General features: G+C 49.0%; 2 protein-coding genes across 6 annotated transcripts; both read left to right on the top strand.

Annotated features, from left to right (window-relative positions):
- The first annotated feature begins 11,961 nt into the window (after positions 1-11,961).
- On the top strand, positions 11,962-25,987 carry DGAT2 (diacylglycerol O-acyltransferase 2). The gene is made up of 8 exons (XM_083170333.1): positions 11,962-12,118; positions 16,692-16,820; positions 17,476-17,583; positions 17,941-18,011; positions 19,341-19,545; positions 20,037-20,211; positions 21,137-21,339; positions 22,764-25,987. The coding sequence occupies exons 1-8, from the start codon at positions 12,079-12,081 to the stop codon at positions 22,916-22,918; spliced, it is 1,086 nt and encodes a 361-aa protein (XP_083026459.1). The 5' UTR covers positions 11,962-12,078; the 3' UTR covers positions 22,919-25,987.
- Positions 25,988-39,274: 13,287 nt separating this feature from the next.
- LOC146058211 (uncharacterized) lies at positions 39,275-113,356 on the top strand. Of its 5 annotated transcripts, none has more exons than XM_083170343.1 (12): positions 39,275-39,560; positions 42,434-42,576; positions 67,975-68,151; positions 70,266-70,377; positions 70,773-70,873; positions 70,989-71,061; positions 75,230-75,330; positions 75,492-75,561; positions 76,834-76,934; positions 77,098-77,167; positions 81,253-81,327; positions 112,102-113,356. In XM_083170343.1, the coding sequence occupies exons 2-12, from the start codon at positions 42,457-42,459 to the stop codon at positions 112,950-112,952; spliced, it is 1,851 nt and encodes a 616-aa protein (XP_083026469.1). In that variant the 5' UTR covers positions 39,275-39,560; positions 42,434-42,456; the 3' UTR covers positions 112,953-113,356. The 5 variants fall into 5 exon arrangements, with proteins under 5 accessions (XP_083026469.1, XP_083026470.1, XP_083026472.1 ...); XM_083170344.1 differs by lacking the exon at positions 112,102-113,356 and adding an exon at positions 106,270-108,277; XM_083170346.1 differs by lacking the exon at positions 112,102-113,356 and adding an exon at positions 98,834-103,947.
- Positions 113,357-144,179: the final 30,823 nt, after the last annotated feature.

Here is a 144,179-nt window from a genome sequence, read left to right on the forward strand (position 1 = left end):
CCAAATTCATAAAATGCCATACGGATTGAGCCAAAATTCACATAGTGCCACATGGATTGAGCCAAAATTCCCATAATGCCACACGGATTACGACAAATTCACATAATGCCACACGGATTGAGACAAAATTCACATAATGCCACACGGATTGAGCCAAAAATTCACATAATGCCACACAGATTAAGCCAAACTTCACAATACGCTTCATAAACAGGAACATTGTCCACCAAAGGCGCCCATTAAACATTTACACCATAATGTCCATTACACGTTAAGTTACACGCCATTATGTCCATTATGTGTTATGCCAAACACCATAATGCTTATTAAAAATTATGCTACATAAGTGCTGCTTATCTACATGCTCATTGCCAAGGGTTCCATGCTCATTGCCAGAGGTTCCATGCTCATTGCCATGTGGGATTACATACTCATTGCCAAGGGGGAATACATGCTCGCGGTAAATGGGGGACAGCCGCCGCCAGGCAGAAATGATAGCCACTGACGGTGGCAGAGCCTGGCTGTATTCAGAGCACTGCAGTTCCCGGCTATTTGAAATGCATTCCCAGGTTGGCCCCTTTTACACCAGCCTAGTCTCTACATTTTCTGGTGTGAGGGGGAGAGAAAACCACCCTCCCCCTTTAACCAGTTATCTCATTTAACCGGCTATATCTTCAGAACCAACTGACTTATTTACATGAGACAAGTATCATATTGAAGAACTTTTGAGAGGGCTTTGAATGATTTACGTTTGGTTTCAGAGTAATCTGTACTCAAAGAACATGAGCAGCCATGAAATTACATTTCAAAAATAAAAAAATCAGTTTATCCGCAATATCTCTGGAACCGATTGACCGATATGGACCACATAATGGTATCAACCACAAGCTTCTGTAATGCCAGGGGGGGAACTGGCAGCCGTCGGAACTGGGTGGGGGTCGGAATTGACGGGTCCTATATTATCCTATGGGGAAAAAAAAGTTACAGCTTTGCCAGGTGATATCTCCGGTTCCCGGGGGCTAGAGACACGGGGCTCAGCTCATTGGAAAGCCCTGGTCCTCAGCTACAAAATGAAATGACAGGGGGGGGGGCACGTGCCCGGGTGCCCCCCCCCCCTGAATCCGCCACTGGTGATGTGTATCGGCCATCAGAGAGTGGGGTCTGCGATGTGTGTATCAGCCACATGAGAACAGGATCTGTGATGTGTATCAGCCACCAGAGAGTGGGGTCTGCGATGTGTATTAGCCACCGGAGAACAGGATCTGTGATGTGTATCAGCCTCCAGAGAATGGGGTCTGGGATGTGTATCAGCCACAGGAGAATGGGGTCTGGGATGTTTATGAGCCACCAGAGAATGGGATCTGCGATGTGTATCAGCCACCGGAGAATGGGGTCTGAGATGTGTATCGGCCACAGGAGAATGGGGTCTGAGATGTGTATCGGCCACAGGAGAATGGGGTCTGCAATGTGTATCAGCCACTGGAGAATAGAATGGGGTCTGAGATGTGTATCAGCCCCCGGAGATCGGGGTCTGCGATGTGTATCAGCCAACGGAGAATAGAATGGGGTCTGAGATGTGTATCAGCCACTGGAGAATAGAATGGGGTCTGAGATGTGTATCAGCCCCTGGAGAATGGGGTCTGCGATGTGTATCAGCCACTGGAGAACAGGGTCTGCGATGTGTATCAGCCAATGGAGAATAGAATGGGGTCTGTGAAAACTGGATTCTGCTGATCCCTCTTTGAAACGGTTTACACCGAGAACACCCGCACTATGACCATCACAGCGCGGTTTGGCTGCACTACAGCCTTTAGACACACAACCATCAGTGCGCTAAGCCCTCCGCACTCACTAGTAACATAAATAATAATAAAATATTTGTCGCCTATGTTGTCCAATTATGTCCATTATTGTCTCCTGTGTCTCACAGTACAGGACAGAGGAGTAAACAAGGCGTGAAGCTCCCTGAGTGGAGAGCACCGTTAATCTAAGTGATTAGATACAGGAGAGGTCAAGAACAGTAAAGCTGTAAAAAAAAAAAATCCTTAGAGAAAAACATTTAATGTAACTAAATAAAGATTTTGCAGGAGAAACAACAATGTCATAAAAAAAAATACTCCGGGAATAACTAGGTCTCCGCTCTGGGATCTGGGTCAGGATGAGTCAATGGGATTGACTATTGATATCTTACTACGTGACAGATACTCGACTCTTACATAGTGCATTGCAAGGTACACTGGTCAGAGTCCATTATGTCATACCCTCCAACAGTACCGAATTTGCCGGTCCAGTACCGTTTTTTTACGGTCTGTACCGGCAAATTAAACTTGTACCGAATGTACAGTTTTTTAAAGAATTGACAGCCGGGCAGAGAAAGTTGTCTGTGCGCTGCCCGGCTGGATCTAGTTTCTGCCATATAGTCAAAGCAGCGATTATCAATTCTTCCTAGCCAATAGGAGCTCGCGGTCCGACAGCCCCTCATGATTGGCTGCCGGGACGCGGCCGTCCAGCGGGAGAGTTGAAAATAGCGACGGGCCAGCCTGCTGCTTTGTCTATACAGTGGGGCAGCGCACAGAACAATTTCTCCACCCTTGGCAATAAGTAATTCCCCCCCCCCCTTTACAATCAGCATTTAATTCCCCCTTGGCAATGTGCAATGCACTCCTTCTTGGCAACGAGCATGAAGCCCCCTTGGCATCAAACATGAAGCCCCTGGCATCGAGCATGATGAAGCCCCTGGCATCAAGAAAGAACCCCCTAGCAATGAGCATGTAGGTAAGCAGCATTTATGTGTCAAATATGTAATGGGCATTATGGTTTGCTATATAGTATGTAATGGGCATCATGATGTGTGGCACAATGTGTAATGGGCATTACGGTGTGTGGCCTTATGTGTAATTGGCATTACAGCGTTTACTAAAATGTGTAATGGGCATTACGATATGTGGTATAATGTGTAATACCACGCCCCTTTGTGTGATGGCACGCCCCCTTTCCATGAGGCCATGCCCCCTTTCTGGGTGTGAAGCGATTTCTGCCCTTCAGATGTTGGAGGGTATGTTATGCACCAGTAGGGATGCCAATCCCGGGGCATTTTCTCAAACCTGGGACTCCGGATAAAAAATGCTCAATCCTGTTTTTTTTAGGATATGCCTCCTTAATAAAAAAAAAAATAACCCCAGCCCCGCCCCCCCAACTGGCTGCCCCACACATTTACTTACATGGGCGGGCAGTGCGGCCGGGAGCGGGGCAGGTTGTGGACATTTTTAATGACAGCAGGAGTTACAAAGACCCAGTGGCAGTGGGTGGAAGGAGGTGGTGACCATTTTGCAAGGGCCATTTTAATGGCAGAAGGAGCGACAGACCCAATGGCGGTGGGCAGTGGGGGACATCCCCTGACAACGAACAGCACCCATGTGACAACAAGCAGGTCATGTGGCAGACCTGTGGTCCTGAGCTTAGAGTTACACCATTGGAAATGACTTTACGTCACTTGACACTTCAACTGAATGTCACAGCAGCACAGAGGAACCACTGTGCCAACCGGAATTACCCACTTAGTGTAACACATCTCCCTTGTGGCAAGGATGAATGATTTAACATAGTGTTACAGCAAGTGACATGGGACATGATAGATCGCACACGCCCGGGAATACATGCACTTGGGGGTTGCTCTATGAGATGTCAGCGTCTGTTAAGCCACAATGTAAGGCAGGGGTTACTCTGTAACTTGGCAATACTTATATATATTTCTAACATCTGGGGAAACATTATCACATACGGCCTCATTTCTATTTTTAATCCCCCTCCGGGACAGTATTGCAGCTATTACCCACCAGCGACTTGTGCCCTCATTTCCCAATTTCCTCTGACTATACTTGTATTGTACATTGCCGTTATCCTGTGCCAGTTGTGCCATCGTCTGTACCAGCCAGGATTACCTTAGCCAGCAAGTCACATCCAGTGACACTTGTTGCCAGTAACACTTGGACGTCTGTCACGCTGTCTGACCTGGTTACTCCGTCCCACCCACGGCTGGTCTGCAGCTTGGGACAGTGCAAGGCTGAATGACAGTGAAGGGTTATAGCTTAACCCTTAGTGCATCAACGTTAATTAGGAACCGGTCACCACAGACTGGTCATAAATAATAGTATAACCTTTCTATCACCGGAACACTCCACTTGCGAGTCCACCGGATGCCGGTACGCTCATAGAAAGGGAATCATGGTCCCGGCTCCTGTATAACACAGATGACAGGCACCTGTGCGGGGGCACAGTACTGACATAGGTACGGCGCATGTGCAATCCCCAGATTTTATGGGCTGCCATTCTGCAGCCCTGGAGGGAGGGAACACCTCCCAATGAGACTGCCTTGGTGATTGGCAGGTCAGACTCCCAATAGGAAGTCACTGCCAGTCACGGAGAAGCCAGTGGGCGGTATTCAATGAGGCTGATTCGCCAGGTTTTTATGGCGATTTTGTGCCGTAAGGCGAATTTTTGACAAAAACGGTGAATCACCCTATTCAATGACCAGATGGCGAATACATTTCAAGGTTTTTTTCGCCATGATTCACCGAGTAGCAATCGCTATCTTTTTATGGTGACGTGGAAGGTGAACTTTTAAAATAAAGTGTTTTGTTTTTTACATTTGGTGTCAAAAAATCAGGAATTGTATTCTGAGGAGGGGCATGCTATTTGTATTCATGTGCTGTAAGCACATGAATATATATTTAATTAAAAAAAAAATATTTATTTTTTTATTTATTTTTTACACTGACCAGCCAGCAGGGGGCGCCGGAGCCGAGCTGCTCATTAGATATTCATATATTCACTGCACCCGATCGTTACATATTCATGATCGGGTGTAGTGAATATACCCGGTACCCTGCTGGCACCCCCGGGGGGCAGCCTGTGCTGCCTGGCACCCGGGGAGCCCACCTTCCCCCCACATACGCTCTGGGGCAGGCAGGAAGACTTCCATCTCCCTGACTGCCACCGTCCTCAGGCTCCCTGCGGCGTTCGCCGCAGGAGCTCATATTCGCCGGTCAGGGGCGGCGAGCCCCTGACTCGTTGAATACCGGAGCCGGCGAGGCTCCGGAACGCGGCGACCAGTGGCGAATGTGCAGCGAATCCTAAACAGGATTCGCTGCACGTTGCCGGTATTCACATTGAATACCGCCCAGTGAAGTCTCACAGACTGCATCTGGCTTCACTACAGTGGCAGATGTTACCTGGGGGGGCTGCAGCCCTGTAACCCATAGGTAAAAACCCCCACAGGCCATAATGTCTAATATGTTATGTATGACCCAGACCCATCTCTCATCGGGTCTGGGTCAGAGGTCAGACACTATAAAGGTCGACATACATTGGGTAGACCACTAAATGTCGACAGGGTCAGAAGGTCGACAAGCATTAGGTCAACAATGGGAAGGTCGATAGTCAAAAGGTCGACATGTCACTTTTCTTTGTGTGCCACGTCCCCTGTCATGGCTCGCTAGGCTCGTCACAGGTTCTATTCTCCCTCTATGGGGGTTGCGGACCACCACAAGGGAGAATAGCCCCTGTCAGTCAGGATCCCTCATGCCTTCATTCTTGTTGCCAGGGATTTCTATACTCGTTGCCAGGGGTTACATGCTCATTGACTGGAATTTATATTCTCGTTGCCATGGGTTACATATTAGTTGCCATGGGTTTCATGCTCATTGCCAGGGCTTTCATGCTCGTTGCCTGGGTTTGAATGTTCGTTGCCAGGGGTTTCATTTGCAGTAGTACAGTATCTGTCTCCTCCAAGGCAGTGGACATTTTTAGAGGGCCATATCAAGAGATTACATGTGAATGGCCAAAACACATGGAATTTGCAGAGACCACGCACCCGTGCAGCTTGGGCTGCGGTGGCATTGTTATGCCACTGGTTTCCACCACCAACCTAAAGCTACATCTTCAACCATAAACCCCATGGCAATGAGCATTGACCCTGGGCAATGAGCATTAACCCCGGCAATGAGCATTAACCCTGGGCAATGAACACGAACTCTTGGCAACAAGCATTGACCCCTGGCAATGATCATTAACTCCTGGCAATGAGTATTGCCCCTCTGGTATGAGCAGGTCATTTTGAATTAATTAGAAGCGTTACTGTGGGACACTGTGTGGCATATTGTGTACAGGAGCATCGCGATGTGCCGCATATTGTCAGGGGAATTATGGTGTGTTGTATGCACACATAGCCGCCATCGCACACACATACAGCAGTGCCTCGTTTCTTATCTGTCTGGGTGGTAACAAACAATTTGCAAGAACGGATGACAGATAATACGTGGCGCAATGCTGCCTTAGTTCACAATCCCCAGAAGTTACACCCTAACTTCACAAAAACATATAACAAAACACAGTGTGGGGAGATAGAAAAAATGGCGCAATAATGTACTCAATTTCTTTTTTGTATGTTACAGGCTTCTCCTTAGATGTCACGGTAATATTTCTCACGTTGATGTGGATAACCGGATCCAACCAAGTATTCAAAATAAAAAACACGAAAAATAATAAATTAATATAATATACATATGTGTGAGTGTTATTTATTATAAACCATTCCTATGATGATGGTGAAGATAGGTTTTTAGGTTCCACAAGCGTACCCAGACTCACGTAGTATCGTGGGGATGTTCCTCTCATCAAGGTATCTTTGTGACGTCTTGTGGAAATTTTTCTGATTTTTCAATCCGATGTTGTACTTGTGCTCAAAAAAATAATTAGGAAATGTCTTAGATTTCTACTTCATTTATAAACATTCCTTTAATTAGCAATGGTGAATGAGTGGGGTGGCTGAACATAGATAATGAACCTGTGACAGCGTACCTCACTTACGTGTTTAAAGTGAGGGAGAACACATGTAAAGGTTTCTTTATAGTTGAAGAAAAGAGGGCGTACCCCTACTCACGATGTGGTTGGATGGTTTCAAACCTATAAAGGTTTCTTTACATAGGTTTCTCCCTGGTGCAACGCATCATGTGTCTTATGTGGGTCCAAGAGGTTTCAGAAAGAAGTGTGGGAAATTCCTCACGTGCTCAAAAAGATATAAATGAATGCTCTATCAAAGAGATTGTAGAATTTGGAGGCCTAAAAAATATAAAAGGCAGCACAAGACAGCCTGATTGTACTACAGCACTTGCCAAGGCAGAGATGAATTTAATATTCAACTGTAAGACCCTGCTTCCCAGTGGACTCAACAGTGACTTTGAATTAAAATGGTTCTTATAGAGAAGGTTGAGTCCACTGGGTATATCAGCATAGTCGCGCCTGTTAATTGCCCCCCCCCCCCCCCCCACTGCCCATACAATTCCTCCATCCTTAATTTCTCCCCAAACCAGATTGTCGTGTGGACCATTTCTGCCTGCGGATCTCGCGATCGCAGTCGGATCTGGTGTTTCCTCGAAATCTGGAAGGTATAATTACAGGGAAAACATGAAATATACAAAATGTTGATCTAACATCATATTGGGTGCCTTTCTGTTATTGTGTAGCACCGATACCATTGTATTTTATTGTGTATTACTTATATCACTGGAATAACTTTAGGAAAAATGTGCATAGCGCCCCTGGCTGCAGAACCTATAGCTGCAGTCAGCTGTGCTTGCCCATTTACCTTAGCTGATACCTAGGCGTTTAAGATGCCTTAATTCTATGACTCACCTATGTTTATATTTACAAGCTGACCTTGAATATTAGTATAACCGTCTGTTTTTCTTGTTTTTACATGTTTAAAAGAAAGCGTGCTGTTGCCTTGGAAACCCGGCTTCAAATCCGGGTCCATCCCCCATGAAAATTCACTACGCAGCAGCCCAATTTATGAGACGTGCGTTCCAACTGAACGTCAGGCGTGCGTTCCAGCATACTCCCGCCTAAGCTCAGACCACAGGACCGGAAGACGCATACTATGCGTACCACAAAGATCCATTCAGAAGATCACACTTCCGGCTGCTTGCGGTTCACAGATACTTCCGGGTATCCGTAAATCCCCGCGCCACGGCTTCTAGCCGGTCCCTTCTAAGATCTCGCCACCGCTACTGGAAGGGTAACAAGCTAGATACACAAGGAGCTTATCCGATTGCATCCTTCTAGCTTCCATGTATTCCTCTTTACTCATGATGTAAACCACCTTTGACCGGATGTATAGCCGGGTTTCCATGGTGACAAAGGACAGACTTTATCCTCCGGACTTTTTACAGACTTTTATACGCTACATATTTGTTTTTGAATCATGTATTGTACATTACTGTGTGTTTTATAATCAATTGCACTAAGTTGGATATGAATTTATTTAAAGGAGGACAGGATTGTAGTACGAATGACATCACTTCCTGTTTCCCTCCCATTGGCTGTTCATAACTTAAATATGGGCTATTCACTCCATTCTGGCATATCTTGATAAAGGTCACAGGGACCGAAACGCGTTGATCTTGCCAGGAGAGAGTGAAAAGCCACACTTCATTGTTCTGTATGTATCGATTTTACTCATTTTTAGAAGAATTTTTATTGTTTGTTTTTGTAAAGAAGCTTTTTGAATTGGAGTTGTGAGGTCTTTGTCCTCAAAATCCATTTTATGGGACTTGTATAAAGAATTTTTCGGGATTAAAACTTTGTGATACCATCTTTTACATTTGCCTCTCGGCTCCATTTTTCTGTTATACTCACAAGCAAGTTTACCGGAAAAGAAACCGCTATGAGCGTGTTCCCCCACTAATAGGGGTGAGTAAGGTACGCCTCTAAAATTTGGGATTAAAACTGGTGTTCTATTATCAATTGATATATCCAGTTTCATCTTGAAATATATCTCTTGTTTTATGGAAACCATATTCGGGGAGCCCAAGGCCCAATTGCCATACACCGGATCCATCCAGCTACATCACTCACTGCACTAGGGCAGAATCTACATAAAGAAACCTTTACAGGCTTGAAATCACCCTTTTACACCGTGAGTAAGGGTACGCCCTTTCCTTCCTTTCTGCTTAAGAAAAAGAAACCTTGATATGTGTTTCCTTCTTCTCTTATTAGTAAGTGAGGTACGCTGGCACTAGCTGGTTGTTCCTATACAACCTCCTCACACACTCGTTATATAATTAAAATAAGCACTTAAAGCAAGTTTAGAATCTCAGACACCCTTCATTTATATCTTTTTGAGCACGTGAGGAATTTCCCACACTTCTTCCTGAAACCTCTTGGACCCACATAAGACACATGATGCGTTGCACCAGGGAGAAACCTATGTAAAGAAACCTTTATAGGTTTGAAACCATCCAACCACATCGTGAGTAGGGGTACACCCTCTTTTCTTCAAATATAAAGAAACCTTTACATGTGTCACAGGTTCATTATCTATGTTCAACCACCCCACTCATTCACCATTGCTAATTAAAGGAATGTTTATAAATGAAGTAGAAATCTAAGACATTTCCTAATTATTTTTTTGAGCACAAGTACGAAACACTCAACATCGGATTGAAAAATCTGAAAAATTTCCACAAGACGTCACAAAGATACCTTGATGAGAGAAACATCCCAACGATACTACGTGAGTCTGGGTATGCTTGTGGAACCTATAAACCTATCTTCACCATCACCATAGGAATGGTTTATAATAAATAATACTCACACATATATATATTATATTAATTTATTATTTTTCGTGTTTTTTATTTTTTTATTTTGAATACTTGGTTGGATCCGGTTATCCACATCAACGTGAGAAATATTACCGTGACATCTAAGGAGAAGCCTGTAACATACAAAAAAGAAATTGAGTACATTATTGCGCCATTTTTTCTATCTCCCCACACTGTGTTTTGTTATATGTTTTTGTGAAATTAGGGTGTAACTTCTGGGGATTGTGAACTAAGGCAGCATTGCGCCACGTATTATCTGTCATCCGTTCTTGCAAATTCCCCTGCTCTGGTCCGCTGTATAGACTGCAGGTTGGCAGTATACATTACGGGCTGCAGGTGGGCACTATACATTACAGGCTGCAGGTGGGCGCTATACATTACAGGCTGCAGGTTGGCGCTATACATTAAAGGCTGCAGGTGGGCACTGTACATTACAGGCTACAGGTGGGCGCTATACATTACAGGCTGCAGGTGGGCGCTATACATTACAGGCTGCAGGTGGGTGCTATACATTACAGGCTGCAGGTGGGCGCTATACATTGCAGGCTGCAGGTGGGCACTATATATATATTACAGGCTGCAGGTGGGTGCTATAAATTACAGGCTGCAGGTGGGCGCTATACTTTACAGGCTGCAGGTGGGCACTATACATTGCAGGCTGCAGGTGGGTGCTATACATTACAGGCTGCAGGTGGGCGCTGTACATTACAGGCTGCAGGTGGGCACTATACATTACAGGCTGCAGGTGGGCACTATATATATTACAGACTGCAGGTGGGCACTATATATATTATAGGCTGCAGGTGGGTGCTATACATTACAGGCTGCAGGTGGGCGCTATACATTACAGGCTGCAGGTGGGCACTATACATTACAGGCTGCAGGTGGGCACTATATATATTACAGGCTGCAGGTGGGCACTATACATTACAGGCTGCAGGTGGGCGCTATACTTTACAGGCTGCAGGTGGGCACTATATATTGCAGGCTGCAGGTGGGCACTATATATATTACAGGCTGCAGGTGGGCACTATATATATTATAGGCTGCAGGTGGGTGCTATACATTACAGGCTGCAGGTGGGCACTATACATTACAGGCTGCAGGTGGGCACTATACATTGCAGGCTACAGGTGTGGGCACTATATATATTACAGACTGCAGGTGGGCGCTATAAATTACAGGCTGCAGGTGGGCACTATATATTACAGGCTGCAGGTGGGCGCTATACATTGCAGGCTAAAGGTGTGCGCTATACATTACAGACTGCAGGTGGGCACTATACATTACAGACTGCAGGTGGGCACTATACATTGCAGGCTACAGGTGGGCACTATACATTGCAGGCTACAGGTGGGCACTATACATTGCAGGCTACAGGTGGGCACTATACATTGCAGGCTACAGGTGGGCACTATACATTACAGGCTACAGGTGGGCGCTATACATTGCAGGCTGCAGGTGGGCACTATATATATTACAGGCTGCAGGTGGGCACTATACATTACAGGCTGCAGGTGGGCACTATACATTGCAGGCTACAGGTGGGCGCTATATACATTACAGACTGCAGGTGGGCGCTATACATTGCAGGCTACAGGTGGGCACTATACATTACAGACTGCAGGTGAGCACTATACATTGCAGGCTACAGGTGGGCACTATACATTACAGACTGCAGGTGGGCACTATACATTGCAGGCTACAGGTGGGCGCTATATACATTACAGACTGCAGTATGTTAACTCTTATGAGTAGGGTCCTCCTTCCTCACGTACTCACCCTACCTCATTACCTCACCTGTGCTCCTGTCCTGTTCTCTACTTCATCTTCAGTCTCCTCGACAAATTTGACACCTACTTCTGAACTGATGCTGATTTTAGTTCTACCAGCTATACCCCTATTTATACTGTATTTTTCAACACACCCTGTACGTTACCTTGTAATTTGTTTTTTGTTTGCTATGTACGGCGCTGCGGACACTTTGCGGCGCCTTATAAATAAACGTACTACTACTACTACTAGGTGGGCGCTATACATTGCAGGCTACAGGTGGGCACTATACATTACAGACTGCAGGTGGGCACTATACATTGCAGGCTACAGGTGGGCACTATACATTACAGGCTACAGGTGAGCACTATACATTACAGACTGCAGTTGTGGGCACTATACATTATAGGCTGCAGGTGTGGGCCGTCAGTCAGTGGGCATGGGCTGTGACAGCAGCTGGCATACATAGACCTGGTTGGCACCCAGCAGCAGCACAAGAATCCGCCCTCTCTCCTCCCCGGGTCTCCGCCCCCTCCCATTCCCTATATATAAACCTGCAGAGAGCCCAGGTCTCCGAGCTGTACAGTAACCGGGGGATGTGAACGCCTGCAGCCGGCTGCCCTCACCTGCCAGCGGCCGCACCATGAAGACCATCATCGCTGCTTACTCCGGGGTGCTGCGGGGTGAGTACAGGGGGCTGGTACCTGGCACTAACTGGGTGCCTTTGCAATGAATTAATACCCAGCAGTCTGTAACTAGTCTCTAGGTCACGTGATTTAAATCCCCTCTATGCTGCTGATTTGATCCCGGTGCAATGATCTTCCCTGCAGCCTGTTACTACCTGCTCCCTCCAGCTGTATGTACCATTGCTCTGCCGCTATTGGCTGTGCAGTCTCCATACTGTCTTCTACAGCTAGCTCTCTCCTCCAGCTGTATGTACCATCATTGGCTGTGCAGTCTCTCAGATAGCCTGGGGCTTGTTCTACTGCTGACTGCAGTCGGTGTTATAGTGTCATGCCAGTGACCTGATTTGTGTTGCTGATCTGCAGAGCTTACACTCTAATGCAGGTGTCAGGTGAAGGTCACTTCCCCTGTTACCTGGGCTAGGCTGATGGTGATCAGTTCTGATGTGGGCAGGTAACGTTAGCCTTGCAGTAGCTGTCTCCTCCTGTCTGTGCTTCTCACCAGTATTGTAGAGAACTATATAGTGTATGTGTATCTGTCTGCTATATCCATGGGAACAGTCCCAGTCCATTATCCATGACTTGTAGGGTGACTTACATCATTGTACCCCCCAAAATACTGACCCTCACTTTAGCTTAACTGCAGAAGTATCTGGTTTCATTACCTGCATCCTCTGTATCCAGAATCTACATGTTTGGTCACCCTGCTCCTGACCAACCCCTATTAATCCTCTGCAGAATTCCAGCCTAATTCTGGGTATTCTGACATTCTCTATAAATGACAGACTTGGTAATAGTCCACTGTTACAGCAGTGTTGGGGGAGGGGGGGGGGGGGGGTAATTCAATGGTGTCCTGCCTGATTGTGCTCTGGATCTGTTATGCTGAGCTTTGTGCCCTAAATAATATGGGCACATCTGCAAACTGACTTGTATGCGTGTTGCCACCTATAATGTGCTGTTGGGCACAATGTATTATATAATATTGCACTACGTACCTGTGATACCCTGCATGCTGGCAGGGATGTATTATAAGGGTGTTCTGTAGTCTGTTACCAAGTGACGAATGTGTTCTGTATGTGGACTTCCGTGTAGGGCTAGGTTCGCATTGCAAGGCACAGGAGCAGATGTTATAATTATTTCGATTCTTATATAGCGCAGCAGATTCCGGTACAGCGTCTTATATATCGCAGCATATTCCATTGCGCTTTACGATTGCAAACAGTGATAAAACAAACTGGGTAGTAACAAACCAACATGGAGGTAGGAGGGCCCTGCTCGCAAGTTTACAATCTATAGTGTTAACAGGGGGGATACATCAGGATAGGATTCTATAGCATGGCAGTCCCACCAGATTGCAAGACAGTCCTGATGGGATGCAATTAGATATGAATGCTACTGGAGGTTGTGTGGGGGTTCTGGAATATGATAAACTTGCCTGAAGAGGTGTTTGCACATATTGTATTCGGGACTTCAGGCCTATTAATTATGGGTTTTCATTGTTTATTGAGCCAATTTGGCTTGCTTGCCAGAACAATGCTTCTGAGAAGAGGCTGTCCCAGCGAATCTTATCCTATTGTGTCTCCGTGGGGGTCAAAAGACGGCATACAATGGCTACTGACCTCTGGAGACGGCTTTGTCTAATAGGTCAAGCTCTGAAAAGCCAAGCCAGGCCACCGTCCCCCACCTGGAAGAGACATGGGCACTGTGGCATGTAGTATTACTGTCGGATGCAGGCGATAGTTATCTCCAGGGGTATACTTCCTTAAATAGGGTAATTACGTGAATCGCTGAGGTGCAGAGATTGGTAAAGCGGGAATTATGCATTATGGGTATATTTAGGATAGGTGCAGATATACTGAGTGGAGAGAGATCAAGTATAGGCTGACTCCTTGTTAAAACCAGCCTGTGAAATGGCAGTTAGGAGCTGATTGGTTGGAACTTTATCTCTCTAGCTCCCTAACATTTCTCGCTAGTGGCTAACCTTGACACTCCAGCAGTTGTTGAACTACACATCCCAGCATGCTCTGCTTCAGTTTTGCTATTTGGCCATGCTAAATCTGATGCAGAGCATGCTGGGATGTGTAGTTCAACAACCGCTGGAGTGTCAAGGTTAGCCATCAAGGTCCAAAACCTGACCCCGCTTCCCTGGCCTAACTTTAGCCAGCATACCGATGTTTGGGATGCTGATACTGTAGGTCAACCGATTTTTTTTTTTTTTTTTTTTTTTTTTTTTAAATAATCATGAAAAACTGTTCACCTGGTGACTTTAACCAAGTCGACCATTTTCATGTGTCGACAAAAAGTGGTTGTCTTTTTGACTGGCTCCCTAATGACCGCATACCCATGTGCTTGCCACTGGAAATGGCCTAACGTCATTACACGCTCCCTTTTTGTGTTTTTTTTGTTTGTTTTGTTGTTTTTCCTCAATAACTTTATTAAAGCATTGCACGTTAATGGTTACATTTGTTTGTGTAATACAATGAAGTGTTTTAATAAAGATACTTTTTTTCAAATCCATTTACTGAGCCTGTAGTTTGTCACTAGGCTGATCCAGTGCCTGGCTTGGTAAACGGATCTGGGTAATAAATATTCATGAGTCGCTCCGGACCTCATGAAATAAACAGTGGCTGCTGCTTATTACGGAGGGGTCCTGGTTGTACCCGTAGGTGTCTGTGGCATTTCCAGGGCATCTACTATTTATAAGCCTCCTGTATCTGGTCGAATTTTAGCATGGTTATGTTAGGTTGAAATGCATTGGGTCGATCTCACTTAAAGGTTGACATGAGTGTCACTGTTTTTTGTCCAGAATGTCGACATGGCATGAGAGGGGACACAGTACAGTCAGCCTTCCAACTCTGTCCACCTAATAAACATATCACAGGGTGTAATTTTGTCTTTACGGTACATGTTCATCTGATTTTATAACCCATAAGGTTTACTACTAGTTAGGGAGAACATACAAACCACACATAGGCCCTTGGTGGCAATTTAATCCGAGACCTCTGTGCTGCCAGGTGGCAATGCTAACCATTACGCCAACCATGCTGCTGTTTTATGACTTGGCTTGCAAACAGGACGACCTGTATTAAAGCAGCTTTGGGTGACTGCTGCTGTGAAATGGGCGGTGATGGAACAACCTGTAGCCAGTTAGATTGTCAGAATGCTTTACAGCAGCACAGAGTGTTTCAGCTTTGTTTCCTACAGCTAGCTTGTTCAACTAAAGCGGCAGTGTGTTCCGCTCACTCTGGTGGTATGCCGTATATCCCTGCCAGGCTGAGCAGTGGTTCAGGGCATACTGCATAGGTGGCATGAGAACAGTGCTTTGCCCCTTTGTACGGTTGGCGTTATTGAGCATCTGAGCACGCACCTACTGTGTGACTCTCATTGTGCCGTATCCTTACACGTCCCGGTACCCAGAGCCAATTTGTGATGCTTGATTACATCTATGAAATAAACATTAGACAGCGGAGGCCTTGTGTGACTGATTTGCATAGGATTAGTGTAGAGTAACACATACAGTATACACATCTAGATATTATAGCCAGAAGGAGTTTATATAGGGCACTATTTCTCAAAATGAAATGGTCCCCCTCCCTCCATGGATTGGTGCCACCAGCCCCCCCCCCCAGCGTTGGCACTGACGTATGAGGGAGGACAGGCCAGCAGGGTAACGCTGCTTCTGGAAATATGCAGCATTAAGCAGATCAGGAAACAGAGGCGCAGAGTCCAATGTTCTCAGCCTGCAGCTCGGTCTTGCAAAACATGGTGACTAGATTTCCAGAGCATTGTCCCCATGTAACACTAGCCTGCTGGCCGTTCCGTCTCCTCTATGGGGGGCATGGATCACTTATCCCAGTGCCACTGTACAGTCCTTCCCCAGCTGCTGGTGTAACCGCAGTCCTGTTCATGAGCACCCCCCAGAGAGGTGTGTAACTGTCACTGCTCACCTGTCCTGTGTCACCACACCTGGTAGGATAGCATTGTAATGCCTCCTGTATGCAGAGGGATGAGATAATAGTCGCATTGATAGACTCCAGACAAGGAAGACTCTATATGCTGTAACCTGTTGTATGCACAGGTATCTGGTATAGATTATCTGCACTGTAGGCTTATATTGTGACCAATCTATATATCCCGTTAGATTGTAAGCTCTCTGGGACAGGGCCGTCTCCTGCCTTGTCCACTCCTCACCTCGCTGTTCTGTGTCCTTGTATTACGCTCTCCGTATATACTGTGCTATAAATTCTAACTTCTGTTATAGCGTCTGTGCTTGTGATCACTTCCTACCTTTCTATTTGCTGCCTTATATCAGCAGTGACAGGTCCTGGGGACAGTGGCCTGTGCCAGGTCCCCTGTGTTACACTTGTCACTCCTCCAAACCTCCTCGGGTCAGAATGTTTATGGCATGTCCTGCAATGGTATACGCAGGGGGATCTCGGCAGAAGGCTGGACAGACCATTGTTACAGAGAGTAACCTAAAAGCTTTGGAAGTAAAGCCATTTCCATTTTAAATGAGCAGGGTGCACTCTCCAGATGTATAAAATTACTGACCTCTTACCCTTTACCCCTCCAGGGACTGGATCCAGTATCCTGTCAACGGTGCATGACCTGCCCTCCATTCCTTGGTTATCAAAGTCTCGGGTGGAAAAACATCTCCAGATCATATCGGTCCTGCAATGGGTCATCAGCTTCCTAGTTATGGGTGAGTGATGGTCTCCATAGATCAGAGGTGGGTGGGGAGTGAGGGAGGGTGTCGGGCAGAGGTGGGTGGGTGGGGAGTGAGGGAGGGTGTCGGGCAGGGGTGGGTGGGGAGTGAGGGAGGGTGTCGGGCAGGGGTGGGTGGGGAGTGAGGGAGGGTGTCGGGCAGAGGTGGGTGGGTGGGTGGGGAGTGAGGGAGGGTGTCGGGCAGAGGTGGGGAGGGAGGGTGTCGGGCAGAGGTGGGTGGGTGGGGGGTGAGGGGATGTCGGGCAGAGGTGGGGAGGGAGGGTGTCGGGCAGAGGTGGGTGGGTGGGGGGTGAGGGGGGATGTCGGGGAGAGAAAAGGGTGAGATGTGACGGAATGAGACTGTCAGAGGGTATATGGGAGAGAAAGGGGGGTATGGAGAGAGTGAAAAAGATGGAGGATGGGGAGAGGCTGGAGAGTAGGGTTCTCCCATCCTCACCAGATGTCTGTCAGGTCTCCACTGCTGGAGAGGGACACGGGACACTGCTGCGGGCTAAATTTATATTAATCAGTAGGATGCAGGCCATTGCTTTGGCCCCGGGGCCCCATAGCGGTATTTCCTGCCCCCTGTGTAATGAATGTTGTATAATGAATCTCCGCTGCTGACCTTACACCCTCTGCTCTGTATATAACAGGGGTGGCGTGCACAGGGATCCTGCTCTACATCTTCTGTACGGACTGCTGGCTGATCGCTGCGCTCTACCTGGCCTGGCTGGTGTTTGACTGGAACACCCCTAATAAAGGTGAGCATTTCATACAGTCAAGTCCTAGTTGTAGGGGCCGCTGCCCAGTGAGATGCCAAGCTGTGCCCATGTAATTAAGTGTTATATCTTCAAACCCTGTGCTTGTTGGTGATTCTGGCTGCAGCATATAAAAGGGGGTGTTTGTATGGTTGCGCATTTCTGCAGCCACAGGAATAAGTATCTAGCCTCCAAAAATGATCATCTCTGGGCTTCTCCTGTGATTGGTGCCCAGGGAGGCCTCAAGCTGACATGCGATTCTCAGGCCGTGTCATGGGAAACGTACAGACTGACCAGTGCGCTGCTTATGTAGGGGTGTGGTGTGAGGGGACACGTGCAGTAATATCTAACTCTTCACAGGTGGAAGAAGGTCCACATGGGTGAGGAACTGGGCGGTGTGGCGCTATTTCCGGGACTACTTTCCAATTCGGGTAAGTCTTTGAAACTTCATTGCACATTCTGTGATGAAAACCTGCAACTTCTATATTCACGCCATTCGCAAGGTGGCTGACAGGAAGTAGTCGTCTGGAGTGGAAACCATTTGTTTAGTGGTAGCGTCGGGGAAACCATTGAGAATGTTGGGGGAAATGGCAGGCGTGCCTGAGCATTACAGGGGAGGTTGTGAGGTCAGATCCAGGCTGTTATTTGCCTTTGTCCATCGTACCGCCGCGTAAGTCCAGAGCTACTATGAGCCTGTGAATTGAGGCGGGCCCAATAGGCTGACATTGCATTGGGTGGAAGCCTTGGCTAGCGTGGTTCGCCCCCTAGTGTCTGGTGTATGTAGTGCTAACAGTACCCAGCCTCATGTAGAAATTGCCAGGTTTTGTTTGGTTCCACCTGGTGCAGGACTGAATCTGCCAGGTGATTGTTACGACCTACTTGTTGCTGTGCAGATTACACCATAGTCGGCAGAATGTTTTTTGTTTTGTGCAGAGCTGAATGTGTACTTTGCACATTGTCTCACAGCTGTCACTTATGTTCGTCATGGCTATCTGCATGATAAAGAGTTATTAGTGCTTCCTTAAATTGCTTTGCCCTTGATTTACTGTGTGTGTGTGTGTGAACTGTAGTCTCCATAGGCTCCAGTCTACTGGCCCTATCTGTTCCATTGGGGGGAGACGTATCTTATAGTTTTGGTCTCCAAACCCCCGACACAAGCCAGTCTGATCTTAGAAGCTTGTTATCCTATCAATAGGTCCTTCCAAAGCACTTGGTGGAAAACTGGGCGGCTTCTGTCCAGATGACACCATAATCCTGATCAAAGGCACACCCTTGACCTAACGTCCAACAGCTTCTGGTAATCCAGAGCTGGTATTAGTGCTGGCCATCGCACCAGGCGTAGTAATGTAGCTTGCATTAAAGCCTGGTAAACTACCAATTATTTAGCTCCTAGCTTTTGTTTTGTAAATGCAGACTGTAAAACATCAGCTCATTGGTCACTATTTATGTCCACTTTAGTCCTCCGATATGTGCTACATCTCCCCATTGGTTGGTTAGGGCTTTGACTGAAGAATTTCCCCAGTGTTGAGCAACTGTTATCTGACTCTGAATTGAACGGTGCTGAACTTTGTCACTGCAGCTGATAGGACTTGGCAGATGTAGGGAGCGCGGCAGGAGCTGATAGAAAAGGCCTTTATTACCGCTGATTTAAGTGCCTTTATCTGTAGGAGCATGGAAACCTCTGGCAATAACAATGGCTGCAGAAGCTCTTTGAATAAATTACTTCTGGATTTGTCTAACGTTCAAAATTTCCCTTCCAGCTGGTGAAGACTCACAACCTCCTCCCCAGCCGCAATTACATATTTGGGTACCACCCGCATGGCATCATGTGTCTGGGGGCGTTTTGCAACTTTGGCACGGAAGCCACCGGTGTCTCCAAGAAATTCCCGGGGATAAAGCCGTATCTTGCCACTCTGGCAGGGAACTTCCGAATGCCGGTTCTGAGGGACTACTTAATGTCTGGAGGTAGGATACAGTCCCTGTACACTGTCCAGTTTATTATCGCTGATGTCACTAGATGAAGGGGGCATTGGGCAGAAAATGTATTTCCTGGTGACCTCTGGCTGGACACTAATCCGATCATGACAGTCCGTCTTTAACATGACAGACGAAAATAGTCCGCAGTTGCCTCTTCAATCTGTGGCTTTCTTCCAATGTTTCTCTGAGCATTTCCACTTCACGTCTTGCCAGACTTTTTGTAGCATTATGTGGTGAGGTCTGACATATCCAAGGTCAGGCCTATTATTACCTCCTCCATAATAAGTGTTAGATAATTAAATTACACAATCTACCGTAGGGGAGATACAGGCTTTGTTTTTAAATCTTTGCAATACAATAGTTTTTGAATTATTTTAATTGCATGACTATAGTTCACATTTTGATGTCCCATATCTGACACCTGTTTATTTCATAACGTGGGCAAAAGGCACAAATTTTAATATTATTTTTATTAACAGGGATCTGCCCTGTGAACCGTGATACCATAGACTACATCCTCTCTAAAAACGGCACTGGAAATGCAGTGGTGATAGTGGTCGGCGGGGCAGCAGAATCCCTGAACTGTCAACCAGGCAAAAACTCAGTGACGCTGAAGCAGAGGAAAGGATTTGTCAAGATGGCGTTACAGCATGGGTAAGGGAAGAAACCATACCTGGTGGTTTATGGCTGCAGTTGACTATTTTTGGTCTTTATTAATCCATTTAACCTGTTATAAATCTTCGTTACGGGATCGTTGGCGATCAATTCGTCCAAACTGCTCATGTGACAGTTGGTCTAGTTCTGGTGTGGCCAAACCGGTCCTCAAGATCTACCAACTGTTCGTGTTTTCCAAGCTGTTGGTGGAGCTTTATGCTGGGTACACACCAGGACGACTAGGGCCCAATCCCCACAATCTAGATCCAATTCCAATCAATTGTATGTAGATTGTGTGCTGATTGGGCCCTTTTCTGACCTGGTGTGGACCGATACCGATCCGATCCGATGCGCGGTCCCGCGGGTCGGTCGTTATTGAGATCCTACCTGCTGCAGGTAGGATCTCAATGACGACCATACAGCCGGGTGCGGGTCGCCATCGGATCGGACCCGCTCACGGTGCACATCGTGAGCGGGTCGTGCCCCCCCTCGTCACCGTGAGCGGGTCGGACGAGACACTGACGACCCACTCACGATGTGCATCGTGAGCGGGTCGTCCTGGTGTGTACCCCGCATTAGAATGTGTCAGTTAGGTGTGGATGTCTGAAGATGTGACTGTTAGTAATGGTTGCACCTGTTCCCCCAACTATGTGGTCTGGAAAACAGGACCTGTTGGTAAATTTTGAGGCCCGGTACTACCAGCACTGGTCTAATGTGTTGATTTCTCTCTGGAAATGCAGAGGTGGTAAGTGCAGATTTAAATGAATGACCAGCATCAACACCCACTAAGCAGATCTTGAAACTGTAGACTAGGAGCAAAACCTTTTTAATATTCCCCCATAATGGGTTTCATCATGCTCTACATTATTTGCATGTGGTTAGTTTCTACAGGGTAATGGTTTTATGCTGGTCTTCTTGTTCACAGTGCGGACCTAGTGCCAGTCTACTCGTTTGGTGAGAACGAGGCCTACAAGCAGGTGGTGTTTGAAGAAGGTTCTTGGGGTCGATGGGTGCAGAGGAAATTCCAGAAATATATTGGCTTTGCTCCGTGCGTCTTCCATGGCTGCGGGTTCTTCTCCTCTGACAGCTGGGGTCTAGTTCCATATTCCCAGCCGATCAACACTGTCGGTATGTGTTTTCTTTCATGTATAGCACCTAGATGGTTCACATATGGGTCAGTGGGTTGACCAACCCATGGTTCAACATGCATTTGGTCGACCACTGAAGGTTGACATGAGTTAGGTGGATACCTTCAATAATAGGCTGACATGGATGGAAGGTTGTTGCAAGCATTAGGTCGACAGTCAAAAGGTTGCCATGGGTTTTTGTTTTTTTGTCCCGAATGTCAAATTGGACACCGTATCATTACACCGCGTGCGCTCGGCATGCTTCAGGCACTATTTTATTCTCCCTCCACACCCTAGTGGATGGTAGGGCATGAAATACCTCCTGTTAATTCAAAAAAAGTGGAAAAACCCATGTCAACCTTCTTGACTGTTTTATCTTCAGTTGTCGACCCTAAGTGTCGACCTAAGGACCCTATATCATTGGTTCACCTGCCCCACCGCTATTTGTTCTGCTTGTAGAACCTTCCACATACTAGTACGCCTCTTGATTGATGGAGGCTTCATATGACCATGATCACATGAAGCTTCTCTGCATGTTTGACGTTGTCCTACATGTCCAGACAGTATGGTCTGCCTTCCACTCTAGAACAGTCATCGGCTACCCTGCTGTAATAATAGGTGGTACTTGTGTAGTATCACGGCGCCCATCGCATCGCAGACCATAAGGCATGCGATATCGCGCGATGTTCCCCAATGTCATACAATTTAAAAATTGTATGGGATGCGATTATAACTTGTATAAGCACCCTAATGGGGTCTTACAATGTTAAATGCACCCCCCAGTATAAATGTGAACCCGAATCGTGGCGAGCGGCGGCAGTACGTGTCCTCCGACCTTTTAATACCCCCACTATCCACGTCAGTTGATTTTTATAAAGTGTGGCGAGCCACCGAGCCCAAAGCGTGGCGAGCGGACGCACATAACTTCACAGGTATACGCAGGGCTTGCTGCGCTCGCCACGCTTCGGGCTCGCCACACTTTATAATCAACTCCACGCCGATGTGGATAGTTGGGGTATGAAAAGGTCGGAGGACGTGTACCGCTGCACTCGCCACGCTTCAGGTTTACGTTTATACTGGGGGGTGGCGTGGGGGTGCATTAACATCCTAAGGACCCATTAGGGTGCTTATACAATTTAACATCGCATAGGGGGCTTAAATCGAATCGCAGTGCATCGGGTGTATGACATGCGATGAAAAATCGCGCGACTAAATATCAGGGGCGCCGTGATAATACACAAGTACCTAATAGGTTTATGTGGTCATCTAGGCTGCAATTTCTTTGCGAGCAAATTGTTCCAACCATAGGGAGGCTTTCGAAAAAGTTAGCCACCACAGCTACTGTTGACAGACTTTATTAGGAAATGTTCCATAACACTTGACCGCTGCTGTCCATGTACTGATATAAATCCTCTTGTCTTGTAGTTGGCGAGCCCATCACCATTCCTAAAATGGAACAGCCCGACCAGAAAGATGTGGATCTCTATCACAGCATGTACCTGTCCTCTCTACAAAAGCTCTTCGACAAGTACAAGACCAAGTTCGGGTTGTTGGAGTCTGATGTCTTGGAAATAAACTGAAGTTGGTTTAATGGTGCTGACTGAATGTAATGAGACTTTCATGTTCTTTGCCTTTATGGGGAAGTACTACTTGTGAATCCAGCCATCTTTCTGCATCCCTCCCACCAATCAATGACTGAGCTCTTACATCTTCTCTGTTAACTGTTACCTCCTAAGGCCATTCTCAGTTCATGGTGACAAATCCCCATCTGGACCTGTGATTTGAACTGAGCGATCCCTGTTGCTGCTGATCGGCTCAATAGCTGTCCGTATTTCAGGAGACTGTGCAGATGTTTTGGAACTTACGTAGGCCAGTCTAGTTGACTATTCTCCTGTTATACAGTGGCAGATTTAGAAGACCAACCATGGTAGAACCAAAAACTTATTAGCCTCTTACAGGACATCTCTTTTCATATGGCAACCTGTGCAATGTGTATCTCCTTCCTATTGTCCTGTTCAGATGTGTCCATGTACACCTAGCCTCCGTTTGGGTTAGACGGCCCTACAAGTCCAACAATTTCATATGCATATACAGCCGCGGTTACACATTGAATACAGGCATGCCACATTTTAATCAGCTAAAGCTGCTTGTGCGTCCTTTGCACGGTTTAACATAACAGGCGCTATTTAACGGAATAAGACTCCCAGCACTAGAGTGTAACGCGACTTCTATTGCATGGAGGATAGATGTTTCTGGATTCATCTGTGTATTGTATGTAGCATTGGGCTCAAAGCGGCGACTTCATAGACCTTTTTCTTCAAGTGACGTTCTTAAGCATTTTGCTGTATGCCTCTCTACTTCCCCAAATCTCTGTAAAAGGTGTACCAATCCGATATCTGGTCTTTGCAACTGGTTTTCGTGATGGTGCAAACCCTGCAGAACTATAAATCGCGAACAGCAGCCTGAAGAAACAAACCAAGGAGAAATGGTGCTCAGCAGCTCTCTTGGCCTGACTCCATGCTTTATGTACAAGATATTCAGATTGCTGCTGTAATGTGCCTGATTTGGGCATAGTATTACCATGTATACTTACCAACAAAAGCCAGAAGGAGATTTATTATACCATACAGAAGAGCAAATTGCAACTTTGACCAATGCTAATCTTTTCTGATTCCAGGCTCAGGCAAGCCTTTACTGGAATTGGTCAAAGTATAATGGTGGTGTGCTCCACACGGTGTCCCCTTGGGCATTTAATTGCCACATGGCCATACTGGGTAACAGTTGTCTGCTACCGGCTGTATGGATATGACACGCATGGGGTAACTGCCAGTGTCATGTGCTCAGGAGACAATACCATGGTCTAACAATCTGCGGTAATCCCTTCCCAAAGCAAAGTCTAGATACAAATCCTATGACTCCCTTACAGAATATCAGCATTCACTTTCATAAGGTGCAATTCAATTGACTTTTTACAAACCACCCACTAGATGGCGCCTGACTTTGGCAATTCAGTTCTGGCATATTCACCACCAACACTGACATTTCTGCTCCTACTTCCTAGGTCGGGAGTAGAAATGTGGAACAGATACTGAAACGAGACCTTTTTTTTCTCATTTCGGGCACTATTTTTAGACCATCTACCTGCTTTGTGTGGATAAACCTGATTCTTTTGGGTGCTTAAATTAACTGAAGCCCAATAGGTGGAACAATTGAATTGCACTGATATAGGGGAATATTCAATCTTTGCTTAAGTCTGATCTGTTATGTCAAACGGCTGTAGATTTTTGAATTTGCTGTTTTCACCGATCCACAGACTTTTAGACACTGGGCAGCCGGAACATTGGATTCTGGCTGTCTAGTAACCGTCGGAAGAAACTAAAACAGGTTGTGATTCCGACACTCTGAATCGTGGATTGAATACCCCCTCATAGACTCTTCTGTAAAAGACCAAAAACAATATAACAAGAGTAATTGCCTACTGCACATGGTATCCTGACTCTGACCTGGTATTTCAGTTTGCTGCCTGAAGAACTATTACGCTGATCCATTCATTAGGAACTGATATTGAGGCCTCCTGCAAAAAATTTACCTATTTGTAGAAAAAATAGGTGAAACGCCCGTCTGCACCTTTTTTATGAAGCTTTGGGACACTATATGGCTGCGTTTAGCCCATATAAAAACTTTCACACTGGGGGCAACTGTAATTAACAGTGGATAGTTATAATGTACCAACCAATCAGCTCCTACCATTTTTCACACTGCCTATAAGATGGCATTTAGTAACTGATTTGACAGGTACTTTGGGCCAGATGTATCAAGCTTCAAAAGGGATACTCAAACAGCCAATTAGCTCCTAAATGTTTCAGGCTGGGTTTGAAAAATGTAAGGCATGAGCTGATTGGCTGGTTGTTTAGCACTCTCCATTTGATCACTTTCTGAAGCTTGATAGATCTGGCCCTTTATCTCTCTACTTTATTACTCTTGAAGGCTTAGTACATGTGTTTTTTTTTTTTTTTCTTCTCTCAAAGCACAATCAATGCAACATTATAGTTAATACCCATTTTTTTAGGGTAAATAACCAAATAGACTTTTTTTTAATATATATTAAGTAAAAATCTCCACCCACGATACAGCTATAAGAATGTCTGGGTACCTGAATAACACACGGGGGTAAATGTAATGGCCTGCAAGTTTCTGGTGACCATTTTTTAAAGGGCAATCTGTTAAAAGGCATAACCAACCTGTTTTGCCTTTTATTTTTAAAGAATTGCACCTTTAAATAAAACTCACAGGCGATTACTCTCCCCCCTCTGTGTGAATCTGTAAATGTTGGGGTAGGGGATAAGTATTGGGGAAAAGTGCAATTTATCTTTTTTAATGAAGAATTCTAGGGAGAGTATTTTATTAAGGTGAAACGGCCGTTGGCGACTGTTTCTGTGATGCTGGTGAAGTGTATCTATAATCTCTGGCCCTTCCCGAATGGGATCCAGTCATCTATGAATGTCAGACAAATCTTATGTAATGTGCCTTGATCTGTGTATGTTACACCAGTATTTTATGCCTCCCCTGTATCAGAATGGCTTGCTGTACTAAAGGCATCACATATTTTTGTACCAGTGAATGTAAATAAATGATCATGTGTTCTATAACTGTCTTGTCTCCTTTGTACGAGTAGCGGTCATGCTGGGGTTTAGCCGGCCCTCATTTCAGGGGCATCCTGGGCTGCCTCACCGCATATACAGAAATAATGGGGAAGATTTATGAAGTGGTGGTAAAAGTTGAGCCGTTGCCACGGCAACCAATCTGCTGCTACCTAAAATTTTATAAAATGAACTTGATGAATGTTCGTTCAAAGCTGGTTGGTTTCCATGGGCAAATGCGGTACTGGCTCCCTTCTCCATGGTTATCACTGCTCCATATAAAAATGAGTATTCACAATATGCAACCAAAAGGGCATCGCTAAATAGCCACACAGGCAAACGTGGTCACATGTGACTGTGCTACCTATATAAAGAGATTGTTTGTTCTAGTGTAAAAACCGTTCGCTAAAGCATATTGGGTTCTGCAGTGGAACCATAAGTACTAGCAAACCTCCCCCCCCCCCCAGAAGAACCACAAGTACCTGCATGAGGGACATTAAAGGGCCTGCTGAGACTTGTACAGATGGATCCGCGCTTGTTCATTGGCGCACCACAGATATAGGTATCGGCATGCCATTTGCCGAGATGGCGGTGCCCGAGCATCTCACACATACACATGGCCCAATCTGTGCAACCGGCACGCCGATACGGAAAGCTATGGCGCGCCTGCGGGATGAACCAGCTCCGCTCCATCTGTAGTTCCTTAGTAGGACCAATTCTCTAACACACAGACCACATAGAACATAGTTTAACTTGCATACATACTTAACTATCTTGAAACGGGTGCCGGACGGTGTCCCGACAGGCATTTACCCGACGTTGGGGATTCTGACTGTCAAAACACCGACAGCCAGGTTCCCGATGGCCGTTTGCTATTTTCTTTCGTGGGGGATCCACGACCCCCATAGAGGGAGAATAGAATAGGTGGTGAGCGCAGCGAGCCCACAAGGGGCTTTGTTGAGCTCGCCATGTTGTCTGAGTCCGGCCAGTCGGGATTCTGACGTCGGGCTAATGACTGTCTGGAACCCGACTGTCGGTCCCCTATACCAAACCCTCTTGAAACGTAGTTCGGTCCCCCTGTAAAGTAGAATCCAGTGGATTATTATTATTTTTTTTTTACTTTCACACTTACCCTGACAGAAGCATGCACGGATCTCTCTAATCTGTGCACGCCTCTGTAAATTTGTCTGCTAGAAGCTGGTCTCTTTTTGTCCAATTCTAGTCAAATTGCACATTTTCTGCAAATGGGCACCAATGAATTGTTGCTGGATGACTCCAGCAGTCGGTATCCCGACTGCCGGTGCTCTGACATGGGAGATCCTGACTCACAGGGGCTAGTCTCCCTTCTGGGGGTCCATGAACCCCATAGAGGGAGAAAATAACCTGTAGCAAGGAGCTTCTTTGCGCTCGCCCTACCCACTGTCAGAGCACCAGCAGTCGGGATCCCCATACCACACCCCAATGAATGGTGCGGTGAGGAAGCTGCTCAAGAATCATGTTATAACTAAATGTTGACACGAGCCTGCACCAGCCACGGAGGCAAAATGCACAAGCTCATGGCTCTGACCACGGAGGACCAGCTGTAGATCACTGTTGACCCCTGTTGCCGTGGACCCCCTATTAGTGTAGGCCTGGGGTAGCCAACCCTAGTCCTCGAGAGCTACCAACAGTGCATGTTTTGCAGGTCTCCTCACAGAATCACAAGTGAGCTAATTAGCTTCATCTGTGTATCTTTTAAAATGTGTCAGTGATTAATGAGTGCAGCTGTGCAGCAGCTAGGTTGTCTGGAAAATGTGACCTGTTGGTAGCTCGTGAGGGCTAGGGTTGGCTACCACTGGTGAGTGTAGAGAATACCCTCACATGGCATGGTGCCTGGCTGCACCTGGAACACTTTACTGTACCCAATCGTATGCTACATAGATCATAGAGCATGAAACTAGTTTAAAAAAAGAAAAGAAAAAGTTGCTCAAAATGGGCAAAACCATGTGCACTGCAGGTGGGGCAGATGTAACATGTGCAGAGAGAGTTAGATTTGTGTGAGTTATATTGTTTCTGTGCAGGGTAAATACTGGCTGCATTATGTTTACACTGCAATTTAGATTTCAGTTTCAACACACCCCAACCCTGCACATGTTACATCTGCCCCACCTGCACTGCACATGGTTTTGCCCATTTTGAGAAGAAATTTGTACTACAATAAGATCTGAATAAGGGCCATCTTTCGATGGTCGGCGACCATCTATACATCCATTCGCATGCGTTCGGGGATTTTCAAGCGGGGGCGGGCGTTCGTGCGGGCGGCATTTAAATGACACGCAAAGCTGCGAATTTCGTGATGTGTGCGATAAGACTCATCACAAACCGGTATGGCTTCAGCATTTTGGTCAATTGATTTCTACTGTTGGTCAACATTGACTCCCGTGAAGTCCAGCACAGGCTCCTGCGATCAAGTTGTTTGGCTAGAACAGCGAAATCTCATTACTGATTCACTTGCTTAACAGTGCCCAGTATTATCTGCGGAAGCTAAGAGGCTTGGATTCAGGGGAAAAGGCTTAGGTATTTTCAATGCTTATAATATAAGTACACAAACGTTGTGTTCCAGTCAAGGGCAAGAGGTAGACCCTTTCTAGTTGCTTACAGAGAACCCTTCTGCACTGTGAACTGTGTATATGTTTATGGAGAGAAGTAAGAGACTGATAACTACGGTCTTAGCTGGGGGCTCACTCACCTAGCCTAAATTGCACAGAGAACCTATATAAATCCTGACATTTATTATGCATCGTGTGTATAATCAGTAAGCACTCGCCCAATCCCAAACACACAAATAGTGGTTACAATAATATATCTATAGCTACAATAAATCGGGATACCCTGGGGTTACCCTGACCATGGATCAAATGCTAACAATATGCATACAGAGCTGTAACTAGACTTTTTAGTGCCCTATGCCAGAAACAATACCATTTATTAAATAACACATTTCAATATATTCCTGTACCCAGGATTCAAACCCATAACCTGTTGCATTCCAAAACACCTTCCCCATGGAGCTATTTGACCCTGTATAAAAAATTGTAAGATTTATATGATGCTACCTGTAGTTTGTAAAACAAGAATTCCAATTGTCCAAGGTGTGCTGCAAATACAGTAGTTAGAATTCACTAAACCTTTTTTGCAAGGGTAGATAGCTCAATGAATAGAGTGTCTGACTGCAATACCACAGGCAATGGGTTTGATTTTCAGGCATGTCAGCATCTTGAAATGTAATAAAGGACAGGTGGACCCATTTAGTGCCTAACCCTCCCCCCCTGCAGCGTAACGCTAACCTCCCCGGCATACTCACCCACCTCTCGCACACTCACCCATCCCCTAGTGCCTAACCCTCCCTCCCTGCAGCCTAAACATAACCTTCCCAGCACCCGCCTCACACTAAGAGAAATAGCCCAATTAAGTTTACGTAAATCAGTCAGAGTGAAATTAATTCCCTAGACGTTAAAATTAACATGGTAGGAAACAAATTGAGTACTCAATTGTACTGTACGCCCACAGATCTTAATACTGTTCTACAGGGACGGACTGCACTGGGCATGTGTGCGCTGCTGAAACTTTCTTACCCGCAAGAATGGTTTTCTCAAATGCACAGGATGTGTAACGTGCAACTATTTAATACCAGGGGACAAGTTTGTGCACCCCTTTCAGGGAAGACTTAGAATACAAGTGTGGCCGGAGACCCCGGCACCAGGGCCAGCTCTACCACTAAGCAGCTTTAGGCAGCTGCCTAGGGCGCCGGGATATGGGGGGCGCCACCAAGTCTGCAAATCAAAAAATCAAGGATGTCTATGAGGATCCTTGTTGTACTTAATGCAGGTGGCGGATGTGGAACTGCTAAGACCTCTATACTTTCCCTTGAGTCATACTTCCTAAATTGCTACCCCCTCCTCCTTGAACTCTGTTGTGGGCGGCAAACAAAGGGCGGGGGGGGGGGGGGGTTGATGGTGTTAGGGGGATGGCAGGACCACATGATTGAAAAAAAATTGGGGGGGGGGGCAGGGAAATTTTGCCTAGGGTGCTGAGAAGCCTAACACCGGCCCTGCCCGGGACACGTGGATAATGGCGGCCACAGCACTGAAGGAGTTAATCCTCTGTGCTGCGACACCATCTTGAACAAGGGGAGCTTGGCGCCAAATTCAAAAAATGCTTTATTCCCATTGTGTATGGGCACTGGTCTCAACCCTGGCACCGTCCAGCTGTAAACCCCATCCTCCAGTGGAGAGGGAATGTGACATGGCCGAGCGGTGTGCTGGGAGACGCTGCAGCCGGGATGCTGTCCCCGGCTGCAGCGCTACAGAAGCCACTGCTACGCGTCGGTGCGCTGGGAACTGCCGCTGCCAAGAGTCCAGGCACAGCAGGTTGGAAGCCGGGTTCCCAGCGCAGTCAGTCCAGTGTTAAGGAGCCCCTGCAGCCCAGAGCTGGGCAAAATGGGTTAAATAAAGATATTTTAAATGTATTAATATATGTGAAGCACTGAGCTGGGACTGAATGTCCGCAGCTGCAGTGTTATGTGGTGTCGGAAGCTGAGCACAGGCTCCGTAAGTGTAATTTAAATGTATTTTAAATGTGTAAATGCACTTTGAAAATGACATAAGGAAGGAATCCATGTCATAAGGAAATGAGATGGTAATTTTGGTTTCCTCCTGAATGTCTGTGAGTGGCCACTGCACAGCAGGTAGCAGGCGTTGTGTCTGTAGTTCCTGTGTAAAGGTGTTAGTAATACATCACTTGTGTAAGTGATGTGTCACTGAACCCATGCCGTCCTGTGTGCGAGGTGTTGGTAATGCACAGACATTTGTGTTTCTTTATGTAAACATGTCCAGGAGATAATCAAATGATCTCCACCTTTCCTGGAAGTTATATATTCTAAGATAATTGGACTCATCCTTTTTAGAATGTAATCTTGATTTGTTATGCACTGGAAGTAAGATGGTATGATTGATATGCAAATCCTATCGTATAGGGAAGGATCTGACCATGCCAGTGTGTTTTCTGTCTATATAAAGAGGGCTTGTGAGCCCTGGTATTTGTACTTCTACCAGACTTGAATGCTGTAACATTTGTTAGCTGTGCCTCCTAGTAACAGGAGAAGACATCTTTTAAGATCTATTGGCAAATAAAACCTTTCTGCCTCAAGACGACCGTTCTCATCTTGCGACCAACAGAATTACTGCAATAATTCCGTTCTCCAGCTGTACTGGGTACAAGGGTCCAGCGTCCTCCCAGTTCCTCTTTGCCAGCTACCGAAGCAGAGGTCTGGTCCGTGACAAGTGGGGAACCAACCGACGCCAGTCGGGGGGGGGGGGGGGGGGGGTGTCAGTATCATGTCGACACCCACACTCCAGCAGGTAGTACTCAGGTGCCAGCATTTGGGCCTGAGGAGATATCCGTGGTCCCAGGCGCCACGTAATAGTAGTCTGGTGGTGGCAGCGAAGTCTGACTGTGTAGTGGGCAGAGTCAGTAACATGCGGTTATTGACGGTAACACGGAATCCCCTATTGGCCAGGTCCCGTGAGACCAGGAACCCGCCATCTGTGGATCCGAAGGGCGTAGCCAGAGTGTAAGGGCAGGCATCCGATCACAACCAGATACCCCTTGATCTGCTCATCTCAATACAGTATGTTGTTTTCTTGCTGTCTTGCACCTTACTGTTTACTGCAAGACAGTAAGGCAGTTCAAGGAGAGGATGGCTCAGCACAGAGCAGAGTTGGTGGACAGGGTTAGTCCCGCCCACCAGCCAATCAGAAGTAGAATTCGGAAAGCCTCAGCTCCTGATTTCCTGCAGGACGGAACTAACCCCCGGTTTAGGGGAGGAGCTGAGAATGTCAACAAACATTTCGGTCCTGTCCCAGGGGTGCATGCCAGCTAAGAAGCAGACTGACCTACAGCGGGGGTCCCCACTCCTCCAGGGTCTCTGCCTGGGCTGACCAGCCAGAGGGAGGAATGCTTTGGCCAGGGGAACTAGTATCAGCTGTGGCAATAACCTGCTTGCGCTTTGGACCCGGTGCTGGTTGTCAAAATAAGGGGGATTTTTTAATTTTGTCCCTCGTATTTTGGGAACCAGGACCGCCCCTTGAGCCTGGTGCTAGTTTTAGAAATCCTGGGGATCCCCTATGATTTTTGTCCCCTGAATTTGTTAAATCAGGACTGATTCAATTAGCCCGGGGCTGGTTATGCACAACGTTTTTAAAATTAATTTTACCAGAAAAACTGCACAGTAGGAAAAAAACCACACGTGTATTAACTCACACATTTTTATGGCTAAAACTTGCACTTTTTGCACTTTTTCATGACCATGCAATTTCCATTTTTGACCTTCCATTCCATTTGTGATTTTGTAAAAAAAAAATTGCAATTTCAAAACATGCAATTTAGGAACATGACTAAAAATCTCATCCTATTACATCTCACCCCAGTATTGTATGCAATAGCACCATCTTGTGGTCAAACACTGGTAGCCATATGCAGTCACCATATTGCTGTTTTATAATGTTTGTAAAGCTCCGTACACACCGGGGAGATATATTGCTCAGCAATATAATGCTCAGTTTCTCCTTTTCATCAGGTCGCTGATGAAAGGGAACCTCTGCCGGGGGAGCCGCAGATGTAATCACCTGGTCGCAGGATCAAGCTCCAGCGACCAGCGACTAGAACGGGGCTAAAAACGGGAGCGCGCACCCGGCGATTTATCGCCGGGGCACACTCCCATCACTGGCAATATGGTCGCCTGGGACCATATTTCCAGCGATTTTAGCCCCCATCGCCCATGTGTGAACACAGCTTTAGAATTGCTTAAAAATTCAAATCACTGTTATATATATTTGAACATTGTCACTTTTATTGTTTTTGAGCACATTTTTTGTGTTGCAGTTTGCTTCCTGACCCAGCCGGGAGTTCAATCAAGGCACATCCGCATACCTCCCAACTTTTTTGTGCGAGCGCCCGAAAAGGCGTGGTATATGCAAATGAGGATGTGGCTTATGCAAATTAGGCTACACCCTCGTTTTTGGCCGCTGAATAAACACTGTCAGATTGGGGGGGGCTCCCAACTGCCCCCCTCCCCCGCAGCCGTTGGAGGGACGTTCCCGCGTTTAGCGGGACAGTTGGGAGGTATGCATCCGGCTGCTGATCGGAAGTAGGCGAATGGGACCTGGACCAAGAGTCCGGGGCTGGTTTAAGAAATACGGGGGACCCCTACGCTTTTTGTCCCCTGTATTTTTGGAACCAATGAGCCTGGGGCTGGTTATGCTCAGGAGGGGGGACCCCGCGCCATTTTTTTTTTTAAATCTTAACTTACATTTTTTTTAAAGACCAAACCATGCACATATCTCAGTGATCTGTGCATGGTTCTGTCACATTCTCCACTCAGAACCTGGTCTATTTTTTGGGTGATTTTTGGTAATGTTTACCAAAAATCGCACCCTATTACATTTGCAAGTTGTATACTTTATAATAGGAAAAATTTCTGGATGCGAATTGAAGTGTGACCAAAAATCGCCAGAATAAAATATGTGAATATATATACTAGGTGATTCATCGCACCCTACGGGCGCTCTTCACACCGTCGTAAGGGGCTGCGCCCCCTTAATTTGTGAACGTTTGTATATGACAAATATGGTTAGAATTGTATGAAAGATGCCTGTATTGCAACTTGAGTTATAGGTGAAATGTGTTAAATAGAGAGCATATGATGTGGAAGGGGGTGTGTATTGTTTTGTTTAATTAAAAAGCGGTTACAGAGTAAGATGTACATTGATAGTGTGGATGGTACAGTGACATTTGTGGGTGTGGGGTGTGTGTGTGCATGTTGTTTAGGTGTGTGTGTGTGCGTGTGTGTTCAATAGTATAGTAGCCGTGAATCGCAGGAGGGGGGTGGCCCGCGTGTCACTGGAGGGGCGGTCGCAGGGTGGGGGGCGTGAATCGCAGGAGGGGGGCACGGGGGGGGGGCTGCGGGGCAGGCTCCGCCTCCTCCTCTCTGCACCTGGAAGGGGATGTATGGGGCTAGGGAGATGGAGGTCACTGGTACGGGCAGCACGGACACAGGTAGAGAGATCGGTGGGGGTCCGTGCGGGGATTTGGCGGGTCGCGGTAAGAAGTCCATAGGCTTCTATGGGGTATCACCAGCTTTGGTACTTGTTTAGTTTCATGGCGCCAGCATGGCTGCGCTCTCCCACGCTACGGGCTCGCTACGCTCGCCACACTAAAATCAACTCCATGCCAACGTGGATAGTGGGGGTATGAACTATCCACGTTGTCATGGAGTTTATTTAGTTTATTTTAAAAAGTTTGGCAAGCGCCGAACCCGGAAGTAGCGTGCGGCCATGCTGGCGCCGTGAAACTAAACAAGTAACCCAGCTTTAGCTGGAAATACCCCCCATAGTGTTAACCCGGCGATTGGGTTTTAGTGCATTCCTAAATGCGGTGTAAACCCCAAATAACGGGGTTTTACCACATTTTTGGTGTAGCGCACCCCACATAATGTAAACAGGGCCACAGAGGAGAATGAGACTGATGACTGAGTGAGTGAGGGGTGAGAGACAGTATGGGAGAGGGAGGGTGACAGAGACAGAGAGTGAAGAGGAGAGAGCACCAGAGACAGGATGACAGAGAGGGTGCCGGACGGGATCCTGACAGTCATTTACCCGACGTCGGGATCCCGACTGTTAAAACACCGACAGATGGGTTCCCAACGTCCACCGGCTAATCTCCCTCGTACACAGAAAGCCCGCAAGGTGCTTAGTTGCGCCCGCAATGCTGTCTGAGTCCGACCAGTCGGGATCCTGACGTCGGGCTAATGACTGTCGGGATCACAACGTCGACTGTTGGAACCCTATACCACACCCGACAGAGATAGGGGGTGGGAGAGAGAGAGCATGGAAGAGAGGGTGACAGAGACAGGGGGTGGGGGAGAGAGAGCATGGGAGAGAGGATGACAGAGACAGGGGGTGGGAGAGAGAGCACGGGAGAGAGGATGACAGAGACATGGGGATGGGGGAGAGAGAACAGGAGAGGGAGGGTGACAGAGACAGGGGGTGGGGGAGAGAGAGCATGGAAGAGACGGTGACAGAGACAGGGGGTGGGAGAGAGAGCACGGGAGAGAGGATGACAGAGACATGGGGATGGGGAAGAGAGAACAGGAGAGGTTGGGGGACAGAGACATGGGGTTGGGGAGAGAGAGGGTGACAGAGACAGGGATGGGGGAGAGGGAGAGTGACAGAGACAGGGTGACAGAGATGGGGGTGGGGGAGAGAGAGCATGTGAGAGAGGGTGACAGAGACATGGGGTAGGGTAGAGAGCGCACAGGAGCGAGAGAGAGGGTGACAGGGGGTGGGGTAGACAGCCCAGGGATGTGAAGCCCCCATAAAACCTATGGGTGACGCGGCCGGCGGCGCTGCAGGGGGGATCGCAGCAGGGATTGAAGATTCCTGCTGCGGTCCTCCTTTATACATTCAGGGGATACTTAATATTTGTGGTTAACCCCCAAAAATGGGTGTTTTCAGGGATTTAGCCGCAAATATTACTTGATAAATGGGGTCCTTATTGATTTAATGCCCTAGTGTCAGCCTATTGCACAGCAGTCGCACACTGTCACAACACTGCACAACTGGTGCACAACCATTGCAGAGCCACGAGCAGAGGGAGGGGCAGAGCACAGATAACTACTGCAGCACATGCGTGATGTCACTGACGTCACAAGACATATGGGGCCTACATACACACCAGGCAATTTAGCCCTATTTCTAAGCGATTTGACTAGCTCACTTAGAAATGAAGCACAGATTGCTCTGTGTTTATGGCCCCAAGCGATGGCAATGTGTGTCCTGTGCATCGCCATTGTATGAATAGATTTATGCCCCATACACACAGGGTGACTTCAGCCCCATGCTAAGCATTATAGAAAAGCACAGATCGTTCGGCACACATACGATGCATCAGTGAGGTGTGCTGAGCAATCGGTGCTGACCAGTGTTCTCTGGTGTGAGAGCACTGGCGATGTCAAGATCCGATGCTGGGATTCCGACACTACTCGGGAAGCCAACACTGGGTCACCTGCCCTGGTGCCAGAATCCGACAACCAGGGTACCCGAATGAGCAATCACTGACTGACTGACACTGGAAAGTTAAGCCTCTGGGCAGGGTGGGGGGTTGTTAGGTTTAGGGTATGGGGAGGAGGGTTAGGTACAGGCATCTCCGCGGGGGGTTAGGGTGGCTGCGCGGGGGGGGGGGGCAGATGGTGTTTAGGTAGGCCGTGTGGAGGGAGGGTTAGGGGGCCATGTGGGGGAGGTAAGTATACTAAATTACCTTCCCCTGTTTGAATTCTGATTGTCGGTATGCTGTGGTTCGTATTGTAACTGCCGGCATCCTGACCGCCGGCATTCCCGGGTGCGGTTTAGGGTTCCGACAGTCATTAGCCCAACGTCGGGATCCCGACTGGCCAGACTCAGACAGCATGGCGAGCGCAACTAAGCCCCTTGCGGGTTCGCTGTGCTTGCCACGCTGCGGGCACAGTGGCTTGCTACGCTCACCACATATTCTATTCTCCCTCTATGCGGGTCGTGGAACCTGTTGGGAACCCGTCTGTCAGTATTTTAACCGGATCGGATCCCGACGTTGGGTAAATGACTGTCGGGACCCCATCCGGCACCCAGCATTCCCTACCCACTCACACATAGGAATAAGGTGCACAGAAATCATCCAATATATAATGCATCACAAAACACAGACTGACACATGTCATATTTTGTTTCAGGTTATTATTCTTTATTAAAGTTTTTTTGCACAGTTTCATCAGCTAAAACAGTCACAGTGGTTACACATACGTTCGTTTCACCATGTCAGTATATAATAATAGCTGCAGTGGCGTAGCTTGGTTTTGGGTGCCCCCCCCCCCTGCCGTTAATTGGGGGGCGCCTCCCCCCTCCCCACTGGCCTCCCCACCCCGGCCGCCAGTGCCCGGTGCCCCCCCCCATCGCCGCAGGCTTACCTGTCTGCGCGTCCCGGCTCCCCTCCTGGCTTCAATTAATAATTCTATGCAGACAGACCACGATAAAATGGCCGCCCCCATACCACAGACAGTTTCAGAGAACTGTCTGCTTTATGGGGCGGCCATTTTATCGTGGTCCGTCTCTATAGAATTGATTGAACAGGTAAGCCTGCGGGGGATGGGGGGCGGGGGCATTACTATAGCACCGCAGCCCCCCCCCCCCCCCGGCGCCCCCACATGCACAGTGCCCCCCTGCGACCACGGGGGCTGCGGTGCTATAGTTACGCCACCAAGGGTGTAACTACCATAGGTGCAAGGGGTGCAGCTGCTATGGGGCCCAGAGTTGCAGGGGGCCCATCTTTGCTGTTTAAGTAATATGTTTTACATATTTTTATCACCATAAGTTGCTAAATAGGGGGCCCTTACAAACTTATGCTATGGGGCCTATGAATATCTAGTTACGCCCCTGTATGCCACTGAATAGCTGTATGCAGCACTGCAAAAGCTGTACGCAGAACTGTATGTCTGTCAGTATAAACTACAGTATAATCATTGTATAAAGCAGCATCAGATTGTCAGTAATTAATAACAGCACACTGCTTAGCTCTAGCTTTATTCATCTAGAAGAAAAAAAATTCAGTCAGAGCAGTCAAACTTTGGAACTCTCTTCCTAGAGAAGTGGTGTCTGCAGCAGGGGTACAAGTATGGCGGTACGGGGTGGTACGGTGTACCGGTAAAAGATATGTTGCTGGTACCCCATACCGCCATAACAAATGCCCCCATTAATGCTCAATGCGCATGCGGGCATATGTAAGTGGCGGGGGCGTGGCCTCCGCCGCCCCGTCACAGCTGATAGCGTTCGGAGGGGAGGGGAGCGCAACAGGCGTCTCTCCTTCCCCTCCCTGGGTCACTGTGTCAGAGCTTGCGGGCTGGCAGCCAATCAGGAGCCAGCCCGCGAGATAGACGGCAGGGCAGGAGACACGGAGGATGCGCTCCCCTCCCCAGGGAAGAAGCAGGCAGCGGCGGCGGGGGAAGAGAGGAGGGAGAGAGAGGACCTGACCTAACAGTGAGTTGCTGCTGAAGACTGTGGGGGCATTTATGTGTGGCACTGTGAGGGCATATCTGGCACTGGGGGCATATGTGTACACATGCATCGATTTTACCCGATTTTCGATTCGATTTTGCTTATAAAAGCAAAATCGAATCCTAAACAAAATCAAATGTTTTTTGTGTTACTTTAGATCTACATTCGATTCAATGCGCGCTCCCGTTTTCACAAAATTGAACCAAGGAAATATGTGTGTGTACAGGGATTAAAGCTGTGTACACATGCATCGATATTTGGCTATTTTCGATTCGATTTTGCTTATAGAAGCAAAATCGAATCCACATCGAATGGTTTTTAGGACACTTTCAGTCTGCATTCGATTCGATGCGCGCTCCCGGTTTCTCAAAATCCAACAGAAAAATGTACTGTGCAGCCAAGGAAATATCAAATTCGATCCAGTAAATCGAATGTGTACAATGTACCATGAATGGAAATCAAATTTGATGTCAAAATCTATATCTAATGCAAAAGTACAGATCTAATGCCAAATTGAATGGGAAGATCTAATGTCAGATCTAATAGAAAATCGAATCTAACATTGAATCTAAAGCAAAACGAAGCATGTGTGCACAGCTTATGACTGCTAAAATCCAATGCATGTTGTCCGATGTTTCAACAGAGTCTGCTCTTGGGAGGGCAGACTCCGTTGAAAAAGGTGCTATTGCAGGTCAGCCGTCCGGAATGGAGCCTCGTACAGTAATGGATACTTTATTGCCTAATGGGTTGTGTCAGAGCACAGCGTCTATTCGCGGCCGAAAATGGGGTTGCGGCTAATTTGCATAAGCCGCGCCGTCATTTGCATAGCCCCCCCCCCTTTCCGGAGTGTCCCTATTCCAGCAGCCAAGAAGTTGGGAGGTATGTGGATGCTTTATTAAATATATTGATTTTTTTCTACTATATGTCACCATTTTGTATTTAATCAAAGCTGGGACACTACCATACTATGCATATATACATCGTTTATACACACTATATCTATCTATCTATCTATCTATCTATCTATACACACACACAAGTTATATATGTGATTGTGTACATATGTGATTGTGTACCAAAGACCCATCCAAGTTCCCAGCTAGTTACAGCCCTGACATACCCATCAAAGATGCATTAATCATTCTGTCAGCAGCAATTTCATGCAGTCACAGTGCAGGGAAGTGGAGGAGTCGAGTAGTGCAGACACGGAACTGTCAAGTGGTGTCTTGTTTCCGGGGGAGTGGTGCAACGGCTGCACACTTCCCCCGACTCCCAGTGCAGAGAGAGACTCTGAGACCAGGCAGGCAGGCAGCCCGGCAGCCCGGCAGCCCACCAGTGCGCGCACGCGCACACAAGTACTGAAGGACTACCGCTCCCATCATCCCTTGCTGTTCTCTGGTGTACAGAGGCTTGCGTTGTCCATCAGCTGCTAGAGAGACACTTCCTGCTGCAGGGTGAGTGAGGTATGAGGCTGAGCTGCTCTTATTATTATTATCATGCAGCCTGGCAGTGCCTGTTGTGTGAAGATGCCCCTCCCCCCATCTCGTGTCACATGACCACAGGGGGTATATAGTGCCAGCAAACCATTGGTGAGGTTTATATTGTGCCAGCACCCCATCCCCCCATACACACTTGTCACATGACCATAGGGGCATACATTTCGGGCGGAGGGGGGGTGTATTTAGTGCCTGCACCCCCCATGTCACATGACCATGGGGCTAGACTAGTAGTACATTACTGTTGTGTGGTGTGGGGGGGCATATAGTGCCAGCCTCCCTTGCCACAGGAGCCGTGGTTATACATTGCTTAGGCCTTAGGGGCTATATAGTGCCAGCAACCCCACATGTCACATGACCACAGGGGCTGGGGCTATACACTTACAGGAGACACTATTTGGCCTCAGTGCAGCTCAGCAGCCATTGTTGTGTGGTGCCGCCTGCAATTGGATTTCCCTCCCACAGGAACACAGGAATACATACAGATGACCGGCAGTCGGAATACCGGTGCCAGCATCCTGATAGAAGGAACCCTGACTACAGGGTCCATTAAGTATTACCTTAACCCACCCCCTAGTGCCTAAACCCCCTCCCCGCAGCCTAAACCTAACCTCCCCCGCACACTCACCCACGCCCTAGTGCAGGCATGTCCAACGTTGGCCCTCCAGATGTTTTGAAACTACACATCCCAGCATGCGTTGCAATAGTTTTAGCATTCTTTAATAGCAAAACTGTGGCAAAGCATGATGGGATGTGTAGATTCACAACATCTGGAGGGCCAACGTTGGACATGCCTGCCCTAGTGCCTAACCCCCCTCCCTGCAGCCTAAACCTAACCTCCCCCCACACTCACCCACCCCCTAGTGCCTAACCCTCCCCCCTGAAGCCTAAACCTAACCCCCCCTGCACACTCACCCACCCCCTAGTGCCTAACCCTCCCTCCCTGCAGCCTAAACCTAACCTCCCCCCACACACTCACCCACCCCCTAGTGCCTAACCCTCCCCCCTGAAGCCTAAACCTAACCTCCCCTGCACACTCACCCACCCCCTAGTGCCTAACCCTCCCTCCCTGCAGCCTAAACCTAACCTCCCCCCACACTCACCCACCCCCTAGTGCCTAACCCTCCCCCCTGAAGCCTAAACCTAACCTCCCCTGCACACTCACCCACCCCCTAGTGCCTAACCCTCCCTCCCTGCAGCCTAAACCTAACCTCCCCCCACACACTCACCCACCCCCTAGTGCCTAAACCCCCTCCCTGCAGCCTAAACCTAACCTCCCCTAAAACTCACCCACCCCCCTAGTGCCTAACCCCCCCTCCCTGCAGCCTAAACCTAACCTCCCCCTGCACACTCACCCACCCCCTAGTGCCTAACCCTCCCTCCCTGCAGCCTAAGCCTAACCTCCCCCGCACACTCACCCACCCCCTAGTGCCTAACCCTCCCTCCCTGCAGCCTAAACCTAACCTCACCCCGCACACTCACCCACCCCCTAGTACCTACACCCCCCCTCCCTACAGCCTAAACTTAACCTCCCCCCGCACACTCACCCACCCCCTAGTACCTACACCCCCCCCTCCCTACAGCCTAAACCTAACCTCACCCCGCACACTCACCCACCCCCTAGTACCTACACCCCCCCTCCCTACAGCCTAAACCTAACCTCACCCCGCACACTCACCCACCCCCTAGTACCTACACCCCCCCTCCCTACAGCCTAAACCTAACCTACCCCCACACTCACCCACCCCCTACTATCCTCAGCGATGTTGGGTTTCAGTGTCGGTATCCTCACCGATGTCGGGATTCTGACGCTGGTTTGGTCGCTAGTTGGAATGCTGGTGCCAGCAATCTGACTGCCGGCATCTTATCCATGTAACCGGAATACAGAGACCATAAGCACAAACATAGTGAAGACTTGGGACTTCGGGGCTACAAGATGACCTGGTGGCCTGTAATATGGTTCTAGCTGGTATAAGGGAGGGAGACGGGACAGGGGGAGATGGTCCAATGCCTCACGTTGTACAGATACTCACACAGCGGTAGCGGGACAGGGGGAGATGGTCCAATGCCTCACGTTGTACAGATACTCGCACAACGGTAGCGGGACAGGGGGAGATGGTCCAATGCCTCACGTTGTACAGATACTCGCACAGCGGGACAGGGGGAGATGGTCCAATGCCTCACGTTGTACAGATACTCGCACAGCGGTAGCGGGACAGGGGGAGATGGTCCAATGCCTCACGTTGTACAGATACTCGCACAACGGTAGCGGGACAGGGGGAGATGGTCCAATGCCTCACGTTGTACAGATACTCGCACAGCGGTAGCGGGACAGGGGGAGATGGTCCAGTGCCTCACGTTGTACAGATACTCGCACAGCAGTAGCGGGACAGGGGGAGATGGTCCAATGCCTCATGTTGTACAGATACTCGCACAGCGGTAGCGGGACAGGGGGAGATGGTCCAATGCCTCACGTTGTACAGATACTCGCACAGCGGTAGCGGGACAGGGGGAGATGGTCCAATGCCTCACGTTGTACAGATACTCGCACAGCGGTAGCGGGACAGGGGGAGATGGTCCAATGCCTCACGTTGTACAGATACTCGCACAGTGGTAGCGGGACAGGGGGAGATGGTCCAATGCCTCACGTTGTACAGATACTGGCACAGCGGTAGCGGGACAGGGGGAGATGGTCCAATGCCTCACGTTGTACAGATACTCGCACAGCGGTAGCGGGACAGGTACGGCTTGTGTGCACAGAGGAGGATTACGCTGCTTCCATGTGCACATTCAGTCACATATATGACCTATGGAGCTGACATTGTATTCCCTTCCCTCAGTAGACGTCACCTGAAGACCAACCATGGAGGTCCTGGTCCTGGAACATATCCGTCACTCGCTACTGACTGACAGGAACAAAGACCTGATCATAGACAAGCTGCTGAGCCTCACCATGGAGATTATCTGTCTGCTGACCAGAGAGGTACTAGATAAATGACTGTTCTATGTACTAGAAGAACGACCGGGGTAATGGGGCCACGCAGCGATGTCAGGCCATTATCTGAGCGATTTATCTACCTCACTACATCGCTGTGTGTGGGCATAGTTATAGGGATGAACGGTCCCGCTCGTCGCAATTGATATCCTGGTCGCTGCGTATTAATCGCTCATGGTCAGTGTACACAGCGGAGAACAATGGCCCTGACAGATCGCTCAGCGCACAGCGCTGGTAAATCACTGTGTGCTGAGCGTTTTGCGTGATCTAGCATCGCTCGGAACCCTCAGTGGGTCGCTACGTGTGTAGGGCCCATAGGGTGCCTGGGGTAGCAGCAACTGGCATTATTCGTTGGGAAGGGCGGTGATATACTGCATGGAGGCTTAGTACCAGGTTGTGGCCAGTTGGGATGTCATTGCTGGGGCTTTGATTTGCAATTTGCAGAAATCCAAAGTTTGGTTGTGGTATAAATATGGCCGCACGGTGGTTGTGGTATAAATATGGCCACACAGTTTGGTTGCAGTATAAATATGGTCACGCGGTTTGGTTGCCGTCTTTGTGAAGAGGAAATGAGATGCTAAACAGTCCTTTTGCTAATGGCTGGGGAATGACACGGCACAGCAGCTATCAGGATTTGTGTCTGTAGTTCCTGTGTAAAGGTGTTAGTAAGGAGCCCAGCACTGAGGCACAATGACAAAGTAAAAACACATATTCTAAAATGATATGTGCAGGCACTGAGCTGGTTCTACATGTCCCATGCTGCAGTGTTGCAGGGGGATGAAGCCTGTGTAAGACAATGTATACAGTGTACAATGTATTTAAAATGTGTTGTGTGGCTTTTGGAGCCTGTGCAGTGCACAGGCTCAGTGTGTACAATGTAACACTTGTGCTTTAAATGTATTTTAAAGGAAAAGTGCACTTACTGGGGTTGCTGCATCCCAGGGGAATCCAGAATCCTGTGTGGGCTGCTGGGTTCCCCTCAGTCTTTACCCCCAAAACAGAATGCTTTCCCAGACAGCCTCCAAGCTGGGAGCTGTAGGGATGGTAGCAGGGAACATCAGCTTTCTAACAAGCTGAGTGGTTCCCTGGAGCTCCATGGGGCTCTCCATCTGCGGGCAGGGGATCAGGGCTGCCCATCGCGGGAGCTCACGTCTGGGCTAACGGTGTTCAGCTGGTCCCCTGGAAGGCTCCTGGAAGTATGTTTTGGAGGGAAACCTTCCCCCTAGCCAGACAAACCTGCACCTGGGTGGGTGGTACCTGGCCCCCCCAGGTGGGCTGTGGCTCAGAGGAGTTACCACTCCCCTCTGTCCATAAGGACAATGCTGAATGTGCAGGTGTCCAGCGCATACACGTCTCATGCACTTAAGCTGATTGGTTGAAGACCACAGGGTGGGCCTACCCCCTCTGTTCATGTGGACTGGAGTAGCATATAAAGAGGGCTTCTGCCCTGGGTAAAGTTGTACTTCTACCTGACTTGAATGCTGTAACATCACTGTATGCTGTCCCTACTAGCGATAGGAGAAGAGATCTTTTAAGAGCTATTGGCAAATAATCACCTTTTCGACAACCGACCAACAGAATTACTGCACTAATTCCGTTCTCCGGCTGTACTGGGTACAAGCATCCAGCGTCTCCGAGTTCCGCTCTGCCAGCTACCGAAGCAGAGGTCTGGTCCGTGACCAGTGGGGAACCAATCAACGCCAGTCAGTAACAGGGAATCCCCTATTGGCCAGGTCCCGTAAGACCAGGTACCGCTATCTGTGGACCAGAAGGGCGTAGCCAGAGCGTAAGGGCAGGTCGTCCGGTCACACACCTTAACCCTTGTTCTATGTGGTTTTTGATTGTGGATACAGAGGAAGAAATAGAAGACTCAGCATATATGATTGATATACTCCTCTTTTATTGTTGATTACAGGATATGGATATGTGTCCATACAATCTGATTATCAGTAGTCTGTATATGCTGCTTCAGGTCACTCGGAATGACAGCAATGTCCTATAGATACATAGTTACATAGTAGTGTAGTAGTTCACATGTCAATTGTTTCCAAGTCTGTTTCTTGTACTTGATATTGTCTTTATGACCATATTGCCATTGTTGTGATATGTTGATATTTTCCTACTCCTCTGTGCCCACAGAAAATCCAATAAATATATTTGAAAAAAACAAACAAAACCTGAGGGTATGATGGAACCGGGGTATGATGGTACGGGGGTATAAGGATACAGGGTATGATGGTACGGGGGTATGAGGATACAGGGGTATAATGGTACGGGGATATGAGGATACAGGGTATGATGGTACGGGGGTATAAGGATACAGGGTATGATGATACGGGGGTAAGAGGATACAGGGGTATGATGGTACGGGGGTATGAGGATACAGGGTATGATGGTACGGGGGTATGAGGATACAGGGTATGATGGAACCGGGGTATGAGGATATAGGGTATGAATGTACGGGGGTATAAGGATACAGGGTATGATGATACGGGGTATGAGGATACGGGGTATGATGGTACGGGGTATGAGGATACAAGGTATGATGGTACGGGGGTATGAGGATACAGGGTATGATGGTACGGGGGTATGATGATACAGGGTATGATGGTACGGGGGTATGAGGATACAGGGTATGAGGATACAGGGTATGATGGTACGGGGGTATGAGGATACGGGGTATGATGGTACGGGGGTATGAGGATACAGGGTATGATGGTACGGGGGTATGAGGATACAGGGTATGAGGATACAGGGTATGATGGTACGGGGGTATGAGGATACAGGGTATGAGGATACAGGGTATGATGGTACGGGGGTATGAGGATACAGGGTATGATGGTACGGGGGTATGAGGATACAGGGTATGATGGTACAGGGGTATGAGGATACAGGGTATGATGGAACCGGGGTATGAGGATACAGGGTATGATGGTACGGGGGTATGAGGATACAGGGTATGATGGTACGGGGGTATGAGGATACAGGGTATGATGGTACGGGGTATGAGGATACAGGGTATGATGGTACGGGGGTTTGAGGATACAGGGTATGATGGTACGGGGGTATGAGGATACAGGGTATGATGGTACGGGGGTATGAGGATACAGGGTATGATGGTACGGGGTATGATGGTACGGGGGTTTGAGGATACAGGGTATGATGGTACGGGGGTATGAGGATACAGGGTATGATGGTACGGGGGTATGAGGATACAGGGTATGATGGTACGGGGTATGAGGATACAGGGTATGATGGTACGGGGGTTTGAGGATACAGGGTATGATAGTACAGGGGTATGAGGATACAGGGTATGATGGTACGGGGGTATAAGGATACAGGGTATGATGGTACGGGGGTATGAGGATACAGGGTATGATGGTACGGGGGTATGAGGATACAGGGTATGATGGTACGGGGGTATGAGGATACAGGGTATGATGGTACGGGGGTATGAGGATACAGGGTATGATGGTACAGGGGTATGAGGATACAGGGTATGAGGATACAGGTTATGATGGTACGGGGGTATGAGGATACAGGGTATGATGGTACGGGGGTATGAGGATACAGGGTATGATGGTACGGGGGTATGAGGATACGGGGTATGATGGTACGGGGCTATGAGGATACAGGGTATGATGGTACAGGGTATGAGGATACAGGGTATGATGGTACGGGGGTATGAGGATACAGGGTATGATGGTACGGGGGTATGAGGATACAGGGTATGATGGTACGGGGGTATGAGGATACAGGGTATGATGGTACGGGGGTATGAGGATACAGGGGTATGATGATACGGAGGTATGAGGATACAGGGTATGATGGTACGGGGGTATGAGGATACAGGGTATGATGGTACTGAGGTATGAGGATACAGGGTATGATGGTACGGGGGTATGAGGATACAGGGTATGATGGTACGGGGGTATGAGGATACAGGGTATGATGGTACTGGGGTATGAGGATACGGGGTATGATGGTACTGGGGTATGAGGATACAGGGTATGATGGTACGGGGGTATGATGGTACGGGGGTATGAGGATTATTATTATTATTATTATTATAATTTTATTTATAAGGCGCCACAAGTGTTTCGCAGCGCCGTACAAAGGAACAATACAGGGAGACAAAACTTGGCATAACATTGAATAAATAACAAAAATACAAATAAAGAGCACCACAGTTCAATACACATTACAGCTTAAATGTAAGTAGTGAGGACTCAATCAACATACAACTAGAGGCTTGAGGCCAATGATGGAGATGAGTATGCAGACGAAGATGGTCACTGAGTGTTGGAGTATAGGAGAGCTGTGAGTGACATGTGAGGAGAAGAGGGCTTTGACAACAGGAGGGAAGAGGGCCCTGCTCAGAGGAGCTTACAATCTAGTAGGAAGGGGAGACAGACAGATTACAAGAGGTGCAAGCGAGGGGGTGGTGGTTAGATAGCAGGATCTAAACAGGCAAGGGGTCGGAGAACCAGCTGGTTTATGCAGTGGAAGGGTACGCTTTGATGAATAGGTGAGTTTTCAGTGCCCGTTTGAAGCTTTGCAAGGTCGGGGAGAGTCTAATGGAGCGAAGGAGTGCGTTCCACTGAAGGGGTGCAGCACGGGCAAAGTCCTGTACTCTAGCATGGGAAGCAGTGATCAGGGTGGAGGAGAGACGACAGTCGTCAGCTAACCGTAGAGGGCGGGAGGGTGTATGGATGGAGATGAGGTTAGAGATATATGGAGCAATGGAATTAGAGATGGCCCTGTATGTGAGTGTGAGGTGTTTGAAGAGGATTCTGTAGGGGAATGGAAGCCAGTGCAGATTATGTTGAAGGGGAGTGTCAGAGTTAGAGCGGCGGGAGAGGAAGAAAAGCCTGGCTGCAGCATTGAGGACAGGGTATGATGGTACGGGGGTATGAGGATACAGGGTATGATGGTACGGGGGTATGAGGATACAGGGTATGATGGTACAGGGGTATGAGGATACAGGGTATGATGGTACGGGGGTATGAGGATACGGTATGATGGTACAGGGGTTTGAGGATACAGGGTATGAGGATACAGGGTATGATGGTACGGGGGGTATGAGGATACAGGGTATGATGGTACGGGGGGTATGAGGATACAGGGTATGATGGTACGGGGGTATGAGGATACATGGTATGATGGTACGGGGGTATGAGGATACAGGGTATGATGGTACGGGGGTATGAGGATACAGGGTATGAGGATACGGTATGATGGTATGGGGGTATGAGGATACAGGGTATGAGGATACAGAGTATGATGGTACGGGGGTATGAGGGTATGGGGGTATGAGGATACAGGGTATGATGGTACGGGGGTATGAGGATACAGGGTATGAGGGTACGGGGGTATGAGGATACAGGGTATGATGGTACGGGGGTATGAGGATACAGGGTATGATGGTACGAGGGTATGAGGATACAGGGTATGAGGGTACGGGGGTATGAGGGTATGAGGGTACGGGGGTATGAGGGTACGGGGGTATGAGGATACGGGGGTATGAGGGTACGGGGGTATGAGGATACAGGGTATGATGGTACTGGGGTATGAGGATACAGGGTATGATGGTACTGGGGTATGAGGATACAGGGTATGATGGTACGGGGGTATGGTGGTACTGGGGTATGAGGATACAGGGTATGAGGATACAGGTTATGAGGATACAGGGTATGATGGTACAGGGGTATGAGGGTACGGGGGTATGAGGGTATGATGGTACGGGGTATGATGGTACGGGGTATGATGGTATGGGGGTATGATGGTATGGGGGTATGATGGTACGGGGGTATGATGGTACGAGGGTATGATGGTACGGGGTATGATGGTACAGGGTATGATGGTACGGGGGTATGAGGATACAGGGTATGATGGTACGGGGGTATGAGGATACGGGGTATGATGGTACAGGGGTATGAGGGTACAGGGGTATGATGTTATGGGGTCTATGAGGATACAGGGTATGAGGGTATGATGATATTGGGGTATGATAATACAGGGTATGATGGTACGGGGGTATGAGGATACAGGGTATGATGGTACGGGGTATGATGGTACGGGGTATGAGGATACAGGGTATGAGGATACGGGGTATGAGGATACAGGGTATGATGGTACGGGGGTATGAGGATACAGGGTATAATGGTACGGGGATATGAGGATACAGGGTATGATGGTACGGGGGTTATGAGGATACAGGGTATGATGGTACGGGGGTATGATGGTACAGGGGTATGATGGTACAGGGGTATGAGGATACAGGGGTATGATGGTACGGGGGTATGAGGATACGGGGTATGATGGTACGGGGGTATGAGGATACAGGGGTATGATGGTACGGGGGTATGAGGATACAGGGTATGATGGTACGGGGTATGAGGATACAGGGTATGATGGTACGGGGGTATGAGGATACAGGGTATGAGGGTACAGGGGTATGAGGATACAGGGTATGATGGTACGGGGGTATGAGGATACGGGGTATGATGGTATGGGGGCTATGAGGATACAGGGTATGGGGGTATGAGGGTACGCGTGTTAGGGTATGATGGTAAGGGGGTATGATAGTACGGGGTGTGAGGATACAGGGTATGAGGATACAGGGTATGATGGTACGGGGGTATAAGAATACAGGGTATAATAGTACGGGGTATGATGATACGGGGTATGATGGTACGGGGGTATGAGGATACAGGGTATGATGGTACGGGGGTATGAGGATACAGGGTATGAATGTACCGGGGTATGAGGATACAGGGTATGAATGTACGGGGGTATGAGGATACAGGGTATGAATGTACGGGGGGTATGAGGATACAGGGTATGAATGTACGGGGGCTATGAGGATACAGGGTATGAATGTACGGGGGCTATGAGGATACAGGGTATGAATGTACGGGGGCTATGAGGATACAGGGTATGGGGGTATGAGGGTACGGGGTGTGAGGGTATGATGGTATGGGGGTATGATAGTACGGGGTGTGAGGATACAGGGTATGATATGGTGGTAATGGAGCATATAGGTAGTAACTGGATCGTGTCCGTGGTAACTGGAGGAGCGTATAGATGGTAACTGGAGGTATGTGGAGATGGTGACTGGAGGAACGTATAGGTGGTACCTGGAGGTACGTGGAGATAGTAACTGGAGGAGCGTATAGATGGTAACTGGAGGAGCGTATAGGTGGTAACTGGAGGAACATATAGGTGGTAACTGGAGGAGCGTATAGGTGGTAACTGGAGGAGCGTATAGGTGGTCACTGGAGGAGAGTATAGGTGGTCACTGGAGGAGAGTATAGGTGGTCACTGGAGGAGAGTATAGGTGGTCACTGGAGGAGCGTATAGGTGGTCAATGGAGGAGCGTATAGATGATAACTAGAAATGAGTATAGATGGTAACTGGAGGAGCGTATAGATATGGTAACTGGAGATACTTATAGGTGGTAACTGGAGATACGTATAGGTGGTAACTGGAGGAGCGTATAGGTGGTAACTGGAGGAGCGTATAGGTGGTAACTGGAGGAGCATATAGGTGGTAACTGGAGGAGCGTATAGCTGGTAACTGGAGGATCGTATAGGTGGTAACTGGAGGATCGTATAGATGGTAACTGGAGGATCGTATAGCTGGTAACTGAAGATACGTATAGGTGGTAACTGGAGATACATATAGGTGGTAACTGGAGATGCATATAGGTGGTAACTGGAGGAGCGTATAGCTGGTAACTGGAGGATCGTATTGGTGGTAACTGGAGGAGCGTATTGGTGGTAACTGGAGGAGCGTATTGGTGGTAACTGGAGGAGCGTATAGGTGGTAACTGGAGATACGTATAGGTGGTAACTGGAGGATCGTATAGCTGGTAACTGAAGGATCGTAAAGCTGGTAAATGGAGATACGTATTGGTGGTAACTGGAGGAGCGTATAGGTCGTAACTGGAGGATCGTATAGCTGGTAACTGGAGGATCATATTGGTGGTAACTGGAGGAGCGTATAGGTGGTAACTGAAGATACGTATAGCTGGTAACTGGAGATACGTATAGGTGGTAACTGGAGGATCGTATAGCTGGTAACTGGAGATACGTATTAGTGGTAACAGGAGGAGCGTATAGATGGTAACTGGAGGAGCGTATAGATGGTAACTGGAGATACGTATAGGTGGTAACTGGAGGAGCGTATAGCTGGTAACTGGAGGATCGTATAGCTGGTAACTGGAGATACGTATTGGTGGTAACTGGAGATACGTATTGGTGGTAACTGGAGATACGTATTGGTGGTAACTGGAGGAGCGTATAGATGGTAACTGGAGATACGTATAGGTGGTAAATGGAGATACGTATAGGTGGTAACTAGAGATACGTATTGGTGGTAACTGGAGGAACGTATAGGTGGTAACTGGAGATACGTATTGGTGGTAACTGGAGGAACGTATAGATGGTAACTGGAGGAACGTATAGATGGTAACTGGAGGAGCGTATAGATGGTAACTGGTGGAGCGTATAGGTGGTAACTGGAGATACGTATATTTGGTAACTGGAGATTCGTATAGGTGGTAACTGGAGATACGTATATTTGGTAACTGGAGATACATATAGGTGGTAACTGGAGATACATATAGGTGGTAACTGGAGGAATGTATAGGTGGTAACTGGAGGAGCGTATAGCTGGTAACTGGAGGAGCGTATAGGTGGTAACTGGAGGAACATATAGGTGGTAACTGGAGGAATGTATAGGTGGTAACTGCAGCGTATTGGTGGTAACTGGAGGAACGTATAGGTGGTCACTTGAGAATATAGGTGGTCACTGCAGCGTAGAGATGGTACACAGTATGTAAATTAAGGGGAGGAGTCGCTACTGATCATTAGTTGCCGGTGTCCTACAAGGCGCTGCTGCCGCTAACACTGGAAGCAGGATACATAGCTAGAAAATGATAGACAGAATCGTATTGGTTGTTATGGGCAACATCACCTCTTTTTATTGTAGCAAATGTACCCCCGTACTGTCTATGAGTACCCCGTACTGTCTATCAGACTTGCTTGCCCCCCAAACACACTTTAGGGGTCAGCTTGTGTTACACATCCAGCCCGTACATAACACCCGGGGAAGCTCACATCCAGCCCGTACATAACACCTGGGGAAGCTCACATCCATCCTGTACATAACACCTGTTGAAGCTCAGATCCAGCCTGTACATAACACCCGGGGAAGCTCACATCCGGCCTGTACATAACACCTGGGGAAGCTCACATCCGGCCCGTACATAACACATGGGGAAGCTCACATCCAGCCTGTACATAACACCTGGGGAAGCTCACATCCAGCCTGTACATAACACCCGGGGAAGCTCACATCTAGCCTGTACATAACACCTGGGGAAGCTCACATCCAGCTCGTACATAACACCTGGGGAAGCTCACATCCAGCCCGTACATAATCTCACATCCAGCCCGTACATAACACCTGGGGAAGCTCACATCCAGCCCATACATAACACCCGGGGAAGCTCACATCCAGCCCGTACATAACACCCGGGGAAGCTCACATCCAGCCCCGTACATAACACCTGGGGAAGCTCACATCCAGCTCCGTACATAACACCTGGGGAAGCTCACATCCAGCCCGTACATAACACCTGGGGAAGCTCACATCCAGCCCGTACATAACACCTGGGGAAGCTCACATAGAGCCCGTACATAACACCTGTGGAAGCTCACAACCAGCCCGTACATAACACATGGGGAAGCTTACATCCAGCCTGTACATAACACCTGGGGACGCTCACATAGAGCCCGTACATAACACCTGGGGAAGCTCACATCCAGCCCGTACATAACACCTGGGGAAGCTCACATCCAGCCCGTACATAACACCTGGGGACGCTCACATAGAGCCCGTACATAACACCTGTGGAAGCTCACAACCAGCCCGTACATAACACATGGGGAAGCTTACATCCAGCCTGTACATAACACCTGGGGACGCTCACATAGAGCCCGTACATAGCACCTGGGGAAGCTCACAACCAGCCCGTACATAGCACCTGGGGAAGCTCACAACCAGCCCGTACATAACACCTGGGGAAGCTCACATCCAGCACATACATAACACCCGGGGAAGCTTACATCCAGCCCGTACATAACACCTGGGGAAGCTCACATCCAGCCCGTACATAACACCTGGGAAAGCTCAAATCCAGACCGTACATAACACCTGGGGAAGCTCACATCCAGCCCATACATAACACCTGGGGAAGCTCACAACCAGCCCGTACATAACACCTGGGGAAGCTAACATCCAGCCCGTACATAACACCTGGGGAAGCTCACATCCAGCACGTACATAACACCCAGGGAAGCTCACATCCAGCCCCTACATAACACCTGGGGAAGCTCACATCCAGCCCGTACATAACACCTGGGGAAGCTCACATCCAGCCCATACATAACACCTGGGGAAGCTCAAATTCAGCCCGTACATAACACCCGGGGAAGCTCACATCCAGCCCGTACATAACACCCGGGGAAGCTTACCTGCGTTGGGCAGGTAAAAGTCATGTTTTCCATTTATGACACTCGCTGTTACTTCTCCAATGGAGCAGGTGCAGGTAATATGAGAGTCACTGCAGCCGTTATCGGAATCATTGCAGCCAGTATCTGAGTAACAGCTGCCGATGTCTGATGAATCCGTAGACTCTGCTAGAAAATGATAGACAGAATCTTATTGGTTGTTATGGGCAACATCACCTCTTGTTATTGTAGCAAATGTACCCCGTACTGTCTATGAGCTTGATTCAGACCTGCTTGCCCCCCGTACACACTTTAGGGGTCAGCTTGTGTTAAACTTGTATTACAAACATCCAGTCCGTACATAACACCTGGGGAAGCTCACATCCAGTCCGTACATAACACCTGGGGAAGCTCACATCCAGCCTGTACATAACACCCGGGGAAGCTCACATCCTGCCTGTACATAACACCCGGGGAAGCTCACATCCAGCCCGTACATAACACCCAGGGAAGCTCACATCCAGCCCATACATAACACCTGGGGAAGCTCACATCCAGCCCATACATAACACCTGGGGAAGCTTACATCCAGCCCGTACATAACACCCGGGGAAGCTCACATCCAGCCCGTACATAACACCCGGGGAAGCTCACATCCAGCCCGTACATAACACCCGGGGAAGCTTACATCCAGCCCATACATAACACCCGGGGAAGCTCACATCCAGCCCGTACATAACACCCGGGGAAGCTCACATCCAGTCCGTACATAACACCCGGGGAAGCTCACATCCAGTCCGTACATAACACCCGGGGAAGATCACATCCAGCCCGTACATAACACCTGGGGAAGCTCACATCCAGCCCGTACATAACACCTGGGGAAACTCACATCCAGCCCGTACATAACACCTTGGGAAGCTAACATCTAGCCCGTACATAACACCTGGGGAAGCTCACATCCAGCCCGTACATAACAGCTGGGGAAGCTCACATCCAGCCCGTACATAACAGCTGGGGAAGCTCACATCCAGCCCGTACATAACACCCGGGGAAGCTCACATCCAGCCCGTACATAACACCCGGGGAAGCTCACATCCAGCCCGTACATAACACCTGGGGAAGCTCACATCCGGCCCGTACATAACACCTGGGGAAGCTCACATCCAGCCCGTACATAACACCTGGGGAAGCTCACATCCAGCCCGTACATAACAGCTGGGGAAGCTCACCTGCGTTGCACAGGTAAAAGTCATATTTTCCATTTATGACTTCCGCTGTTACTTCTCCAATGGAGCAGGAGCAGGTAATATCAGAGTCACTGCAGCAGTTATCGGAATCATTGCAGCCACTATCTGAGTAACAGCTGCCGATGTCTGATGAATCCGTAGACTCTGCTAGAAAATGATAGACAGAATCTTATTGGTTGTTATGGGCAACATCACCTCTTGTTATTGTAGCAAATGTACCCCGTACTGTCTATGAGCCTGATTCAGACCTGCTTGCCCCCCATACACACTTTAGGGGTCAGCTTGTGTTACACTTGTATTACAAACATCCAGTCCGTACATAACACCTGGGGAAGCTCACATCCAGCCCATACATAACACCTGGGTAAGCTCACATCCAGCCCGTACATAACACCCGGGGAAGCTTACATCCAGCCTGTACATAACACCCGGGGAAGCTTTCATCCAGCCCGTACATAACACCCGGGGAAGCTCACATCCAGCCTGTACATAACACCCGGGAAAGCTCACATCCAGCCTGTACATAACACCCGGGGAAGCTCACATCCAGTCCGTACATAACACCCGGGGAAGCTCACATCCAGCCCGTACAAAACACCCGGGGAAGCTCACATCCAGTCCGTACATAACACCCGGGGAAGCTCACATCCAGTCCGTACATAACACCCGGGGAAGATCACATCCAGCCCGTACATAACAACCGGGGAAGCTCACATCCAGCCCGTACATAACAACCGGGGAAGCTCACATCTAGCCCGTATATAACACCTGGGGAAGCTGACATCCAGCCCGTACATAACAGCTGGGGAAGCTCACATCCAGCCCTTACATAACACCCGGGGAAGCTCACATCCAGCCCGTACATAACACCCGGGGAAGCTCACATCCAGCCTGTACATAACACCCGGGGAAGCTCACATCCAGCCCGTACATAACACCCGGGGAAGCTCACATCCAGCCCGTACATAACACCCGGGGAAGCTCACATCCAGCCCGTACATAACACCCGGGGAAGCTCACATCCAGCCCGTACATAACACCCGGGGAAGCTCACATAGAGCCCGTACATAACACCCGGGGAAGCTCACATCGAGCCCGTACATAACACCCGGGGAAGCTCACATCGAGCCCGTACATAACACCCGGGGAAGCTCACATCGAGCCCGTACATAACACCCGGGGAAGCTCACATCGAGCCCGTACATAACACCCGGGGAAGCTCACATCCAGCCCGTACATAACACCTGGGGAAGCTTACATCCAGCCCGTACATAACACCTGGGGAAGCTCACATCCAGCCCGTACATAGCACCTGGGGAAGCTCACATCCAGCCAGTACATAACAGCTGGGGAAGCTCACCTGCGTTGCACAGGTAAAAGTCATATTTTCCATTTATGACTTCCGCTGTTACTTCTCCAATGGAGCAGGAGCAGGTAATAGAGTCACTGCAGCAGTTATCGGAATCATTGCAGCCACTATCTGAGTAACAGCTGCCGATGTCTGATGAATCCGTAGACTCTGCTAGAAAATGATAGACAGAATCTTATTGGTTGTTATGGGCAACATCACCTCTTGTTATTGTAGCAAATGTACCCCGTACTGTCTATGAGCCTGATTCAGACCTGCTTGCCCCCCATACACACTTTAGGGGTCAGCTTGTGTTACACTTATATTACAAACATCCAGTCCGTACATAACACCTGGGGAAGCTCACATCCAGCCCATACATAACACCTTGGTAAGCTCACATCCAGCCCGTACATAACACCCGGGGAAGCTTACATCCAGCCTGTACATAACACCCGGGGAAGCTCACATCCAGCCCGTACATAACACCCAGGGAAGCTCACATCCAGCCCGTACATAACACCTGGGGAAGCTTACATCCAGCCCGTACATAACACCCGGGGAAGCTCACATCCAGCCCGTACATAGCACCCGGGGAAGCTCACATCCAGCCCGTACATAGCACCCGGGGAAGCTCACATCCAGCCTGTACATAACACCCGGGGAAGCTTTCATCCAGCCCGTACATAACACCCGTGGAAGCTCACATCCAGCCTGTACATAACACCCGGGAAAGCTCACATCCAGCCTTTACATAACACCCGGGGAAGCTCACATCCAGTCCGTACATAACACCCGGGGAAGCTCACATCCAGCCCGTACATAACACCCGGGGAAGCTTACATCCAGCCCGTACATAACACCCGGGGAAGCTCACATCCAGCCCGTACATATCACCCGGGGAAGCTTACATCCAGCCCGTACATAACACCTGGGGAAGCTCACATCCAGCCCGTACATAACACCTGGGTAAGCTCACATCCAGCCCGTACATAACACCCGGGGAAGCTTACATCCAGCCTGTACATAACACCCGGGAAGCTCACATCCAGCCCGTACATAACACCCAGGGAAGCTCACATCCAGCCCGTACATAACACCCGGGGAAGTTTACATCCAGCCCGTACATAACACCCGGGGAAGCTCACATCCAGCCCGTACATAACACCTGGGGAAGCTTACATCCAGCCCGTACATAGCACCCGGGGAAGCTCACATCTAGCCCGTACATAACACCCGGGGAAGCTCACATCCAGCCCGTAAGTAACACCCGGGGAAGCTCACATCCAGCCCGTACGTAACACCCGGGGAAGCTCACATCCAGCCCGTACGTAACACCCGGGGAAGCTCACATCCAGCCCGTACGTAACACCCGGGGAAGCTCACATCCAGCCCGTACGTATCACCCGGGGAAGCTCACATCCAGCCCGTACGTAACACCCGGGGAAGCTCACATCCAGCCCGTACGTAACACCCGAGGAAGCTTACATCCAGCCCGTACATAACACCCGGGGAAGCTCACATCCGGCCCGTACATAACAGCTGGGGAAGCTCACCTGCGTTGCACAGGTAAAAGTCATATTTTCCATTTATGACTTCCGCTGTTACTTCTCCAATGGAGCAGGTGCAGGTAATAGAGTCACTGCAGCAGTTATCGGAATCATTGCAGCCACTATCTGAGTAACAGCTGCCGATGTCTGATGAATCCGTAGACTCTGCTAGAAAAGGATAGACAGAATCTTATTGGTTGTTATGGGCAACATCACCTCTTGTTATTGTAGCAAATGTACCCCGTACTGTCTATGAGCCTGATTCAGACCTGCTTGCCCCCCCATACACACTTTAGGGGTCAGCTTGTGTTACACTTGTATTACAAACATCCAGTCCGTACATAACACCTGGGTAAGCTCACATCCAGCCCGTACATAACACCCGGGGAAGCTTACATCCAGCCTGTACATAACACCCGGGGAAGCTCACATCCAGCCCGTACATAGCACCCGAGGAAGCTCACATCCAGCCTGTACATAACACCCGGGGAAGCTCACATCCAGCCCGTACATAACACCTGGGGAAGCTCACATCCAGCCCGCACATAACACCTGGGGAAGCTCACATCCAGCCCGTACATAGCACCCGGGGAAGCTCACATCCAGCCTGTACATAACACCCGGGGAAGCTCACATCCGGCCCGTACATAACACCCGGGGAAGCTCACATCCGGTCCGTACGTAGCACCTGGGGAAGCTCACATCCGGCCCGTACGTAACACCTGGGGAAGCTCACATCCGGCCCGTACATAACACCTGGGGAAGCTCACATCCGGCCCGTACATAACACTTGGGGAAGCTCACATCCGGCCCGTACATAACACCTGGGGAAGCTCACATCCGGCCCGTACATAACACCCGGTGAAGCTCACATCCGGCCCGTACAGAACACCCGGGGAGGTTCACATCCGGCCCGTACATAACACCCGGGGAAGCTCACATCCGGCCCGTACATAACACCCGGGGAAGCTCACATCCGGCCCGTACGTAACACCCGGGGAAGCTCACATCCGGCCCGTACGTAACACCCGGGGAAGCTCACATCCGGCCCGTACGTAACACCCGGGGAAGCTCACATCCGGCCCGTACGTAACACCCGGGGAAGCTCACATCCGGCCCGTACGTAACACCCGGGGAATCACATCCGGCCCGTACGTAACACCCGAGGAAGCTCACATCCAGCCCGTACCTAGCACCAGGGGAAGCTCACATCCAGCCCGTACATAACACCCGGGGAAGCTCACATCCAGCCCGTAGGTAACACCAAGGGAAGCTCACATCCAGCCCGTACATAACACCCGGGGAAGCTTACATCCAGCCCGTACATTTCACCTGGGGAAGCTCACATCCAGCCTGTACATAACACCCGGGGAAGCTCACATCCGGCCCGTACATAACAGCTGGGGAAGCTCACCTGCATTGCACAGGTAAAAGTCATATTTTCCATTTATGACTTCCGCTGTTACTTCTCCAATGGAGCAGGTGCAGGTAATATGAGAGTCACTGCAGCAGTTATCGGAATCATTACAGCCACTATCTGAGTAACAGCTGCCGATGTCTGATGAATCCCTAGACTCTGCTAGAAAATGATAGACAGAATCTTATTGGTTGTTATGGGCAACATCACCTCTTCTTATTGTAGCAAATGTACCCCGTACTGTCTATGAGCCTGATTCAGACCTGCTTGCCCCCTATACACACTTTAGGGGTCCGCTTGTGTTACACTTGTATTACAAACATCCAGTCCGTACATAACACCTGGGGAAGCTCACATCCAGCCCGTACATAACACCCGGGTAAGCTCACATCCAGCCCGTATATAACACCCGGGGAAGGTCACATCCAGCCCGTACATAACACCCGGGGAAGCTCACATTCAGCCCATACATAACACCTGGGGAAGCTTACATCCAGCCCGTACATAACACCCGGGGAAGCTCACATCCAGCCCGTACATAACACCTGGGGAAGCTTACATCCAGCCCGTACATAACACCAGGGTGAGCTCACATCCAGCCCGTACATAACACCCGGGTGAGCTCACATCCAGCCCGTACATAACACCCGGGGAAGCTTACATCCAGCCCGTACATAACACCTGGGGAAGTTCACATCCAGCCCGTACATAACACCTGGGGAAGCTCACATCCAGTCCGTACATAACACCTGGGGAAGCTCACATCCAGTCCGTACATAACACCTGGTGAAGCTTACATCCAGCCCGTACATAACACCCGGGTGAGCTCACATCCAGCCCTTACATAACACCCGGGTGAGCTCACATCCAGCCCGTACATAACACCCGGGTGAGCTCACATCCAGCCCGTACATAACACCCGGGTGAGCTCACATCCAGCCCGTACATAACACCCGGGTGAGCTCACATCCAGCCCGTACATAACACCCGGGGAAGCTCACATCCAGCCCGTACATAACACCCGGGGAAGCTCACATCCAGTCCGTACATAACACCTGGGGAAGCTCACATCCAGCACGTACATAACACCTGGGGAAGCTCACATCCAGTCCGTACATAACACCTGGGGAAGCTCACATCCAGTCCGTACATAACACCTGGGGAAGCTCACATCCAGCCCTTACATAACACTTGGGGAAGCTCACAGCCAGCCCGTACATAACACCTGGGGAAGCTCACATCCACCCCGTACATAACACCTGGGGAAGCTCACATCCAGCTTGTACATATCACCCGGGGAAGCTCACATCCAGCCCGTACAGAACACCTGGGGAAGCTCACAGCCAGCCCGTACATGGGGAAGCTTACCTGTGTTGTGCAGGTTGCAGTCCACTGGCGATGGTGGAGGTGTGTCCAGCAAAGGTGGAGTCACACTAGTGGTGGGGGGCCTGACCACGAGCCTCTTTACCTTGGCAGACTTGCCCGGCTATAAGGAGCAGAGGAAGAGACACCATGAGCTGTGACTACATAATTCTCCGCAGTGCAGTCACTTTCTACCATAGAAGCAATAGAATAGATCAGGGCAGGGGAACCGGCTGTAACTCTGCCATTGTGGCTTATAATGTATTGTTATAGCGACTAGTACAGATGCTGACCGTCATAGTAAGAGTATAGTAATATATAAGGATGGAGCAAGATCCTCCAGCTTTCTTACTGTACCTAAATGTCATATTCTGACAGTAATCTGTAACCATAGTTAGTGTAACCCCCCCCCCCCGGGTAGCGGGTCTATGCTGAGAGGGGGAGGGGCTAATTAGGTCAGTATATATATATATATATATATATATATATATATATATATATATATATATATATATATATATATATACATATATATATATATATATATATATATATATATATATATATACATATACATACACGCATACATATAAGGTTTGTGTGGCCCGGCACTCAACGCTGCTGCCCTGGTGCCCTTCCAAAATGTTGGTGTAGAGAATCAAAGAAAGGCTGGCACTCCTCTATCCACGCCAGACCGAAGCGTGGCGAGGGGACGCGTTACGCGTCCCCCCCGACCTGTTCATACCCCCACTATCCATATCTGCATGGAGTTGATTTTCTAAAGTGTGGCAAGCGCAGCGAGCCACCGAGCCCGAAGCGTGGCGAGCCCCGCGAGGGGACACGGATAACTTTACATGTATTCCGCGTGTGCTCGCCACACTTTATAAAATCAAGTCCATGCCGACGTGAATAATGTGTGGCGAGCGCAGGCGGAATACATGTAAAGTTATCAGCGTCCCCTCGCAGGGCTCGCCATGCTTCGGGCATTCCTCGGTGGCTCGAGCCACACTTTATAGTATCAACTCTACGCCGACGTGGATAGTGGGGGTATGAACAGGTCAGTGGGACGCATAACGCGTCCCTTCGAGGGACTCGCTTTCCTCGCCACGCTTCGGGCTGGCGTGGATAGTGGAGGCTTGAAAAGGAGGCTCTCCCTGAAGCGGACACGGACAGGGTTGCCGTACCCTGCCACAATAATTACTGAGACGCAGGAGTGTCTCAGACGCACCTGCATCTCAGACAGTTGGATCGCTTCACCGCCAGCGCCCGCATGATCCCCTCTGCGCCGGCGTCCGCCAGCGCAGGAGATCTGGCGGTTACCAGCACTGTGTGAGAGGCGCTCACTGGGCTTGCCATGGACCCCAGGGACAGAGCCATGGATTACAGGGACAGAGCCGGGCTGCCGTGGAGTCATTACGCTAAGTACGCTAGGCAACCGTTGGGCTACGCCGACAGTGTAGCTTAGCCTATGCTGAAAACGTAGCGTAGCCGGGCGCCCCCTCTACATGGATATATAAATATATATATATATATATATATATATATATATATATATATATATATAGACAAGGACAGAGGCACTCATGACTTGGATTCAAATAAAGGCAACTGGAGTCAAATTATATAACATATATGTTTATAAATTTGGCTCCAGTTGCCTTTATTTGAATCCAAGTCGTGAGTGCCTCTCTGTCCTGTCCTCGTCTCCATGTCTTCATTTGTGACAGCACCGGCTGCAGCTTCGTTCTTTGTTGGGAGTGCCTAATATCTCGCGGTGGTCCGGCTCTCCGTATCAGTACAGTATGCTGCGCCGGGTGCCCGTGCAGGGAGGATTAGAGATAGCAGCAGGGGGTTAGCACAGCACTCCTGGCGTCTTGTACAGTAATAGACAGGACCAATAGGTTGGTATACAACGTTTCAATGCCTCCTTTATTGTGGCATTTTCGTCAGGTATCCTGGAGTGCTGTGCTAACCCCTGCTGCTATATATATATAGTAAATTAGAACTATAGTTGTTCAGTCATTTACGTTATGCATCTCCTGATATACTCTGTGCTGCTGGGGGACCCTGCTACTGCCACTATATAACTCTGTGTGTGGGGTTGTGCTATCTCCATTCCCCTCCTCACATCATGTCACTGCCCCCGTCACATGCTGCCCTGTCCTTACTGACATAGCATGCATGTCCTGAAATACTCTGTGCTGCTGCCTTACCCCTAAGGGGTGCTAGGGGTGTGTTACACACCGTGGGGGTGTTTGTTCCCAGATTGTAAGTCATATGTGCATCACGTTTGGTGTAAATTGCTGCAGCCATTCTGGATATATACTCTGTGCTGCTGTCACACCGGAATTATACATATAAGCGTAGAGCAAAAATTGTGGGGTTTTTTGTATAAAGTTTTACTAAAATACAGCAGACAGAATAAGTATCACAGGTCCATTTGGGGGACATAGACCACATTGATGAGATACAGTACAGCAGACAGAATAAGTATCACAGGTCCATTTGGGGGACATAGACCACATTGATGAGATACAATACAGCAGACAGAATAAGTATCACAGGTCCATTTGGGGGACATAGACCACATTGATGAGATACAGTACAGCAGACAGAATAAGGCTCACAGGTCCATTTGGGGGACATAGACCACATTGATGAGATACAATACAGCAGACAGAATAAGTATCACAGGTCCATTTGGGTGACATAAACCACATTGATGAGATACAATACAGCAGACAGAATAAGTCTCACAGGTCCATTTGGGGGACATAGACCACATTGATGAGATACAGTACAGCAGACAGAATAAGTATCACAGGTCCCTTTGGGGGACATAGACCACATTGATGAGATACAGTACAGCAGACAGAATAAGTATCACAGGTCCATTTGGGGGACATAGACCACATTGATGAGATACAGTACAGCAGACAGAATAAGTCTCACAGGTCCATTTGGGGGACATAGACCACATTGATGAGATACAGTACAGCAGACAGAATAAGTATCACAGGTCCATTTGGGGGACATAGACCACATTGATGAGATACAATACAGCAGACAGAATAAGTATCACAGGTCCATTTGGGTGACATAGACCACATTGATGAGATACAGTACAGCAGACAGAATAAGTATCACAGGTCCATTTGGGGGACATAGACCACATTGATGAGATACAGTACAGCAGACAGAATAAGTCTCACAGGTCCATTTGGGGGACATAGACCACATTGATGAGATACAGTACAGCAGACAGAATAAGTATCACAGGTCCATTTGGGGGACATAGACCACATTGATGAGATACAATACAGCAGACAATAAGTATCACAGGTCCATTTGGGGGACATAAACCACATTGATGAGATACAATACAGCAGACAGAATAAGTATCACAGGTCCATTTGGGGGACATAGACCACATTGATGAGATGCAATACAGCAGACAGAATAAGTATCACATGTCCATTTGGGGAACATAGACCACATTGATGAGATACAATACAGCAGACAGAATAAGTATCACAGGTCCATTTGGGGGACATAGACCACATTGATGAGATAAAATACAGCAGACAGAATAAGTCTCACAGGTCCATTTGGGGGACATAGACCACATTGATGAGATACAGTACAGCAGACAGAATAAGTCTCACAGGTCCATTTGGGTGACATAAACCACATTGATGAGATACAGTACAGCAGACAGAATAAGTCTCACAGGTCCATTTGGGGGACATAGACCACATTGATGAGATACAGTACAGCAGACAGAATAAGTATCACAGGTCCATTTGGGGGACATAGACCACATTGATGAGATACAGTACAGCAGACAGAATAAGTATCACAGGTCCATTTGGGGGACATAGACCACATTGATGAGATACAGTACAGCAGACAGAATAAGTCTCACAGGTCCATTTGGGGGACATAGACCACATTGATGAGATACAGTACAGCAGACAGAATAAGTATCACAGGTCCATTTGGGGGACATAGACCACATTGATGAGATACAATACAGCAGACAATAAGTATCACAGGTCCATTTGGGGGACATAAACCACATTGATGAGATACAATACAGCAGACAGAATAAGTATCACAGGTCCATTTGGGGGACATAGACCACATTGATGAGATGCAATACAGCAGACAGAATAAGTATCACATGTCCATTTGGGGAACATAGACCACATTGATGAGATACAATACAGCAGACAGAATAAGTATCACAGGTCCATTTGGGGGACATAGACCACATTGATGAGATAAAATACAGCAGACAGAATAAGTCTCACAGGTCCATTTGGGGGACATAGACCACATTGATGAGATACAGTACAGCAGACAGAATAAGTCTCACAGGTCCATTTGGGTGACATAAACCACATTGATGAGATACAGTACAGCAGACAGAATAAGTCTCACAGGTCCATTTGGGGGACATAGACCACATTGATGAGATACAGTACAGCAGACAGAATAAGTCTCACAGGTCCATTTGGGGGACATAGACCACATTGATGAGATACAGTACAGCAGACAGAATAAGTCTCACAGGTCCATTTGGGGGACATAAACCACATTGATGAGATACAATACAGCAGACAGAATAAGTATCACAGGTCCATTTGGGGGACATAAACCACATTGATGAGATACAATACAGCAGACAGAATAAGTATCACAGGTCCATTTGGGGGACATAGACCACATTGATGAGATGCAATACAGCAGACAGAATAAGTCTCACAGGTCCATTTGGGGGACATAGACCACATTGATGAGATACAGTACAGCAGACAGAATAAGTATCACAGGTCCATTTGGGGGACATAGACCACATTGATGAGATACAGTACAGCAGACAGAATAAGTATCACAGGTCCATTTGGGGGACATAAACCACATTGATGAGATACAGTACAGCAGACAGAATAAGTATCACAGGTCCATTTGGGGGACATAGACCACATTGATGAGATACAGTACAGCAGACACAATAAGTATCACAGGTCCATTTGGGGGACATAGACCACATTGATGAGATACAATACAGCAGACAGAATAAGTATCACAGGTCCATTTGGGGGACATAGACCACATTGATGAGATACAATCCAACCAAAATAAAGCAAACCATAAAATGGACAAAGCAGCAGAGTTTCAGAAGGGAAAAATATGGTTTTTAATTAATAAAGAAATTACCAATTTTAATTTGGAATTATTTTAGGTGGCTCATCCGTGTTTTAATTCGCTCCTATGTAACTTATCTTCCACTGTAAACTAAGTTTGTACAGAAAGACAAGTTTTAGTTTTTATATATTCCGAAAATATATATAATGGGAAAAGCCGTCACTCCCTGGCTACATACAGCAATCCTGATGTCAGAGGGAAGTCCAGGAGCGCTGTGTCCCTCCTGGAATGGGCCATAGGTCACATCATGCGCTTCCCCTGGTATGAGGGTCACCAGGGGGCAGTTAGTGGCAGTTAGTCTGGCGGGAGGAAAAGGGGCAGGTGGATATATGTGACTGTTACTATCAGACCCACATGAGCAGGACCACAAGGGTCACCTATACCCACTCCCAAGTGCTAACCAGGGCTAACAGGAGTGTGCTCCTGTACCCCTAACACTACATACAGGGAGCGTCACCCACCCATGTACCCCTAACACTACATACAGGGAGCGTCACCCACCCATGTACCCCTAACACTACATACAGGGAGCGTCACCCACCCATGTACCCCTAACACTACATACAGGGAGCGTCACCCACCCATGTACCCCTAACACTACATACTGGGAGCGTCACCCACCCATGTACCCCTAACACTACATACAGGGAGCGTCACCCACCCATGTACCCCTAACATTACATACAGGGAGCGTCACCCACCCATGTACCCCTAAAACTACATACAGGGAGCGTCACCCACCCATGTACCCCTAACACTACATACAGGGAGCATCACCCACCCATGTACCCCTAACACTACATACTGGGAGCGTCACCCACCCATGTACCCCTAACACTACATACAGGGAGCGTCACCCACCCATGTACCCCTAACACTACATACAGGGAGCGTCACCCACCCATGTACCCCTAACACTACATACAGGGAGCGTCACCCACCCATGTACCCCTAACACTACATACAGGGAGCGTCACCCACCCATGTACCCCTAACACTACATACAGGGAGTATCCTCTATGTGCACAGTACAATATATAAATATACCAGCGCACTGACCTTCCTCCGCGGTGCAGGGACGCACATCTTGCTGCATAGACAGCCCATGTCTGGTCCTGAATTACAGGTAACCTCAAAATGTCAGAGAAACACGGATTATAACCGATATCACAGGAGAGAGAGAAAAATCTGCTTCTTCTCTGGACGACAACAACTTCCCAACAGGGGAGATTCTCTGAGTGACAGAGCATTTGTGATGTCATAGTGTGACATGCAGCAATAGCGATGAAGTGATCATGCACCAGCCAATCAGCTATGTTTGCAAAATGGCAGTTAGGAGTTTATTGGCTGTTGTGTTTATAGCCACTTAATCTCCTCACCAGGCTTAGTACATCTGCCCCTCCGGTCCTCCATCCGCTCTCCTCTTTAAAGCAGTTTTAACATTGTCAAAATCAGCACAAGCGTAGGCATAATTATACAGTGACCGTGTGAGGGGGACAGGGAAAAGGGGGCGTGTCATGAGGCCAAGACCCTGTGACACCGCCCCATGAGCCGTGATCCCGCCCCTATTTTTTGAACAGTTACCCAGTCTGTCCCTGATTAAGAGGAATAAAACATCAGTTATACTATGGGGCAGTATTATTTAGGGAGGGAGGATAATTCATGTATAATGAGAGATAGCAATACTTTATTAGAGTAAGGGGGCAATATTAATTGATCACTAATGTGGGCAATAAAAATTTTTTTATGATAGGGAACCAATTATGGTGGTCACATGGTAAAATAATAATTGTTACTTCTGTTCAAGACTGTCCAATGTATTGTCCCCAATACCAAAAAGTTGTCATTGTCCCTTAATTATTTAATAAATGATATTGCTCTCTTTGGGCGGTATTCAATGAGAAAAATTTGCCGGGTTTTATAGTGAATTTGTGCTCTTTTCGCGTTGGACGGAGAATTTTGCTCTCCAAAAGTGAACCACCCTATTCAATGTGATATTTTCGCCATCTTTCTGAGTGATTTTCTCCGTGTAGCAATTCTCCATCTTTTCATGGAGAACTGGATTGTGAACTTTTTAAAATAAAAGTTTTGTTTTTTTAATTTTGGTGTCAAAAATCCAGAATTTTATTCTGAGAAGGGGCATGCTATTTTTATTCATGTGCTTATAGCACATGAATATATATTTAATAAAATGTTTTTTTGTTTTTTTTTACACATAACAGCCAGCAGGGGGCCGGAGCCGAGCCGCTCATTAGATATTCATATATTCACTGCACCCGATCATTACATATGCACCATCGGGTGGCAGTGAATATACCCGGTCCCCTGCTGGCTCTGGGGGGGGGCAGCTTGTGTTGCCTGGGTCCCTGGGAGCCCTCCTCCCCTCCACATATGTTCTGGGGCAGGCAGGGAGACTTCAATCTCCCTGCCTGCCACCGTCCCACGGCACCCTGCAGCGGACGCTCGTCCGCTGCAGGGGTTAAGATTCGCCGCGAGGGGCAACGAGCCCCTGCGACATTGAATAGTGTCTAAAGACCCGTGATGGAGAATCTCCAAACATGGAGAATCTCCATAAAAACACGACGAGTGCATGGCGCCATGCAAGGAGAAAATTCTCATTGAATACTGCCCTTTATCTAATTATACCGCTGGGGGTAAACTAAGTAATTCCGTAGTGTAATGACATCTGTACGTGTGGCTTTATCTGGGCTTTCGCTGTTGTGTCTCATAGGATTTCATTGTTGTGAGAAAGTCAGGTGACCAGGTGACGGACATCAGCGGCCGCCCTGTACCAGACAGAAGCAGCGGCACCCAGAGCCCAAACACAGAGGCTCTGCCTCATGCGCCATCAGAGGAGAGGAACCGTGACGGGATTATCCTGGCACCTACTGAGTTATATCACAGAAAGGTGAGCTCCTATCTGTATCTGTACATCTTATAACGTCTGTCTGATAAACTCCGAAACCACGGAACCGGTTGTAGTACTGTAACCAATGACTCAGTGTCATTCCAGGTATAGAGACACCAGGTGTAGCGGCAACCACAGGGGTGGCACTCACAGGACTTCCAATCCGTATAGAAATACACACAGGGCACACCCTACTGGTGGCCGCACATCCCCGCCTCGCTGGTGGCCGCACATCCCCGCCTCACTGGTGGCCGCACGTCCCCATCCTCGCTGGTGGCCGCACATCCCCGCCTCACTGGTGGCCGCACATCCCCGCCTTGCTGGCGGCCCCACACCCTTGCAAGCCCCATTTGTGGGAATGGGATGTGCATGCTTGTGTGACGCTCAGTCATCCCCCTCTGGACCGATGTCGCGCCAGCGAGCTAGATCAGCGCGACTCCATCTGTACATCATCGCGCCTATATATATTCTGTAGCTATACCAGTGTTGGGGGGCGCGGGCTCTGAGATAATGTACTCATACTCCGGGTGGTTGAACACACCTCAGCCTTCAGCATCATATATGGTTAAGCTTGGGTTCAAATCACACTGATTAGAAAGTTGCTGTTTGCTCAATAACCACATTGGAATATTCTATAAATAAGAGTCTGATTAAGATAAACTCTGAGAACACGGAACCGATTCTGATACGGATTTCATCATTGTATAGGTCATTTTCCAAGGCTAAATATCATAAGACCTCAGTGGTCAGGGGTCTGTGGGCGGTCTTCCACAGGAGGGGTCTGTGGGCGGTCTTCCACAGGAGGTGTATGTGGGCGGTCTTCCCTAGCAGGGGTCTGTGGGCGGTCTTCCCTAGCAGGGGTCTGTGGGCGGTCTTCCCTAGCAGGGGTCTGTGGGCGGTCTTCCCTAGCAGGGGTCTGTGGGCGGTCTTCCCTAGCAGGAGTCTGTGGGCGGTCTTCCCTAGCAGGAGGGGTCTGTGGGCGGTCTTCGGCAGGAGGGGTCTGTGGGCGGTCTTCGGCAGGAGGGGTCTGTGGGCGGTCTTAGCGGGTATAGCCGCTAGTTATACATTTGGGCGGTCTTCCGCAGGAGGGGTCTGTGGGCGGTCTTCCCTAGCAGGGGTCTGTGGGCGGTTTTCCCTAGCAGGGGTCTGTGGGCGGTTTTCCCTAGCAGAGAGGTCTGTGGGCGGTTTTCCCTAGCAGAGAGGTCTGTGGGCGGTTTTCCCTAGCAGGGGTCTGTGGGCGGTGTTCCCTAGCAGGGGTCTGTGGGCGGTGTTCCCTAGCAGGGGGCTGTGGGCGGTCTTCCCTAACGGGGCTGTGGGCGGTCTTCTGCAGGAGGGGTCTGTGGGCGGTCTTCGGCAGGAGGGGTCTGTGGGCGCTCTTCGGCAGGAGGGGTCTGTGGGCGGTATTAGCGGGTATAGCTGCTAGTTATACATTTGGATATAGCACTTATTATACAACAACTGAAAAATAGCGTTCTCCATAAAAATATATATATTTTTTTGATTGATCACTAGTTTATGTTGTGCTATAGTGTAACAATACTGATATCACTGGACCCCTGGTGATTGGTCAGGGCACACTCTATAATTGATCCCTGACCCATTGTCTCCCATAGTGCCCTGCAGGGGAATGTATTACACAGTACTGCTAGGTGTGGGGGTAAAGGGCCCCATACATCAGCAATTAATTGTGACAATTTTCAGATATGGAGATGATTGCCACAATTAATTTTAGATGTGTGGGCTCCCCCTTTTGGCAATCCCAATCACAATCGCCAATCGATTGCTTAATCAGGTTTTTAAACATACTTAATAATCTGGTATTATCTGCAGATCTTTTTTATATGTGTGGGCATTCCCAATTCGTCTTCTTCATCTATTTACATTATGAACAGCTGAAATGACAATCGATTGGGGCAATTTCCAGATATGAAGATGCAATCTTTAGATGGAAAAATCTGCCGATCACTGAAAAAAACTGTAATGTGTGGGCAAAGTCGGATAGATCTGAAAATCCATTTATCTGGCCAAAATATCCCAATATCTGAAAATCCATAAATTGTGATTGCTGATGTATGGGGCCCATTAGTCATGTAACCAGCTCTTCTATGCTGCAGGTGCCTGGGAAGTGTAAGGATATGGAGGTCTCGTTCTCTGTGACAGAGTGGGACTATTCAGGCGGACACAAGGACGATGTAATGGACCCTCCGCAGCTGCCTGACTCAATGGGTAAGAGGACGTCTGTCAGGGGGTGTGTCTGTATCCTGCACCATCCAGTCACTTCTCTCCACCCCTCTCCCAGGTGATTGGCTGTTACTGAATGCTGCAGTTTGGGCCTAATTGGCCTCCATCACTTTGCATGTGGGTCCAAAGCGACTGCCATTCCAGCTGACATCTGACCCCCGTCTATCGGATGTTGGGGCTGGTGGTGGAAGGTTGATTGACACATTCTTCCCCCAGTGTCACTGGTCATGATGACCCTCGGGAGGTGACCTCCCACCCAGATACATGTAATGTGCAGGGCTGTTACTCCCGACACCTAGTGACAGGTCCTGTGCAGTGATATGTGCTGCTGTTATTACTAAGCATTGCTATATGGCTGTCATTGTCTGTTCTCCCCGCAGGAGAGTGTAGCTCTAGAAGCCCCCCAGGACGATGTGAGACCCCTCTGTATTCCCGGCATCATATAAAGGAAGAGGACTGTATTCTCATAGAGGATGATCAGGTAGCGGGACTGGCTGCATTATCTCTTCTGTATTCTGTTACTGTCATATCCTTATCCTGTGTATCCTTCTAGTATAGACGCTCAGTGTAATAATATCTCTGTCCTTGTATGACAGGATGAGCCGGAACACAGGATGTATCACCCGCAGTGTAAGGAAGAGGAGCCGATCCCTGATCCCAGCAGCTCAGGTGAGACGGCAGCGGGATTGGGTCACATGACCAATACATTGTGGGTAATTGTATACTATACAGATTATAGTGTCAGGGCAGGTAATAAGGTTGTACGTACAGATTATAGTGTCAGGCAGGTAATAAGGTTGTACGTACAGATTATAGTGTTAGGCAGGTAATAAGGTTGTACATACAGATTATAGTGTCAGGGCAGGTAATAAGGTTGTACATACAGATTATAGTGTCAGGGCAGGTAATAAGGTTGTACGTACATATTATAGTGTCAGGCAGGTAATAAGGTTGTACATACAGATTATATTGTCAGGCAGGTAATAAGGCTGTACGTACAGATTATAGTGGCAGGCAGGTAATAAGGTTGTACATACAGATTATAGTGTCAGGCAGGTAATAAAGTTGTACGTACAGATTATAGTGTCAGGGCAGGTAATAAGGTTGTACGTACAGATTATAGTGTCAGGCAAGTATTATAGTGTCAGGGCAGGTAATAAGGTTGTACATACAGATTATAGTGTCAGGGCAGGTAATAAGGTTGTACATACAGATTATAGTGTCAGGGCAGGTAATAAGGTTGTACGTACATATTATAGTGTCAGGGCAGGTAATAAGGTGGTACGTACAGATTATAGTGTCGGGCAGATAATAAGGTTGTACATACAGATTATAGTGTCAGGCAGGTAATAAGGTTGTACGTACAGATTATAGTGTCAAGCGGGTAATAAGGTTGTACGTACAGATTATAGTGGCAGGCAGGTAATAAGGTTGTACATACAGATTATAGTGTCAGGCAGGTAATAAGGTTGTACATACAGATTATAGTGTCAGGCAGGTAATAAAGTTGTACGTACAGATTATAGTGTCAGGGCAGGTAATAAGGTTGTACGTACAGATTATAGTGTCAGGCAAGTATTATAGTGTCAGGGCAGGTAATAAGGTTGTACATACAGATTATAGTGTCAGGGCAGGTAATAAGGTTGTACATACAGATTATAGTGTCAGGGCAGGTAATAAGGTTGTACATACAGATTATAGTGTCAGGGCAGGTAATAAGGTTGTACGTACATATTATAGTGTCAGGGCAGGTAATAAGGTTGTACATACAGATTATAGTGTCAGGCAGGTAATAAGGTTGTACATACAGATTATAGTGTCAGGCAGGTAATAAAGTTGTACGTACAGATTATAGTGTCAGGGCAGGTAATAAGGTTGTACGTACAGATTATAGTGTCAGGCAAGTATTATAGTGTCAGGGCAGGTAATAAGGTTGTACATACAGATTATAGTGTCAGGGCAGGTAATAAGGTTGTACATACAGATTATAGTGTCAGGGCAGGTAATAAGGTTGTACATACAGATTATAGTGTCAGGGCAGGTAATAAGGTTGTACGTACATATTATAGTGTCAGGGCAGGTAATAAGGTGGTACGTACAGATTATAGTGTCGGGCAGATAATAAGGTTGTACATACAGATTATAGTGTCAGGCAGGTAATAAGGTTGTACGTACAGATTATAGTGTCAAGCGGGTAATAAGGTTGTACGTACAGATTATAGTGGCAGGCAGGTAATAAGGTTGTACATACAGATTATAGTGTCAGGCAGGTAATAAGGTTGTACATACAGATTATAGTGTCAGGCAGGTAATAAAGTTGTACGTACAGATTATAGTGTCAGGGCAGGTAATAAGGTTGTACGTACAGATTATAGTGTCAGGCAAGTATTATAGTGTCAGGGCAGGTAATAAGGTTGTACATACAGATTATAGTGTCAGGGCAGGTAATAAGGTTGTACATACAGATTATAGTGTCAGGGCAGGTAATAAGGTTGTACATACAGATTATAGTGTCAGGGCAGGTAATAAGGTTGTACGTACATATTATAGTGTCAGGGCAGGTAATAAGGTTGTACGTACAGATTATAGTGTCAGGGCAGGTAATAAGGTTGTACGTACAGATTATAGTGTCAGGCAGGTAATAAGGTTGTACGTACAGATTATAGTGTCAGGCAGGTAATAAGATTGTACGTACAGATTATAGTGTCAGGGCAGGTAATAAGGTTGTACGTACAGATTATAGTGTCAAGCAGGTAATAAGGTTGTACGTACAGATTATAGTGTCAAGCAGGTAATAAGGTTGTACATACAGATTATAGTGTCAGGCAGGTAATAAGGTTGTGAATACAGATTATAGTGTCAGGCAGGTAATAAGGTTGTACATACAGATTATAGTGTCAGATTATAGTGTCAGGGCAGGTAATAAGGTTGTACATACAGATTATAGTGTCAGGGCAGGTAATAAGGTTGTATGTACAGATTATAGTGTCAGGCAGGTAATAAGGTTGTACGTACAGATTATAGTGTCAGGCAGGTAATAAGGTTGTACATACAGATTATAGTGTCAGGGCAGGTAATAAGGTTGTACGTACAGATTATAGTGTCAGGGCAGATAATAAGGTTGTATGTACAGATTATAGTGTCAGGGCAGATAATAAGGTTGTACGTACAGATTATAGTGTCAGGGCAGATAATAAGGTTGTACATACAGATTATAGTGTCAGGCAGGTAATAAGGTTGTACGTACAGATTATAGTGTCAGGGCAGGTAATAAGGTTGTACGTACAGATTATAGCGTCAGGGCAGGTAATAGGGTTGTACGTACAGATTATAACGTCAGGGCAGGTAATAAGGTTGTACATACAGATTATAGTGTCAGGCAGGTAATAACGTTGTACATACAGATTATAGTGTCAGGGCAGGTAATAAGGGTGTACGTATAGATTATAGTGTCAGGGCAGGTAATGAGGTTGTACGTACAGATTATAGTGTCAGGGCAGGTAATAAGGTGGTACGTACAGATTATAGCGTCAGGGCAGGTAATAAGGTGGTACGTACAGATTATAGTGTCGGGCAGATAATAAGGTTGTACATACAGATTATAGTGTCAGGCAGGTAATAAGGTTGTACGTACAGATTATAGTGTCAAGCGGGTAATAAGGTTGTACGTACAGATTATAGTGTCAGGCAGGTAATAAAGTTGTACGTACAGATTATAGTGTCAAGCGGGTAATAAGGTTGTACGTACAGATTATAGTGTCAGGGCAGGTAATAAGGTTGTACATACAGATTATAGTGTCAGGTAGGTAATAAGGTTGTACGTATAGATTATAGTGTTAGGCAGGTAATAAGGTTGTACGTACAGATTATAGTGTCAGGGCAGGTAATAAGGTTGTACGTACAGATTATAGTGTCAGGGCAGGTAATGAGGTTGTACGTACAGATTATAGTGTCAGGGCAGGTAATAAGGTGGTACGTACAGATTATAGCGTCAGGGCAGGTAATAAGGTGGTACGTACAGATTATAGTGTCAGGCAGGTAATAACGTTGTACATACAGATTATAGTGTCAGGCAGGTAATAAGGTTATACGTACAGATTATAGTGTCAGGGCAGGTAATAAGGTTGTACGTACAGATTATAGTGTCAGGGCAGGTAATAAGGTTGTACATACAGATTATAGTGTCAGGCAGGTAATAAGGTTGTACATACATATAATAGTGTAAGGCAGGTAATAAGGTTGTACATACAGTTTCTAATGTTTATAGATTTATTTATAAAAGCCAAACAATCTTTTTTGCCCTTTGTAGCTGCTGGGTATAGAGGTGGCTGTAAGAGCGCGGACACAGTGTGCTCTGTACCCATTCCCCGCTGGTGGGCGCAGTGCTAGAAATCCCGCAGTCCCCTGTGAGACCCCTCTGTACTCTCCGGGCTGTATATAGAATAACTATACCTACTGTAATGTAATGCTCTGTACCCATTCCCGACAGGTGGGCGCAGCGCTAGAAATCCCGCAGACCCCTGTGAGACCCCTCTGTACTCTCCGGGCTGTATATAGAATAACTATACCTACTGTAATGTAATGCTCTGTACCCATTCCCCGCAGGTGGGATCAGCGCTAGAAATCCCGCAGACCCCTGTGAGACCCCTCTGTACTCTCCGGGCTGTACATAGAATAACTATACCTACTGTAATGTAATGCTCTGTACCCATTCCCCGCAGGTGGGCGCAGCGCTAGAAATCCCGCAGACCCCTGTGAGACCCCTCTGTACTCTCCGGGCTGTATATAGAATAACTATACTTACTGTAATGTAATGCTCTGTATCCATTCCCCGCAGGTGGGCGCAGCGCTAGAAATCCTGCAGACCCCTGTGAGACCCCTCTGTACTCTCCGGGCTGTATAGAGGAAGAGAACAGGACAGTGACACAGGAATATCAGGTAGAGGAACCTGCTCTGACCTCTCCTCCTTGTACATCCGCTTCTCACAGTGCAGGATATTGTGTTATTCCCATGTCCCCGCCCTGTGTGTGAGTCCTATAGTGATGTTCTGTGTAACGTGTGGGTGGGACACGTATGTGACACATGTCCTTGTATGACAGGCTGAGCCGGGACCCGTGATCTATCACCAGCACTGTAAGGAAGAGGCCGTTCCTGCTGAGATCAGCCCAGGTGAGAGACGCAGACGATCTGGGGATACAATATTGCTGTATGGGGGGGGATATGTATATTACTGGGAATGTGGGGTGTATGTTACGTTACATAAATGGGGGGAGAGCAGTTATCTCAGGGCTATAAATGGGAACACGGGAGAGATACGGAGTCAGTGGGACATCACCGCCATCATCTTTACAACGCAGTGATCTGTCTCTCCAGTCTGATGTCACCACGCCACCCACAGAAGATTGGGAACCTGGTGACTTCAAGTGGGCACCTTCCGTAGACCAGCCACACTGACTGCAGGGGGCGCTCTCTGTATCTGTGATCATTCCCAGCACCGGTGGTCTCCCTGACGTCTGCATATTAATCACCTATATAATGATTTGTTATCACTCAGCCAATTCCCCGGTGTCTAAGCCAGAAGGGGTAATCCTGTAGTTAGGGTCACTGCTGTCCTCCTTGCGCTGGTTCCTGTCCTGGTCCCAGCTGCTCGGCCAAGCTCTCCACCAGCGTGGTGGGACTCTGGACTACAGCAAGCGCACCAGTCACCACAGAACCAGGAGCTGCTCTGCATGGAGCAATGCGTTGAACATTTATCCCATGTATATCCCAGGTGCTGGTGGAGGTCACTATCACCCCACCAGACATGATTAGAATAACATCTAGCTGATCTTGTGCTGTCCCCAATACCCGCAGGGGTAAACCTGCCTATCGGTTGTGCCCATGTTCTGCAGTAATGAGATGGGAGGGAGGAAGGGCTGGTTCTGTGCAGGTTACCACCTGCTGGTTCTCTGCCACAGAGTCTAGCACAGTACTACGGGAGAACAATCGGTGCTGATGTAGTTCTCGATCTCACATAGTGCCTGATTCTGGTTCACTCTCAGAGGCAAATTTCTTCTCAAATGGACAAAACCGTAATCAGTGCAGGTGGGGCAGATGTACCATGTGCAGAAAGAATTAGATTTGGGTGAGTTATTTTGTTTCTGTGCAAGGTAAATACTGACTGCTTTATTTTTACACTGCAATATAGATCTCACATTGAAGAAAAACCCCACCCAAATCTAACTCTCTCTGCACAAGTAACATCTACCCCACCTGCAGTGCACATGGTTTTGTCCATTTGAGAAGGAATTTGCCTCTGAGAGTGAACCAGAATAAGGCCCACAGTGTCCATTCCTGCTATGTTACTCCACCATATCCGTCACTATAATGTGTTTGTGTCGGCTGAGTTCTTCTTTTGCATTACCATTTATACAGATACATGTGTGTGCCCCTTCCCCACAGGTGGGTGTAATCCTACACATCCCGTAGACCCATATGAGACCCCTCTCTATACTCCGGGGTGTATGGGAGAAGAGAACAAGATGATCAGCCAGGATTATCAGGTAGAGGAACCCGGTCTGACCTCTCCCAGCTCTGCTTCCTCACATGTCTCACATTGCAGCATACAGTGTTATTCCTGTGTCCCCGTCCTGTGTGTCTCCTATAGAGATGTCCTGTGTATTGTGTGGGTGGGACACATATGTGACACATGTTCTTGTATGACAGGCTGTGCCAGAAGATGAGATGTGTTACCAGCAATGTAAAGAAGAGGACGTACCTGCTGAGATCACATCAGGTGAGAGAGGCTGACATACAGACCGTAGTGTCATACAGGTGATACGCACAGAGGTCTATGCTGCTGAGATCAGATCAGGTGAGAGAGGCTGACGTACAGACGGTAGTGTCATACAGGTGATACGCACAGAGGTCTATGCTGCTGAGATCAGATCAGGTGAGAGAGGCTGACGTACAGACGGTAGTGTCATACAGGTGATACGCACAGAGGTCTATGCTGCTGAGATCAGATCAGGTGAGAGAGGCTGACGTACAGACAGTAGTGTCATACAGGTGATACGCACAGAGGTCTATGCTGCTGAGATCAGATCAGGTGAGAGAGGCTGACATACAGACAGTAGTGTCATACAGGTGATACGCACAGAGGGCTATGCTGCTGAGATCAGATCAGATGAGAGAGGCTGACATACAGACGGTAGTGTCATACAGGTGATACGCACAGAGGTCTATGCTGCTGAGATCAGGTGAGAGAGGCTGACATACAGACAGTAGTGTCATACAGGTGATACGCACAGAGGCCTATGCTGCTGGGATCAGATCAGGTGAAAGAGGCTGACGTACAGACGGTAGTGTCATACAGATGATACGCACAGAGGTCTATGCTGCTGGGATCAGATCAGGTGAGAGAGGCTGACATACAGACGGTAGTGTCATACAGGTGATACGCACAGAGGCCTATGCTGCTGGGATCAGATCAGGTGAGAGAAGCTGACATACAGACGGTAGTGTCATACAGATGATACGCACAGAGGTCTATGCTGCTGAGATCAGATCAGGTGAGAGAGGCTGACGTACAGACGGTAGTGTCATACAGGTGATACGCACAGAGGTCTATGCTGCTGAGATCAGATCAGGTGAGAGAGGCTGACGTACAGACGGTAGTGTCATACCGGTGATACGCACAGAGGTCTATGCTGCTGGGATCAGATCAGGTGAGAGAGGCTGACATACATACGGTAGTGTCATACAGGTGATACGCACAGAGGCCTATGCTGCTGGGATCAGATCAGGTGAGAGAGGCTGACGTACAGACGGTAGTGTCATACAGGTGATACGCACAGAGGTCTATGCTGCTGAGATCAGATCAGGTGAGAGAGGCTGACGTACAGACAGTAGTGTCATACAGGTGATACGCACAGAGGTCTATGCTGCTGAGATCAGATCAGGTGAGAGAGGCTGACGTACAGTACAGACAGTAGTGTCATACAGGTGATACGCACAGAGGTCTATGCTGCTGAGATCAGATCAGGTGAGAGGCTGACGTACAGACAGTAGTGTCATACAGGTGATACGCACAGAGGTCTATGCTGCTGAGATCAGATCAGGTGAGAGAGGCTGACATACAGACGGTAGTGTCATACAGGTGATACGCACAGAGGCCTATGCTGCTGGGATCAGATCAGGTGAGAGAGGCTGACGTACAGACGGTAGTGTCATACAGGTGATACGCACAGAGGTCTATGCTGCTGAGATCAGATCAGGTGAGAGAGGCTGACGTACAGACAGTAGTGTCATACAGGTGATACGCACAGAGGTCTATGCTGCTGAGATCAGATCAGGTGAGAGAGGCTGACGTACAGACAGTAGTGTCATACAGGTGATACGCACAGAGGTCTATGCTGCTGAGGTCAGATCAGGTGAGAGAGGCTGACGTACAGACAGTAGTGTCATACAGGTGATACACACAGAGGTTTATGCTGCTGAGATCAGATCAGGTGAGAGAGGCTGACATACAGACAGTAGTGCCATACAGGTGATACGCACAGAGGTCTATGCTGCTGAGGTCAGATCAGGTGAGAGAGGCTGACGTACAGACAGTAGTGCCATACAGGTGATACACACAGAGGTTTATGCTGCTGAGATCAGATCAGGTGAGAGAGGCTGACATACAGACAGTAGTGTCATACAGGTGATACGCACAGAGGTCTATGCTGTTGGGATCAGATCAGGTGAGAGAGGCTGACGTACAGACAGTAGTGTCATACAGGTGATACGCACAGAGGTCTATGCTGCTGAGATCAGATCAGGTGAGAGAGGCTGACGTACAGACGGTAGTGTCATACAGGTGATACGCACAGAGGTCTATGCTGTTGGGATCAGATCAGGTGAGAGAGGCTGACGTACAGACAGTAGTGTCATACAGGTGATACGCACAGAGGTCTATGCTGCTGAGATCAGATCAGGTGAGAGAGGCTGACGTACAGACGGTAGTGTCATACAGGTGATACGCACAGAGGTCTATGCTGCTGAGATCAGATCAGGTGAGAGAGGCTGACATACAGACGGTAGTGTCATACAGGTGATACACACAGAGGTCTATGCTGCTGGTATCAGATCAGGTGAGAGAGGCTGACGTACAGACGGTAGTGTCATACAGGTGATACGCACAGAGGTCTATGCTGCTGAGATCAGTCCAGGTGAGAGAGTCTGACGTACAGACAGTAGTGTCATACAGATGATACGCACAGAGGTCTATGCTGCTGAGATCAGATCAGGTGAGAGAGGCTGACGTACAGACGGTAGTGTCATACAGGTGATACGCACAGAGGTCTATGCTGCTGAGATCAGTCCAGGTGAGAGAGTCTGACATACAGACAGTAGTGATATGATAGTAATTACTACTACACACAGACACCGGCCCCTTTTGTCTCTGCACACGTGTGTCTATGTGTAACACTGGCTGCGGGTAACACGTATATCCGGATATTCCTCCTGTCACATATGATTGTAATTACTACTACACACAGACATCGGCCCCTTCTGTCTCTGCACACGTGTGTCTATGTGTAACACTGGCTGCGGAGAACACTTATGTCCGGATATTCCTCCTGTCACTTATGATAGTAATTACTACACACAGACACCGGCCCCTTCTGTCTCTGCACACGTGTGTCTATGTGTAACACTGGCTGCGGGTAACACGTATGTCTGGATATTCCTCCTGTCACATATGATAGTAATTACTACTACACACAGACACCGGCCCCTTCTGTCTCTGCACACGTGTGTCTATGTGTAACACTGGCTGCGAGTAACACGTATGTCCGGATATTCCTCCTGTCGCATATGATAGTAATTACTACACACAGACACCGGCCCCTTCTGTCTCTGCACACGTGTGTCTATGTGTAACACTGGCTGCGGGTAACACGTATGTCCGGATATTCCTCCTGTCACATATGATAGTAATTACTACTACACACAGACACCGGCCCCTTCTGTCTCTGCACACGTGTGTCTATGTGTAACACTGGCTGCGGGTAACACGTATGTCCGGATATTCCTCCTGTCACATATGATAGTAATTACTACTACACACAGACACCGGCCCCTTCTGTCTCTGCACACGTGTGTCTATGTGTAACACTGGCTGCGGGTAACACGTATGTCCGGATATTCCTCCTGTCACATATGATAGTAATTACTACTACACACAGACACCGGCCCCTTCTGTCTCTGCACACGTGTGTCTATGTGTAACACTATCTGTGGGTAACACGTATGTCCGGATATTCCTCCTGTTACATATGATAGTAATTACTACTACACACAGACACCGGCCCCTTCTGTCTCTGCACACGTGTGTCTATGTGTAACACTATCTGTGGGTAACACGTATGTCCGGATATTCCTCCTGTTACATATGATAGTAATTACTACTACACACAGACACCGGCCCCTTCTGTCTCTGCACACGTGTGTCTATGTGTAACACTATCTGTGGGTAACACGTATGTCCGGATATTCCTCCTGTTACATATGATAGTAATTACTACTACACACAGACACCGGCCCCTTCTGTCTCTGCACACGTGTGTCTATGTGTAACACTGGCTGCGGGTAACATGTATGTCCGGATATTTCTCCTGTCACATATGATAGTAATTACTACTACACACAGACACCGGCCCCTTCTGTCTCTGCACACGTGTGTCTATGTGTAACACTGGCTGCGGGTAACACGTATGTCCGGATATTCCTCCTGTCACATATGATAGTAATTACTACTACACACAGACACCGGCCCCTTCTGTCTCTGCACACGTGTGTCTATGTGTAACACTGTCTGCTTATTGTTATACACAGGAGCTGAGCCCGGTGTAGAGCTGGATGCTGGTGACCATCAGGAGCTGCAGGAATATCTCCCAGAATCCAGTGCAGGTCAGTGCTGCTCGCTCTCCTATAATGTGACTTATACCAGACTGCCCTATATCACATTGCTGGACAGAACGGGAGGCCAAAGACTGTGCCCGGCGGCTGTTCTGGGTGTGAGCCGGTTCTATGGCTGCTCTGTAATATGTTGGGGAATAGATGTGTGACCGCCGGGTATGAGAGGGATCGGGTTGCTCCTCTGGTCACATATAATGATGGGAGGCCGTGGTTCTGGCTATGGGGGGCAGTATGTGAGGTGTAAGGACAGATACACCTATAGCTATAGGTGACCTCACAGCTGAGGCTTCTACACAGCATCACTCACCTGTCTGCTATGCAGGGGCGTATCTCCTAGAGGCAAAGGAGGCTCTAGTCTCCAGGCTCCAAGCCCTGAAAGGGGCTCCTGCATGTAAAGCAACACCTGTCTGGTTCACAGCGGGATCCAAGTGTGACCACTGCTCTTACAATGGAGCTCTGCGGCACGCCTGTAGTTAATTGGCTCTATTACAGGAGCCCTGCTAACATTTGCAATAGGGGACAAGATGGCTCCTGTCTGGTATCACTCAGCCTGCGCTGCAGCAAGCAATGCTGCTGAGGTGACACACACAGGTGAATGTTGACACACCATATTTGGGATGGGGGGGCGCATCTAACTCCAATTTGCCTCCAGGCAACTGGGGTGAACTTACACCCTGCTGGTATGTTTAGATATGTTCTCCAGGTCATCCCTAGGACGTTACCCACATACAGATATTGCCGTGCCCGCTTATGGACAGCAATCCCCCACCAGAGAGTTGGGGGGGGGGGGGTGTCCATTAAAACATGTATCTGCACCCTTATCACTGGTTGTGGATGTGTGGGTTGCACCCTCCCTATGTGACAGCAGGTGTGTTCCATGGCCCTGGGGTCTAAGGATTATAAGTGTCCTTCTAGGGAAGTACCGGTAACTATGGGTAAGAGCATGGGTGAGTGTAACAGAGAGGAAGGGGAGGGGCTTTACTATCGCACCTCATTGTACATAAGCAGGGGAGAGGAAGCACCAAGTGCAAAACATAATGTAGGCTTCCTCCCTCCTCCTTATCCCAAGTTCACAATATGCAACACGGCAGTGGGTGACTGGGAGAGGAAAGAGGGTGACACTGGGGCAGATGTATCAACCAGCGTTAAGTGCAAAAATGCACTTAACGCTGGTTAACTGGGGGGATTACGATTTTGCTAATGTATTACTAGCGCACCCAACGTGCGCTAGTGACAGCCCGCCGAGTTACGCTCGGCGGGGCTGTCCCCTGCAATCCCCCCCAGGGATTAACGGCCGGGGCGATGTATTAACAGCCTTCAAGGCGTTAATTCGCCCCGGCCGCTTCGCCAGCTCAGGGCTAGCGTTGTCCTATCCCCCACTATGGGGACAACGCTAGCCCTGCGTCTGGCTCCGGCTGCGCTGGAGATCTCGCGTTTTTTGCGAGATCTCGCGCATGCCCATTAGAGCCAGACAGGGGGGAGAAGCGCACTGAGCATGCGCGGTGCACCGGGGGAGACAAAAAGGAGAGCCGTGAACACTGGGCATAACGGCTCTCCTTATCGGCTTGGGGGATGTTAATACATCTCCCCATAACGAGTGCCCGCTTCTCCTCGTTATGCAGGAGAAGCGGGACCCGTTATTTCACAAACGTTAAAAGGATAATGATACATCTGCCCCAGTGTGAGGCAGAGAGGGACAGGGAGAAAGAGTAGGTTAGGTAGAGGCAGCATGTGACTGTGATTGTCAGTGCTGATAGGTGGCAGGACTCCGCTATCAGTCTGTCGCACGCAATGTCAGCCCCGCCTCTCTATGGTAAGGGCAGGTCCGTCATGCAGCATGTGACTGTGATCGTCAGTACTGATAGGTGGCAGGACTTGGCTATCAGTCTTGCGCACACAAGGTCAGCCCTGCCTCCCTATGGTAAGGGGCAGGTCCCTCAGGCAGCATGTGACTGTGATCATCAGCGCTGATAGGTGGCAGGTCTCGGCTATTAGTCTGACTCACAAGGTCATCCTGACTCTCTATGGTAAGGGGAAGGTCCCTCAGGCAGCATGTGACTTTGATCGTCAGCGCTGATAGGTGGCAGGACTTATCTATCAGTCCAGAACACACGTGGTCATCCCCACCCCCCTATGGTAAGGGGCAGGTCCCCAGGTAGCATGTGACTGTGATTATCAGCGCTGATAGGTGACAGGTCTCTGCTATCAGTCCGGCACACACAAGGTCAGCCTCGCCTCTCTATGGTAAGGGACAGTTCCCTCAGGCAGCACGCGACTGTGATCATCAGTGCTGATAGGTGGCAGGTCTCTGCTATCAGTCCGGTACACACAAGGTCAGCCTCGCCTCTCTATGGTAAGGAGCAGGTTCCTCAGGCAGCATGTGACTATGATTGCAAGTGCTGATAGGTGGCAGGACTCCACTATCAGTCTGAGGTACACAAGGTCAGCCCCGCCTCTTTATGGTAAGGGGCAGATCCCTCAGGCAGCATGTGACTGTGATCATCAGTGCTGATAGGTGGCAGGACTCTGCTATCAGTCTGAGGTACACAAGGTCAGCCCCGCCTCTCTATGGTAAGGGGCAGGTCCGTCAGGCAGCATGTGACTGTGATCATCAGCGCTGATAGGTGGTGATTCCCAGCCAAGAGCTCTTAGCCTTGTGGTATTAAGGTGGTGGTCTCCATCACTGGCTCCTCGGGGGATTCTGTCCGAGTGGTCTCAGGAACAGTCGCCCCCTCCCACTGGACCCAGCACAGCGCTATGGTTACAGGCCTGGGAATATTACATTACTTCCAGGCTTCTGCTTCACATTCCAAAGATCAATTCTGCTTTTGGTGCAAAACTGGACAGAATTCTAAAGGAAACCTAAGAAAGGACAACAACAAGACACAATAGATACAATACAATATGATATTGTCACATCCGGTGGAGGTAGAAGTTAGATGTATGACCCCATCTCCCAGTGATGCCAGAAGAAACGTTTCCCACCAGTGACAGGAGATGGGGGTAAAGAGCATTCGGGAGGATTAATGTTGTGCACAGTTCATCTGTCTGTACCCTGTCTTGGTGATATGTTGGCTGCAGCCATCTTTGCAGAGACCGGCGTCTTCCCTCTCAGAATTACAGGGAAACTGTAACTGTGTCATCTGTGAGTTGGGTGATAAATGTGACAGCACAGAACATAGCCCCCACCTTAGTTACCCGGTACAGTGTTGGTAATGTCGGAACAGGTGGGACACGGTCACATTGCTGGGGGGCTCGGGGTGTAATAGCTGAAGGTCTATGGTGTAAGCTGAATGGGAAAACACTGGCGACATCTGGTGGCTGCAGGTAACACCTCATGTATAGCACAGGATTTACTGAGCCTTCATGGGGACTGATTTACTGATGGTGTAAGGATAACGCACTGCAGCCTATCAGATATTGGCTTTCATGTGCCCGAACGTTCTACCAAAGCTGATTGGTTACTGAAAATGCTTAAAAATATTGTATGAAATCACTTTCCCGCTATGTGTATATGAAATATAAATTCCTTCTGTTCCCATCCCCGATATATCCCGATGGTATGCACATATTCCAACATACGGGAACATCCCAAATACTTTCAGTGCCGAGCCTGTCTGATATGAGACCTCGTATTGTCCTGTAACATGTAACACAATATCCCGAGTATTATAAGTGCTGGTTATATTTCTTCTAATATTCTGTAAACCTCAATATATTCATCATCGTGCTCTTCCATTGCTGCCATATTTCCTGTGAATATTGCATGTTTCTCCTAACTGGACTTTAAGTGCTTTACATTGGCCGGTACTCTTTACCTAGAACGGCGCCCGCGATTGGCATCGGGGGTAAAAAATCGCGGCCATCGCATGCACATAAAAAACGGGTGCGACGCGATGCCCGCGATTTTCCCATAGGGATCAATGTTAAAAGTGAGATTGGACGCGATTTTAGTGTTAAATGCCTCAATGCCCGCGATTTTTACATAGGAAACAATGTTAAATGGGCCACAGAGCCCTAATAGTCCCCCTGAAGTCTTAAATGGCCCCCACAATTTTTAACGCCACCCCACGATCAACGTGAACCAGCGTGGCGAGCGGCGGCGGTACGTGTCCTCCGACCTTTTCATACCCCCACTATCCACGTCGGTGTGGAGTTGAGAATAGAATAGTGTGGCGAGCGCAGCGAGCCACCGAGCCCGAAGCGTGGCGAGCGCAGCGAGCCCCGCGAGGGGACGCGGATACCTTCACAGGTAAACGCGTCCCTTCGCGGGCTTCACAGGTATCCGCGTGCGCTCGCCACGCTTCAGGCTTCGAGCCCGAAGCGTGGCGAGCGCACGCGGATACCTGTGAAGCCCGCGAAGGGACGCGTTTACCTGTGAAGGTATCCGCGTCCCCTCGCGGGGCTCGCCACGCTTCGGGCTGGGTGGCTCGCTGCGCTCGCCACACTATTCTATTCTCAACTCCACGCCGACGTGGATAGTGGGGGTATGAAAAGGTCGGAGGACACGTACCGCCGCCCCTCGCGGGCTCGCTGCGCTCGCCACGCTTCGGGTTGACGTTGATCGTGGGGTGGCGTTAACAATTGTGGGGGCCATTTCAGACTTTATGGTGACTATTTGGGCTCTGTGGCCCATTTAACATTGTTTCCTATGGAAAAATCGCGGGCATTGAGGCACTGAACACTAAAATCGCGTCCAATCTCACTTTTAACATTGATCCCTATGGGAAATCGCGGGCATCGCACCCGTTTTTTAGTGCATTCGATGGGCGCCGTTCTAGGTAAAGAGTACCCATTGGCCTTTACACCACAAAGTGCAGAACAAGCTGACGGCGGGCGCTGGGGAGATGTTGACGGCGGGCGCTGGGGAGAATGCCGCCGGCGGGCGCTGGGGAGGTGCCAACGGCGGGCGCTGGGGAGGTGCTGGGAAGGCGCCAACGGCGGGCGCTGAGGAAATGCTGATGGTGGGCATTGGGAAAATGTTGAAGGTGGGCGTTGGGGAAATGCTGGGTGAGCCGTTTAATGAGTACTGTGCAGGGAAGAGTTCCATAGAGTCGGAGCCATAAGGCTGAAAGCCTGACTCCCCCAGATGAGTTCAGGAAGGTTCTAGGTTCTAGGTACAGGTAACGGTTCATCATCAAAGCACAGAGGAATTTTCTGCACTATATAAGAAATAAATAAATCATCCACAGATCGCGGTAATGGAGTGGGGCAGTAAGGACGGGGAAGCTGCTTCGAGTACCCCGGGCCCTGGTCATGAAGGGCTTTGAAAGTCAGTGAGCGAATCCTGAGAGCGCTTCCTCAGCAGCACATTGTACACAGAGCCGCTCTCACACATCATCTCACTTCTATAGAATCTGTCACATTGCAGGAAACATGACGTGTGCGCTCTGCTCCTTCCTGTCCCCGCTATAATCACTGACTCTCAGTCTGTGGGGTCCTGCTGCCCCATTCCCCTCCTCACATCATGTCACTGCCCCTGTCACATGCAGCCCTGTCCTCACTGACGCATCACTTGTCTCCTGATATACTCTGTGCTGCTGGGGTCCCTGCCCCTCACACAATATAACTCTCAGTCTGTGGCTTCCTGCTGCCTCCATTCCCCTCCTCACATCATGTCACTGCTCCTGTCACATGCAGCCCTGTCCTCACTGACACATCACACATCTCCTGATATACTCTGTGCTGCTGAGGACCCTGCACCTCCCACTATATAACTCTCAGTCTGTGGCTTCCTGCTGCCTCCATTCCCCTCCTCACATCATGTCACTGCACCTGTCACATGCAGCCCTGTCCTCACTGACACATCACTAATCCCCTAATATACTCTGTGCTGCAATAAGTCTTAGGCTTGTTGATAGCAGAAAGAGGGGCCTTATTCAGACCAGTTCCCTACCTGGCCGATCGCTCACCATCGAATGATTTCTCCAGCCTCCGTTAAGAAAAGTCAGCTTGGAATGACTTTTGTAGCGGCCGCTATCTGCGGAATTCGGGGCAGGTGCTGACGTCATGTGACATCCCAAGCAGGCATCACCACGCCTGCGTCTGCATGGGAACACCAAATTTGGACCCTAACGAACAAGTCTGAATTGGCCCCAGAGGTGCATTTTATTTTTTTCCACAGTAATTTATTTATTTTCTTAATTGAATCAGCAAGATCTATATCCCCAAATATCCATCATGTTGGTCACGGGGGATTGTAAAGAATCCCAAAAAACTCTTATTGACCATCGTCCTTATAACCATTTAGACCTGTTGACTTTACCTAGACCAGTGACGGAGAACCTTTGGCACTCGAGCTGTTGTTGAATTACACATCCCAGCATACCTTGCAACAGTTTTAACATGGCCAAATAGCAAAACTGTTGAATTCTGGGATGTTTATTTCAATAACAGCTGGGGTGCCAAAGGTTCTCCATCTCTGATCTAGACAATGTCAGTCATCCGGATCCCATACACTAATTGTTAAATTTCACTTTAACATTTATTGTCATTGTCTGTGACAATAATGTTACTTAAGCGCTGATGTTCAATTGATTTTATGATGCCTCAATAAAAATATCTTAAACCTTATGGAAATCTAGATTTGCTATGACGACGGCCCATCTATTTAGTCACATACTGTAGTTAAAAAAGTCTATAAGATTTGTTTGTCAGGATCCCACCCCATTAAATTGCTGGATTTGAGTGATTCCACAATTATTTATTGAACAGTGTTTCCATCTGTTTCCCTGCTACGGATGTAATACTTTCTGGTTGATCGTTGCTTGCCTCTACCTTGCTTCCACTTTTGTTTAGTGGGACTGCTTGCACTACTATCCAGTCTTCTGGAACTACACCTGTACTGGTTAATATTTCTGTTAATGGCATTGCCAGCACCTCTTTTTAAGCTTTTTTTAGTATCCTTGGATGGAGATACTAGCAATTATACATGGGTCATAAAATATATTTACACAGATGAGTTTGCATGAGGATGACGGCATTTTGGATTTGCTGATGTATCGCAGCAGTGTATGCCCATCTGACCCACCTGGGACCTTCCCGGCAGCAGGATTGCATGCATGTGATGTATCACATGCAACCCCGTTCGCTGCCACCAGGGTGGTCGGACGTCTGCAGTTCTGACCTCCAGCTCAGGTTCGGTGAGCACGGGACCGCACTTCGGACAAGTCAAACACATCCAATTTGCGCTGGTTTTTCAGCCCGATCCATCAGGATCAGGTGAAATCGTCCCAAATCGGACTAATGTATGGGCACCTTAAGTCAGGCATGTCCAAACTATGGCCCTCCAGCTGTTGTGAAACTACACATCCCAGCATGCCTTGCCATAGTTTTAGCATTCCCTAATAGTAAATCTGTGGCAAGGCATGATGGGACTTGTAGTTTTACAACAGCTGGAGGGCCATAGTTTGGACATGCCTGCCTTAAGTCCTGTATTAGTCTTTGTTTTCTTACCAACACTTCAGGAAATAAAATAAAGTTCCATCTGTGTACAGACTACTATTATAACTGCTGATATAAATATTTGCAATTGTACCCAAATATTATGAATTCTGTGGTCAATTATTCGTCGAACTCCATTTAATATTTGATTTATGTATATAAATAAGTACAGGCATTGTTCTGGTTTATCTGGCTGATCGCTATAGTGAGTTACTAAATGGTATAAAATTAGACCAATTTCTGCACAGTGTGTGTGGTGTGATCATAGCTGTGCACTGCTCAGCAAGCTGGACACATCAGTGATCCTAAGCCGTAGGCAGTGAGAAGATCCTCGCCCCACCCAATTCCTTACGGCAACATCTGATCCTTCATAAACACCAGTAATCCTGCTCTGCAGACCAGTGTGCTGCAGTGGGGACCTACAAGCACCCACTGGGGGGCAGCAGTGCTGCTGGCAGAGGAAGATCCCACGGATCATGGTGCTGTGCCACTGTTGTCGTCCTGCGGATTGTCAGCCATCGGTGTTGTACCCGTCTCCTAGTAACAGGACTGTGCGCTGACAGCACTAGAGGACTGAAGAACACTGGGGACTGGTGCCACAATCACTGGGGACTGGTATGACAACCAATGCCTGATGCAAGTTCTTGAAGCCATTTCCAGATACCATCCAAGATTTCTTGCCCACTAGTCCAGGAAGGTGGTAGAATATATGGTCCATGAATGCCTCCATGAGTTGGTCATCTCCTGTACAGTCAAGACCTGGCCTCCGGCGACTAATTTGTGTTCCCACGTATCAAGCTCAGGATGTGTGGGATTCGTTATAAGTAACCAGAATTGCAGTGGAGACCTTCATCCAGCATGTAGAAGACATAGCTGCTTCAGACTGGTCAAGCTACTTCACCAAGTTGTGTGAGCGCATTTGTACTCTGGTTAACGCTAGGAAATAATGTAATATTCATTTTGTAATTTTTTTTTCTTCTGTATATGAAAACTTATTGCGCACACCTCGTACAATTCCTCTTCCATCTTTCACCAGGCATTTTGTAGACTATGTTCCCCCAATTTTCCAGGGTAAACTGTGTAGCCTGGAGTCATCTCCTCCAGGTCTCTAAACAGCACATAAGCCACCATTGTTGGGTCAAGTAAAACAAAGGATAGGGCTGTAGAACGCGTGGTTTCTGCACACCACTGCTTAGTACATAGTTATCTGACACACCGTAGTCTAAGATAGAGGTGGGCGTATAATGGGCGATATTCCCAGGACAGACTGGGATTGCATATAACAATGTAACATGGACATTCCTATCTATCTTCCCATCCCCTTCTTGGTGTTTCCACCACTTATTGGCGTAACAATGGTGTAACACTTGCGAGAAGCCTCTAGTAGTGTATAATGGGAGATGGCTGCTTCCATTGTGCCGGTCTGGCTAGGATGTCTGAGTTGTACATATGTGTAAGCATGTATAATATATCACACATGATGACACCACGACCCATCCGCTGATGTACAGAGGGTTTATCTCAGTACTTTTGTCCCCAACAGGTCCGCACGCCTCCTCACACTATCCTGAGATGACGCATCAGTGCTCGGAGTGTCAGCAATGTTTCCCTAATCATTCCGCCCTCGTCACCCATCAGCAAACGCATAGCGCCAGTAATCTGTATAGGTGCTCGGTCTGCGGGGTGCGTTTCAGCTCCACATTGTCTCTTACCGCCCACCAGCGATGTCACACAAAGGACAAAGTGTTTTACTGCTCTTACTGCGGGAAATCCTTTCCTCAGAGGTCACGTCTCCTGTCACATAAGAGGTCTCACACCGGCGAGAGACCATTTCCATGCCTGGAGTGTGGTAGATCCTTTACCAGAAGGTATGGCCTCACTGCTCACCAGCTGCTCCACTCCGGGGAGAAACCATTTAAGTGCTCGGATTGTGGAAAGTGCTTCGCCCAGAGATCCAGCCTCGTCAAGCATCAGCGCACTCACACCGGGGAGAGGCCGTTCATGTGTTCCCAGTGTGGCCGCTGCTTTTTCCGGAGCTCTGAGCTTGTTCGACACCAGAGGATTCACACTGGGGGCAAATCTTTGGGTTCTAGTTGAGTAAACTCTGGATACATCAAAGGGATGGCTTACGTATCACACACAACATGGACTTGCGGTATCTGTCCGTTAAATCGATTTTGAGCAAGTTGCAGGCCAACTATCTGGAATTGCACGTGGTGAAGGGAATGCGGATTGTGGAAGTGAGCACTTCACTCTTCACAGATTGAAACTTTGTATTTTTTACTCCTAATAGAATCGTAGACTTCTCTTAAATTACTTATGAGTGGGATGATATCAATGCGGCATAAAATCGTGTTGTATGTTTGTCATAAATCCATTGGCTGAAATTTATCTAGAATGGTAGTTTTCCACCTGTGTATAGGATGAGGCCCAATCTCCGCCCTTTTTAAAGGCGGTCGAAAAATGAAGCCTTTTCTACAATAGGAAATAGGTAGCTCTCCCTCATACACTACAGGGAATAGCTCACCTAAAATCTTGCTGCTCCTCCACCTCCCGTTCCACCAAACTGTCAATTATCATCGAAGCACCGCTACCGGCACCTCCATCTTGGCTTTCAAATGAAGGACTTGTGTAGTAGTAGAAAAGTAAAATCACAGAACATTTGCAAGCAAGCTTCAATAGACTGTGTAACATTACATCCAATTACTACAATGGCAAGAAATGATGACGATGGATTGCCACCTAAAGTGTGTCAGCTGACCGTGGTGGCAGCCATTTTGTGTGCTGAAGTAACTATAACTGTGCATCCTGTCAGTACACTAGAAACCAGTGACCTCACCGAGACAAGATGGCCGTTATGTGGGCTGAATGGAAACACAAAGTTGTAGCTGGTCCGCTAATGGATGACTAATCCATGAGGGTCACTGGGTCAGAGACCCGGCTCACGTGGCCATGATGCTGGCTGAGGCACTGACTAGGTTAATCCCTAGTGCTGCATTCCCATTTCATATGAACTATTATGTTATACAGTGTGCTGTAAGTGTACGTTTAGTATTGTATTTTAACATGTATTTGTCAAATTGTCAGAAATCATTTTGAAATTCCCGGACTGCACCTATAGGAAGTTAAGGCCTGATTCAGACCCTGCCGAATTGCCCCGAATCCCCTCACTCAGCTGCAAGGTGGAGAAATCTATTGATGGTCTCTCACCATTGAATGATCTCTCCTGCCTTTGCTGAGAACAGTCACCCTGGACTGTCTATTCCAGCGCCTGCTGGAACGTTGCCCTTGCCGGGATGCTCTGGGTTGCTGGTCGAGGAGCAGATAAAATTTTTAATGGTCAATGTAATAGGCAAAACCAGTACTTGAGGCCCTCCAATCATAAACTATATGGACAAACAGAAGTGAATCCTGACCCTCACCACATAACTGACTTAAGGATGATATATAAATACAATTCGGAGCAGGTGCTGAGGTCATGTGACATCAGCTGCCCGCCTCAAGGAGGCATCGAAGCACCTACGTCTCCTGGGGAACACCCAGCGTTTTTATGGGCCCTGCTTCTCGCCCATGCCCACCCCCTTCTCGCACCTCCTGGATGGAAAGGCACGGCGAGTGTGAAACTTGCCAACGCCATTTGCTCCCGGTGAATTCGGTCCTGTTTGAATCGGCCCCTTAGTTTGTTTTACAAAGCTACGATATTTGGAAATAGATTGTTCATGGGACATATTTGTACATAGGAAATGACATAATTGTCTGGGCACCAGCAAGGAGATTGGTGGTGACTGTTCCGGCCTTTCTTTGAAATGCACACTAGTCCAGCAGGTTTGGGGAAAAAACTATGGGCCAGATGTACTAAGCTGGAAAAGTGATAAAGTGGAGAGTAAAAAAAACACCAGCCAATCAGCTCCTACCTGCCATGTCACAGACTGCGTTTGAAAAATGACAAGTAGGAGCTGATTGGTTGGTGGCTTATCAATCTCTATTTTATCACTTCTAAAGGTGCCCATACAGGTTACAATTATTGTATACAATATTCTATACAATATCGCATCTCATCGCATCTCGGTTTTGCGATGAGATGAGATCTAGTACAAAAAGTATGTGCAGCACATACTTTTTGTACTAGATCTCATCTCATCTGATCTCATCGCAAAACCGAGATGCAATATTGTATACAATAATTGTAACGTGTATGGGCACCTTAAGGGCTTAGTACATCTCCCCCATGTGTTTTTAAGAATTTCCTGTAGTGTGGAATATTCTATAGAAGTGTTCTATGAAGAGAGAATCATCTGCTAAATTGTATTGTTATTAAGTAATCTGGTTTTGGTTGTTATATGAAAGGAAGGAGGAAACTTGTTTAGCGCCATTGAAATGTTTGTTTTATTTATGGTTTAGGGCCGTGCTTCCCAAACTTTTTAATCACATCGCCCTAGAGCAGGGATGGGGAACCTTCGGCCCTCCAGCTGTTGTTGCACCAAGCATCCCAGCATGCCCTGCTACAGTTTTAACAAATAGCAAAACTGTAGCAGGGCATGCTGGGATGCGTAATTCAACAACAGCTGGGGGGCCAAAGGTTCCCCATCCTTTCCCTAGAGTATCAGAATTTTTTTTTCCTTAGGACAAAAGTTTCTTATTGAGTACTTAAGAAAAAAAAAATTAATTAAATAAATTGTGTTTATATATCATCCTTAAGTCAGTTATGTGGTGAGGGTCAGGATTCACTTCTGTTTGTCCATATAGTTTATGATAGGAGGGCCTCAAGTACTGGTTTTGCCTATTAAATTGACCATTAAAATTTTTATCTGCTCCTGGACCAGCAACCCAGAGCATCCCGGCAAGGGCAACGTGGCACCACTGGTTTAGGGGATAGTTTCATTAAGGGAACTCAGGGCTGATTTACCCCTGTGTTATTGTGATTTAGGATGAGAGTAAAATAGGGTGTGCGTGCCCTAAATGTGTACATATCCTCTGACTCTGATGTGGCGATTCAATTGTCTATTGCACCTTATGTAATGTTTAAAGTGACAGGAGATTAGGGTTATGATATTCAATTTTTGGGGGGTGCCGATCGCACCCAGACGGGCCTGGTTTAGCCACAACCAAATTGCTGAGCACGACCCAAAAAGTACCATTTGAGCATCCACAAGGGTAACTTTTTACACATTTCAGCTTGCCAGCTCAGGGGGCTGCTAGTTGACAATGTGTCTCCCTGCAGCTCAGTTAGCCTGAACAGAGCAACAATTGGATTGCTCCATATGGGGCCATTGACTGGCAGTCGCAGGGAGAAACCATTGAAATGCCCCCAAGAGGGGAATACTCCTAAAACAACTGTATGCTTTGCTGCCCCTAAGACCCTTCTGTAGGGTGAAATGTGTTTTTCAAGATATTGAGCAATAAACATCTTGTCTTTTTAAGACCACTGCATCTGTATTCTATGACCAGTAGAATGGTGCAAAACGCTGTTCTGTTCTCTAGGTGTTCTGAGTAGAGCCAGGTTTCTCCAAGCTCAAGCCCTCTGCCAGCTACCCCAGCATAGGACGGTGAGGGCCCAGTGGGTATTACCCAAGACAAACCAGGTGGTGTTGCAGTAGAGGATCCACGCATACCCAGAAGTTTCAGGTGCTTATTGTAGGAACCTGCTCCGAATTAAGTGGCATTATAGAAGCTTGGTGGTGGCGTTACCCTCCCACAATGCAGTGGTCGGAGTTCGTAAGAGGTGGTTACTGATGATACAGTCAGCAGGTTTCCCCCTAATAACACAAATCCAATGGGATCAAAAACATTCTCTGATCACCTTGCAGAGCCAGGTCACCCAGTCAGAGTTACTGGATCCTATTAAAAGGATGTTGGATAGTTTAATATTCAATATTGTATCAGCCAACAAATAGCAGCTTCATCTCCATATGGCAATGACAAGCTTGTTGGCACTGTCGGGCTTCATTAGCCTCTTCCCCGAACCTGTAGGTGTCACTGTGGCTCTTGCTGTCCATGTCCATGTCCACTTGCAGCACACGAACACGATTTTCAAATTTCCAAGGCAAAAAACACACAGTGGCCCCCACATGAAGAAACACAATTACATGGTTTCCCACTGAAACAAAATATATATACATTGGCCCCCACAGGAAAAAAATATTACATCTATCCCCACATAAAAAAACATCAATCACACTGTCCCCCATAGAACACAAAAAATTAAACACATTATCCCCCAGATTGTGCAAAAGACCTTATGCCAATGACAATAATTATAAGGGGCTAGAGTTAAGAAATCCCTCATATAAACACCATTTGTGTCACTGCCCAGCTGCCATTATGTCCTCCTAGGGAGCTAGAGGGGACAGTATAACAGCAGGACACACGAGCAGCTCTTCACTTTGTGAACGTGTAGCGGCTTAGACCATTTTTTATTATATTGTAGTTATTCTACGTGTGGTGATTATTATCCTGTTTTGTACTGTGCACAGTGGTCCTGCAGCACCTTCTTTAGTGCAGAAACAGTGCAAACAAAACCAGAAACGTCTCATAGTACAAAACCGTGCACGGCATGGGATACATTGCTGTATAACCATCGCGTAACATGCAGTCATAGAACCCACAATAGTACTGGTGCTGCTGTGTGCGGTGAGGAGGGGATGATGGTGTAATAGAGAGGCAGTGAGCCTCAGGGTGAGAGCAGCTCAATCAAACTAGTAATGCCCCTCAGGTGCTGCAAGGGAGGGGAATTTTACCCCCAGCACAGCAAAAGGGCATTAGTAATAAGATTTGAAAAACCAACATAATAGACGGTCATTCAGAGATCTGTTACATATATTTTGCAAAAGATATGATAAGCTTCCGGGCCTCGTCAAGGCTTCTCTGATACCGGAAGTCCTACACTGCATGATAACACCCAATATGGGCCATATAGTTGTCTGCTGTAAGGCTATATGATAACAGCACTTACCAACATATGTAAGTTTAGAGCCAGCCTATCAGGAGTTCCCCCCTAGATCCTCCTTGTGGCACTACAGGAACCAGCATGCCCTCCAAATGCAGGTCCCAACAAATGTCTCTTACATATAAAAACAGTGGTGAGAGCTGCTCTTCGCATGACAACTGCCAGGCAGAGTGTGTGTCAGACTCTCCCCAAAGATTGAGTGAGTTTCAGTGCTGTGGGGGGGGAGTGTAAAGCCCCATACACACTAGGTGATATTGTGCACTATATTCACAAGGGTTGGGATCATTTGGTCTACAGCATGATGGTTGACAGTCATTAGGTCAACATGGGAAAATGTTGACATGGGTCTAGGTCTACATGGGAAAAGGTCTACATGGTTCTAGGTCGAAAGGTCATTAGTTGACGGGTCGTTAGTTCGAAAATGTCTAAGTCAACAGTCAAAAGGTCAACATGGGGTTTTTCACTGTTTTTTTTTACTGGAAACTGTGTCCATATCGACTGTGTTAACATTCAAGTGCACCGCATTCCCTCGCATCGCTAACTGCGCTCGCGATGCATCGGACATGGTGCCTCGCTATGCTCGGCACACTATTTTATTCTCCCACCACGCCCTAGTGCAGGCATTCGCAACCACGGTCCTCAAGGCACACCAACAGTGCAGGTTTTGTAGATATCCAGGCTTGAGCACAGGTGACTTAATTAGTACCTGAGTGATTCTGATTAAACCATCTGTGCTGAAGCCTGGATATCTCTAAAACCTGCACTGTTGGTGTGCCTTGAGGACCGTGGTTGGGAAAGCCTGCCCTAGTGGATGGTAGGGCATTAAATACTGCCTGTCGGCATATGTAGGCTCAAAAAAAGTGAAAAACCCCATGTCGACCTTTTGACTGTCGACCTAGACATTGTCGAACTAATGACCTGTCGAACTAACGACCTTTCGACCTAGAACCATGTCGACCTTTTCCCATGTCAACCCTAATGACTGTTGACCATCATGTTGTAGACCAAATGACCACATCCCATTAACACATATTACCTAGTGTATACACGCGTCATGTTTTTAGCTTTTTTATAAATTAGCAAAAATCTCCCCCAAACTTTTTTTTCACGCTGTCATTATGGGGTATTGTGTGTAGAATTTTGAGGGGGGGGGGGATTAATTTATTCCATTTTGGAATAAGACTGTAACATAAATGAAGGTGAAAAAGTTGAGCGCTGTAAATACTTTCCGGAACATGAGGTCATTGAACATGAGGTAAAAATGGGGGAGAAATCCTCACAGAATAGCCTCTTCTCAGAGGTGCTAAAGGCTGAGACACTAGAGCCATTTAAACATGCATAGGATGTTTACATAAAAATAAGGATCAAGTAGGGATTGAGGTAACAATATGGTTAAAAAGGGACAAACTAGATGGATGGCGCGGTACTTATCTGCTGCCAAATTCTGTGTTTCTATGACTTAATATGTGAATGTAAGGAGAGTGAATTAGGGTCTGAAGGTGGAGGAGCCAGTGTCGGGCCTGTAGGAGAGGGGGAGGCAGATGTAGTCCTTTGCAGACAAGTCGAGCAGTAGCAATAAGGACAGAGTGGAGAGAAGGGAGATGGAGAGGCCAGATAAGAGGGAGTTACAGTAGTCCTGTCTAGAGATGACCAATGAGGGGATGAGGGTTTTTTGTTGCCATCAAGGTGAGATTTCCACAGCGCTGTGCATGGTCTTTCAGGGTCCTGTGTCGTTTATCTAGTCTCTTTGTGATACTATGTTGTACAGTTAGATTTGACACTGTATAGAGGTGCAACCTGTACCCCATTTGTGTGATTCTGGACTATCGCTGTCACAGAGGTGACTGATAATGAGATAAAAATGCATTTTTTCAACCTAAATTATAGAATGTGATTTCTCCCTCTCATAAACACAGGACTGCCTTCAGCTCCTGTCTGATGGAATCCAGTCATCTTTGGCCAGACCTCTATCGCCCAATTGTCTCCATATCAGGCCAGACTATTGCCCTCTCTAGCACGGTTTTGGCCTGGTCCACCCCTTACCTCACTAACCACTAGTCAGTGTCTGTCTCCGGCAACACCTCAACCCCTTCAATCCTTCCTGTTGGGGTCCCTCAGGATTGTCCTAGGCCCCCTTCTCTTCTCCCTGTATACCTCTTCCCTTGGTGCTCTCATAGACACCTATGGCCTTCAAGACCACCTCTTTGCAGATTACACGCTATACCTCTCCCACTCTGCCATTTCCACCTGGATATTTGAGCTCTCTCTGAATTTCAACATGGACAAAACCAAACTCATCATCTTTCCTCCATCCAGAGTTTACACTCCCCCGCCCCCCAAGTCTCCATCACTGTGGACAACATCATCTTCCCCATTCCCCAACTCCGCTGCCTGACTGTCAGTCTTGACTATTCCCTCTCCCTCCTTACCCTTCTATAAAAACCTATTACCAAGGCCACTCTCTGTACCTACTGCCTCAAGTCTTGGGCATCCCTGCTATGCTCACTTCCTGCCTTCAGTCCTCCTTGCCTGAACTATGAACCTGTTTGTCTCTTGTTCCCTCTAGATTGTAAACTCCTTGGAGCAGGGTCCTCTTCGCTCCTGTTCTCAAAGCCCTCTTCTATTGCATTTAAATTACAGCCCTCTGTTACTCAGCTAACAGCTATAACCACAGATCTTCTTACTTGTAATCATTCATCTCTTCCGACAACCTGCCCCTGGTAGTACACGGACAGCTCCTCTGCTGTATTGTCAGCTTTATTGTGTGTTGAGAATTGTACTGCTAATTGTTACATGTGCTCTCTTTTAATTTTTAATTACAGTAATGTGTAGTTCTGTGTGCCCTGTATTGTTTTAATGTGTGCCCTATATACAGCGCTGCCAACTATTTGTGGCACCTTATAAACAAAATGTAATAATAATAGTCATTACATCATCCATGTCCCTCTATTCGCTCTTGTTCAAACCGTCAGATTCCAACCTCCATTGGTGATATTGATTAAAACCTAAGTTCTGATTTAATATGTATATATCCGTAAATTTTATCACACGATGAAGCAACCCATTCACTGTACAGAGGGTTTATTTTAGTACTTTTGTCCCCAACAGGTCCGCACGCCTCCTCACACTATCCTGAGATGACGCATCAGTGCTCGGAGTGTCAGCAATGTTTCTCTAATCATTCAGCCCTCGTCACCCATCAGCAAACACATAGTGCCAATATATATAGGTGCCCGGTTTGCAGACTGCAATACAACTCCAAATTGAATTTTATGGCCCACCAGCGGTTTCACAGCAGGGACAAATTGTTTCACTCTTCTTTCTATGGAAAATCCTTTTCTTGCCAAGAGTGTGGGAGATCTTTTACCAGAAAATCTTCCCTTACTACTCACCATCGGATTCACTCTGGCGAGAAACCGTTTCATTGCATGGAGTGTGGCAGACATTTTGCCCTGAGATCCAGCCTTGTGAAGCATCAGCGCACTCACACCGGGGAGAGGCCGTTTGCGTGTTCTCAGTGTGGACGCTGCTTTTCCGATAGTTCCGCCCTTGTTCGGCACCGGAGAATTCACACTAGGGGGAAATCTTTTGTGTTTTAGCTGTTTGTGTTCCCATCAGATTATTCTTATGCACAAATCTATGGCCCTTATTCAGATCTGATCGGAGTACATATTTGTTCTCAAAATGGGCAAAACCATGTTCACTGCAGGTGGGGCAGATGTCACGTGCTGAGAGAGTTACATTTGGATGGGGTGTGTTGAAACTGAAATCTAAATTGCAGTGTAAAAATAAATTAAGCAACCAGTATTTACCCTGCGGAGAAACAAATTAACTCACACAAATCTAACTCTCTTTAAACATAAGTCATCTGCAGTGCACATGGTTTTGCCCATTTTGAGAACAAATTTGTACTGCAATCAGATCTGAATAAGGGCCTATGGCCTAGCTGAACAAACCAGGGCATTGCATAAAAGTAGCCAAGTGAAGTGCAGGAGTGTCCCTGGAGTGCATGGAGAGGTTTTTAAAAACCTTCATGCTGAACAAACAGCTGTTAAGACCTGGAGAATCGTGGTTTGAGGATGGCTGTAACAACCTCCTTTGATCAGCTCCATCCACACCACCCTTAGAACATGATCTACACACAGGGGAGAACCCCGCACCTACTCTGGCCTCTTATGCTGATATTGTAAAAGACACCATGGAGCATGCAGACTTCTGCAGACAGGCATTGCAGGAGTTGGACACAGCAGAAACAGGTGTAGTATACTGAATCTATAGTGGGTGAAGTGTTCCAGGGGGTTGGGATCATTTGGTCTACAGCATTATGGTCCACCCCATTAGGTTGACATGGGTCTAGGTCGAAAGGTCATTAGGTCGACAGTCAAAAGGTCGACATAGGGTTTTTCACTGTTTTTTTACCTGAATGTAAACACAGTCGACATGGACACAGTTTAAAGTGCACCACGTCGCTCGCTGCGCTCGCAATGTGTTGGGCACTGTGCCTTGCTATGCTTGGCAAACTATTTTATTCTCCCACCACGCCCTAGTGGATGGTAGGACATGAATTACCGCCTGTCGGCAGCTGTTGGCTCAAAGGCAGAGAAAAACTCCATGTCAACCTTTTGACTGTCGACCTAGACAACGTCGAACTAACGACTTGTCGATCTAATGACCTTTCGACCTAGACCCATGTCGACATAGACACATGTCGATCTAATGGAGTCCACCTAATGACTGTCAACCATTATGCTGTAGACCAAATGACCGCATCCCGTTCCAGGATGTGTATACTCTGAAGCAGCAATACTCCACAAATAGCAACTACACACCATAAACAAACTAGATGACTTAGAGAATCGCATCAGAAGAAACACTACATAACCATAAACGAACTCGATGACTTAGAGAATCGCAAACGAAGAAACATCCTGGCATCCTAAATCCATGAAAGGTGACGCTATCTGATTAAGGCATTGATTCAAAAGCAAACTCCTTGTTTATTGTACACGACTATGCTGCACTGCACGTTCAAAGAGTTACATTTGGGTGAGTTCTTTTGTTTCTGTGCAGAGGAAATACTTGCTGCTTAATCTTTACACTGCAAGTTAGATTTCAGTTTGAACACACCCCATCCAAATCTAACTCTCTGCACATGTTTTTTCCTATTAGAGAAAGATTTTACTTTTGCAAGCCAACTGAATTAGGCCCCTACTACTCTGATGGAATTACTGTATGTACTTGCCAACATGTTCATAGAGTGAGGACATTGCATCTGTCCCCAATGCGAAAATGCTGACACATGCCCGAGATTGACTAACTGCTGTTCAAACTTTCTTCACGGTGAATGATGTGTTGGGCTTCTAGGAGATGCCGTTCACTGGTCTGGGAGGGACACAAGCTGTTCGTCTTTCAGGACTATTCTGCAGAGGTTACAAGTTCCTGCAAAGGCTTCAGTCCTGTGTGTGCTGGATTGGTCAACGCTTATTGTTTCTAGCACGCCTTGGTATATTTACTTAGGACTCCATCCTAGACTTTTCCACTCCGGAAGATGCTGAGGCGGATCTTTAGTAATCCTCTAAAGCCGGGGCAGGTGATATCAGATCCTCTCTCATGGACTCTCAGGAGTGACCTCCTACATTGTACATTCCGTCTATAACATTGATCACTGTTTCTTATTCATAAGTATCCCCCTTTAATATATGCCTATAATTTTGCAATTTTCACCTAAAATGTTTTTTTTTTTAATAATTATTATTATTATTATTATTATTATTATTCATATTTACTGTTTAATAATGTCACTGGGTGTGGTGATTAGCTTGCCTTGCCATCTTACCTCTGCATTCCAGTGCTGATTCCTAATCATTCATTTTATTTATTTTTTTACTGTGTCTCGTCGATATGAAATGCAGGACACTGCTGTGGATCCTAGCGCCTTGTTCTCTGTGATTTGCGCAAGAGGATAGGTCGACACAAGCATTAGGTCATACTCTATCATCCACTAGGATGTTGAGGGAAAAATATAATAGTGCCCATGCGAGGGGAAGCAATACACTGATGCGGCATATGTGTCGAAATTTGGAACAAAAATGTAAAAAAATTCATGTTGACCTAATGCTTGTGTCATCATACATGCAAAATTGGAGCAACATGCCACAGTAAATATAGTGCACAACAGCTGCGCATAATATAAATAATAATACAAGAATCAATATACAGATTAATATCCTGTATCGTACAAATGGTAAAAATCCCTCTAGAAAAATCAATAGTATAAACCATTCAAAAAGTTGAACCGCTATCTAAAACCATGAGGTCAAATGAAAACTTTGTCTAAGAGTGATTTTCATCTCCAGCGACAGAGTGTGCATATATGTCAGCCAGACATCACAGACTTCTTTATTAATTGAAGTGGCACTCAGTCCATGTAGAATAAATGTGACATTCTGGGGGCTAATAATGAGAATAGTGGAGTTGTGGGTTCTATCCAATGCGAAATATTTTTTTTTGGGGGGGGGGGTTTTTCGCTGCTCCTGCAATTTTACACATAAGCAGCTTATTCCCTTCAGAGCTCGGCCCTGCTTGCACCTCTGACCTCCGACTCGGAACTCGGACAGCCTCCCGGCTGCGGAGAATGGGATTGTATAATATATATCGCATCCAAAAGGTCCCGGGCAACTCAAGGGGGATCGGCTGAGACTTCTCCCCTCCAAGAAGTCACAGTAATGTATGGAGGGGGGGGGGTGTTAGTTTTGTCTATTGTAATGTTGCTTGTTTATATTAAAACTTGTAAATCCGCTCAAAGCTAAAGCTTCGAAGGCTAGTCTGCTACCTTCAGTGTGCATGTGTGAGAGAAAGAGATGTAGTTTCATCTCCTGCCAAGAGAACGCAGTGTGTCCTAGCCACACTAAATTATATATATATATGATAATAAAGATTTTCAAAAAAAAAAAAAAAAAACCATAAAACACCTGATAAGTCAAATTCAGAGGTTGATTAAATTTTGCAGCATTTCCAGCCGCTGATTTTTGCTGGTACCTCCTTCTACTGTGCTTAGCTGCACCTAGCCGTCAGAACTTTGTGGCTCTATAGAGACAGTTTTTTAATAAACATGTTTTTTTATTAAGTAAAAAATTTACCGAGAACAAATGGCACCAACAGCAAAAATGTTTTATTTGAATTTCTATAATGTAAGCTCTAACGAGCAGGGCCCTCACTCCTCATGTGCTTTTCTTAGAACATATCTCTGCCACTGTTATAATTTCTCCAGTGTGCACTGCTGCAACTGTCTTTTTATTTACCATGTACTTGTCCTAATTTGCATTTGTACTGTAAATCTCTTTTTTCTTGCTTTTTGGTCATCTATGTATTGGCAGGCGCTGCGGAACCCTTGTGGCGCCATATAAAGAAACAATAATAATAATATAACAAATCTGAGCAAAGCTGTAATTTTTTTGCTTTTTCCACAGAGATGTTGGTATTTAAATGGTTAAACAGTGTACTCATAAAAAATGTTAGTATCCAGAAAAGAAAGAACATTTCCTTGGTACATACAAAAGATAACCAATACCAAAAATTAACAATTCGTGATCTCAAAAATGTTACCCTATATAGGAAATAGAATATTTTTTTTACACAACATGTGTCATTTGAATTTATTTAATGTGAATGATTCCGGCATTTTTAGTGGATATTCTGCACATCTATCGCAGAGATAGTGTGGCACTCAAAGGGTTAATACGTAATAATCATTAAAATATAATATATAGTCACTAGAGGGCCGTATTACACTACGTAGAATAACTATATTCGGTTCAGTATGATTCACCGGCTGTCACAACCCCAACAACGGTATCCTGGCCACCAGAATGCAACAGGGCAGAGCAAACTGGACCCTTGCGTGCTTTCTGCGCTTGCCACGCTGCGGGTACGATGGCTTGCTTCGCTCGCCACAAGGTTTCCCCGTGACAGAGAATAGACCCTGTGCATCGGGATTCCGTCTGATGATAATGTCAGCTGTCAGGATTTCGGCGTTGGGTTTCTGACCGCCGTGATCCCGGCTGTTGGCAAATTAACTGCATACCCTATGTTACATATATAATTTGCTATAAGATGGTGTACTTTAGACCTTGGTTCCTGTGCTTGTTGCAATCTGCACCTGGTACCATTAAGTTTGGTCTCACGTTCTTCCAGATGCTCATCTTACCACATACTAAACCAGGCATTCCCAACCACGGTCCTCAAGGCACACCAACAGTGCAGGTTTTGTATATATCCAGGCTTGAGCACAGGTGACTTAAATAGTACCTGAGTGATTCTGATTAAACCATCTGTGCTGAAGCCTGGATATCACTAAAACCTGCGCTGTTGGTGTGCCTTGAGGACCGTGGTTGGGAATGCCTGTACTAAACCCATTGTGAATATTTCTACGTTCTCATCATAGTTAGATACCTTTAACAAAGATCTGATTCTTCTGCGGTTTTGAGAACCCTCTGTACATATGATAAAAACACAGAACATCTGCTTTAAGCATACAAAATGGAATCCAGGAACAAAGATGGCCGCTCTGAATTTGTTTTCTAATTTCACAGTGTGGCTATTGAGGAACCCATTTATGAAAACCATCATGTTTATTTTGTCATAATGAGGTGCGCGCAGGGTATTCTAAAAGTGTTAATAGCTTTGGACAAGATATTCTTGTCTCGGGATACCACATCCAAGGAATCAGACCTCTCCATGGAAGATAAGGAAGCCAGGACAGTTGGGGTGTAATGTAGTGCCTGTAAAACGATGAAATTGCTTCTGAAAATAGGAGCGTCTTTTTAGTGTTGAGGTTAGGGGGATGCTGGACACACCTAAGTTCTTCCCTTGCCGATCAGCGTAATGGGCGTGCAGCCACATTGTAATGACTGTTTGGATGCCATGGCATACAAACAAAAGGATGATCTAATACATGAGGAGGAAGCTCTGGTGCATGTGTAAGAAGCAAAGTAGATCCGGCGCAATAACTACTGATCTAGTAATGTGTCTGTATAAGGGTCTTGTTTGTGTAACCAGTCTGTTCTGTATCTACACATAGCCTGTGCTATAGACCCAGACATCTGGCAAATGAACCTTGTCTTCTGCAGGACAACCATATTAACTATTACTAAATGTATTTACTCTAGTGTTGTGTTAGTTATGTGGTAATACATTTACAGTGCTGCAGTAATTCTAAGACGGGAACCTACAGAATTATACCCCCATCATCACACCTGTATTTTGTCCGTTACTGGTACTATTTGTAAATCAAAGCTGTAGACTAGGGGTTCTCAAATGCCCTGGGACCTTGTCAGACAATAAAAATGATTACAGGACCCCAGCAAAATGGCCGCCACGTGTGGTCAGCAGACATCACATGTATGGCAGAAATATGGAGGCACATAATGATTTGAGGCCTCTGAAGCAAGCCCACAGCAATGAACGAAAGGACTGATACTGTAGCTTTCGTTTTCCATGATCCCAGGGTCTCTACAATGTAAAATTAAAGACAACCATACACTGGGTCTGATTCATATGTGGGTGGAAGCGGAGGTGCTATCTCTGCTTATACGGAAGCAACAGTTGATGAAACAATATTAGTTCAGTAGGAGGCATCTGATATAAGTAGATGCTTCCTAGTGTAAGTTCACAGGTGGCCATAATCCAGTGCTGCATCCTACCACTGCCTCCACTCTGATTACCAGCCCACCCGCTGTTATATATGCCAGTGTTTGGACCGCTGGTCCGGTAGGTAGGACAGGATGCGCTGTCACCATTCAGCCAGTAGTGACAGGAATACAGATGGAGCCCCAGCCATCTAGCGGAGGTCTGGCAGTCGGATCGCCAGCCACCGGAAGGGGACGCGTGGACGTCCCCTTTCAACAGAGGTCCCCACCGAGGGCCTCCAGCTCCACGCACCCTGCCTGTCTCCCTGAAGTGGAGACGGGCAGGGTTTGCGTCCCCCGCCACCTGGAAACTGGGACGAGTGTGCCTGTGGGACGCTCGCGCATCCCAGTCAGATGGAGCACCATCTGGCCAGCGGTGGTATTCTGGCGAGCCCCGGCACTACCTGAGAGGAGCTCCATCTGTAGCTGTGTGTTGGGGGGATACTTTCAGAATTATTACCTTGGCAGGTTGCGATGCCATTTAAACATGTCATATAAATGTGGACATCTGCCTATCTATCCCAGCATTACGGAATGTTTCATCCCATTCTGCTTGGTGTTTTTCCATTAATGCCAGTGTGGAAGGAGATAGATTCACCAATGTTCTATTTGTGTAAAAAGATGGCCGCTTTCATTGTGATGATGTAATTGTAGTGACGTCAGTACAACAGTCCAGTAATGTTTTAAATATACAATACACTAAACAATTCTCTAAAAAATCCAAAGTTATGTGAGAATAGTAGGGTTGAGTTATAATGAATGGTTGTATATGGTACTAAATACATCCAATAATATCTGATGATGCGACCCATCCGCTGATGTACAGAGGGTTTATGTCAGTACTTTTGTCCCCAACAGGTCCGCACGCCTCCTCACACTATCCTGAGATGACGCATCAGTGCTCGGAGTGTCAGCAATGTTTCCCTAATCATTCAGCCCTCGTCACCCATCAGCAAACGCATTGCGCCAGTAATCGGTATATATGCTCCATCTGCGGAGTGTGTGTCAGCTCCAGTCTGGCTCTTACCACCCACCTGCGATGTCACGCCGAGGACAGATTGTATCCCTGTTCTTACTGTGGGAAATCCTTTCATCAGAGGTCCCGTCTCCTGTCACATAAGAGGACTCACACTGGGGAGCAGCCATTTTCCTGCCTGGAGTGTGCGCAATGTTTTCCCAGAAGGTCCGCCCTCACTAAGCACCAGCGGCTACACTCTGGCGAGAAGCCATTTCAGTGCGCAGAATGTGGCAAATGTTTTGTCCGGAAAGGCACGCTTGCCATGCATCAGCGCACTCACACAGGGGATAAGCCATTTTTATGCACGGAATGCGGCAAGTGCTTTGTCCAGAAATCCGACCTCGTCAGGCATCAGCGCACCCACACCGGGGAGAGGCCGTATGTGTGTTCTCTGTGTGGACGCTGCTATTCGAATGTCTCACATCTTGGTCGTCATCAGCGACTTGTACACCGGTCTAGATGAATAAACTGCCCGTCACTTACATAACAAGACTTGTATACAAACTGGAAATACTGTAAAGTGGACATCATTTCCCACCAATTGCATTATAAGGGGCAGAGCTGTGTTGTTTGGTCCTCCATCCTGTAGAGGGCGCTGTGCCCAGTTATGGATCCATCTAATAATGCACATAGTGGATACAATGATACCATCACATAAATTACTTCTTGGTCTGTGTTATATTGGGTATGAGAGTGACGGGACATTGGTACAGTCGCTTTTACTTCTGTGACCTTTGTGTGTATGAATGTAGTGATTACTTTAATTCATCCCTCTAGAAAAGAACAACAGGCAGATACAAAGTGCACAAGTCAGTAGTGTATGATTATTCAAAGGCTGCGCTCCTTACCAACACAGGGAATAACACTGTAAATGCAACTTCTCTGACCCTGTCATTTTATTCATTAAATCCACCATTAAACAGTATTTTGTGTCCCCTACACCCACCTACCGCCAGATTTTTCCACAGCCCCCCGCCCCCACTTGCACAAATCTGGGCCTCATTGGAAACACTACAACAAAAAGAGGTTCAGTGATGTCACACAGGAGGCCCGTCCCATTACACACACTCTCCTCTCTATATGACGGTATAGATGCTACTAGGGTGGCCAATCCCGGGATCGGGATCCTGGGAATTTGCCCCAAAATGTCTTCAATCCCGGGTTTTCACTCACTCAGACACTGCCCGGGTCTTCCCGACCCCAGCGTGTGGCCTGCGCTGCGTGACTTGGTCATAGGTCATTCTGCGCAGGCCGCACCTCCGCCGCTGGAACCCTCCGCCTCCCGACCAGCGATCCTGATGGCCGTAACACCTGCCGACTGCCCCTGGCAGCCGTAACACCCGCGGACTGCCTCCTCCTGGCAGCTTCCCCACAATGCTGCCAAATACCCCGCTCCAACATGTAAGTAAATGTGGGAGAAGGAGAGCTTTTCTTTTTAGGGATACCAATCCCAGGATTGAACATTTTTCAATCCCGATTCCTGGGATTGAAAAAATTCCCAGGAATTTGCATCCCTAGGTGCTACTATATAGGGACAGTTTATGCATCACTGTGTGGGACCTGTAATATCACCAGCCATGGTACCTTACCCTGCCACCAAGATATCGCGCAGCAGGAGGAGACATTTGCTGCAGGTATTGTTACAATGATTAATGATTTTCTCAGTAATGTCCCTCTGATAATGGGCACTGTGGGGAACGTGTACTTTTTGCTGACATTTACAGTACATACATCCTAGCGCCGATTGTTCCAATAAAAAAAATGGCGAACGCTCCACAAGTTCATCCTGTGCCGGATCTCCATCCATGCGTACCTACCTTTATCAATATTAAAAATGTATTATTTCTCTTTGGTGTACTATTATGTGGTCTGCTTAAGTTGAGTAGAGGAAAGATCACAGAACATTTGAAACACATGTACCTGGACTGGGATTGAAACAGATGCACTTTAAGGCGCCCAATCTCACACACAACTTGTACCCCGTAGGGTAGCGAGCACTTTTGTGCATATTCAGGGCTGGCGGGTGAAAGTTGCACAATGCAATGCCATTCCCTGTGTCTAGATGCAATGGCAATTCACACCCTTCACCGGGAATTGAGTTCCCTCCTGTGTTGCGACAGTTGTATCATAGGGTAACAGTGAACACCTTAAAATATACACTGGGCAGATGTATAAACAATCTGAACCTAATATAAGGACCATAGAATCAGTGTCGCTGAGATGGAGAGTGGATACTAATACAGCGTTATTTTGCTACTTTTTGTATAATTTTTTTTTATATTGCATCTAATATGGTTATTTTTGAATTATTTGTGCATTGTTCACAGTGAACCAGTTTGTAAGGGAGGGTTCAGGTGTGCATTGGTGTATTATGTGATGACTAAAAGACAGTACACACACTGCAATGTATAATAATGAAGTAGATACTTAATACTTTCTAATCCAAAGCTACGCAGATTTGGAATCGCTGCAGATTTGTGTATGTACAACAATCAGCAGATCTTAAGGCCTCCATACACTAGCACGGCTTGTCATAAGGACATGTCGGACCAGTTTGCCCTTGAGCTCCCCGGGAGGCTCGCTTATGATTTGGCACTTGATGTGCCATTTTTACATGCAATATATTGCATGCGATTTATTGCATGTAAAGAACATAGCAGCATTTGCCGGGTGGCTGAGTCAGAAGCAGCTACTGAGTTTGAAATAATATTTTGGAAAGACTGGCCAGTCATTTATTGGCTGAGAGAATTCTCTCAGCCAATCATCGGCCTCCCATCTGATTGGCTGAGAGAATTCTTTCAACCAATCAACATTCAGCCAGTTTTTTAAATATGTTTTTCAAATTCAGTAGCCGTTTCCCGCTCTGCTCCCTGCTTCACGGCTGGCACACACCTATGGATCGGACTCTGCAGCAAGTTCAATCTGTAGGATCACAGGACCGTGCATCGGGTCGGATGGAATGTCAAACTCATCCGATTTGCATTTGTTACACAAGTTAACTAGCAACACATATAGAGTATGTCACAATGGGCAACAGGCCCCTCCCCCCTCCTCTGGTATGTTGTCTTCAGCTAGAAAGTGCAATCCCTAATAAAAGCACATAACACATAGAGAATCGCCATTATGTTGTGTTCCTGTCACATGCATCACTAAATAAACCATTAGCGTTTGCCCATGACTACACTCCCGTGGATGTCTGTTATCGGTTAGCAGAACTGATGTTACAGTAGTGCCATCTAATATTGGGACATTGATCACAAAATATCTTTTATAAATAATAGTTTTTACTTAAGGGATTAACACAAAAAGATGGTTGGGGCTACTAACTCGTGAACAATCCATGCATAGCAGCACAAGGGAGAAGAAGCTGGTCCTGGCGCAGAGTGGGGCAGCTTGGCACAATGTGTATGAGGAGACATCTGTAGATGCTCTAACGTTTGGTTAGGTTGAACCTTTGCAGAGGTTCCTGGCCGGAGGCTGTGACTTAGCCTGTCCTGCTGGTAGCTGTCGTGTCTGCCCAGCAGGTGAGGTGTCAGAGGTAATATGGCCCATTCGGTTCGTGCTTCAGCACACTGTACTACATATGCCCGGCATCAGGGTGGTCATATCTCCTGCCTTCGCCCGCTGTTATCTTCCGGATGTGGGCATTCATCCTCCAAACCCTTATACAGTGATAAGTAATTTTCCTGCAGTTACACCATCGATTATACGTAACCGACCCTTATGCTGGTCATACACCAAACTGTCCTCTAACTCACCAACCTTCCTACTTGTGTATATGGTAAGGTTAGGCTCTTAGAGGGGATGGCAGGGGTTAGTCTCCTGCGAGGGGGGGGATAAGGGTTAAGATGCAGGTAGGGAGATTTAGAATTAACCATTTGAGGGCCAACATTGCTGTGGGAGATATGCAAAATATCCACTAAAAATGCCATCGTCGCTCACAGCGACTGTTCTCTTTTTGACGCAATGTTTAACAAAACTTCAATTAATTGTCTTCAGTACATTTGCCGGCAATAACTAAAGCGATTCATATTCCTCGACTTCGGCCCTGGCATTTTTAGGGGATATTTTGCACGTCTATCACAGTAACGTTGTCTCTCAAAGGGTTAATGGGGTAGGAGGATACTTACCTACGAGGTGCCAGTATCCTCAGCATCGGGGTGTCGCTGTCAGTCTTCTGTCCGGTGGCGTATCCAATTGCCGGATGACGTCATCTAAATCAACAATCATCTGGTCCAACGCATCTACTGAAGCGTCTAAAGATAGTTGACAGCTTCTAGAGTCACGGTAACGGAAGATAGACGCATGGTCACAAGATTGACATGTTTTTCATGGTTCTTTTCGCTTTAAAACGACTTGGGTCATACTTTACTATCCAAGTGGGCATAAAGTTAGATTGTAATAGTGTCCCGAGCGCAGCCATCAAAAAACATAAAACTTTGTGTCGACCTTGTGACTGATAGCTCGCGTCTATCTTGCGTTACTTTTGATCTAGATGCTGTCGACGATCTTTAGGCATCTAACTAGAACCAAGATTGGTCAACTACGTGATTGTCGATCTAGGCGCCGTCGATACGCTATACCAGAACCGTCCAGCGGTATCCTAAGCCATTCATTAATTCCCATTAATGCCAGTGAGGTGAGGAGCCAGATTCAGCAACATTCTAGTAGTGTAAAAAAGAAAGATGGCTGCTTCCATTGTGCTGGTGAGTGGAGAGTGATCATGTCTGTACAACAGTCCAGTTATGTTTTTAACACACAGTAAACTAGACCGTTCTACACAAACTCCAAGGTTATGTGGGAATGACGGGGTTCACTACTAAGCATTGTTTGTGGGATTTAATAAATGTAAAAAAAAATCTGATATGTATATGGTACATATGTATAAGTATGTATAGTTGAAATTTCAGTCCAATGATCCTTAGAGAAGATTGTGTCCAAACGTTTTTACATCAATGGTTCTTCAGTGGGCTGGTAAAAGATGTACAGTAGAACGTTCCTCATAAACAGTAAAAACCCAACGCGTTTCATCTAGAAAGACTTCATCAGGGGTAAAGCTTCAGAAACACAGAGACGGTTCTCTATGGGGAATATATATTCAAAGAATTGGAAGAAGGGTGTTGTGATCTGTGTATAACAATAAATAATGAACTTGTTCCTTTATAAAATAATGATAATGGTGAGTGCACCAAAAAGACTGACAGGATGTTTTATCCTCCAAATATTCTTTGAATATATATACCCCATAGAGAAACGTCTCTGTGTTTCTGAAGCTTTACCCCTGATGAAGTCTTTCTAGATGAAACACGTTGGGCCTTTACTGTTTATGAGCAACGTTCTACGGTACATCGTATACCAGCCCACTGAAATAAAACGTTTGGACACATTCTTCTCTAAGCTTGATTGGATCATTGGACTGAAATTTCTTGAATTCTGGTCTCAATTTTATTGTTTAGGCGCCAGACCACTATTGTGTTGTATATTGCTATTTTTGTTCTCTAGCCTGCAGGGAACTTGGTGTTTGGGCTGCCTTTTTCAGCGTGTGACACTATAAATCTTACTAGCACGTATTGGAATATTGGGGTTAAAGTATGTATAGTTTATCACATAAGATGACGCGACCCATCCGCTGATGTACAGAGGGTTTATCTCAGTACTTTTGTCCCCAACAGGTCCGCACGCCTCCTCACACTATCCTGAGATGACGCATCACTGCTCGGAGTGTCAGCAATGTTTCCCATATCTTTCAGCCCTCGTCACCCATCAGCAAACGCATAGCGCCAGTAATCTGTATAGAGGCTCGGTTTCTGGAATGCGTATTAGCTCCAAACTGGCACTTACCGCCCACCAGCGATGTCACAACGAGGAAAGATTTTTTCCTTATCACAGTGGTAAAAAATCCTTTCATCAAAGGTCAAGTCTCCTGTTACATAAGAGAACTCACAGCGGGGAGAGGCCTTTTTCATGCTCAGAGTGCGGGAAATGTTTTACCAGAGCATTTACCCTAACAAGGCATCGGCGGCTACACTCTGGCGTGAAGCCTTATCAGTGCACAGTATGCGGCAAGTGTTATGTCACGAGATCCAGCCTTGTCAAACACCATCGCACTCACTCTGAAGAGAGGCCATTTTCCTGTCTGGAGTGCGGGAGATGTTTTACCAGCAGGTCCACCCTCACTCTGCACCAGCAGATTCACTCTGGCGAGAAGCCGTTTCAGTGCTCAGAATGCGGCAAATGTTTTATCCGGAAAAACAACCTATTCACACACCAACGCATTCACACCGGGGAGAGGCCATTTTTATGCACAGAATGTGGCAAGTCCTTTGTCCAGAGATCCAGCCTTGTCAAGCACCAGCGCATTCACACCGGGGAGAGGCCATTTGTGTGCACAGAATGTGGCAAGTCCTTTGTCCAGAGATCCAGCCTTGTCAAGCACCAGCGCACTCACACCGAGGAGATGCCATTTGCTGTCCTCAGTCCTCCCCATGTAGAGGGCGCTGTCTCCAGTTATGGATCCATCTAATAACACGCATAGTGGATACAGTGATCACATGACTTACTTCTTGGTCTGTTATATTGGGTATGAGAGTGACAGAACATCGGGACGGTCTCTGTTACTTCTGTGACCTTGTTGTGCATGAATGTAATGATTACTTTGGTTCATCATCCACCTAGAAATGAACGACCAGACGTTACAAAGTGCGCACACATCAGTAGTGTAGAATGAGGCCTGATTCCCACCATGTCAGAGCAGCTGGAGAAGTCATGTCCTCTTCCTGAGCAGAAAACGCTGCACTCCCTCCCAACACAGGGAATGACGCTCTAAACATTCCTTCTTCTCACCTTAATATTATCATTTAGTCTTGTCCTATTGGGCAATAATCTGTTTGTAATTAGTGAGTGAAAATTAAATCAATCATTACATTACTTCTCTGTTTTATACATGTCTCTGCTGTCACATGGTGGTGGGCGGCCATTTTGTGAGCAGAAGCAATACCCAGGAAAATTCAGCCTATCAGCTCACTAGGAATCAGTGACATCACTGATGCAGGAAGCCTGTGGTCCAGATCAGTAGATACAAGAGTGTAGCTCATCGGAGCAATGGTTTCTTATTCCTAGTGATACAATAAGTGGCATCTCCAGGATCATGGGTTCAGCTTTCCTTATGTGTGTGCCATTTCCTCTATAGCCTGCAGGTACCAGTGTTGCTATTACTGCCCATGGACAGGGTTAGCCTGTGACCAGACACGTATCATAGTAACATACTAAGGGGATAAATGTACGATATACCCATCACCATGTATCTTTCCATAACTGATTTCCGAGTCTCCGGTGTGCGATCAGGCCTTACTGATTTCTAGCTAACCAAGGTCCGGTGTTAGGGTGTTCAGAGCGCCCTGCAAACAATACATTTTCACCTTCTCATACATTACACAGTGACAGTGCATACTGGAAAAAGGGGTGTGGTCGATCAAGACAGGGGTGTGGTCACCCAATATATACACCTTTTTTGTAGCACAATCTTATTCAGATTAGACCTCATGTAGTGTACTTGATTCATATTACACCACATAGTATAAGATAGTAACTCATTCACATTACCACACATATTCATAGGGGCACATGTAATAGAATGCGATGCGATAAAAATGTGTTTCTTTGGTCCGGAAATTGGCAAATTGCACATTTTTATCAAATTGCACATGTTATAGTGTGCGATTTGCAGTATAAATCCCACGTTTTGACGTGGGTCAGAAATTGCACATTTAAAATCGCATCCATATGTATTCACATTGAAAATATAAAAATTGCAAATGTAACATGGTGCGATTTATCAAATTGCACCGAAAACATTACCAAAACCGCCTGAAAAATAGACCTGGGTCTGGCAGACAAGTGTGACAGAAGCATGCAGAGATCAGTGAGATCTGTGCATGGTTCTGTCTGTAAAACTGTAAAAGTTAAAATAAAAAAAACACCACGTGGTCCCCCCCCCTTCTGAGCTGGTCCTGGTTTCAAAAGTATGAGGGACAAAATGACTGGAGGTCCCCCGTATTTCCAAAACCAGCACTAGGCTCTTGGACCGATCCTGGTTACAAAAAAGTAGGAGTGCCCACATTTTTGTAACCAGCATCAGGCTCCAACAACCAGTGGTATTATGCCAAAGCCGGGGGACACTTTTTACACAAGGTCCCAGGGCCAAAGCATTATTACCCCGGCTGAAGCCCGGGGCTATCCCCACGACTTGGGTGCCGGGTTGATATTGAATGTGTAAAAAATAAAATAAATAAAATAACATTGGGTCCCAGTAGTAGCGCAGCTCACACGTAACACTCCCAGTAGTAGCGCAGCTCACACATAACGCCCCCAGTAGTAGCGCAGCTCACACATAACACTCCCAGTAGTAGCGCAGCTCACACATAACGCTCCCAGTAGTAGCGCAGCTCACACGTAACACTCCCAGTAGTAGCGCAGCTCACACGTAACACTCCCAGTAGTAGCGCAGCTCACACATAACGCCCCCAGTAGTAGCGCAGCTCACACATAACGCTCCCAGTAGTAGCGCAGCTCACACGTAACGCCCCCAGTAGTAGCGCAGCTCACACAGAAAGCTCCCAGTAATAGCACAGCTCAGACAGAACGCTCCCAGTAGTAGCGCAGCTCACACATAGTGCCCCCAGTAGTAGCGCAGCTCACACATAACACCCCCAGTAGTAGTGCAGCTCACACATAACGCTCCCAGTAGTAGCGCAGCTCACGGTACTTGTTTCCTAGAATGGCCACAGTCGTTACTACTCGTGTACCTTAAGTTAAGGTACACAAGTAACGCGATGGACCCGATTTCCTTTGAAATCTGGTACATTTTGCAGGCAAAGGCAAAATCGCGTCGGCCGTGTCGCGTGCCATGTTAATGCACGCGACGCGACCGACGCGATTTTGCCATAGGGTTCAATGTTAAAATATTTTTAACATTGCAATCGTGTTGATCGCATCGGTCTTGTGCCATTATAATGGCACAAGATGCGATGGACGCGATTAACTCCATTTTACATAGGAAACAATGGGAAATGGCCCATTATGGGCCATTTCTCATTTTATATGCCCCCGTCATGGGTATTAATTAATATCCCCCCCCCCCCCATTGTGAACGGCACCCCACGATTGACGCCAACCCGAAGCGTGGCGAGGGGCGGCGGTACGCGTCCTCCGACCTTTTCATACCCCTACTATCCACGTCAGCGTGGAGTTGAGAATATAAAGTGTGGCGAGCGCAGCGAGCCACCGAGCCCGAAGCATGGCGAGCGCACGCGTATACCTGTGAAGTTATGCGCGTCCCCTCGCAGGGCTCGCCACGCTTCGTGCTCGCTGCGCTCTCCACACTTTATATTCTCAACTCCACGCCGACGTGGATAGTAGGGTTATGAAAAGGTTGGAGGACACGTACCGCCGCCCCTCGCGGGCTCGCCACGCTTCGGGTTGGCGTCAATCGTGGGGTGCCGTTCACAATGGGGGCATTTGAGCCATCAGGGGGGTTAAAATTGGGGTCTGGGGACAATTTTACATTGAATCCAATGTGAAATAGGGTCCCAGGGACCCTATTCACATTTGAATCTATGTAAAAATCGGGTCCATCGCGTCGGTCGCATCGCATGCGATCAACGCGATTTTTCCGACCCAATTAAAATTGGTGTGGCCGTGCTAGGAAACAAGTACCCAGCTCACACATAACGCTCCCAGTATTAGCGCATCTTACACATAACACCCCCAGTAGTAGCGCACCTTACACAAAACACCCAAAGTAGTAGCGCAGCTCACACATAACGCCCCCAGTAGTAGCGCACCTCACACGTAACGCTCCCAGTAGTAGCGCAGCTCACACGTAATGCTCCTAGTAGTAGTGCAGCTCACACATAACGCCCCCAGTAGTAGCGCAGCTCACACATGATGCTCCCAGTAGTAGCGCAGATCACACGTAACGCCCCCAGTAGTAGCGCAGGTCACACGTAATGATCCCAGTAGTAGCGCAGCTCACACGTAACGCCCCCAGTAGTAGCGCAGCTCACACGTAACGCCCCCAGTAGTAGCGCAGCTCACACGTAACGCCCCCAGTAGTAGCTCAGCTCACACGTAACGCCCCCAGTAATAGCGCAGCTCGCACGTAACACTCCCAGTAGTAGCGCAGCTCACACGTAACGCCCCCAGTAATAGCGCAGCTCACACGTAACACTCCCAGTAGTAGCGCAGCTCACACGTAACGCTCCCTGTAGTAGCGCAGCTCACACATAACGCCCCCAGTAGTAGCGCAGCTCACAGGTAACGCTCCCAGTAGTAGCGCAGCTCACACGTAACGCTCGCAGTAGAAGCGCAGCTCACACGTAATGCTCCCAGTAGTAGCGCAGCTCACACGTAACGCCCCAGTAGTAGCGCAGCACACATGTAACGCTCCCAGTAGTAGCGCAGCTCACACGTAACGCTCCCAGTAGTAGTGAAACTCACACGTAACGCCCCCAGTAGTAGCGCATCTCACACGTAACGCTCCCAGTAGTAGCGCATGTCACACGTAAAGATCCCAGTAGTAGCACAGCTCACACGTAACGCCCCCAGTAGTAGCGCATCTCACACGTAACGCTCCCAGTAGTAGCGCATGTCACACGTAAAGATCCCAGTAGTAGCGCAGCTGACACGTAACGCCCCCAGTAGTAGCGCAGCTCACACTAACACCCCCAGTAGTAGCGCAGCTCACACGTAAAGATCCCAGTAGTAGCGCAGCTCACAGGTTACGCCCCCAGTAGTAGCGCAGCTCACACGTAACGCCCCCAGTAGTAGCGCATCTCACACGTAACGCTCCCAGTAGTAGCGCATGTCACACGTAAAGATCCCAGTAGTAGCACAGCTCACACGTAACGCCCCCAGTAGTAGCGCATCTCACACGTAACGCTCCTAGTAGTAGCGCATGTCACACGTAAAGATCCCAGTAGTAGCGCAGCTGACACGTAACGCCCCCAGTAGTAGCGCAGCTCACACCTAACACCCCCAGTAGTAGCGCAGCTCACACGTAAAGATCCCAGTAGTAGCGCAGCTCACAGGTTACGCCCCCAGTAGTAGCGCAGCTCACACGTAACGCTCCCAGTAGTAGCGCAGCTCACACATAACGCTCCCAGTAGTAGCGCAGCTCACACGTAACGCCCCCAGTAGTAGCGTAGCTTACACGTAGCACTCCCAGTAGTAGCGCAGCTCACACGTTACGCTCCCAGTAGTAGCGCAGCTCACACGTAACGCCCCCAGTAGTAGCGCCGCTCACACGTAACGTTCCCAGTAATAGCGCAGCTCACACGTAACGCTCCCAGTAGTAGCGCAGCTCACACATAACGCCCCCAGTAGTAGCACAGCTCACACGTAACGCCCCCAGTAGTAGCGTAGCTCACACGAAGCACTCCCAGTAGTAGCGCAGCTCACACGTAACGCTCCCTGTAGTAGCGCAGCTCACACGTAACGCCCCCAGTAGTAGCACAGCTCACAGGTAACGCCCCCAGTAGTAGCGTAGCTCACACGTAGCACTCCCAGTAGTAGCGCAGCTCACACGTTACGCTCCCAGTAGTAGCGCAGCTCACACGTAACGCCCCCAGTAGTAGCGCCGCTCACACGTAACGTTCCCAGTAATAGCGCAGCTCACACGTAACGCTCCCAGTAGTAGCGCAGCTCACACATAACGCCCCCAGTAGTAGCGCAGCTCACACGTAACGCCCCCAGTAGTAGCGTAGCTCACACGTAGCACTCCCAGTAGTAGCGCAGCTCACACGTAACGCTCCCAGTAGTAGCGCAGCTCACACGTAACGCTCCCTGTAGTAGCGCAGCTCACAGGTAACGCTCCCAGTAGTAGCGCAGCTCACACGTAACACCCCCAGTAGTAGCGCAGCTCACACGTAACGCTCCCTGCAGTAGCGCAGCTCACACATAACGCTCCCAGTAGTAGCGCAGCTCACACGTAACACCCCCAGTAGTAGCGCAACTCACACGTAACGTTCCCAGTAATAGCGCAGCTCACACCTAACACCCCCAGTAGTAGCGCAGCTCACACGTAAAGATCCCAGTAGTAGCGCAGCTCACAGGTTACGCCACCAGTAGTAGCGCAGCTCACACGTAACGCTCCCAGTAGTAGCGCAGCTCACACGTAACGCTTCCAGTAGTAGCGTAGCTCATACGTAACGCCCCCAGTAGTAGCGTAGCTCACATGTAATGCCCCCCCGTAGTAGCGTAGCTCACACGTAGCACTCCCAGTAGTAGCGCAGCTCACACGTTACGCTCCCAGTAGTAGCGCTGCTCACACGTAACGCCCCTAATAGTAGCGCCGCTCACACGTAACGTTCCCAGTAATAGCGCAGCTCACACGTAACGCTCCCAGTAGTAGCGCAGCTCACACATAACGCCCCCAGTAGTAGCGCAGCTCACACGTAACGCCCCCAGTAGTAGCGTAGCTCACAAGTAGCACTCCCAGTAGTAGCGCAGCTCACACGTAACGTTCCCAGTAATAGCGCAGCTCACACGTAACGCTCCCAGTAGTAGCGCAGCTCACACATAACGCCCCCCAGTAGTAGCGCAGCTCACACGTAACGCCCCCAGTAGTAGCGTAGCTCACACGTAGCACTCCCAGTAGTAGCGCAGCTCACACGTAACGCTCCCAGTAGTAGCGCAGCTCACACGTAACGCTCCCTGTAGTAGCACAGCTCACAGGTAACGCTCCCAGTAGTAGCGCAGCTCACACGTAACACCCCCAGTAGTAGCGCAGCTCACACGTAACGCTCCCTGCAGTAGCGCAGCTCACACATAACGCTCCCAGTAGTAGCGCAGCTCACACGTAACACCCCCAGTAGTAGCGCAACTCACACGTAACGTTCCCAGTAATAGCGCAGCTCACACCTAACACCCCCAGTAGTAGCGCAGCTCACACGTAAAGATCCCAGTAGTAGCGCAGCTCACAGGTTACGCCACCAGTAGTAGCGCAGCTCACACGTAACGCTCCCAGTAGTAGCGCAGCTCACACGTAACGCTTCCAGTAGTAGCGTAGCTCATACGTAACGCCCCCAGTAGTAGCGTAGCTCACACGTAATGCCCCCCGTAGTAGCGTAGCTCACACGTAGCACTCCCAGTAGTAGCGCAGCTCACACGTTACGCTCCCAGTAGTAGCGCTGCTCACAAGTAACGCCCCTAATAGTAGCGCCGCTCACACGTAACGTTCCCAGTAATAGCGCAGCTCACACGTAACGCTCCCAGTAGTAGCGCAGCTCACACATAACGCCCCCAGTAGTAGCGCAGCTCACACGTAACGCCCCCAGTAGTAGCGTAGCTCACAAGTAGCACTCCCAGTAGTAGCGCAGCTCACACGTAACGCTCCCAGTAGTAGCGCAGCTCACACGTAACGCTCCCTGTAGTAGCGCAGCTCACACGTAACGCCCCCAGTACACCTATACTAAGCCGTGACAAAGCTTATAGAGAGCGAAATGCGCATTGGCAGATCGCTGTAAACTGTTTGTTTGTTTGTACCAGTGTTTGCTTTATTAACTGTAAAAAAAAAAAAAAAAAAGAAATTACTCAATGTATTGTGGTTAGAGGTAGCGGGATAAGAGAGCGAGTACTAGCTGCAGGCAGCGTGAATAAACATGCTAGCACACGCAGTGTACTAGTGGGAATATACCCCCTGATTGTGAAGGCACAGTATTGCAACGGAGAATCACCACAGATCTCCGGCTGCTAACTGAGCACACACGCTGACACGCGCGGCGAGTACAAAGGGAACAATCCCTGACAGAGACTTCTGTACTCAAGCCCGCCACCTTACCCGCATATTTAACTTGCCCTAGGTGTATATATATAACTGAGAATTGGGTATGAAGATACACACGGACGCACCCTAAATATCCACGTGTATACTACTGCCATAACTAAATAACAGTGCCTGCTTCATGATACCAGAGCATATGCTATCTTAAGCCACTCAATTGCAGACACCCAGAACTGGCTATATCAGTACAAATCAGTGTTTGGAAGCTGCGTGTTTTTGAGTGGCCTAATATCTATAAAAATGCATGAGTAGTATATCAAACCGCCTGCAGTATGAATAAACGGGAATCCCTCTGCACACTACAGTAAATTACTCCACCCGTTATAGCGGTAATTTAACGCACAGATAAAGCCAGCACTAACTAACTAAGCTTGCTTCTGTGGCCGCAATATCTCGGATGGAATAGGAGACAACATTACCATGATTAAATACTGTATTTAAATGATATGCAGAGCGTATACGCAGATACACGCAATTAACACTGCGGGAACACTCCCAAACGGTGGGATTATTGGATTATACTTACTACTTTATCTGTCTTATCAGCTAGCCTGCAGATGCATATATAATAGATGACATACTGTGAATGTGCATAATCAGGCATCCCACATTGTCGATATATGCATCAAAGCATAACCACTAAACAGTGCTTGCTATAAGGTGCAATAATATAGGTGGACCAAAGCCATAATAGCGCAATATTTAAAACCAGCTATACCAGCACAATCAGTGTTTTAAAGTCACATATATATGAAAGCACACCTTATGGTCTGATACAGATACCCTGCATGCACATTTGCAACGCTATCTCCACATCAGTAGCGGAAACTATAGTATTAAACCGTCATAGCGGTAATTATATATTCATACAGACTCAGCAGGCACACATGTACTGTAGCCCGTTTCTGTAGCCGCAATATTCTTGACGGGGAAATAAATAGCAGTGTTCTCATGAATTGCATAGTAGCTACTGTTACAAGTGTAGAATAATTACTTCTGAAGGCAACAGTGTCCTTTAGCAACAACAATAGTTGCGAATACATATAAACCCACACATTCAGTGAATATATACCCCTGACCACACTAGTACTCACTGGTACAATACCACTGATAGTTATCACCAAACTATCAGAGCAAACCTGATTAAAACAACAGTTTACAGATTTTAATCTTCTTATTTTTCTTTTCTTATCTATATTCATTACTTTATTTTAATACTTCGCTATCAATATCCCTGCCACAGGGACTCGTTATACCAGGTCACCAGACAATTAATAAAATTGACCAAATGGAATAATAAATGATGGCCTTTTACCTTTAATTGCATACCAATAAAGAACATGTACTAATTTTTATGTCCCATGGGACAATGTGGATGAGGAGTGCATCCCAGTGAAAACTGATTTCTTTCCTTCTTTTTCTGAACAAGTCAAACGCTAAATCAGTTGAGAGCACCCTAAAACCAAGAGAAACAATATTTATAAAAAGTTTCTTCTTTTTTGAAAAAATCCATCCACAGGGATATATTCCCAAAACATTATTTGGTGCGGGTCATACTGTATGTGTGTGTGTGAACCCCCAGTAGTAGCGCAGCTCACACGTAACGCTCCCAGTAGTAGCGCAGCTCACACCTAGCGCCCCCAGTAGTAGCGCAGCTCACACGTAACGATCCCAGTAGTAGCGCAGCTCACACATAACGCCCCAAGTAGTAGCGCAGCTCACACGTAAATATCCCAGTAGCACCGCAGCTCACACGTAATGATCCCAGTAGTAGCGCAGCTGACCCGTAACGCCCCCAGTAGTAGCGCAGCTGACACGTAACGCCCCCAGTAGTAGCGCAGCTGACACGTAAAGATCCCAGTAGTAGCGCAGCTCACAGGTAACGCCCCCAGTAGTAGCGCAGCTCACACGTTACACCCCTAGTAGTAGCGCAGCTCACACGTAAAGATCCCAGTAGTAGCGCAGCTCACAGGTAACGCCCCCAGTAGTAGCGCAGCTCACACATAACGCTCCCAGCAGTAGCGCAGGTCACATGTAACGCTCCCAGTAGTAGCGCAGCTCACATGTAACGCTCCCTGTAGTAGCGCAGCTCACACGTAACGCTCCCAGTAGTAGCCCAGCTCACATGTAACGCCCCCAGTAGTAGCGCAGCTCACACGTAACAATCCCAGTAGTAGCGCAACTCACACGTAACGCTCCCAGTAGTAGCGCAGCTCACACGTAACGCCCCCAGTAGTAGCGCATCTCACACGTAACGCTCCCAGTAGTAGCGCATCTCACACGTAACGCTCCCAGTCGTAGCGCAGCTCACACGTAACGCCCCTAGTAGTAGCGCAGCTCACATGTAATGCTCCCAGTAGTAGCGCAGCTCACACATAACGCTCCCAGTAGTAGCGCAGCTCACATGTAACGCTCCCTGTAGTAGCGCAGCTCACACATAACGCTCCCAGTAGTAGCCCAGCTCACACGTAACGCCCCCAGTAGTAGCGCAACTCACACGTAACACTCCCAGTAGTAGCGCAGCTCACACCTAACGCCCCCAGTAGTAGTGCATCTCACACGTAACGCTCCCAGTAGTAGCGCATCTCACACGTAACGCTCCCAGTCGTAGCGCAGCTCACACGTAACGCCCCTAGTAGTAGCGCAGCTCACACGTAATGCTACTAGTAGTAGCGCAGCTCACACGTAACGCCCCCAGTAGTAGCGCAGCTGACACGTAACGCTCCCAGTAGTAGCGCAGCTCACAGGTAACACCCCCAGTAGTAGCGCAGCTCACACGTAATGATCCCAGTAGTAGCGCAGCTCACACGTAACGCTCCAAGTAGTAGTGCAGCTCACACATAACGCCCCCAGTAGTAGCGAAGCTCACACGTAGCGCTCCCAGTAGTAGCGCAGCTCACACGTAACGCTCCCAGTAGTAGCACAGCTCACACCTAAAGCCCCCAGTAGTAGCGCAGCTCACACGTAACGCCCCCAGTAGTAGCGCAGCTCACACGTAACGATCACAGTAGTAGCGCAGCTCACACGTAACGCTCCCAGTAGTAGCGCAGCTCACGTAACGCCCCAAGTAGTAGCGCAGCTCACACGTAACGCCCCCAGTAGTAGCGCAGCTCACACGTAACAATCCCAGTAGTAGCGCAACTCACACGTAACGCTCCCAGTAGTAGCGCAGCTCACACGTAACGCCCCCAGTAGTAGCGCATCTCACACGTAACGCTCCCAGTAGTAGCGCATCTCACACGTAACGCTCCCAGTCGTAGCGCAGCTCACACGTAACGCCCCTAGTCGTAGCGCAGCTCACACGTAATGCTCCCAGTAGTAGCGCAGCTCACACGTAACGCTCCCAGTAGTAGCGCAGCTCACATGTAACGCTCCCTGTAGTAGCGCAGCTCACACATAACGCTCCCAGTAGTAGCCCAGCTCACACGTAACGCCCCCAGTAGTAGCGCAACTCACACGTAACACTCCCAGTAGTAGCGCAGCTCACACCTAACGCCCCCAGTAGTAGTGCATCTCACACGTAACGCTCCCAGTAGTAGCGCATCTCACACGTAACGCTCCCAGTCGTAGCGCAGCTCACACGTAACGCCCCTAGTAGTAGCGCAGCTCACACGTAATGCTACTAGTAGTAGCGCAGCTCACACGTAACGCCCCCAGTAGTAGCGCAGCTGACACGTAACGCTCCCAGTAGTAGCGCAGCTCACAGGTAACACCCCCAGTAGTAGCGCAGCTCACACGTAATGATCCCAGTAGTAGCGCAGCTCACACGTAACGCTCCAAGTAGTAGTGCAGCTCACACATAACGCCCGCAGTAGTAGCGCAGCTCACACGTAGCGCTCCCAGTAGTAGCGCAGCTCACACGTAACGCTCCCAGTAGTAGCACAGCTCACACCTAACGCCCCCAGTAGTAGCGCAGCTCACACGTAACGCCCCCAGTAGTAGCGCAGCTCACACGTAACGATCACAGTAGTAGCGCAGCTCACACGTAACGCTCCCAGTAGTAGCGCAGCTCACGTAACGCCCCAAGTAGTAGCGCAGCTCACACGTAACGCTCCCAGTAGTAGCGCAACTCACACGTAACGCTCCCAGTAGTAGCGCAGCTCACACGTAACGCCCCCAGTAGTAGCGCATCTCACACGTAACGCTCCCAGTAGTAGTGCATCTCACACGTAACGCTCCCAGTAGTAGCGCAGCTCACACGTAACGCCCCCAGTAGTAGTGCATCTCACACGTAATGCTCCCAGTAGTAGCGCAGCTCACACGAAACGCTCCCAGTAGTAGCGCAGCTCACACCTAGCGCCCCCAGTAGTAGCGCAGCTCACACGTAACGCTCCCAGTAGTAGCGCAGCTCACACGTAACGCTCCCAGTAGTAGCGCAGCTCACACGGAATGATCCCAGTAGTAACGCAGCTCACACGTAACACTCCCAGTAGTAGCGCAGCTCACACATAACGCCCCCAGTAGTAGCGCAGCTCACATGTAACGCTCCCAGTAGTAGCGCAGCTCACACGTAACGCTCCCAGTAGTAGCGCAGCTCACACCTAACGCCCCCAGTAGTAGCGCAGCTCACACGTAACGCCCCCAGTAGTAGCGCAGCTCACACGTAACGATCTCAGTAGTAGCGCAGCTCACACGTAACGCCCCCAGTAGTAGCGCAGCTCACAAGTAATGCTCCCAGTAGTAGCGCAGCTCACACGTAACGCTCCCAGTAGTAGCGCAGCTCACACCTAACGCCCCCAGTAGTAGCGCAGCTGACACGTAACGCTCCCAGTAGTAGCGCAGCTCACAGGTAACACCCCCAGTAGTAGCGCAGCTCACACGTAATGATCCCAGTAGTAACGCAGCTCACACGTAACGCTCCCAGTAGTAGTGCAGCTCACACATAACGCCCCCAGTAGTAGCGCAGATCACACGTAACGGTCCCAGTAGTTGCGCAGCTCACACATAACGCCCCCAGTAGTAGAGCAGCTTACACGTAACGCCCCCAGTAGAAGTGCAGCTCACACGTAACGATCACAGTAGTAGCGCAGCTCACACGTAACGCTCCCAGTAGTAGCGCAGCTCACACATAACGCCCCCAGTAGTAGCGCAGCTCACATGTAAAGATCGCAGTAGCAGCGCAGCTCACACCTAAATATCCCAGTAGCACCGCAGCTCACACGTAATGATCCCAGTAGTAGCGCAGCTGACACGTAACGCCCCCAGTAGTAGCGCAGCTGACACGTAAAGATCCCAGTAGTAGCGCAGCTCACAGGTAACACCCCCAGTAGTAGCGCAGCTCACACGTTACACCCCCAGTAGTAGCGCAGCTCACACGTAAAGATCCCAGTAGTAGCGCAGCTCACAGGTAACGCCCCCAGTAGTAGCGCAGCTCACACGTAACACTCCCAGCAGTAGCGCAGGTCACACGTTATGCTCCCAGTAGTAGCGCAGCTCACACGTAACGCTCCCTGTAGTAGCGCAGCTCACACGTAATGCTCCCAGTAGTAGCCCAGCTCACACGTAACGCCCCCAGTAGTAGCGCAGCTCACACGTAACAATCCCAGTAGTAGCGCAACTCACACGTAACGCTCCCAGTAGTAGCGCAGCACACACGTAACGCCCCCAGTAGTAGCGCATCTCACACGTAACGCTCCCAGTAGTAGCGCAGCTCAGAGGTAACGCCCCAGTAGTAGCGCAGCTCACACGTAACGTTATCAGTAATAGCGCAGCTCACACGTAACGCCCCCAGTAGTAGCGCAGCTTACACGTAACGCTCCCAGTAATAGCGCAGCTCACACATAACGCTCCCAGTAGTAGCGCAGCTCACACATAACGCCCCCAGTAGTAGCGCATCTCACACGTAACGTTCCCAGTAATAGCGCAGCTCACACGTAACGCCCCCAGTAGTAGCGCAGCTTACACGTAACGCTTCCAGTAATAGTGCATCTCACACGTAACGCTCCCAGTAGTAGCGCAGCTCACACATAACGCCCCCAGTAGTAGCGCATCTCACACGTAATGATCCCAGTAGTAGCGCAGCTGACACGTAACTCCCCCAGTAGTAGCGCAGCTGACACATAACGCCCCCAGTAGTAGCGCAGCTCACACCTAACACCCCCAGTAGTAGCGCAGCTCACACGTAAAGATCCCAGTAGTAGCGCAGCTCACACCTAACGCCCCCAGTAGTAGCGCAGCTCACACGTAATGATCCCAGTAGTAGCGCAGCTGACACGTAACGCCCCCAGTAGTAGCGCAGCTGACACGTAACGCCCCCAGTAGTAGCGCAGCTCACACCTAACACACCCAGTAGTAGCGCAGCTCATACGTAAAGATCCCAGTAGTAGCGCAGCTCACAGGTAACGCCCCCAGTAGTAGCGCAGCTCACACGTAACGCTCCCAGCAGTAGCGCAGGTCACACGTAATGCTCCCAGTAGTAGCGCAGCTCACACGTAAAGATCCCAGTAGTAGCGCAGCTTACACGTAACGCTCCCAGTAGTAGCGCAACTCACACGTAACGCTCCCAGTAGTAGCGCAGCTCACACGTAACGCCCCCAGTAGTAGCGCATCTCACACGTAACGCTCCCAGTAGTAGCGCAGCTCACACGTAACGCCCCCAGTAGTAGTGCAGCTCACACGTAATGCTCCCAGTAGTAGCGCAGCTCACACGTAACGCTCCCAGTCGTAGCGCAGCTCACACGTAACGCCCCCAGTAGTAGTGCAGCTCACACGTAATGCTCCCAGTAGTAGCGCAGCTCACACGTAACGCTCCCAGTAGTAGCGCAGCTCACAGGTAACGCCCCCAGTAGTAGCGCAGCTCACACGGAATGATCCCAGTAGTAACGCAGCTCACACGTAACGCTCCCAGTAGTAGCGCAGCTCACACCTAGCGCCCCCAGTAGTAGCGCAGCTCACACGTAACGCCCCCAGTAGTAGCGCAGCTCACACCAAGCGCCCCCAATAGTAGCGCAGCTCACACGTAACGATCCCAGTAGTAGCGCAGCTCACACATAACGCCCCCAGTAGTAGCGCAGCTCACACGTAACACTCCCAGTAGTAGCGCAGCTCACACATAACGCTCCCAGTAGTAGCGCAGCTCACACCTAACGCCCCCAGTAGTAGCGCAGCTCACACGTAACGCCCCCAGTAGAAGCGCAGCTCACACGTAACGATCACAGTAGTAGCGCAGCTCACACGTAACGCTCCTAGTAGTAGCGCAGCTCACACATAACGCCCCCAGTAGTAGCGCAGCTCACACGTAAATATCCCAGTAGCACCGCAGCTCACACGTAATGATTCCAGTAGTAGCGCAGCTGACCCGTAACGCCCCCAGTAGTAGCGCAGCTGACACGTAACGCCCCCAGTAGTAGCGCAGCTGACACGTAACTCCCCCAGTTGTAGCGCAGCTCACACCTAACACCCCCAGTAGTAGCGCAGCTCATACGTAAAGATCCCAGTAGTAGCGCAGCTCACAGGTAACGCCCCCAGTAGTAGCGCAGCTCACACATAACGCTCCCAGCAGTAGCACAGGTCACACGTAATGCTCCCAGTAGTAGCGCAGCTCACACGTAAAGATCCCAGTAGTAGCGCAGCTTACATGTAACGCTCCCAGTAGTAGCGCAACTCACACGTAACGCTCCCAGTAGTAGCGCAGCTCACACGTAACGCCCCCAGTAGTAGCGCATCTCACACGTAACGCTCCCAGTAGTAGTGCATCTCACACGTAACGCTCCCAGTAGTAGCGCAGCTCACACGTAACGCCCCCAGTAGTAGTGCCGCTCACACGTAATGCTCCCAGTAGTAGCGCAGCTCACACGTAATGCTCTCAGTAGTAGCGCAGCTCACAGGTAACGCCCCCAGTAGTAGCGCAGCTCACACGGAATGATCCCAGTAGTAACGCAGCTCACACGTAACGCTCCCAGTAGTAGCGCAGCTCACACATAACGCCCCCAGTAGTAGCGCAGCTCACACGTAACGCTCCCACTAGTAGCGCAGCTCACACGTAACGCCCCCAGTAGTGGCGCAGCTCACACCTAACGCCCCCAGTAGTAGCGCAGCTCACACGTAACGCCCCCAGTAGTAGCGCAGCTCACACGTAACGCTCCCAGTAGTAGCGCAGCTCACACCTAGCGCCCCCAGTAGTAGCGCAGCTCACACGTAACGATCCCAGTAGTAGCGCAGCTCACACATAACGCCCCAAGTAGTAGCGCAGCTCACACGTAACACTCCCAGTAGTAGCGCAGCTCACACATAACGCTCCCAGTAGTAGTGAATCTCACACGTAACGCTCCCAGTAGTAGCGCAGCTCACACGTAACGCCCCCAGTAGTAGTGCAGCTCACACGTAATGCTCCCAGTAGTAGCGCAGCTCACACGTAACGCTCCCAGTAGTAGTGCAGCTCACAGGTAACGCCCCCAGTAGTAGCGCAGCTCACACGGAATGATCCCAGTAGTAACGCAGCTCACACGTAACGCTCCCAGTAGTAGCGCAGCTCACACATAACGCCCCCAGTAGTAGCGCAGCTCACACGTAACGCTCCCAGTAGTAGCGCAGCTCACACGTAACGCTCCCAGTAGTAGCGCAGCTCACACCTAACGCCCCCAGTAGTAGCGCAGCTCACACCTAGCGCCCCCAGTAGTAGCGCAGCTCACACGTAACGCCCCCAGTAGTAGCGCAGCTCACACCTAGCGCCCCCAGTAGTAGCGCAGCTCACACGTAACGATCCCAGTAGTAGCGCAGCTCACACATAACGCCCCCAGTAGTAGCGCAGCTCACACGTAACACTCCCAGTAGTAGCGCAGCTCACACATAACGCTCCCAGTAGTAGCGCAGCTCACACCTAACGCCCCCAGTAGTAGCGCAGCTCACACGTAACGCCCCCAGTAGTAGCGCAGCTCACACGTAACGATCACAGTAGTAGCGCAGCTCACACGTAACGCTCCTAGTAGTAGCGCAGCTCACACATAACGCCCCCAGTAGTAGCGCAGCTCACACGTAAATATCCCAGTAGCACCGCAGCTCACACGTAATGATCCCAGTAGTAGCGCAGCTGACCCGTAACGCCCCCAGTAGTAGCGCAGCTGACACGTAACGCCCCCAGTAGTAGCGCAGCTGACACGTAACTCCCCCAGTAGTAGCGCAGCTCACACCTAACACCCCCAGTAGTAGCGCAGCTCATACGTAAAGATCCCAGTAGTAGCGCAGCTCACAGGTAACGCCCCCAGTAGTAGCGCAGCTCACACGTAACGCTCCCAGCAGTAGCGCAGGTCACACGTAATACTCCCAGTGGTAGCGCAGCTCACACGTAAAGATCCCAGTAGTAGCGCAGCTTACACGTAACGCTCCCAGTAGTAGCGCAACTCACACGTAACGCTCCCAGTAGTAGCGCAGCTCACACGTAACGCCCCCAGCAGTAGCGCATCTCACACGTTACGCTCCCAGTAGTAGTGCATCTCACACGTAACGCTCCCAGTAGTAGCGCAGCTCACACGTAACGCCCTCAGTAGTAGTGCAGCTCACACATAATGCTCCCAGTAGTAGCGCAGCTCACACGTAACGCTCCCAGTAGTAGCGCAGCTCACAGGTAACGCCCCCAGTAGTAGCGCAGCTCACACGGAATGATCCCAGTAGTAACGCAGCTCACACGTAACGCTCCCCGTAGTAGCGCAGCTCACACATAACGCCCCCAGTAGTAGCGCAGCTCACACGTAACGCTCCCACTAGTAGCGCAGCTCACACGTAACGCCCCCAGTAGTGGCGCAGCTCACACGTAACGCCCCCAGTAGTAGCGCAGCTCACACGTAACGCCCCCAGTAGTAGCGCAGTTTACACGTAACGCTCCCAGTAGTAGCGCAGCTCACACCTAGCACCCCCAGGAGTAGCGCAGCTCACACGTAACGATCCCAGTAGTAGCGCAGCTCACACATAACGCCCCAAGTAGTAGCGCAGCTCACACGTAACACTCCCAGTAGTAGCGCAGCTCACACATAACGCTCCCAGTAGTAGCGCAGCTCACACATAACGCTCCCAGTAGTAGCGCAGCTCACACCTAACGCCCCCAGTAGAAGCGCAGCTCACACATAACGCCCCCAGTAGTAGCGCAGCTCACACGTAATGATCCCAGTAGTAGCACAGCTGACCCGTAACGCCCGCAGTAGTAGCGCAGCTGACACGTAACGCCCCCAGTAGTAGCTAAGCTGACACGTAAAGATCCCAGTAGTAGCGCAGCTCACAGGTAACGCCCCCAGTAGTAGCGCAGCTCACACGTTACACCCCCAGTAGTAGCGCAGCTCACACGTAAAGATCCCAGTAGTAGCGCAGCTCACAGGTAACGCCCCCAGTAGTAGCGCAGCTCACACATAACGCTCCCAGCAGTAGCGCAGGTCACACGTAACGCTCCCAGTAGTAGCGCAGCTCACATGTAACGCTCCCTGTAGTAGCGCAGCTCACACGTAACGCTCCCAGTAGTAGCCCAGCTCACACGTAACGCCCCCAGTAGTAGCGCAGCTCACACGTAACAATCCCAGTAGTAGCGCAACTCACACGTAACGCTCCCAGTAGTAGCGCAGCTCACACGTAACGCCCCCAGTAGTAGCGCATCTCACACGTAATGCTCCCAGTAGTAGCGCATCTCACACGTAACGCTCCCAGTCGTAGCGCAGCTCACACGTAACGCCCCTAGTAGTAGCGCAGCTCACACGTAATGCTCCCAGTAGTAGCGCAGCTCACACGTAACGCTCCCAGTAGTAGCGCAGCTCACATGTAACGCTCCCTGTAGTAGCGCAGCTCACACATAACGCTCCCAGTAGTAGCCAAGCTCACACGTAACGCCCCCAGTAGTAGCGCAACTCACACGTAACACTCCCAGTAGTAGCGCAGCTCACACCTAACGCCCCCAGTAGTAGTGCATCTCACACGTAACGCTCCCAGTAGTAGCGCATCTCACACGTAACGCTCCCAGTCGTAGCGCAGCTCACATGTAACGCCCCTAGTAGTAGCGCAGCTCACACGTAATGCTACTAGTAGTAGCGCAGCTCACACGTAACGCCCCCAGTAGTAGCGCAGCTGACACGTAACGCTCCCAGTAGTAGCGCAGCTCACAGGTAACTCCCCCAGTAGTAGCGCAGCTCACACGTAATGATCCCAGTAGTAGCGCAGCTCACACGTAACGCTCCCAGTAGTAGCGCAGCTCACACATAACGCCCCCAGTAGTAGCGCATCTCACACGTAATGCTCCCAGTAGTAGCGCATCTCACACGTAACGCTCCCAGTCGTAGCGCAGCTCACACGTAACGCCCCTAGTAGTAGCGCAGCTCACACGTAATGCTCCCAGTAGTAGCGCAGCTCACACGTAACGCTCCCAGTAGTAGCGCAGCTCACATGTAACACTCCCTGTAGTAGCGCAGCTCACACATAACGCTCCCAGTAGTAGCCAAGCTCACACGTAACGCCCCCAGTAGTAGCGCAACTCACACGTAACACTCCCAGTAGTAGCGCAGCTCACACCTAACGCCCCCAGTAGTAGTGCATCTCACACGTAACGCTCCCAGTAGTAGCGCATCTCACACGTAACGCTCCCAGTCGTAGCGCAGCTCAGACGTAACGCCCCTAGTAGTAGCGCAGCTCACACGTAATGCTACTAGTAGTAGCGCAGCTCACACGTAACGCCCCCAGTAGTAGCGCAGCTGACACGTAACGCTCCCAGTAGTAGCGCAGCTCACAGGTAACTCCCCCAGTAGTAGCGCAGCTCACACGTAATGATCCCAGTAGTAGCGCAGCTCACACGTAACGCTCCCAGTAGTAGTGCAGCTCACACATAACGCCCCCAGTAGTAGCGCAGCTCACACGTAACACTCCCAGTAGTAGCGCAGCTCACACATAACGCTCCCAGTAGTAGCGCAGCTCACACCTAACGCCCCCAGTAGAAGCGCAGCTCACACATAACGCCCCCAGTAGTAGCGCAGCTCACACGTAATGATCCCAGTAGTAGCACAGCTGACCCGTAACGCCCGCAGTAGTAGCGCAGCTGACACGTAACGCCCCCAGTAGTAGCTAAGCTGACACGTAAAGATCCCAGTAGTAGCGCAGCTCACAGGTAACGCCCCCAGTAGTAGCGCAGCTCACACGTTACACCCCCAGTAGTAGCGCAGCTCACACGTAAAGATCCCAGTAGTAGCGCAGCTCACAGGTAACGCCCCCAGTAGTAGCGCAGCTCACACATAACGCTCCCAGCAGTAGCGCAGGTCACACGTAACGCTCCCAGTAGTAGCGCAGCTCACATGTAACGCTCCCTGTAGTAGCGCAGCTCACACGTAACGCTCCCAGTAGTAGCCCAGCTCACACGTAACGCCCCCAGTAGTTGCGCAGCTCACACGTAACAATCCCAGTAGTAGCGCAACTCACACGTAACGCTCCCAGTAGTAGCGCAGCTCACACGTAACGCCCCCAGTAGTAGCGCATCTCACACGTAATGCTCCCAGTAGTAGCGCATCTCACACGTAACGCTCCCAGTCGTAGCGCAGCTCACACGTAACGCCCCTAGTAGTAGCGCAGCTCACACGTAATGCTCCCAGTAGTAGCGCAGCTCACACGTAACGCTCCCAGTAGTAGCGCAGCTCACATGTAACGCTCCCTGTAGTAGCGCAGCTCACACATAACGCTCCCAGTAGTAGCCAAGCTCACACGTAACGCCCCCAGTAGTAGCGCAACTCACACGTAACACTCCCAGTAGTAGCGCAGCTCACACCTAACGCCCCCAGTAGTAGTGCATCTCACACGTAACGCTCCCAGTAGTAGCGCATCTCACACGTAACGCTCCCAGTCGTAGCGCAGCTCACACGTAACGCCCCTAGTAGTAGCGCAGCTCACACGTAATGCTACTAGTAGTAGCGCAGCTCACACGTAACGCCCCCAGTAGTAGCGCAGCTGACACGTAACGCTCCCAGTAGTAGCGCAGCTCACAGGTAACTCCCCCAGTAGTAGCGCAGCTCACACGTAATGATCCCAGTAGTAGCGCAGCTCACACGTAACGCTCCCAGTAGTAGCGCAGCTCACACATAACGCCCCCAGTAGTAGCGCATCTCACACGTAATGCTCCCAGTAGTAGCGCATCTCACACGTAACGCTCCCAGTCGTAGCGCAGCTCACACGTAACGCCCCTAGTAGTAGCGCAGCTCACACGTAATGCTCCCAGTAGTAGCGCAGCTCACACGTAACGCTCCCAGTAGTAGCGCAGCTCACATGTAACACTCCCTGTAGTAGCGCAGCTCACACATAACGCTCCCAGTAGTAGCCAAGCTCACACGTAACGCCCCCAGTAGTAGCGCAACTCACACGTAACACTCCCAGTAGTAGCGCAGCTCACACCTAACGCCCCCAGTAGTAGTGCATCTCACACGTAACGCTCCCAGTAGTAGCGCATCTCACACGTAACGCTCCCAGTCGTAGCGCAGCTCAGACGTAACGCCCCTAGTAGTAGCGCAGCTCACACGTAATGCTACTAGTAGTAGCGCAGCTCACACGTAACGCCCCCAGTAGTAGCGCAGCTGACACGTAACGCTCCCAGTAGTAGCGCAGCTCACAGGTAACTCCCCCAGTAGTAGCGCAGCTCACACGTAATGATCCCAGTAGTAGCGCAGCTCACACGTAACGCTCCCAGTAGTAGTGCAGCTCACACATAACGCCCCCAGTAGTAGCGCAGCTCACACGTAGCGCTCCCAGTAGTAGCGCATGCTCACACGTAACGCTCCCAGTAGTAGCACAGCTCACACCTAACGCCCCCAGTAGTAGCGCAGCTCACACGTAACGCCCCCAGTAGTAGCGCAGCTCACACGTAATGATCACAGTAGTAGCGCAGCTCACACGTAACGCTCCCAGTAGTAGCGCAGCTCACACATAACGCCACCAGTAGTAGCGCAGCTCACACCTAAATATCCCAGTAGCAGCGCAGCTCACACGTAATGATCCCAGTAGTAGCGCAGCTCACACGTAACACTCCCAGTAGTAGCGCAGCTCACACCTAACGCCCCCAGTAGTAGCGCAGCTGACACGTAACACTCCCAGTAGTAGTGCAGCTCACAGGTAATGCCCCCAGTAGTAGCGCAGCTGACACGTTACGCCCCCAGTAGTAGCACAGCTGACACATAACGCCCCCAGTTGTAACGCAGCTCACACCTAACGCGTGTGAGCTGGGGGCGTTTTGTGTGAGCTGCACTACTACTGGGAGTGTTAACGCCCCCAGCAGTAGCGCAGCTGACACATAACGCCCCCAGTAGTAGTGCAGCTCACACCTAAATAACCCAGTAGTAGTGCAGCTCACACGTAACGCCCCCAGTAGTAGCGCAGCTCACGCGTAACGCCCCCAGTAGTAGCGCAGCTCACGCATAACGCCCCCAGTAGTAGCGCATCTCACACCTAACGCCCCCAGGAGTAGCGCAGCTCACACGTAAAGATCCCAGTAGCAGCGCAGCTCACACGTAAAGATCCCAGTAGTAGCGCAGCTCACACGTAATGATCCCAGTAGTAGCGCAGCTGACACGTAACGCCCCTAGTAGTAGCGCAGCTGACACGTAATGCCCCCAGTAGTAGCGCAGCTCACACGTAAAGATCCCAGTAGTAGCCCAGCTCACACGTAACGCTCCCATTAGTAGCGCAGCTCACACGTAACGCCCCCAGTAGTAGCGCAGCTTACACATAACGCTCCCAGTAGTTGCGCAGCTCACACCTAACGCCCCCAGTAGTAGCGCAGCTGACACGTAACACTCCCAGTAGTAGCGCAGCTCACAGGTAACGCTCCCAGTAGTAGCGCAGCTCACACCTAACGCCCCCAGTAGTAGCGCAGCTGACACGTAACACTCCCAGTAGTAGCGCAGCTCACAGGTAACGCTCCCAGTAGTAGCGCAGCTCACACCTAACGCCCCCAGTAGTAGCGCAGCTCACAAGTAATGATCCCAGTAGTAGCGCAGCTCACAGGTAACGCCCCCAGTAGTAGCGCAGCTCACACGTAATGATCCCAGTAGTAGCGCAGCTCACACGTAACACTCCCAGTAGTAGCGCAGCTCACACCTAATGCCCCCAGTAGTAGCGCAGCTGACACGTAACACTCCCAGTATTAGCGCAGCTCACAGATAACGCACCCAGTAGTAGCGCAGCTCACACGTAATGATCCCAGTAGTAGCGCAGCTCACACGTAACACTCCCAGTAGTAGTGCAGCTCACACATAACGCCCCCAGTAGTAGCGCAGCTCACACGTAACGCTCCCAGTAGTAGCGCAGCTCACACGTAACACTCCCAGTAGTAGCGCAGCTCACACCTGACACCCCCAGTAGTAGCGCAGCTCACACGTAACGCCCCCAATAGTAGCGCAGCTCACACGTAACGATCACAGTAGTAGCGCAGCTCACACGTAACGCTCCCAGTAGTAGCGCAGCTCACACATAACGCCCCCAGTAGTAGCGCAGCTCACACGTAAAGATCGCAGTAGCAGCACAGCTCACACCTAAATATCCCAGTAGCAGCTCAGCTCACACGTAATGATCCCAGTAGTAGCACAGCTGACCCGTAACGCCCCCAGTAGTAGCGCAGCTGAAACGTAACGCCCCAGCAGTAGCGCAGCTGACACATAACGCCCCCAGCAGTAGCGCAGCTGACACTTAACGCCCCCAGTAGTAGCGCAGCTCACACGTAACGCCCCCAGTTGTAACGCAGCTCACACCTAACGCCCCCCAGTAGTAGCGCAGCTCACACGTAAAGATCCCAGTAGCAGCGCAGCTCACACGTAACGCCCCCAGTAGTAGCGCAGCTCACGCAGAACGCCCCCAGTAGTAGCGCAGCTCACACGTAAAGATCTTAGTAGCAGCGCAGCTCACACCTAACGCCCCCAGGAGTAGCGCAGCTTACACGTAAAGATCCCAGTAGCACCGCAGCTCACACGTAATGATCCCAGTAGTAGCGCAGCTCACACGTAACACTCCCAGTAGTAGCGCAGCTCACACCTAATGCCCCCAGTAGTAGCGCAGCTGACATGTAACACTCCCAGTAGTAGCGCAGCTCACAGGTAACGCCCGCAGTAGTAGCGCAGCTCACACGTTATGATCCCAGTAGTAGCGCAGCTCACACGTAACACTCCCAGTAGTAGTGCAGCTCACACATAACGCCCCCAGTAGTAGCGCAGCTCACACGTAACGCTCCCAGTAGTAGCGCAGCTCACACATAACACTCCCAGTAGTAGCGCAGCTCACACCTAACACCCCCAGTAGTAGCGCAGCTCACACGTAACGCCCCCAGTAGTAGCGCAGCTCACACGTAACGATCACAGTAGTAGCGCAGCTCACACGTAACGCTCCCAGTAGTAGCGCAGCTCACACATAACGCCCCCAGTAGTAGCGCAGCTCACACGTAAAGATCGCAGTAGCAGCGCAGCTCACACCTAAATATCCCAGTAGCAGCTCAGCTCACACGTAATGATCCCAGCAGTAGCGCAGCTGACCCGTAACGCCCCCAGTAGTAGCGCAGCTGACACGTAACGCCCCCAGCAGTAGCGCAGCTAACACCTAACGCCCCCAGTAGTGGCGCAGCTCACACGTAACGCCCCCAGGTCTAACGCAGCTCACACCTAAAACCCCCCAGTAGTAGCGCAGCTCACACCTAAAGATTCCAGTAGTTGTGCAGCTCACACGTAACGCCCCCAGTAGTAGCGCAGCTCACACGTAACGCCCCCAGTAGTAGCGCATCTCACACCTAACGCCCCCAGGAGTAGCGCAGCTCACACGTAAAGATCCCAGTAGTAGCGCAGCTGACACGTAACGCCCCTAGTAGTAGCACAGCTGACACGTAATGATCCCAGTAGTAGCGCAGCTCACACGTAAAGATCCCAGCAGCGCAGCTTACACGTAAAGATCCCAGTAGTAGCGCAGCTCACACGTAAAGATCCCAGTAGTAGCGCAGCTAACACGTAACGCTCCCAGTAGTAGCGCAGCTCACACGTAAAGATCCCAGTAGTAGCGCAGCTTACACGTAACGCTCCCAGTAGTAGCGCAGCTCACACATAACGCTCCCAGTAGTAGCGCAGCTCACACGTAACGCCCTCAGTAGTAGTGCAGCTCACACATAATGCTCCCAGTAGTAGCGCAGCTCACACGTAACGCTCCCAGTAGTAGCGCAGCTCACAGGTAACGCCCACAGTAGTAGCGCAGCTCACACGGAATGATCCCAGTAGTAACGCAGCTCACACGTAACGCTCCCCGTAGTAGCGCAGCTCACACATAACGCCCCCAGTAGTAGCGCAGCTCACACGTAACGCTCCCACTAGTAGCGCAGCTCACACGTAACGCCCCCAGTAGTGGCGCAGCTCACACGTAACGCCCCCAGTAGTAGCGCAGCTCACACGTAACGCCCCCAGTAGTAGCGCAGCTCACACGTAACGCTCCCAGTAGTAGCGCAGCTCACACCTAGCGCCCCCAGGAGTAGCGCAGCTCACACGTAACGATCCCAGTAGTAGCGCAGCTCACACATAACGCCCCAAGTAGTAGCGCAGCTCACACGTAACACTCCCAGTAGTAGCGCAGCTCACACATAACGCTCCCAGTAGTAGCGCAGCTCACACCTAACGCCCCCAGTAGAAGCGCAGCTCACACATAACGCCCCCAGTAGTAGCGCAGCTCACACGTAATGATCCCAGTAGTAGCGCAGCTGACCCGTAACGCCCGCAGTAGTAGCGCAGCTGACACGTAACGCCCCCAGTAGTAGCTAAGCTGACACGTAAAGATCCCAGTAGTAGCGCAGCTCACAGGTAACGCCCCCAGTAGTAGCGCAGCTCACACGTTACACCCCCAGTAGTAGCGCAGCTCACACGTAAAGATCCCAGTAGTAGCGCAGCTCACAGGTAACGCCCCCAGTAGTAGCGCAGCTCACACATAACGCTCCCAGCAGTAGCGCAGGTCACACGTAACGCTCCCAGTAGTAGCGCAGCTCACATGTAACGCTCCCTGTAGTAGCGCAGCTCACACGTAACGCTCCCAGTAGTAGCCCAGCTCACACGTAACGCCCCCAGTAGTAGCGCAGCTCACACGTAACAATCCCAGTAGTAGCGCAACTCACACGTAACGCTCCCAGTAGTAGCGCAGCTCACACGTAACGCCCCCAGTAGTAGCGCATCTCACACGTAATGCTCCCAGTAGTAGCGCATCTCACACGTAACGCTCCCAGTCGTAGCGCAGCTCACACGTAACGCCCCTAGTAGTAGCGCAGCTCACACGTAATGCTCCCAGTAGTAGCGCAGCTCACACATAACGCTCCCAGTAGTAGCGCAGCTCACATGTAACGCTCCCTGTAGTAGCGCAGCTCACACATAACGCTCCCAGTAGTAGCCAAGCTCACACGTAACGCCCCCAGTAGTAGCGCAACTCACACGTAACACTCCCAGTAGTAGCGCAGCTCACACCTAACGCCCCCAGTAGTAGTGCATCTCACACGTAATGCTCCCAGTAGTAGCGCATCTCACACGTAACGCTCCCAGTCGTAGCGCAGCTCACACGTAACGCCCCTAGTAGTAGCGCAGCTCACACGTAATGCTACTAGTAGTAGCGCAGCTCACACGTAACGCCCCCAGTAGTAGCGCAGCTGACACGTAACGCTCCCAGTAGTAGCGCAGCTCACAGGTAACTCCCCCAGTAGTAGCGCAGCTCACACGTAATGATCCCAGTAGTAGCGCAGCTCACACGTAACGCTCCCAGTAGTAGCGCAGCTCACACATAACGCCCCCAGTAGTAGCGCATCTCACACGTAATGCTCCCAGTAGTAGCGCATCTCACACGTAACGCTCCCAGTCGTAGCGCAGCTCACACGTAACGCCCCTAGTAGTAGCGCAGCTCACACGTAATGCTCCCAGTAGTAGCGCAGCTCACACGTAACGCTCCCAGTAGTAGCGCAGCTCACATGTAACGCTCCCTGTAGTAGCGCAGCTCACACATAACGCTCCCAGTAGTAGCCAAGCTCACACGTAACGCCCCCAGTAGTAGCGCAACTCACACGTAACACTCCCAGTAGTAGCGCAGCTCACACCTAACGCCCCCAGTAGTAGTGCATCTCACACGTAACGCTCCCAGTAGTAGCGCATCTCACACGTAACGCTCCCAGTCGTAGCGCAGCTCACACGTAACGCCCCTAGTAGTAGCGCAGCTCACACGTAATGCTACTAGTAGTAGCGCAGCTCACACGTAACGCCCCCAGTAGTAGCGCAGCTGACACGTAACGCTCCCAGTAGTAGCGCAGGTCACAGGTAACTCCCCCAGTAGTAGCGCAGCTCACACGTAATGATCCCAGTAGTAGCGCAGCTCACACGTAACGCTCCCAGTAGTAGTGCAGCTCACACATAACGCCCCCAGTAGTAGCGCAGCTCACACGTAGCGCTCCCAGTAGTAGCGCATGCTCACACGTAACGCTCCCAGTAGTAGCACAGCTCACACCTAACGCCCCCAGTAGTAGCGCAGCTCACACGTAACGCCCCCAGTAGTAGCGCAGCTCACACGTAATGATCACAGTAGTAGCGCAGCTCACACGTAACGCTCCCAGTAGTAGCGCAGCTCACACATAACGCCACCAGTAGTAGCGCAGCTCACACCTAAATATCCCAGTAGCAGCGCAGCTCACACGTAATGATCCCAGTAGTAGCGCAGCTCACACGTAACACTCCCAGTAGTAGCGCAGCTCACACCTAACGCCCCCAGTAGTAGCGCAGCTGACACGTAACACTCCCAGTAGTAGTGCAGCTCACAGGTAATGCCCCCAGTAGTAGCGCAGCTGACACGTTACGCCCCCAGTAGTAGCACAGCTGACACATAACGCCCCCAGTTGTAACGCAGCTCACACCTAACGCGTGTGAGCTGGGGGCGTTTTGTGTGAGCTGCACTACTACTGGGAGTGTTAACGCCCCCAGCAGTAGCGCAGCTGACACATAACGCCCCCAGTAGTAGTGCAGCTCACACCTAAATAACCCAGTAGTAGTGCAGCTCACACGTAACGCCCCCAGTAGTAGCGCAGCTCACGCGTAACGCCCCCAGTAGTAGCGCAGCTCACGCATAACGCCCCCAGTAGTAGCGCATCTCACACCTAACGCCCCCAGGAGTAGCGCAGCTCACACGTAAAGATCCCAGTAGCAGCGCAGCTCACACGTAAAGATCCCAGTAGTAGCGCAGCTCACACGTAATGATCCCAGTAGTAGCGCAGCTGACACGTAACGCCCCTAGTAGTAGCGCAGCTGACACGTAATGCCCCCAGTAGTAGCGCAGCTCACACGTAAAGATCCCAGTAGTAGCCCAGCTCACACGTAACGCTCCCAGTAGTAGCGCAGCTCACACGTAACGCCCCCAGTAGTAGCGCAGCTTACACATAACGCTCCCAGTAGTTGCGCAGCTCACACCTAACGCCCCCAGTAGTAGCGCAGCTGACACGTAACACTCCCAGTAGTAGCGCAGCTCACAGGTAACGCTCCCAGTAGTAGCGCAGCTCACACCTAACGCCCCCAGTAGTAGTGCAGCTGACACGTAACACTCCCAGTAGTAGCGCAGCTCACAGGTAACGCTCCCAGTAGTAGCGCAGCTCACACCTAACGCCCCCAGTAGTAGCGCAGCTCACAAGTAATGATCCCAGTAGTAGCGCAGCTCACAGGTAACGCCCCCAGTAGTAGCGCAGCTCACACGTAATGATCCCAGTAGTAGCGCAGCTCACACGTAACACTCCCAGTAGTAGCGCAGCTCACACCTAATGCCCCCAGTAGTAGCGCAGCTGACACGTAACACTCCCAGTATTAGCGCAGCTCACAGATAACGCACCCAGTAGTAGCGCAGCTCACACGTAATGATCCCAGTAGTAGCGCAGCTCACACGTAACACTCCCAGTAGTAGTGCAGCTCACACATAACGCCCCCAGTAGTAGCGCAGCTCACACGTAACGCTCCCAGTAGTAGCGCAGCTCACACGTAACACTCCCAGTAGTAGCGCAGCTCACACCTAACACCCCCAGTAGTAGCGCAGCTCACACGTAACGCCCCCAATAGTAGCGCAGCTCACACGTAACGATCACAGTAGTAGCGCAGCTCACACGTAACGCTCCCAGTAGTAGCGCAGCTCACACATAACGCCCCCAGTAGTAGCGCAGCTCACACGTAAAGATCGCAGTAGCAGCGCAGCTCACACCTAAATATCCCAGTAGCAGCTCAGCTCACACGTAATGATCCCAGTAGTAGCACAGCTGACCCGTAACGCCCCCAGTAGTAGCGCAGCTGAAACGTAACGCCCCCAGCAGTAGCGCAGCTGACACATAACGCCCCCAGCAGTAGCGCAGCTGACACTTAACGCCCCCAGTAGTAGCGCAGCTCACACGTAACGCCCCCAGTTGTAACGCAGCTCACACCTAACGCCCCCCAGTAGTAGCGCAGCTCACACGTAAAGATCCCAGTAGCAGCGCAGCTCACACGTAACGCCCCCAGTAGTAGCGCAGCTCACGCAGAACGCCGCCAGTAGTAGCGCAGCTCACACGTAAAGATCTTAGTAGCAGCGCAGCTCACACCTAACGCCCCCAGGAGTAGCGCAGCTCACACGTAAAGATCCCAGTAGCACCGCAGCTCACACGTAATGATCCCAGTAGTAGCGCAGCTCACACGTAACACTCCCAGTAGTAGCGCAGCTCACACCTAATGCCCCCAGTAGTAGCGCAGCTGACATGTAACACTCCCAGTAGTAGCGCAGCTCACAGGTAACGCCCGCAGTAGTAGCGCAGCTCACACGTTATGATCCCAGTAGTAGCGCAGCTCACACGTAACACTCCCAGTAGTAGTGCAGCTCACACATAACGCCCCCAGTAGTAGCGCAGCTCACACGTAACGCTCCCAGTAGTAGCGCAGCTCACACATAACACTCCCAGTAGTAGCGCAGCTCACACCTAACACCCCCAGTAGTAGCGCAGCTCACACGTAACGCCCCCAGTAGTAGCGCAGCTCACACGTAACGATCACAGTAGTAGCGCAGCTCACACGTAACGCTCCCAGTAGTAGCGCAGCTCACACATAACGCCCCCAGTAGTAGCGCAGCTCACACGTAAAGATCGCAGTAGCAGCGCAGCTCACACCTAAATATCCCAGTAGCAGCTCAGCTCACACGTAATGATCCCAGCAGTAGCGCAGCTGACCCGTAACGCCCCCAGTAGTAGCGCAGCTGACACGTAACGCCCCCAGCAGTAGCGCAGCTAACACCTAACGCCCCCAGTAGTGGCGCAGCTCACACGTAACGCCCCCAGGTCTAACGCAGCTCACACCTAAAGCCCCCCAGTAGTAGCGCAGCTCACACCTAAAGATTCCAGTAGTTGTGCAGCTCACACGTAACGCCCCCAGTAGTAGCGCAGCTCACACGTAACGCCCCCAGGTCTAACGCAGCTCACACCTAACGCCCCCCAGTAGTAGCGCAGCTCACACCTAAAGATCCCAGTAGTTGTGCAGCTCACACGTAACGCCCCCAGTAATAGCGCATCTCACACGTAAAGATCCCAGTAGTAGCGCAGCTGACACGTAACGCCCCTAGTAGTAGCGCAGCTGACACGTAATGATCCCAGTAGTAGCGCAGCTCACACGTAAAGATCCCAGTAGTAGCGCAGCTAACACGTAACGCTCCCAGTAGTAGCGCAGCTCACACGTAAAGATCCCAGTAGTAGCGCAGCTCACACCTAACGCCCCCAGTAGTAGTGCAGCTCGCACATAACGCCCCCAGTAGTAGTGCAGCTCGCACATAACACCCCCAGTATTAGCGCAGCTCACACATAACGCTCCCAGTAGTAGCGCAGCTCACACATAACGCTCCCAGTAGTAGCGCAGCTCACACGTAACGCCCCCAGTAGTAGCGCAGCTCACACGTAACACTCCCAGTAGTAGCGCAGCTCACACCTAGGTGAGAAAATAATACTGTCCCAATCTTCATGATCCAGGGCACCTAAATCAATCACCCAAGTAGTACGTAACGCACACAGACCATTTGTCCCGTTGAAGGAGAAAAGTACAGAACTGAAGTTGATTGTGTGTTGTGTCATATTTCGTATTAGTGCGTGAACAGGGGATTCAGAGACTTGCAGAGCGCTACTCCCCCCACTGCACGGTGACAGCATGGTGGAGCTGAAGGTAACAGTAAACAAAAGCATCAAGAGATATAATTTGTAGTGGCCAGAGAATCAAATGATTGGAAGAACTCCTTCATGGAATAATCGGCCTATAGCTGAAACTCCCAGGGAAACCCACCCCGAACTACCTCCCCCCCCCCCCCCCCCCCCCAGAATACTGAGTTCATTCAAATTTAATGAACCCGTACTCTATGCACTTGTTGTAGAAGAGGGGGAGAGAGACCAGGGAGCTATGAGCCATCAGAAATTGTAACAGGGATAATGGAAATCCCACCCCATCTAAAAGACATAAATTAGGATCTACAGAGCGTCTTTATCGCAATACGTGCTCGTTTACATACCCAGAAAAACGAACCAAAGTGCTATTACTTGGAATTGTGAGGCTGTAATATTGGAAGGGGAATTCTGGAGGATATCCAGGAACTTAGGTTGAGCAATCATTTTAAGAAGATTCACTCTACCAGTAACTGACAGAGGAAGTGTCTGCCAGGAACAGGGTTTTTTTATGGAAAGTATCAATCTGTGGGGTCAAATTAAGGGCCAAAAAGTCATTTGGGGAATGTAATACTCAAATACCCAGGTGCTTTAAATGTGTACACCGTCGTAAAGGGTGTACAGGGCTGACGAGTAGACGAGAGCAATGGAAACACCACTGACTTGTCCCAATTATTGCACCCCTGCCTAGTCCCTCTGTCCAGTGATAGAGATTTAGTAGTGAATCCATTAATGATTACCCTGGAGAGTGCTAAAGTTTAACCAAAGCAATAAAG

This window comes from Crinia signifera, chromosome 2 (genome assembly GCF_055691185.1).
Source record: "Crinia signifera chromosome 2, ASM5569118v1, whole genome shotgun sequence".
Lineage (NCBI taxonomy): Eukaryota > Metazoa > Chordata > Amphibia > Anura > Myobatrachidae > Crinia > Crinia signifera.

Excerpts from the sequence above, each read along its gene's own strand:
- DGAT2 (XM_083170333.1), top strand. The coding sequence starts at position 12,079 with ATGAAGACCATCATCGCTGCTTACTCCGGGGTGCTGCGGG. Across the intron at positions 17,584-17,940 it reads CTGGAACACCCCTAATAAAG|GTGGAAGAAGGTCCACATGG; the intron begins GTGAGCATTTCA and ends AACTCTTCACAG. Across the intron at positions 19,546-20,036 it reads GGACTACTTAATGTCTGGAG|GGATCTGCCCTGTGAACCGT; the intron begins GTAGGATACAGT and ends TTTTATTAACAG.
- LOC146058211 (XM_083170343.1), top strand. The coding sequence starts at position 42,457 with ATGGAGGTCCTGGTCCTGGAACATATCCGTCACTCGCTACTGACTGAC. Across the intron at positions 68,152-70,265 it reads CTGAGTTATATCACAGAAAG|GTGCCTGGGAAGTGTAAGGA; the intron begins GTGAGCTCCTAT and ends TCTATGCTGCAG. Across the intron at positions 70,874-70,988 it reads TTCTCATAGAGGATGATCAG|GATGAGCCGGAACACAGGAT; the intron begins GTAGCGGGACTG and ends CTTGTATGACAG.